This window comes from Myodes glareolus, chromosome 2 (assembly GCF_982192425.1).
Source record: "Myodes glareolus chromosome 2, mMyoGla1.1, whole genome shotgun sequence".
Lineage (NCBI taxonomy): Eukaryota > Metazoa > Chordata > Mammalia > Rodentia > Cricetidae > Myodes > Myodes glareolus.
Window position 1 is genome coordinate 106621117 of NC_142027.1, and position 118561 is coordinate 106739677.

Here is a 118561-nt window from a genome sequence, read left to right on the forward strand (position 1 = left end):
TCTACCCATTTATGTCCTTATCTGCTGGGAAGAGAGAAGTGACAAGTTGGCTGACCTATCACCCCATATCGCCCTTGGCTTCACTGAAGCAGCCTAGGTAACCCAGACGACACACGGGTCACTCCTTCACTTGCCCACCACTATTTCACTTGGAGCCAAAGCTTGACATCTCTCTGACATGCTCCGCCTCCCTTCTTGCCTCTCCCCACCCCCATGTGGTAGCATGCTGTGTGCTGAAGTTGGAGGTCTCAAGGACAAGTTGGCCCTTGCCTATGAATTCTGTCACAGAGGCAGTGAGTGACCCCACAAAAAAATTGTTTTTCTTTCATCAAGTGTTGCTTCAAATCACTGTACTGTGCAAGGTCATTTACAGAATGTCACAAACTGGCCAGGGTGCCTCCGTGCAGGGGGTGACAGGTGATCCTATCCAAGGTTCACAACATTGTGTACTGAGAACCTGAATCCCAGGTCTGCCCCAGAGCCCAGCTTAGTATCTGAGTACTGTCTTGCCACTTCACCTTTGTCTCTCCAAGCATAAAAACCAACCCTCATAGATGCCAACCAGAGTGGCCTCCAGGCCACTGCCCCCACAGTTCCCATTCTGGCCAGCATTCTCTCCATTCTTTGATCTAAGGCCCAGAGAACATTTCTGACAGAGGCCTGCTGTCATCAGTGAATGCGATAAAGCTGACTTACCTCAGAGAGACCAAGCCATGTAGGCCACAGGACCTTTGGAAGTTCTCATAACAAAGTTAGAAACGTTTTGAAAATTCCCAGCACCATGGAACTTCTGAAACTGTCAAGCGTTCAGAATGTTTTAATGCCGTCTTTAGTCATCTTATTAGCTGTTAGGTTTCAGACCTGAGGCAAATGGCTGAGATGTCTGTCCATTAACTATCAAAGTAGACCTGACCACTAGGTTCTCCCTATATCCCTCAGTCCCTATCTATCACAGGGCCTTCCTGGCTAGCTTACTCCACCCCTACCCTAAATTCTAGCCCAGGGGCTGGGCTGCCCTTCCCCAAGCTTCCCTTTCCTATATAATCCAACAATTTTGTCTGTCTAGTCCTTTTCTTCTACTCTCTTTTGGGCCTCCTGGAGGTTGCACCTGTTCCTCTCCCCACTCCCCCCCCCTGCTTTTCCTTCTTCTTTCCCTTCCCTCCTCTCCCCTCACCCCGCTTTCCCTTCTCCTTTCCCTTCCCCCCTCACCTCACGAGGCTCAGGGTCATGTCCACTCTGGACTCTCCCCCAGATGTCCCTGTCTCTGACTATGCTCTTCCATGTATCTACAACAAACTTTCTCCTCCACCTAGGAGCAGTCATGTTCCTCTCCTCTTTCCTTCTTTCATTCACACAAAGCATTCGGATCTTTCCCGGAAAGATGAGACGAGCATCAACCAACTTCTCAGTTCAGATGTGGAAGTCTTTGCAAAGGCACCACTTCCACCGGAAGCTCTGACTACCACAACCCAGCCTCCTTGTGGAAGTTACCAGTTCTTTCCTGGGTGTCCTTGTGCTTTCTGTCTAGTGGCTTGACCTCATGCAGAGAGAAAACCAGGCAGTGGTTTTAATAAGACTTAGTTCCTGAGGTCCAAACACAGGGTTATGCATGGCCCAATCCATTTAAATCCAGAATATTGGGGATCAGTGGGTCAAGGCACTTGATGACCTATGTTCAATCACTGGGTCTCACATGGTAGAAGGAGAGAAAAAAATTCCTGTAAGTTGTCCTCTGACTTCTATATTGCATGTGAGGATGTGCAGCAAAGTAACTGAAGAATGTCTTTATTATAGATAAGATATGAGAGCTAAAGTTAGGTCTTAAGTTTAAGTTACTGTTCTTAAGAGATCTATAAAGCAAAAATGCATCTACTCTGTAAGCCCCACTTGCCCGAGGACAGATAATTTTCTGGAATGCTGGGACTGTTATTCATGTAAGATAACAAGACAGGTTTTCACTTTTGTAACCAGGTTGGTTGCTCCAACTGTACAGGATATACCTGGTCTTGTGTAGGCAGGAAGCACATAAGCAGGATGTATAAAGGTCGGAAGCACAGAGCATTGTGGGGTTTGCCTTTATAATAAATACCTGACTACTGTAATTTGAGGCCATTTTGTGGGAATCCCCAGTATGGACCTGACCAGTGTCAGTTATTCTGAACAGTATTTAATAAAGTCAACTTCAAATTTGGCTCAAAAATTGAGGTTAGTGGTCTTAGCCTCCCCTGATGGAATTAACAAAGAGAGCAAAAATGTCTAGAGGCATCCAGAAGAATCCAAAACAGAAAGAAAAGGTAGTAGACTGGGCAAAGCCAAAGCTAAGGAGCAGGAGAGAACAGGGGAGATAGCAGGAGACGGAATAACAAGAGAGGGATAGTGAGATTAGCAAGAGTAGGAGTGTAAAGAGGGCAGGGATCTAAGATGAGGATGGCCCGCAGGCACAGGGACTTGGAAATGTGTAACAGGTACTTGTGAATAGGGACCAAGGGAACCTGGAGGCCAGCGTGGACTTTAATACGCAATCACAGGTGTGTGTCCATGGAGAGTCACATGTTTATTTTGCCAGAGGCAAAGAAAGTGACTCCTTTCAATGGACATGAACCATTTCACAAGTTCCTGGGGGAGGGGGATGCGCTCTATCTATCTATCTATCTATCTATCTATCTATCTATCTATCTATCTATCTCTTCCTCCCTCCCTCCCTCTCTCTATTTCTCTCTTTTACTGTCTTTCTCTCTTCCCCCCCATACACCCCCTAACCTCCCATACATCCCTCCAACACCCACTAAATAACTCTTTATACCCAAGTTCTCTCTATCTTTATGGCCCTTACCTGCCCTGGTCCCACACCACAGTGGGACCTTCCAGGGGCACTCCGCACCATAAATCATAACAATAATCAATTGTGATTTTCCTTCTGGTTTTTCTTCTTTTCCTTCCTGCTAGGCAGAGCCATCTCTGAGGAAGGCCCTGGCTTCAGGAGAGCCGTAACTGAAGCAAGAGTGAAGCTGATATTGTTAGCCCAGCGCTTGCTCTTGATTCAAACACTCAGCTTCCTTAAGGAAGCCTAGAGAATCTGTGGTTCAGATAAAATGCTTGAGAGAGGGCAGGGAGGAGAAGTGAGCTCATGCCACAACTCAGAATAGCATTTGAAGGAAGAAGGTGTGCCAGAAGTGGGGGGAAGCCAAGCAGATTCCTGAAGCCAGATCTGGCACATGTCCTGCTCATACTATGTAGACTGAAGCCCAGAGGCACCTCACTCCACATGCCTTGGCATAGTCTTAGGGAAAAATAAGAAAGCTAGAGACTCAGAAATTAAAATTTCCACCCGCTGGGCAGAAGAAAGGCCTGAGATCTTGGAGGGAAGTGAAGCTATATTTCTGCCCCTCTGAGCTTGTGGACTAAGGCTTGTAATTGATACATTTTACTTTTACATATATTTTCCTTTTCTATGTGTATTTGTGTACACACATGTGTGCAGGTCTGTGGATATGGAGGCCAGAGGTCAGCATTATATGTCTTCCTTGATCACTCTCCATCTTAGTATCTGAGGCAGGGTCTCTCACTGAACCTGGAGCTGACCAATTTGGCTCCCTAGGGCTGGGATTACAGGTGCATGTGCCACTCCTAGCTTTCTTTCTTTCTTTCTTTCTTTCTTTCTTTCTTTCTTTCTTTCTTTCTTTCTTTCTTTCTTTCTTTCTTTTAACATAGGTTCTGGAGCATTGAACGCAGGTCCTCATCCTTCTTTAACAAGCTGTTTACTAACTAAACTATCTTCCCAGTGCACATGTTACCATTTTATTAAATTAATATAAGTAGTGAGAGATAAGCAGCTGAGTGTGTACCACTACGCTAACTCTGTCCAGGGCCAAAACCCAATGAATCTTGGACTTCCTGGACCCTGACAAAAATGTTACCACCCTCTCAAAACCACAGCAGTAACTATCATGCTGAACTTCCTATTTCTCTTACACAGATAATTAAATATATGTATATATGGGCTTTCTTACCCTTTCTTCACAGCATCCTTCTGTCGTGGAGCTGACCAGCTGACTTCTATTGCAATAAGCATGGCTTTCTCTCTTCCTCTTTATCTCCTTCCTCCTGGCAACTGTTCAGGTTCTCAGCCTGTCTGCTGTGTTGTTTTTCTCCCAAACTAAGAAAATTATTCTTGAGCATATATATATATTTGCCTCACACTTGTGATCCCAACATTTGGGGATGGAGGCAGGAGGATTACCATGAGTTTGAGACCAGTCCAGGCTACATAGTGAGTTCCTCACTACATAGTGAATATCCTCAGCCACAGTATGAAACTCTTCAAAACAAAACAAAACAAAACACCAGACCAATGTGGGGCTGCAGGTATGGCTCAGCACTTAGGAGTATGTGTTGCTCCTGTAGACTAGAGTTTGGTTCCCAAGGCCGAAGTCCATCATAAAAAACCACTTGTAACTCCAACCCCAGGAAATCTGATGCCTCTTCTGGGCACTTTGGGCTCCAAAGTGCCCTCTTCTGGCATCTGCACCCACATGCATAGGCCCTGCCCCTCCACACACACTAAAAAGTAATATTGTTTTACAAATAAATAGAGTTAAATAAGAAAATGAACTACAAGATAATGTCAACAAATATAAACAGTCCTAGGCCTCATCAGTGGAGAGCTGAAGCCCAAAATGTACCTGTTAGCCACTGAACCAGGCAGCCTCACCATGTGAACTCTTAGATGCTGTTGCAATGACTTGGGACACTTGTTCAGATTCTACATAATTCTCCACTGGTTCTTATTATTTTTTTAAAAGAAAACAAACTATCTTTTTTTCATTATGCGAATCCCAGTTCCCACTCCCTCCTCTCATCCCATTCCTTCCACACACACACACCACCAAACTCCAACCCAATCCTCAGAGAGGGTAAGGCATGTTGCTTTGGGGAAGGTCCAAGGTCTAGGCTGAGCAAGATATCCATCCAAAGAGAATAAGTTCCCAAAAAGCCAGTATAAGCAGTAGGGGTAAATCCTGGTCCCACTGTCAGTGGTCCCACACTCTGTCCCAGCGATACAACTGTCACCCACATTCAGAAGATCTAGTTTGGTCCTATACTGTTTCCTTCCCTGTCTGGCTGGAGTTGGTGAGCTCCCATTAGCTCAGGTAAACTGTTTCAGTGGATGTCCCAATCATGATATGAATCTCTTTGCTCATATTCTCACTCTCCCACTCTTCAACTAGACTTTGGGAGCTCAGCCCAGTGCTCCTCTGAGGGTTTCTTCCTCTGCTTCCATCAGTTGCTGGATGTAGGTTCTATGGTGACATTTAAGATATACATCAATCTGACTACAGGGCAAGACCAGTTCAGTTCTCCTCTACTGCTTATGGTCTTAGCTGGGGTCATTCTTGTGGATTCCTGGGGATTTCGGGATTTCTCTAGTGCCAGGCTTCTTGCTAGCCCCATAATGGCTCCGTCAATCAAAATATCTATTTCCTTGCTCTCATCTCTGTCTTTACTCCATCTTGACTATCTTGTTCCCTCAAGTTCTTCTCCCCCCCTCCTCTTCTTTCCTCCCTTCTCTCCCTACCCCCATGCTTTCAATGTTAACAGGTGATCTTGTCTATTTCCCCTTTCCAGGTATATATATATGTTTTTCTTAGGGTTCACCTTATTACTTAGCTTGTCTAGGATCATGAAGTATAGACTCAATGTCCTTTGTTTATAGCTGTCATCCACTTATGAGTGAGGACACACTGTTTTCATCTTTCTGGGTCTGAGTTACTTCACTCGGGATGGGTTTTTCTAGTTCTATCCATTTTCATGCAAATTACAAGATGTCATTGTTTTTACTTCTGAGTAGTACTCCAGTGTGTAAATGTACCACATTTTCTTTATCCATTCTTTGGTTGAGGGGCATCTAGGTTGTTTCCAGGTTCTGGCTATTGCAAATAATGTTTCCATGAATATAGTTGAAAAATGTCCTTGTAGTATGACTAAAGCATCTTTTGGATATATGCCAAAAACTGATATTGCTGAGTCCTGAGGTAGATTGATTCCAAATTTTCTGAGAAACCACCATACTGATTTCCAGAGTGGTTGTACAAGTTTGCATTCCCACCATCAATGAAGGAGTATTCCCCTTACTCCACATCCTCTCCAGCATAAACTGTCACTGGTGTTTTTAATCTTAGCCATTCTAACTGGTATAAGATGGTATCTCAGAGTCCATTTTGATTTGCATTTCCCTGATGGCTAAGGATGTTGAACATTTCCTTAAGTGTCATTTGGCCGTTTGAGATTCTTCTGTTGAGAATTCACTGTTTAGTTCTACTCCATTTTTGAGTTGAATTATTTACAATTTTGATGTCTATTTTCTTGAATTGTTTATATATTTTGGAGATCAGTCCTCTGTCAGATGTGGGGTTGGTGAATATTTTCCTATTCTGTAGGCTGCTTTTTTGTCTTATTGACTGTGTCCTTTGCTTTACAGAAACTTCTCAGTTTCATAAGGCCCCATTTATTTATTGTTGCTTTCAGTGTCCGTGCTACTGGTGTTATATTTAGGAAGTGGTCTCCTATGCCCATGCATTGAAGGCTACTTTCCACTTTCTTTTCTATCAGGTTCAGTGTTGTCAGATTTATCTTTAATCTTTAATCCATTTGAACTTGAGTTTTGTGCAAGAGGATAGGTATGGATCTATTTTCATTCTTCTACATGTTGGCATCCAGTTATGCCAGCACTATTTGTTGAAGATGTTTTCTTTTTCCCATTGTATAATTTTAGGGTTTTTTTTGGTCAAAAATCAGGTGTTCATAGGTATGTGGATTAGTATCCAGGTCTTTGATTTGATTCCATTCATCAACATGTCTGTTTTTGTGCCAATACCAAGCTGTTTTCATTACTGTAGCTCTAAAATAGAGCTTGATGTCAGGGATAGTGATGCATCTGGAAGTTTTTTTTATTGTACAGGATTGTTTGAGCTACTCTGGGTTTTTTGTTTTTCCATATGAAGTTGAGTATTATTCTTTCAAGGTCTGTGAAGAATTGTATTGGGAATTTGATGGGGATTGCATTGAATCTATAGAGTGCTTTTGGTAGGATTGCCATTTTGATTATGTTGATCCTACCTATCCAAGAGCATAGGAGATCTTTCTATTTTCTGGTATCTTCTTCAATTTCTTTCTTCAAAGACTTAAAGTTCTTGTCAAATAGGTTTTTCATTTCTTTGGTTAGTGTTACTCCCAAGATATTTTATGTTATTTGTGTCTATTGTGAAGAGTAATGTTTATCTGATTTCTTTATCAGCTTCTTTATCATTAGTATATAGGAGGGCTACTGATATTTTTGAGTTGATCTTGTATCCTGCCACATTACTGAAGCTGCTATATCAGCTGTAGGAATTCCCTAGTAGAGTTTTGGGGGTCACTTATATATACTATCATATCATCTGCAAATAGTGAAACCTTGACTTATTCCTTTTCAATTTGAATCCCCTTGATCTCCTTTTGTTGTTTTGTTGCTCTAGCCATAACTTCAAGAACTATGTTAAATAGATATGGAAAAAGTGGACAGACTTGTCTTGTTCCTGACCTTAGTGGAATCACTTTGAGTTTCTCTCCATTTAATTTGATGTTGGCTGCCAGCTTGCTGTATATTGCTTTTATTATATTTAGATACATTCCTTGTATCCCTGATCTCTTCAAGACCTTTATCATGAAGGGGTGGTGGATTTTGTTGAATGATTTTTCAGCATCTCATGAGATGATCATATGATTTTTTTCTTTCAGTTTATTTATATGATGAATTACATTGATAGATTTTTAGTGTTGAACCATCCCTGCATCTCTGGAATGAAGCTGACTTGATCATGGTGGATGATTTTTTTAATGTGTTCTTGGATTAGGTTTACCAGTATTTTATTGAATATTTTTGCATCTATGTTCATGAGTGAGATTAGTCTGTAATTCTCTTTCTTGGTTGAGTCTTTGTGTGGTTTCTGTATCAGGGTAACTATATCCTCATAAAAAGAGTCTGGCAATGTTCCTTCTGTTTCTATTATGTTTCTATTATGTGGAACACTTTAAGGAGTATAGGTATTAGCTCTTCTTTGAAGTTCTGGTAGATTTCTGCACTAAAACCATCCAGTCCTGGGCTTTTTGTTTTGTTTTGTTTTGGTTGGTAGGTATCCTTTTGATGACTGTTTCTATTTCCTTGCAGGTTATAGGTCTATTTAAATTGTTCACCTGGTCTTGATTTAATTTTGGTATGTGGTACCTATCTAGGAAATTGTTCATTTCTTTTACATTTTCCAATTTTGTAAAGTACAAATTTTTGTAGTATGATTTAATTCTTCTCTGGATTTTCTCAGTGTCTGTTGTTATGTCCCCCTTTTCATTTCTTATTTTGTTAATTTGGATGTTCTCTCTCTGCCTTTTGGTTAGTTAGGATAAAGGTTTGTCTATTTTGTTGATTTTCTCAAAGAACCAGCTCTTTTTTTTCCCATTGATTCTTTGTATTGCCTTCTTTGTTTCTATTTTATTGATGTCAGCCCTCAATTTGGTTATTTCCTGTCATCTACTCCTGGATGAGTCTGCTTCTTTTTGTTCTAGAGCTTTCAGGTGTGCTGTTAAGTCACTAGTGTGAGCTTTCTCCTCTTTCTTTATGTAGGCACTTAGTGCTATGAACTTTCCTCTTAGCCCTGCTTTCATAGTGCTCTATAGATTTGGGTATGTTGTGCTTTCATTTTTGTTGAATTTTAGGAAGTCTTTAATTTCTTCCTTGACCCAGGGGTGGTTCGATAGAACACTGTTCAATTTCCATGAGTTTGTAGGCTTTCTGCAATTAGTGTTGTTATTAAATTCTATCTTTAAACCAGAGTAATCTGATAAAAATCCAGGGAGTTACTCCAATTTATTTGTATCTGTTGAGGTTTGCTTTGTTACTGAGTATGTGATCAATTTTATATAAGGTTCCATGAGGTGCTGAGAAGAAGGCATATTCTTTAGTGTTTGGGTGGAATGTCTTGTAGATGTCATTTGAGTCATGACATCTGTTAGTTCTCTTATTTCTTTGTTAAGTTTCTGTCTAGCAGACCTGTCCATTGAGGAGAGTGGGGTGTTGAATCTCCTACTATTAGTGTGTGGGGTTTGATGTGCAATTTAAGCTTGAGTAATTTTTTTTGTTTACATATGTGGGTGCTCTTGTATTTGGGGCATAGATGTTCAGGGTTAAGACATTCATCTTGATTGATTGTTCCTGTTATGAGTATAAAGTTTCCTTCTCTATCTCTTCTGATTGATTTTAGTTTGAAGTCTATCTTGTTAGATATTAGGATAGCTACACCCGCTTGTTTTTTAGGTCCATCTGATTGGAAAATCTTTTCCCAGCCCTTTACTCTGAGGTAATGTCTGTCTTTGAGGCTGAGGTGTGTTTCTTGTATACAGCAGAAGGATGGATCCTGCTTTCTTATCCACTCCCATGGCCTGTGTCTTTTTATAGATGAATTGAGTTCACTGATTTTAGGAGATATTAGTGACCAGTGATTGTTAATTTCTGTTAATTTTTGGTGGTAGTGTTTTTGTGTTTCCATTCTTTGGGGCTTGCTGGTGTGAGGTTATCTTTTGCCTGTGTTTTTGGTGGGTGTAGGTAGCTTCCTTGGGTTGGAGTTTTCCTTCTAGTACTTTCTTTTTTAAAAAAATGATTTATTTATTTATGTATACAGTGTTCTGCCTGCCTATATGCTTTCAGGTCAGAAGAGGGCACCAGATATCATTACTGATGGCTGTGAGCCACCATGTGGTTGTTGGGAATTGAACTCAGGACCTTTGGAAGAACAGTCAGTGCTCTTAACCACCGAGTCATCTCTCCAGTCCCCTTCTAATACTTTCTGTAGGACTGGATTTGTGGATAGGTATTGTTTAAGTCTGGTTTTGTTATGGAATATCTTGTTTTCTCCATCTATGGTGATTGAAAGCTTTGCTGGGTATAGTATTCTGGTCTGACATCCGTGGTCTCTTAGTGTCTGCAGTACATCTGTCCAGGACCTTCTGACTTTCATGGTTTCCATTGACAAGTTGGATATAATTCTGATAGGTCTGCCTTTATATGTTACTTGACCTTTTTCTTTGGTAGCTCTTAATATTCTTTCTTTATTCTGTATGGTTTATGTTTTATTATATGACCAGGAGATGGGTTTTTTGGGGAAGAGGTTCAGTCTATTTGGTATTCTGCAAGCTTCTTGTACCTTCACAAGGATATTCTTCTTTAGGTTTGGAAAGTTTTCTTCTATAATTTTCTTGAGTATATTTTCTGTGCCTTTGAGCTGAAGTTCTTCTCCTTCTTTCCCTATTATTCTTTGGTTTGGTCTTTTCATTGTGTCCTAGATTTCCTGGATGTTTTGTGTTAACTGTCCTTGCCTACAGTCAGACTGATGAATATCTTAAATATCACCACAGAACTTTCATCCAGCAACTGATGGAAACAGAGGCAGAGACCTATATTAGAGCACTGGACTACAGTTGAAGAGAGGATGGAGTGAGAATATGAGCAAGGTGGTCCAGATTATGATGGAGACACCCACTGACCAACTCCAGCCATACAGGAAAGGAAACAGCATAGGACCAAACTAGTCCCTCTGAATGTGGGTGACAGTTGTATGGCTGGGGCAGACTGCAGGGCAACATGGTGGTACCAGGATTTATCCCTACTGCTTGTACTTGCCTTTTGGGAACCTATTCTCTTTAAATGGATACCTTGGTTAGCCTAGCTATAGTGTGTGTGTGGGGGGGGGGGTGGCTTGGACCTTCCCCAAAGCAATGTGCCTTAACCTCTGAGGAGTATATAGGGGATGAGGTAGAGGGAGTAGGTAAAAGGAATGGGAGGAAGGGAGGAAATGGAAACTGGGATTGGTATGTATAATGAACATAGTTTGTTTTCTTTTTTTTTTAAAAAAAGAATTTGTTGACTGATAAATCTATTTCCTCTATAGTATCTTGCATATCCTCTCTCTCTCTCTCTCTCTCTCTCTCTCTCTCTCTCTGGTTTTTGTTTTGTTTTGTTGTTGTTCTTTTTTTGTTTTTTGAGACAGGGTTTCTCTGTAAAACAGTCCTAGCTGTCCTGGAATTATCTCTTGTAGACCAGGCTGGCCTTGAACTCACAGAGATCTGCCTGCCTCTGCCTCCCCTGTGCAGGGATTAAAGGCGTGTGCCACCACTGCCTGGCTCACCTCTTGTATTCTGTTGGTTATGCTTGCCTCTGTAGTTCCTGTTCATTTACTCAGATTTCTCTCAGTTTTTTGTTTTCTCTATTGCCTCTATTTCAGACTTCAAGTCTTGAACTGTTTGAACTGTTTGCTCCACCTGTTTGATTCTTTTCCTTGGCTTTCTTTGAGTGATTTATTAATTTCTTCCATTTTTTGTTTTCCCCTTTCTTTAAGGGAATTTTTTGTTTCCTCTTTAAAGGTCTCTATCATCCTCATATAGTTATGTTTAAAATCATTTTCTTTTGCTTCTTCTAGGTTAGGATGACCAAGTTTTCCTGTTGTATGACCACTGGGTTCTTGTGTTATCATGTTGCTTTTTAGGTTCAATGAATTCTTGAATTGGCACCTCCCATCTTTTCCTCCAATTTGTGCTAGGAGTGTCTTTGCCTCTTGGTCCAATCCTTCCAAAGGCTGTCTGTATCTTTGGAAACTGATCTTGGTTTGCTCTGTACTGTCGCTGTCTGAGGTCTCTCTTAACCCGCTCTCTTGGTCTACTCTGTGCAGTCACAGTCTGTGCTTCAGAGTTCCTCTCATGGTCCTCTCTGTGTAGTCACAGCCTGTGCTTCAGAGTTCCTCTTTTGGTCCTCTCTCTTGGTCCTCTCTGAATTTGCAGCCTGTGTTTCAGAGTTCCACTGAGGTTGCGGTGGATAGGTCCACTGGTTCTTTTTTGAGACAAGGTTTCTCTGTGTAGCTATGGCTGTTCTACTACTCACTCTGTAGACCATGTTGGCTTTGAACTATGTAGCTGAGACTGGCCTTGAATTGTGTGCGTGTGCGCGCGCACGCGCGCACACACACACACACACACACACACACTGCCTTCATCTCTTGATCACTGGGATTACAGGCTGGCCATGAACTATGTAGCTGAGCTGAGTCTGGCCTTGAATTACACACACACACACACACACACACACACACACACACACACACCACTTCACCTCCTAAGCACTGGGTTACAGGTATGTACCACCGCACCAAGCTGTTTGCTGGTTCTACTGAATATGAGACTGCCCCTTGCATACTAGAAGTCTCACTATTGAACACGAGTCTGCTTTTGCATACTGGAAGTCTCTAGCTTCAGTGGGTGAGTAGCAATGCTTTTTAATTTTGTTAATTAACCCCTTCCTAGTCACAGCCCTTTAGTGCTACATGTCCTGGCTATGCTGATTCTGCACACGCAAGATTCTAATTAGATTAGAAACCTGCTCTAGAGTGACTTATTCTAGGAATGCAGTGCTTCATTCCATCATAATTTTTAAAATGACAGGAAGGAGCCACACTGTGCAATAGGACTCACATGGGAGGTTTATTGGAAGAGGAGAGGAAAGGGGCAAAGAAGGGGGCAGAGACCAGTACCTGGGAACAAGAGTGGCAGAAGAGAGAGACAGAGAAAGAAAGCAAGAGAGAAACAGGGAGGTAGGTAAGGCCCACCTTTTATAAGAGAATGTAGTGAATGTACACAGGAGGTGGTTAGTGACTGTAGCTGAGGATGTATCCTTCAGGATGCCCAGGACAGGCCAGTACAGATGCCTGAATACTAACACTGTCTCCAGGGCAGGGTTCTGGAGAACCCAACAAAGACTTCAAAGATCTATGGACAGAAGGAAACTCCTTTCTGCCACTGCCTCCCCTAACTTCAAGACAGGTTATTTTCTATTTCTATAACCATTGAATCAGGGAACTAGGGTACAAAGATGTGGTAACTTTTACACAGAAGCCAAACTTTCTCGGTGACCCCGAAAAATCTCTTTACCTGTGATTTAAACACAGCACCACTGACTTTCCTTTTCAGAAGAACAGTACATTGTGTGTGTGTGTGTGTGTGTGTGTGTGTGTGTGTGTGTGTGTGTGAGAGAGAGAGAGAGAGAGAGAGAGAGAGAGAGAGAGAGAGAGAGAGAGAGAGATGTCCAAATGTTTACCAGGGCATATGTAGAAGTCTGAGAAAGACATTGGGTGTCCTATTCTACCACTAGGTCTCTTACAGAATCTAGAGGTAGGCTGGTGGTCAGCAAACCCCAACCATCCTCCTGTCCCTTCCTCCCACAGTGCTGGGGGCTACAGATGTGTGGCTACTGCTGAGGGCCCCTCAGCAGGTCAGAAAGACTGGAGAGGAGATATGGAGTAGGTGAACAATTAGACAGATGCACAGACACACAGAGGAACTTTATTAGAGGGCCAGAGTTCAATTCTTCTTTTATTTTTCTCTCTGCTGATTGTTCTGTTCTGTTCTTCTACCCTGATGTTTTCTTCTTTTCAGTTGTTCTCCTTCTGTCTCTCTTCTGATGTTCTCTTTTTATTTTTCTCTGATGGTTTCTTTTTCTTTCCTGATGTTTTTCCTTCTACAGCTTTCCTTTTTATATCTCCTATTTTTCTCTTATCCTTTTTATTCCCCCAACACAAAGATTTCTATGCAAGAAAAGATTTCAACCTCACAACCACAAATTACATATTTTCCATAAACAAATTAAAATCTTTACATAAGAAATCACATTAGGATCAGAAGTTACATGTTTTTCTTAGAAGTCCACAAGTAGTTAGGTATTTTTCTTTGTACTAATTTTCACACCATAACATCTTCACCCCAAAGCAATGATTCCTTCATAAATGATTAACAAAATTTTAAGCAAATCAAGTATATCTCAGCCAGTTCCTTTTGTCCTGGCAGGAAGCTGTTTGGGGTTTCAGTGTGGCAGATTTTTTTTCCTTAATTCTACTACAGAGAAACTTTAAAAGAGTGCTCAGCTAACCATCTATTTTTTCTTTTATTTTATTGTTGTTTTCATTGAGCTATATATTTTTCTCCACTCCCTTCCCTTTCTCTCACCTTCTCTTCTGCCCTCTCCCATGGTCCCCATGCTCCCAATTTACTCAGGAGATCTTGTCTTTTTCTACTTCCCATGTATATTAGATCCATGTATGTCTCTCTTAGGGTCCTCATTATTGTCTAGATTCTCTGGAATTGTGAATTGTAGGCTAGATTTTTTTTGCTTTATGTGTAAAAGACACTTATGAGAGAATGCATATGATGTTTGTCTTTCTGGATTACCTCACTCAATATATTTTCTAGATCCATTTGCCTGAAAATTTCAAGTTGTCATTGTTTTTTTTTCTGCTGTGTAGTACTCCATTGTGTAAATGTACCACATTTTCCTTATCCATTCTTCAATAGAGGGGTATTTAGGTTGTTTCCAGGTTCTGGCTATGACAAACAATGTTACTATGAACATAGTTGAGCACATGTCCTTGTGGTACAATTGAGCATCCTTGGGGTATATACCCAAAAGTGCTATTGCTGGGTCTTGAGGAAAGTTGTTTCCTAATTTTCTAAGAAATCACCATACTGATATTCAAAGGGGCTGTACTAGTTTGCTATCACACCAGCAATGCAGGAGTGTTCCCTTTACCCCACATCCTCTCCAGTATAAGTTGTCATTAGTGTTTTTGATCTTGGCCATTCTTACAGGTGTAAGATGGAAATCTCAGAGTTGATTTGATTTGCATTTCTCTGATTGCTAAGGATGTTGAGCATATCCTTAAGTGACGTTCAGTCATTTTAATTACTCTGTTGAGAGTTCTCTGTTTAGGTCTATATTCCATTTTTTTTATTGAATTATTTGTTCTTTTGACGAACAATTTCTTGAGTTCTTTGTATGTTTTGGAGATCAGTCCTCTGATGTGAGGTTGATGAAGATCTTTTCCCATACTGTAGACTGCTGTTTTGTCTTTTTGACCGTGTCCTTTGCTTTACAGAAGTGTCTTAGTTTCAGTAGGTCCCATTTAATTGTTTAGAAGTCTATTTAATTTGCTTATCTGATCTTGACTCAATTTTAGTAAGTGATATTTATCCAGAAAGTTGTCCATTTCCTTTAAGTTTTCCAATTTTGTGGAGTAAAGGTTTTCAAAATATATTCTAATGATTCTCTGGATTTCCTCCGTGTCTATTATGTCCCCCTTTTCATTTCTGATTTTGTTCATTTGAATGTTCCCTCTCTGTCTTTTGGGTAGTTTGGATAAAGGTTTGTCTACTTTGTTGATTTTCTCAAAGAACCAACTTTTTGTCTCATTCTTTGTATTGTTTTCTTTGTTTCTATTTTGTTGATTTCAGCTCTCAATTTGATTATTTCTTGCTGTCTAGTCCTCCTGGGTTTGTTTGCTTCTTTTTGTTCTAGAGCTTTCAAATGTTCTGTTAACTCACTAGTGTGGATTTTTTCCAGCTTCTTTATGTAGGCATTTAGTGCTATGAACTTTCCTCTTAACATGCTTTCATTGTGTCCCATAAATTTGTGTGATGTGTGGTCATTTTCATTGAATTTTAGGAAGTCTTTAATTTCTTCCTTTATTTCTTCCTTGACACATTGATGACTCAGGTAAACACTGTTTAATTTCCAAGTGTTTGTGGGCTTTAGTGGAATTAGTGTTGTTGAATTCTATCTTTTAAGCCATGGTGATCAAGTAAGATACATGGGGTTATTCCAATTTTTTGTATCTGTTGAGGTTGCATTGTTACCTAGTATGTGGTCAGTTTTTGAGAAGGTTCCATGAGGTGCTGAGAAGATATATTCTATAGATGTCTGTTAAGTCCATTTGAGTCATAACATCTGTTAGTTTCTTTATTTCTCCATTAATTTTCTGTCTGACAGACCTATCCAGTGGTGAAAGTGGGGTGTTTTAGTCTCTCACTATTAGTGTGTAGGGTTTAATGTGTGATTTAAGTTTAGAAGTGTTTCTGCTGGGCACTGGTGGCGCACACCTTTAATCCCAGCACTCGGGAGGCAGAGGCAGGTGGATCTCTGAGTTTGATGCCAGCCTGGTCTACGAGAGCTAGTTCCAGGACAGGCTCCAAAGCCACAGAGAAATCCTGTCTCAAAAAAAAAAAACAAAAGGAGGAGGAAGAGGAGAAGGAGGAGGAGGAAGAAGAAAAAGGAAGGAGGAGGAGGAGGAAAAGAAGAGGGAGAGGAGGGGGAGGAGGAGAAGGAAGGAGGAGAAAGGAGGAGGAGAAAGAGGAAAAGAAGAGGGGGAGGAGGGGGAGGAAGAGAAGGAAGGAGGAGAAAGGAGAAGGAGGAGGAAGAGGGGGAGGAGGAGGAGGAGGAGAAGAAAAGTGTTTCTTTTACATATGAGGGTGCCCTTGTATTTGGGACATGGATGCTCAGTATTGAGATTTCCTCTTGATGGATTTTTGCTGTGATATTTTGAAATGTCCTTCTTTGTCTCGTTTGATTGATTTTAGTTTGGAGTCTATTTTGTTAGATATTAAGATAGCTACAGTAGCTTGTTTCTTAGGTCCATTTGATTGGAAACATTTTTTTCCAACTCTTTACTCTGAGGCGATGTCTGTCTTTGAAGTATGTTTCTTGTATGCAGCAGAAGGATGGGTTGTTTTCATATCCATTCTCTTAGCCTGTGTCTTTTTATAGGTGAGTTGAGTCCATTTATATTAAGGGATAGTAATGACCAGTGATCGCTAGTTCCTATTATTTTAGTTTTCATTGTTGGTAATGTTATTGTGCGTGTTTTCCCCTTCTTTGGGATTTGCTGCTGTGAGATTATCTATTGTCTGTGTTTTTGTGGATGTAGCCAACTTCCTTGGGTTGGAGTTTTCCTTCTAGTACTTTGTGTAGTGCTGTGGTTGTGGCTAGGTATTGGTTAAATCTGGTTCTGTCATGGAATATCTTGTTTTGTCTGTCTATGGTTAAAATTTTGCTGGGTATAGTAGTCTGGGCTGGCATCTGTGGTCTCTTAATGTCTGCATAATGATTGAACAGGACCTTCTGGCTTTCTTTTTTCTGTTTGTTTGTTTGTTTGTTTCCAATGAGAAGTCAGGTGTAATTCTGATAGGTCTGCCTTTATATGTTACTTTGCCTATTTCCACTGCATGCAGCTCTTAATATTCTTTCTTTATTCTGTATGTTTAGTGTTTTGAATATTATGTGGTGAAGGGCCTTTTTTTTTATCCAGTCTATTTGGTGTTCTGTAAGCTTCTTATATCTTCATGTGCATATCTTTCTTTAGGTTAGGAAAGTTTGTTTCTATGATTTTGTTGAATATATTTTCTGTGCCTTTGAGCTGGAGTTCTTTTGTTCCTATTATTCTTATTCTTTTCAAGGTGTCCCATATTTCTTGGATATTTTGTGTTAAGCTTTTGCTAGATTTAATATTTTCTTTGACTGATAAGTCAATTTCCTTATGTCTTCAGCATTTGAGATTCTCTTCCAACTCTTGTATTCTGCTGTTTATGCTTGCATTTGTGGTTCCTGATGGTTTTCTCATAATTTATTTCTATAATTCCCTCAGTTTGTATTTTCTTCATTGTCTCTATTTTGTCTTTCAAGTCTTTAATCATTTTTTTCACCTGTTTGATTGCTTTTTCTTGGTTTTCTTTAAGGGATTTGTTGATTTCTTCCAATTTTTTTGTTAGTCTTTTCCTCCATTTCTTTGAGGGAATTTTTTATTTCCTCTTTAAGGGCCTCAAACATTCTCTTAAAGTTATTTTTAAGTCATTTTCTTCTGCTTCATCTATATTTGGTTGTTCAAGTCTTTCTGTTGTAGGGCCACTAGTTTCTATTGGTGTCGTGTTACTTTTAGTGGTGTTGAGTGTGTTCTTACCTAGTGTACCCATTTTTACCTCTGATTGGTGTAGTTGGGCTGTCTGTGTCTCTGGTCATCATTCTTCCAGATGTCAGTGGATCCAAGGCTCAGATGGTTGCACCTTGTGTTGCAGTCAGGGCCACGGTTCCAGTCACCTCAGAGGTCACTCGGTGTTCCTAGAAGCCGCTCAGTGCTCCTTGGGGTTGCTCTGCAGTACCAGGGGTCATTTGGGCCTGCTTCAATGGAGGTTTCTTGCTTGGGGTGTATCAGCTAAGGTTGCTGTCTTGGGCATGCTCCTGTGCAGTTTGCTGGTTTGAGCTTGCTCTGGTTGTGGTGGCTGGCTCAGGCCTGCTACCTCAGAGGTTGCTGATTCACTACCAGTCCTATAGAGTCTCTGGCTCAGGCTTGCTCCCTCAGCAGTGGCTCCTTTGTACCTGCTCCTGTAGTGGTCGCTGCCTCATCAATGGTTCAGGCCTGCTCTGGCAAAGGTCACTGTCTCAGGCCTGTTTCTGTAGATGTCCCTGGCTTGGACCCAGTCCCACAGAATTCTCTGGCTCAGGCCTGCTCCCTCAGCGGTGGCTCCCTTATACCTGCTCCTGCTCCATTTATTTTTCTTTACACACAATAGGGTCATTCAATTTCCTTTCACAACTTTGTTTTTTTGGAGTGCATACCAGGGCCTGTGATTAATTCTGTAAGCTACATGACCAAGGAAATCAGGCCTAACCCTGGGTGTTAATTGTTTTCTTTGATCATCAGCCTGTTTTCCCCAGGCAGAATTCATGAGACTTCCTTGTCCTTATTTATCCTCTGTAAATTTCACATCTAACAAAGGGGAAAGTGACTTCTAACCTATTTTTTGCCCCTTTTTTTATCTCTTACTAGAACAATTGGCAAAATCACCTAAACCATTTCCTTAATCATCTTTACTGTCTTAACCACCTATATCTTTTAGGCTGACTCAGAAAATCCAATTAAATCATAGATCTAACTAAACATCATTGCTCTTATAAGAATCATCTTCATTTTGATCTGCAAGTACGGTGTCCAGGGAAGAGTAAGATTTTCCCATGAAGCAATCACACTATACTAGATACTGGGGATCCTTTCACATAATAATCATACCATACCAAATGCAGCAACAAGCAGGAGGGAGGGCAACAGAAACAAGGGGCATTCTGGAGACAGTCCACTGCCCCATTCAGGCTTTAGCTTTGCTATTCAGTGAATTGAACTTCATGAGCTCCATTGCTGACTACAGTTCCTCTGATACGGCCACCAACGTGTGGCCCATACCTGGCATTTCATATGGGTACAGGTGTCAGAACTGAGGTTCTCATTCTTGCACTCTTATCCACCAAGATAAAAGATACAGCTTGAGATGAACACAGGCATTCAATATATCTGCTTCCTGAGTAGTGCTACAGACCAAATCTCTCCCACCACCTTGCCTTCCCCACCATGATGGACTGAATTTCTCTGAACTGTGAGCTAAAATTGTACCCTCCCCACTTTGTAAGAAAGTTGGCTAGTGATGAGAACTGTCAATTCAGAAAAGAGGTACCAGGTGTGAGGACATTCACTGTGATTCTTTCATAAGTCTGAAATGTTAGACATGCCATTTACTAGGCTTTGGTCTTATTCTGTTCCTATCTTTATTTTGCTATACCCACATTTGTCCGTTTTGGAATGAAAATATTTACTCTGTGCTATTTATGTTTTTAAAATCGTTCTGTCTGTAAGCATGAGTATGCAGGTACCACGGCATTCATATGGAATTCAGAAGACAGTTTTGAGTGTCTGTTCTCACCTCTCAGCTTGTTTGAGGCAGAGTCTCATGTTGCTTGTCCCTGTGTATTCCAGGCTTCTAGGGAACCCTTGTCTCTGCCTTTCAGGTTGCCTTCAGAATGCTGGGACTATGGATACACGCTACTATATTCTAGTTTACTGGGTTCTATGGATCCTAACCCATTTCCCTCTAATAAATTATTTCTTAGTTTTATACATGTTTACAGGTTTACAGGGAAAAAATGCCTTGGATTTCTAAAGAGAATCAACTATTCCGATATTGGAGGCTCTTACAGGAGAAACTAAATAAACTTTGTATTATGGGGTGGGTGGGGGAGTTTGCCAGAAATGATTATTAGAAACGTGTAATCAGAGCACCAAAGTAGAGGCAAAGGGTTGTAATTCAAGGACAGCCTGGGATACATAGTGCAAGACTCTGTCTCAACAAAAATGAAATTAAAGGGTCTGGGACATATCTGTAGCAGAAAATTTTACTGGAATGGGTCAGGTCCTGGTACCACTCACCTCACCCCCACCCCCGACACACACACACAACCATACACAGGCCTTTCTGAATATTAAATGATTTAAAAATAATTATTCAATATTGAGCTAACAGAATAGAGTTAGAGCCCTAAAAAGCATTGTTTACCATTACTTATAAACCCATGAAAAGCTTCCATATATGCCTCTCAAGCTGGCCTTAGCTCAGGGCCCAACCTGGCCTAGGCCTGGCCAGTCTGAAATATTGCTGAGATTCCTATCATGCCTTAGCCAACAGCTTCTTAACAGAGCTGAGCTAAGAAGGGCAGTGAAAACCCAGTGGTATCTAAGCCACCCACAGATGTTCAGGAGAAATGAAGATCATTTCTAACTTTTAAATTAAAATAGAGAATATGCTAAAGAGGTGGCTCAGTGGTTAAGAGCATTTGTTGTTCTTACAGAGGACCTGAGCTTGGCTCTCAGCATGTTTAGTTCTTAACATCCATTTCAAGTGCTCACAACCACCTATAACTCCAAGGCTTCCAATGCCCTCTTCTGGCCTCTGAGTACACCTGCACACATGCATAACACAGACACACATACAAACACTTAAAATTAAATCTTGGGATTGAAAAGATGGTTCAGTGGTTAAGAGCCCTGGCTGCTCTTCAGAGCTCCTGGGTTTGAGTCCAAGCACCTACATGGCAGTTTACAACTGTCTGTAACTTCAGGTCTAGGGGACCCAGTGCCCTTTTCTGGCCCCTTTGAGCACGTCTCAATCTGGCTGGTACATACATGCAGGAAAAACAACCATATGCATAAAATAAAAATGGAAAAGATATACAAGGAGTGGGGGAGGTAGGTTAGTTTGTAATGCCTACTATGTATGCAAGCAGACCTGAGTTCAATCTCTAGGAACCATGTATATGAAAAAAAAAAGCTGGACACATGCATACAAAACCAATGTTGGAGAAGAGATAGGAGAATCCCAGAGGGCTGGTCAGCCAGTCTAAAAGAATTGATGAGTTCCAGGTACAATGAGACCCTAACTCAAAAGATAATGTGGGCAGTGAAGAAGATGCCTGATATCAACATTTGGCTTCTACATGCATGTAGGTACACACAGAAACATGCGCACACACACACACACACAATTTATGTGTGTGAGAGAGAAAGGGAGAGGGAGGAATGGAGGGAGGAAGAGGAAGAGTGGGAGGAAGGGAGGGAGGGAGGAAGGGAGGGAGGGAGGGAGGGAGGGAGGGAGGGAGGGAGAATGTGCATGCATGTACAAACTACAAAACTGTTCTTCTGGTGCTTTCAGTGGCACTCAAATGCCACAGACCATCTCTAACAAGACTAGCATTTCTGAGGGAAGAAAAGCAAGCCAAACACACAAGGCATTACCACTGAGTGGCTGAAGTGCTACAGGGTTTCAGTTCCCAGAGTGTCTCCCAGACTGCCATTCACAATGGAAATCAGTTCTGACCTGTCCTGTAAAGGGGATGCTATCTGTCCTTGGAAATCATCTTCTGGTGCTACCTAAAATGGAGACTTTATCTGTGGTTGGGGGAGGTTAAACTTCTCTACTGAAGCAGAAGCACTAAATGTAGAAAGTCATCTATGCCATTTGGGTTAACGTTGAAATCCTTTTTGAAGTTACAGAGGTTGTTAGAACTGTATGTTTCTTTTTTCTAAACCTTTTTTTAAAAACATCAAAAGGTATTTTATACCTCTAACTACCAACTATTTAAATACACGGTGGTTTGAATGAGAATGCCCCACTATTTTGGATGTGAACACTTGGTCCTGGTTGGTGGCACTGTTTGGAAGGGGGAAGTGCTTTTCACTGGAAGCAGACTTTGAACATCCAAAGCCTTGTAACTTCTAGTCACTCTCTGCTTAACTCTAGTAGCCATTCCTCCCTGCCATGATGGACCCTTTATCCCTCTGAAACAGTAAGCAAAATAATCTCTTCCTTCTATAAGCTGCTCTTGCTTATGGTACTTTATCACAGAAAATTAACTGATACAGATACACTTGTCAATTATATTTAAATGTACATTATAATGTACAAAACGAAGAAATATGAACACAACTTACAAATATTTATAATTTTATCATGAAATTATAATTACATCATTTACAAGTAGTTATTTTTGAAACAATGTGTTTAAAAAACAACCATATAGCCCAGGCCAACCTCAAACTTGTGGTCTGCCGACTCAGCCTTCCCAGTCCTAGAATTACAAGTATGTGCCACCACACCTGGATTATAAGGAAAAAAAATTAAATGACAAAAAGATCTCCAAATTTTGGACTGATGTCTCTCTAAGGATGGCCTAGTTACCATGGTAACACAACAACCCTCTCTAGATTCCATAGTGTAAAAAAAAAATACCTCTTACACTCAAGGATTCTGATTAGGGCTTTGGAAAACATGAGTATAGGATGGATGGCTCATCTCAGCTTCCCAGTGTCTGGGCCTTCTCTGGGGAAACTTACAAGCTGGGGCTGGGATCATCTAATTCCTGTCTAGACCACATTTGGCAGCAAGTTCTGGCTGGACATAGCTGGATGCTGGCTGAAACCTCTGAAAGGGTTGTTGGCTGGAATAGCTGCACACAGCCTGTCCATGTGGCTGCTTAGGCTTTCTCACAGTGGGGTGCCTGACTCCAGAACTGCCCAGTTTAAGAAACTGTAAGCAAAATTGGGCAATTTCCTTAAAATCTAAGCCCATAAATTGGTCTGGCATCATTTCTACCATATTTTATTAGCTGAGCACCTGGAGTCCATCCTGTCTAGTTTTATGTCAACTTGATACAAGCTAGAAACATATGAAATGAGGAAACCTCAGTTGAGATAAAATGCCTCCATAAGATCCAGTTAAAGAGCATTTTCTTAATTAGTGATTGGTGAGGGGAGGGGCCCCATAGGTAGTACTATGCCTGGGTTGGTGGTCCTGGGTTCTAAAGCAGACCAAGCAAGCCATGATGAGCAAGCCAGTAAGCAACACCCCTCTGTAGCCTCTGTATCAACTCCTGTCTCTGGGTTCTGGCCCTATTTGAGTTCCTTTCCTGACTTCATTCAATAGACTACAATTAGTAGTAAGTGTAAGCAAAATAAAACCCTTTTCTCTCCATTATTGCTTCACAGCAATAAGAAACCCTAAGAGAGAGCCCATATTCAAAGGGAAGGTGACCCAATCTCCCAACACTGCATCAATAAGTTGGGACCTGAGTGGTGAGAGGTCTAACACATCTGCAGATTCTGAGGCCAGAATCAACTTATCACATTGCTATCTTGCTATCCACATTTAGAAATTCTCCAAGTTTCTCTTTTCATTTCTGAAGTATCTTTAACTTAGCTGGTATTTAAATACCTCAGGGATCTTTCCTCTCCTAGATTCTTCTACCTCATATTTTTTGTATATTTCACCTCAGTGTTCCAACTATTTACAGATTCCTTGGATCCCTGAATCTGCTGCATGAGGCTGCCTTCTAAAGAGACTCACATTCCAACTTCCTCTTTTACCTAGAAGGAGACAGAAAGTGGGGCAAGACCAGAAAAGTCTTGGAAGAAATGGTTTGAGATGGGTGGCCTGATTACTGGAAGACTTCTTTCCACACAACCACTATCTGGATGGTGGTGCACAGAAGGGATTCATAATAAGGGGCGAGAAAAGAACTTGAATCATATCTCCACAGAAAGGCTGAAGAGCTTCTTAAGTCACAGAAACAGTAGTGACATTCTACTGCATGGACTAACTTTGTGGGAGCCTGGTTTGTTTGGATGTTCACCTTTAAAGACCTGTATGGATGGGGGAGGACCTTGGACTTTCCACAGGGCAGGGAACCCTGACTGCTCTTAAGACTAGAGAGGGAGGGGGAGGGAAAAGGGAGGCAGGGAAGAGGTGGAAATTTTTAATAAAGAAAGAAAAAGAAAGAAAGAAAGTCACCAAGTTGGCTTCATGTTTGTGACTGTCTATCTGGTAACAGTACAGAGGTCCAATGCTGCTGCAAGAGGCAGAGAAAGAATTAAAATGGGCAGTTTCCAGAAGGCAGGTCTCCTGAGGCAATTTTGTGGCAATCAGGTGAGAGATACAGTAGAGAACTAACCAGAGATACATATTAGAGAACAGTGCAAGAGGACTTGTAGGACCTGGCTAGGGAAAACTAGTCACTTTTCTCCAGTTCTTAGATTTGGGGTTGAATATGTACAGTAATTTCTGTATCTTTGTTCTCTCAGCTATCATGAGAGTGAAAACTTATACATCTTTGGGATAAGGGTAAGAAACTACCCTGAGAAGAGCCACTGGGTGACAGTCACCAGTCCATGCACTCTGGGAGAGGTCTCTACCTCACTTGCCGATCAGTGCCATCTTCTCTCACTTTGGCCCATACTTTCATATTTAGTGTAACTGCTCAGAGACAGCTAAACTCTCTTTAGCCATCTGTCCCACTCATCTCACTGACTGATCCTTGAGGACCTATACACAAAATATCTGAGGGTATGGAGGCACTTAAATAGGGGCCACAGTGTCCGGAAGCAAAAAATAAAAACAAAAACAACAACAAAAAAACCAATATCCATCAGCATTACAATCTCAAGTCATACCTGGAAACAGCTAATTTGAACATGTTTATTGAGAGCTTGTAACTATGCTTGGCAGTGTTTCAGGGAAGAAGTACCACATAGAAAACCAAATGTTTAAAAAACTCTGGTGCTGAGGTGAAGTCCCCTATCCAATCCCTATCCAACTCTCTAACCCTGCAAATAGGCAGAAAGAAGCATAGCACTCTGGTGTATTAGGATGACAGGGCTCATGGCTTCTCTATATAGCCACCAATTCAGAAAGAAATGGAGGTTTGAAAAACAAGGCCAATCTCTTTCTTTTAAAGTACTCGGCTGGGGCCCAAAGTAATGCTTCATTTTACTCCTTCCTTCTGTTTACTCATGGTCTTAAAGTGGGAACTGGAGAAGGGGAGGGGCCCAAAGTTCCATCAGAAATCCTGAAATGAAAAGGAGAATGGAAAACATGGAGTCATGAGAAGAGACCAAATATTAAACAGAAGGCTTCTGTTCTAGTTCCCCACAAGAATTCCTAAAGACCACATAGAGGAGCCCACGGGTTCTGGTCTTTCCATCTATTAGATGAACAGACAACTGGTCACCATCACTTCCAAGGACACACACAGTAGCTCTAGAATGCTCACCTCCATGTTCAGCTCTGTAGTATCTAATAGGTCCAGCCCATGCTCACTGGGAGAAGTGCTACGAAGTTGCTAGAGCAAACAGAGCCCAAAGTTAGAAAGGTTGTTCTAAATTCAACCCACCAACAGAAACACAGTTCCTTCTGAAGTCTCAAGGAATAAATCATAGAAATGATCCTTCTCTTGGCCTGCTGGTTGAACCCTTTCCATGCATTCAGCTATGGAGCTAGAGAATAGAATGGTCCTAGCATTCTGGCCAGGTTATTTGAACAGAGGTATGAAGGTGTTGTTTAGATTTTCCTCTGAGAACAAAGTCTCCATTCTCTCCCCTCCACAGAGAAAACAATAAAATAACAGCACACAGTACTAACTAAAGTGGATTGACTATCTGCAAGGGGGCTCTCCTCCCCTCTGTCTCCTGTAAGACCTACTTGATATGTATGTTGATATCTTAAATTTTGGGGCCCATAGAAGTAAGAGGTGAGCTTTGGAATATGTTTAGGTGACAGCATGGAGTCCTTAAAACTATGTTAGCACCTTTACAAGAGGTCAGTTTTAGTTTGCTCTTGCCTGCATGAGACAACCTGCAACTAGCACTGAGCCCTTACCAGAACCCATGTGTGCTTAGAAGAACTCAAGACTTCTAGCTTTCAGAGCTGAAGGAATAAATATCCACTACTTATAAACCTAGAATCCATGCTTCTCTGAGTTAAGGCATAGTCCTTTGCAGTTTATGAGGCAAGGCTTTGTACTCTACACTATGTATAAACGCTCCATTGTAAGGATGGAGAAGTGAGACTGAGACAAGCAACAACTAACTTGATATGAAACTAAGGACTCACATTCAGTTGACCTCACTTCAAGCTGTCTGTTTTGCTTACTAGGTCAGATCATCCACTGAAGAAACCAGGTAGGCATGCTTTATGGTAGTGGCAGGGGACCTGGAAATGCCATAGAGTTGTGGCAATAAACATGGCTACAGCCAGTACCTCTGCCATGAGGCTGGAATCTCAGAAAGCTAAGGAATGGGCTGGATCCAGCCGTCAAAGCCATGGCTTTAATCCTACCCATAGTGCTTAGCAAATTAAAGACTCATGTGGTCAGAAAAAGAGAGATACAGTAAAGACAGATTCAAAGACAAAAAAAACACCTCTAAATGGTTTACTGTCTTTAAAAATAGATGTAGGCTTGGGAGAAAAAAATAAAAAAAGGGAGTAGTTGGGTGTGGTGGCACACACCTTTAATCCCAACACTTGGGAGGCAGAGGTAGACGAACCTCTATGAATTCAAGGTGTGGTGGCATATATCTTTAATCCCAGCACTTGGGAGGCAGAGGCAGGCAGATTTCTATGACTTCAAGGACGGCCTGATCTACAGAGGGAGTTCCAGGACAGCCAAAGATACACAGAGAACCTGTTTCAAAAAGCCAAAAATTAAAAGAAAAATAAAAGAAATAAAGGTTAAAATAAAGCCACAGAAAGATGAAAAATATACAAAGAGTCTGGATACTGTATGCTATTACATTCTCTTTTAATTGTTTGAATGCTGAGGAAGGAACAACAGCTGCTAAAAGATATTTGCTTATAAATGCTGCTGAATTTACCCAAGATAGGTATTTTGAAAATACCTTGACTTCAAAATTGAAGTCAAAAGACATATTACATTGGAGAAGAGGTGTTGCTTTTGTTTCCACAGGAAATGAGAGGCTGTAGATTCATTCTGAGCTAAGAAAATCAGGTTTGATCAAGGAAGATCACCTGAGAAATCTCCGGTAGGACAAGATGGCTCAGATGTCTGGAGTTCTACATCCAGAACAGATTCAAGACTGCTGCCTGAGATGATCAAGCTTCACAGGATACTCCAGGCAGGACTTAATCATAATTCTAAATTTTCTGTATGTCCCCATAAGATTATTAGTGCCCCCAACCAGCAGGAAATAGCCTGAAAAACTACGTCCACATCCCCAAAAAATGGACTATGGATAATGGTCAGGAGAAAAGTTAAACAAAGGATATTAGATTCAGAGTTCTTGGGGTTTTTTTTGTTTTTTTTTTTTTTAAAAGAGTGGGAGGCCAGGCAGTGGTGGTGCATGCATTTAATCCCAGCATTCGGGAGGCAGAGGCAGAAGGATCTTTTTGAGTTCGAGGGCACCATGGTCTACAAGAGTTAGTTCGAGGACAGGCTCCAAAGCTACAGAGAAACCCTGTCTCAAAAAACCAAAAAAGAGTGGGGAATAGTGTGGGACAATGGTCTGTATTCTGTCAATTATATTTTAAATAAACGCTGATTGGCCAGTAGCCAGGCAGGAAGTATAGGTGGGACAACCAGACAGGAAGTAGAAGCAGGACAATGAGAACAGGAAAATTCTGGGAACAAGGAAGTCCTAGTCTGCAGTCCTGGCCCAGCCACAGAAGATGTGACTTCCTCGCTGAAAAAGGTACTGAGTCATGTGGCTAGCATAGAATAGACAAGAATAATGGGTTAATATAAGTTATAAGAGTTAATAAGAAGCCTGAGCTAATGAGCTAATCCATTTATAACTAACAAAAAGAAGAAGGAGGAGGAGGAGGAGGAGGAGGAGGAGGAGGAAGAGAAGGAGAAGAAGAAGAAGAAGAAGAAGAAGAAGAAGAAGAAGAAGAAGAAGAAGAAGAAGAAGAAGAAGAGAAACAAACAAACAAACAAACCAGGTAGTCAGGAAAGAGAAAAGGGAAAGTGGAAGGACAGGGACAGGCAGCCTTGTCAGGGAAGTGGAGGGAAGGAAGGGTGTGGCTGGGGGGAACTGAGGGATTTGTCTCTGACTCTAGTCAATTCTTCCAATTACTGGGAAATTCAGTGACAACAATACTTATCTAGAAACTGTGAAGAAATGTGCTATTCCAAATCTTTTCCTTTTTAAAAACATTTATTTATTTGCATGTGTGCATGTACATGTGTATGTGTGTGCACTGTGCATAGGTCACAGGGCAAATTTTGGAAGTAATTTTTCTCCTTCTACCACATGGGTTCTGGGAACTGAACTTGAGCCTTCAGGCTTAGCAGGAGGGTCTTTATCTGCTAAACTATCTTGCTGGCCTTTGCATTTCTAATTTCTTTTCCTTTCAGTTTTCAAAGCAGGGTCTCACTAGGCTGGGCCTAGAAGTCACTTTGTAGCTCAGAGTAGCCTTAAACTCACAGTAATCCTCTTGCCTCAGTCTCCCAAGTGCTGATATTATAAGTGGGCTCCTTATTTAAGAAAAGTGAAGTATAAACTAAGTCTGCAACCTTTCCTCCTTCCCTTTATGATTCTTTCAAACAACCTTTAGCAGCTTTCAGAAACAAGGGTATCATTGACTGACAACAGGTGTCTCAGCCTCTAGTTCTGGGAAAGGGGACTGTTGGGTCCACACCTTGTCTCCACCTTGCCATTCTTCACATGATCCATCCATAAGTCCTAGCTCTTCTTCCTCATCCTCTTCCATAAGGCTGAGTCTATGGTAGTGACAAAGAGTACTGGTTTTCAGATGGTCCTTCCAGGCCCCCTGAGTTTTTCACAGGCACAGGGAAAGAGGGACTGGCAGCAGGTGGAGTAGGAATTAGGACTCTAGTTCCCTGGGAGGAGCCGCTTCTGGGAGGAGCCACCCTTTACACACTGGAGATACGTGCTATGATGTAAGGAATGTTCCGGGACCAAGACAACCCAGGGAGCACCGGTTCAGGTGAGAAGTCAGAGTGGATAACATTAACACGGGAAGGGGGAACCTAACTGGGTCAGTTGCTTGCCCAAACCAGAGCCTGAAGGATCACACTGAATCTGGAAATACTGTGCACTCGACATCTTCAACCTCTGGGTGCCTGGAAGTTGCTGACTGTTGAGAATAAAGCAGGGTCAGTAACAGGGTTTGAGAAAAAAACAAAGGATAAAAAGAGTAGAGAATAGCATGGAGTGTGGAGGAGACATTTTGCATCTATAAAAACAATGGAAAAGCACACACAGATGAGTGTGCTGTGGGGGAAAGAACAAAAATACCAAGGTTTCCCTGGCCTCACCTGCAGATCAGCTCTGGTCCTGGTCTACCTTTTTGCCTCTTGCCCACTAGCCTCAGGGACTGTCTTCTCTTTACTGCTGTGGAGGTGAGGGTAGGTTTTGGGTAGCTACTGTTCAGTTGAAGGCTTTCTTCTTGGGATGAGAGCTCTTCTCCCTGAGACCTACAAGAGCCTATAAAGCAGATACACAAATCAAATAGATCAGGAACCTGCCATGGATTACTTTTACAAAACCTGTCCAGAATTTCTTAAGAGAAAGTTAAGCAGAAAAGAAATGGAAAAATCTACATAGCCTTATTTTATTCCACCTCAATGAGCAGAACCATACATAATAATGTACCTGTGTGTGAGTTATGATGTATCATTATGTTTAGCTTCTATCTTAGCAAATACTATCTATCTAGAAAACAGGACAGAAAGAGAAAAATATCTACTTCACAGAGGGCATAAACATTTGATGATAAATGTGGGAGATGACTGACTCCCTAAAATTAAGCAGTTAGGCCATGAATTCTGAAGTCCTATCTATTCTAGATTAATGGTAATCATTTTGGAAACAGAGGCTTCAGCAGGGCCAGGGAGACCGGGTTTTCTTAAGTCAGAAGATAAAAAGATGGCAATGCTAATGCCATCTTACCAGGGAGGCCCAGTACTTTCTACAGAGGGTAAAGAAGAAAGATGCCACTAACTGAGGTGTCCACACCAGAGGCTCTCCTTCCCTGAGAAAACTCAGGTGGTGATGTGATTTTAAAACATCAGTCAAATGTCTATCACCATTTGCCAGGGGTGAGCACTCTATTGACTCTCTTCCTCCTCTGCAACCATGTATGTAACAAAGAAACCAAAAACCTAAAAGTTGCCACCATTAACCTATATGAAGTGAATTTGGATTAGTCAATGATTAGTCAGTTAGACACTACATACAAAAACACACTTTAAAAATAAAAATAAAAATATTTAAAGTATTAAGCAATAGTGGAGAGGGTCTCTGAAACTGACCTCCCCTTGTAATCACATTAATGACTACCTTAATTGTCATCATAAAAACTTTATCCAGCGACTGATGGAAGCAGATACAGAGATCCACAGCTAGCATTAGGCCAAGTTCCCAGAGTCCAATCAAAGAGAGGGAGGAGTGATAATATGAGCAAAAGTGGTCATGATCATGATGGGGATACCCACAGAAACAGCTGACCTGAGCTCGTGGGAGCTCACTGACTCTGGATTGACAGCCCAGAAACCTGCATAGGCCCAAACTAGGCCCTCTGAATGTGGGTGACAGTTGTGAGGCTTGGGCAGTCTGTGGGGCCAGTGGCAGTGAGACCAGAATTTATTCCTAGTGCTTGAACTGACTTTTTAAAACCCATTTTCTTTAGAGGGATACCTTACTTGGCCTAGATATATGGGGAGGGCCTTGGTCCTGCCTCAAAGTGATGTATCAGACTTTGTTGCCTCCCCTTGGGAACCCTTAACCTCTCTAAGGAGTGGATAGGGAGAGGGTGGATGGAAGGTGGGGAGGATGGGAGGAGGAGAAGGAGAAGGGACTGGAATTGGTATGTAAAGTGAGAAAAGATTGTTTTTTTAAAAAAATAAAAATTTAAAAATATAGGTAAGGTAGAATTCATTCTAATTAAGAATTTCTACAATGCTGGGTATGCCTTCAATCCCAGCACTCAAGAGGCAGAAGCCGGTAGATCTCTGTGAGTTAGAGGCCAGCCTGGTCTACAAAGAGTTCCAGGACAGCCAGGGCTACATGGAGAAACCCTTCTCAAAATAAAATAAAATAAAAAGGATACCAACAAAAAAATAAAAGAATATTAACAGCATAAAAAGGTAACCCACAGAATTTGAGAGCATTCTTGTATCTCTTTACCTAATAAAGATCTATCTAGAATATGTAAAGAACCCTCAACAACTCAACAATAAAAAGACAACATAATTTTAAATTCCACTGCTCATGAGGTAGAGATAGGTAATCTCTGTGAGTTTGAGACCAGCCTGGTCTACAAAGTGAATTCTAGGACAGCTAGGCCAACACAGAGAAACCCTGTCTCAGGAAAAAAAAAAAAAAAAGATCCAAGTTCAGTTTACCTGTGCTCATGCTCACATGCACATTCACACACACACACAGACACACACACTTAAAACTTGAGGTAACAGGGCTGGAGAGATGGCTCAGAGGTTAAGAGCATTGCCTGTTCTTCCAAAGGTCCTGAGTTCAATTCCCAGCAACTACATGGTGGCTCACAACCATCTGAAATGAGATCTGATGCCCTCTTCTGGCCTACAGGCAGACACACAGACAGAATATTGGATACATAATAAATAAATAAATAAATTAATTAATTAAAAAAAAACTTGAGGTAGCATAAAAGTCACCAAAGTGCACACTTTAAAAAGATGGCTTTCACTTTTATAGTATGTAAATTACATTTCATTAAAACCAATAACAGTTTTAAACTTACATTTTGAAGTGCATATCAGCAAATGCACATTAGCATATCAAATTGATTAGAATATTACTTAACACAATCTAAAAAAAGCAAATTAAAGACATTAGGTAAATGTTAAGACAAGTGGTGATCTGAAAGTTACTTGAGAAATCAGTATATTGTTTGCTGTCAAGAAAGTACATCCTAAAAAGACTGCTTGGTTCAATCTTTGGCTTATCAATAGTTTCTATGTCATTTTTCTAAGTTTGCTATTTTAAGTTGGCTATATAAATGATGAAGAAAATGAATGACAGTTGGTGCCTGATGAAATCTTCAACAAAGTCTAAGTTTGAAGGAGACTAAAACCTACCTCTTGTTATTCAGGCAAAGGCAAGTAGGATGTAGTGCAGAACACACTGATGTGTACCTACTCAACCCTGACTCTTACCTTCAACACGCTTCTTCTTTGAGTGGGAGGGTCCCTGAGGGCTGGCCTCTGCTGTGTTCTCTACAGGGTTGAGGGAGTGGTAGTAAGTGGTAACTGGACCCCAGGAATGGCTACGTGCCTTGGAGACATGCTGAAGACACTTTTCCAGGTAGGATAGTCTAAGAAGGGATGGTACAGAGAATAAATGAACTGAGCCCTGCACAGACTCTTCTGTAAATCCACATCTCTACTCAACCACTAACTTACAGTAACTGCTTGTCCTGGTGGAAGAGGCGGGGGGAGAACTCTGAAAGGAGCTCCAGGAATGCAAGATTTGGCGGCTCACGAGAAGAGTCAGCAGGAGGAAGCTCAGACAATGAGAACTTGATGCCTTCCCTTGATTGGGTAGAATTATTTCATCTGGAGTCTGAAACATCCTAACCAAGTATACCATCACCACACCCTTGCTGCCCAGACCACACTCACCACCAGCCTACCTGCTGCTTCTGCACATGGTTACTCTCCCCACCAAGACCTGATCACCTGCCCTGCCAGTGCCCAACCTCCAACCAGCACTTCCTCACTTGTGCAGCATGACCACAAGGTCTCGGTTGTAAAGCTGCTGGGGTCCAAAGCTCAAGGCAAATCTTCGGGCCAGGTCCCTCATCTCGATGAAGGCAGGCAGTTCCGTCAGGCCCTGGGGCCCCTGCTCCTGCATCAGTTCTGTGTACAGCTGTGTTCAGGAGACAAGGCACATTTGGAAAAGGTGACAAGGAGTTCTAGAAAAGCATAACTCTCTTCTCTACTCAAGACTCCACAAAGCTTGGGGTGTGGGGTACCACCTACTAACTTTCCTCCCTAGTTACATCCACACCCTAATCCCCTACAGCAGAGCAAATCAGCTCTGCTCTGTGGTGAGGGTTTTTAAAATGCAAACTCAGCCTTACACTTGACGAGTAAGTACTTTACCACTGAGCACCACCCTCAGCATTCTACCTCTGCGGTGATGAATAAAAATGTCATGGCTCAGCAGGTAAAGGTGCTTGCTACCAAGGCTGACAACCTGAATTCAATCCCCAGAATCTACATGGTAGAAGGAGAAAACCAATTTCCACATTTTCCTCTGATCTCCACACTTAAAACTGCTTCCCTCCCACCACAGCAACACACATAAAATAAAGTTTTAAAAATTAAATGTCTGTCATAAGTAAAAGAGGCTGTAAGAAAACAGACTAAAAAGTAATCAAGAATTCCCTAGAGGCTGGAGAGCTGGCTCAGTGGTTGAGAGCATTTGCTGCTCTTCAGAGCACCTGAATTCAATTCTTAGCACCCACATGGTGGCTTGCAACCATCTATAATTCCAGTTCCAGGGCATCTGACTCCCTCTTCTAGCTCCATAGGAACACGATGTTCAGACAATCACACAGGTAGAACACATACTTACATAAAAATAAACAATTTTTTTAAAAAAAAATTCTCTATCACTTTAGAATTGGTGTTAATAACTGATTTCTATGGAACTTTGGGAAGGAGGAAATTGCCTGGTGAGTTAGATTAGGGTTTGTGGTGATTTAAATAACAGCCCCCATGGGCTCATATATTTGAATGCTTAGTCACCAGGGTTAGAAAAAAATAGGTGGTGTGGCCTTGCTAGAGGATTAGACTGATTAAAAGGATTCATAGGTGTGGTCTTGCTGGAGAAAGTTTGTCACTGGGGTGGGTTCTAAGGTTTCAAAGGCCAAGTCAAGCCCAGTGTTACTCTCTTTCTGCCCTAAGAATCAGAATGTAGCTTTTAGCTACTGCTCCAGTGACTGCCTGCATGCCACCATGCTCCCTGCCAAGATGATAAAGGACTAAAACCTCTTAAACTGCAAGCAAGGCCCCCAATTAAAAATACTTTATAAGAGTTGCCTTGGTCATGGTTTCTCTTCACAGCAATAAAACAATGAGTAAAACAGGCTCTATGACATGTGAAGAAACTTGTCACAAGAAATGAGTAAAGAAAGTTTCTGTCCTTAAAGATCTTGCAGGATTATCCCTAAGATGCTGGGGCTGGACAATGAGGTGGGAATCTAGGAAGAGCATGCCACATTTGTGAAGTGTCCAGAAAAGATCACCTGCTTTAGGCTCAGAAGCAGGATCCGAGAGCACTGACATCGGTCAATTTGTCTTGCTCGAGTTAATGTTTCCTTGATAATGTCACCGTAGTCTTCATAAAACTAAGGGAGAGGAGGTAAAGAAGGTAACATTAACTACAGGAAAAATCTCTTTGGTTTCTTCATTCACATCCCTAATCACAATTGCTTCCCAAAGAGTCATAAGGAGGAAAACAGTAGTATGAGTATAAATAACTCAGAGACGAAACCTCATCTCTAATAGTGCGGTGTCCAAAAGGAACGAAACTTAATGGGGGAAAAAATTAAGGGCAGAAACTGATTGAACCCAACGATTGGAGAAAAGGAGTGGAGCACCAGTACCCACCCTGGGACAACACCAGTTCCCCACACATCCCTCCCACCAGTCTGGAGTTCTGAGGAACAAGAGCTTCTGTGCTGCTCATTGCTTTGCCCTTAGCACCTGGCATGTCTGATGCTCAGTAGACAGAGAGGAATACAATGGCAGGCTGAGGAAATGGAGCTAGTTATACATATAGGTTATCTTGTGAGATTTGACTTTCCCCAGTTTTCTTTCTCTAATACCCATCCTGTAGGTTAGGTTTAAAGCAGGGAAAACATATTTCTTAATTGGAAAAAAATAAGTTATTTCCCAGTCAATAGCCTTTTCTATGTAAGTATTCACCCCCATATCTCTTTTCTTTGTCCTTTATCCTGAACTCCTACTGCTGTTCTCTCCTACTTCTCTTTTAAGCCTGATACTCTTGGACTGTCCTCAACCGCTGACTGATTTCCTTCCTTAGATGCTGCAGTGTTCAACTTGTTCCCTCTCTTTCATGTCAGGGATCTGATTACCTTGCTATAGTGTTTGAAAACGTCTGAGGCTGCGTCTAGCTCTAGTACCCCATAGAGCAGCAGTTTGCAAAACCCGGCAAGCAAGCGGCGCCGCTGGTGCAGGAGCTCTATCTGGACATGATCCTCTTGGGACTGACCTGTGCAGCAAAAATAGAACCAGCCACAGGTTTAGGCCTTCCACCCAAGATACTGTCGCCAGGCTCAGCCCCAAACCCTTCCTGAGCTCTGGGCCTAGAGTTCTTGTACCACTGCCCAGTTCTCCAGGCTGGAGAAAGACGTGATCCATGAGGAAACTGGCTAGTTCCGACTGGAGAGTAGCTTCCGGAAAAAAGACAAGGGGCCGAAGGAAATCCCGTCCCCCTGTAATCATCTGAGGGCTGAAGATGAGAAGCAAATCACTCAGTAAGACAAAAGCCTGTTGGGAAGGGAAAAAAAGAAAGGATGATTACAAAAATCAGAATATTTACAAAGATTATAATTGCACAGCTCATTTCTGTGGAGAACAGTCTCCTCAAACTACAGGACACACATGCTCACCTGCTCCTGAATCTCTGGATCTACATCTGAGAGGCAGCTCTGGCAAAGTTCACAGAAGGCTACCATTCTTTTCTTCAAACTCATCAGCTGCTTCTGTAAAAAGAGCAGCTTGCTTCACAGAGGAATGAAGGTTCAGGCTCCTCCATTCCCACTCTCCTCCTCAAACCCACACTCACTTGGGAAGTAGATTCTGAAATGTGGGTTACCGTCCATAGAATGGAAAAATATACAAGACTCAAGGCCGGCAAAACCACCTGTAACATGAAATGTTAGATCAGGTGGCCAGAGAGCAAGAGTGAGGGAGTGCCAACAACACAAAGAAGAGAAGCTGGAGTGAGGTGGCACACACCTTTAATCCTAACACTCAGAAGGCAGAGACAGGAGGATCTCCGTGAGTCTGAGGCCACCCTGGTCAACAAAGCAAATTCTACAACAAACAAGGCTACCAGAGATACCCTGTCTCAAAGAAACAAAACAGTAACAAACCCCATCTCAAAAAGAAAAGACAGACCAAGGAAACAGAATTCCTTTCTGATGGTAGAGGGATTATTTTGGACAATGTCCAGAGGCTTCTAGCCTAGGCAGAAATGTCACATCCTTCTGGTTTATTCAGTCTCCTAGAATTCCTCAATATTTACCTTGGCCCCCAGGAATCCCAAGAGAAAAGCCATTTCCAGGCACTGAAGCCCCCAGTCCACCTCAAAGAAGAACAGAAATGATAACCTACCCTACCTTCCTCCCTAGAGCACTGCACACCCCAGGACTGTGACCACCTAGGCAAAGTGGCCTCCAGAACACAGGTTCTGGGAGTCATCTGCCCTGCCTCTGTGTGTTTAGCCCATCACCTGCCTGGTGAGGAACTTCTCCAGTGTCCACAGCTTTCTGGAGGAGTCGATAACATGGTTCAGAGATCTCCCAGCGAGTCAGGTCATGAGCACTATAAGGAGACAGAAGGGAATGTTATATTGGGACACATCCAAGGCAATCAACACTAGAAGAAAGGGAAGGGGGCAGGAGAGATGCTCACTTGTAAAAGGCAGAGAGACGCTTCAGAGTGGCTGTCAGACTGTACACCTCATCCTCATCTAGGAAGGATGACTGAGGAACAAAAAAGCTCACAGCAAAGTTTCTCAAAACCTCATCATTAATTCTGGCCCTCTCTTACCCTCCCTGGGATGCCCTGCTGTTTAGCACCACCTGCATTAGATCATCAAGCTCCTGCTGGAATCTATCCGTAAGAAGATCCACTAGCTGGCTTCGGGCAAAGTCCACTCTGCTAAAGAAGGTAAACTCTGGCTTACAGAGCAGATAGAGGCCACGTGCTGCAGCCTCAAGCACCTCAGGCTCCACATGCTTCACCACCACCTCCTGGAGTTGTTGCAGAAGCAGCTCCAAGTGCTAAAAGGGAGACAAGATACGGTGGAGTATAGGCTGAAGAGTGACACAGGAGGATGAAAGGAGTGATGTTTAGGGATAAGATGTGTGTGTGTGTGTGTGTGTGTGTGTGTGTGTATGTATGTATATATGTGGGCCGATAGATTCTTCCTGAACCCAGGGCCTTACATAAACAAACCAACCAACCACTGGAAGAACCCTTAACTTAAGCAGGGAAATAGAAAGGTCTAGAAAATGAACTGTCTCCTCACCTTCTCCAAGCGCTGAGTGCAATAAATGCTGAGGTCAAAGTAACTAAGCAGTCGGAGCAGGGGAGCAACATTCTCTGCATCTGCTGAGAACTGTAATAGAAAGTGTGTCCAGTTAATTAAGGAACAAGGGGCAAATCCTTCCCCCATACTATCTTGGAGTTGGTCCCTCACCCACTTATACCCCAAACTGTATGAGAGGCTCTCTTACCTTGGCCAGGAGCTGAGGTAAGAGGGGGATGAGGTGCTCAGCCAGCTTCACCTTGTCATAAGCTTGAAGTTTGCGTTCTTTGGCAGTCAAACCCTGATGTTAGTAATTTGAAGTGGAAAATTGTGAAGAAACACTGAGTACAGAGGGTAAGTGTATCTGTACACACTTCTGCTCCATAAACTTTCCATCTGAGGAGGAAAAACTCAGCATATCCCTTCAGATGTTTTTTTTTTTTTAAATCTGGAGATGGGATTCTTAGAGGGAAAGGAGGGCCTGCGCCCTAACCCAGAAAGTAGAGGTAAAGAGGATCAATTGCCATCTGGCTCCAATATTACTGACCAGTTACAACCCACCACTCATGCCTACCTTCTTCCCTGTGATGCGCCCCACTGGTGGGTGACCCTCCGCAGCTTGCCGGGCACTGGACACAAGGATTTCTATCAGCATTCTCTCTTGCATATCACCCAGATCTGTGATAGAAAGAGGATCAAAAACCACAGATTAGCCATTCTCCATCTCCATATTCCCTCCCCAGGACACTTCTGTTGCTTTTTCCAAGTCAGGCAAAAATAAAACAAAACAAAACCCCAAACCTCTCAGTTTCACACTAGAAGATTCAAGATACCCAACCCCCAGCTACCATGTGGCACGCACTCTGGTCCTTCCGCAGTAGCAGGCTGGTCAGACTCTCCCAGTCCTTCAGATAAGACTGTGCACAGTCCCATAAGCTATCTACCAAGTAAGCAGCATGGTTGTGATGCTGTGAAAGAAAGTTCCTAGTAAGTTATCCACCGACACCACATCAAATTACTCCATCAAGTGGCTATTAGTAAGCAGGACCCTCCTACCCACTGCCTATCTTGTCCTCTACTTTTAGGTCTTAGGCATAACATTCCCTTCCTACATTACCTCACTCTCCATAAAGAAGGCCAGTAGAAGGTGGATGAAAGTCCTCTGGGCTTGTGAACTCCGGCGTCGCTCCCTGCCACCCACTGCTTTTGCCTCACACTCAGGATAGAAGATCCTGGTAGAATAGATATGGAAAGAATGTACCATGGGAGGAAGTGAGGACAAATGGACAAGTGGAGAGACAGGAAATTCTATAGGTCTAAAAGAGGAAAGGGACAAGAGAGACTTCAATAATTTTGATTAAGTCCCTAGGTAAAGCAGAGAGGGGTGAGGGGGTAGGCAGGCAGGCAGAGGATAGTATGACAAACACACACCACTCACTTCCAGTACACAAACTCCCCTGCAGAAGAGGCCATAGCACGATTAGAAATGTACACAATGGAGTAGATTTTCTCACAGTCTGCATTGGTCAGTACTCCCTCCATGTTCCTTCAAGAGAAAAGGAGAAACAGTGTGTGTGAGAAAGTTCTCATACAGCCAAGGGTAGAACAAAACAAGGCAATATCTACAAGGACATGACTCATAGAAAATGTTTAAGTGAAGAGAAGAAGAATTAAAGATAGGGAAAAGTACCCTTCCATTCTACAACTCAGAAAGTCCTGTCTTCCACTCTGCAAACAAGGAAGGTTGATTGTGACAGGTCAGGGACAGATGTCTGGTGGGGTTTGTTTGAGGCTACAAAGGCAAGTATGTGAGGCTGCCTCCCCACTTCCCACAACTCACTTCAGGATAAGGGTCAGCAACCTGATGGCCTCCACTGCCACTTCACACTCTTTGTCCATGACCATGGAAACCATCCGGTCCTGTGCAAAGAACATTATCCAATCTCTCTCACCCATTCCAAAACATCACAATCTCTATTTGAAACTCCTAACACAAAGGGAGCAGGAGCTTTATCCAGAATAGCTATCAGCTTGCCAGAGAAACTGGTGAAAGACCTGGGGTGAGGAAATGGGAACCACACCACAGAGCCAAACCTGGGAATGTTGTCCCCGTCTTACCTTGAAACGGTTGGTAAAGAGCTCCATGCGTGTGCTCAGCTCCTGATTGCTGTACAGCCCTTCCAGGGCCTTCACACACTTTAGGCGGACTTCCTTGTGCTGTTGAGGAAGGAGACAGGAAAAGGGAAACATGACTGACCAAGGATCCCTACAGAGCCTCCATGTGCCCCTTCACTATTCTTCATTCTGGGCATGAGTGATCTCTACACTGAGGACTCTTGGATATAAAAAACACTAAAGAGTTGACATCTCACTGAAAACAGAAAAGGCTCATAGAAGCACTAGACCACCACAATGAAAAGAATCCCCTTGACTGGCACTCGGGCATTTGTGCTACCATAACCAATCTGCTATTTCATAGGGAATACTTTCTTCCTCCATGACACATAAGGTTTCAAAGGTATTCTGACTCATGAATGCTTTTCTCCTTTCTGCTTTATCCTACCCTCTTCAGCACTGCAGTAATCTCAAGGTTCAGTGCCTTGATTGAGAGATCACTGTGAAATGATCTCACTAGGTGAAATGTTTGAATGGCAGACTAAGAAAAAGTGAAATATCTCAGGACAGGTGAGAAGAAGCGAGTTAACAGGAAGGAGGCTGACTTAACCTGACCTTATCATGCAGGGTCCAGCCAATGTATTTTAGGTAGCTGTCATTAAGAAAGGAGGTGCTGTAGCTTTGCATCCAACACCCAATCTCCTCGATGCAGATAGCACGGATCTCAGGAAGGACATCCCTAGACAAAGAGACAAACTGACATATTCTCTCAAAAGTTACCTTTTGGCTTACCACAATAACACTCTCAAAGAAGTTATGCTTGTGACAAAACACAGGTACTAGGCCTTTCATTTCCAACGTAAACACATGAAATATGTGAAATTAAATGATTCTTTCTATAGAAAGCATATGAGATAGTTTAACCTTGTACAACTACATCTCTATACTCCTTTAAAAGCCAATTCTGAAAGTTCACTTAAGTGTTGACCAAAATGTGCTGTTTTTCAATTTCTTTTCAAGAAATGATTAAAGTTCTGGAGAATCAGAAGTTGAAATTTAAACAAACGTGAGACACTACTACAAATACTCTAATTCTAAAAAAGGTAAAATTTAATACTATAGTTCTTCAAACACTGTGAATCTCCCCTACCCTTAGCACAGTGAAATCACAGGCTAGGCTAGGAAAAGGCTTGCTGAGCCAGACATGCCTCAGTATAGGCACCTTTCAGGTCTCCGCCCTGTGTGCTCAAAGAAAGACAGAGGTAGGGCCAGGACTTGGGCAAGGTCAAGAGGAGGAAAATACTCAATGATTATCTTGATTTCTGACTTTCCTTACCAGAACTCACAAAATCCTTTGCAGATAGGGATAAACCAGATCTTAGCTAATTCATCATATCTGTCAGTTTTCACTCCAGCTGCAATATTCTGCAACTAACTAAATAACTCAGCACTGGAAAGGGCCTTGTCATTCCCCCATGCTACCACCAAGGACAGCAGTTTCAGTAAGAGCCTGTAACTGACTCACCTGTACCGATGGACAAAAATACCTCTGAAGATAGCATTCATCATCTCCTCTATCTCTTCTTGATTCTCTTGGAACTAGAGGAAGGAATAAGGTCAGTCTATCCCTCTTGTACCTCAACAATATAACATCACAGTTATAGAAAATCCAACATCTACCCAGTTCCTATTATTGAAGGACAGAGTATGAACCATCAGGTATTCTATATTCCCTCCTAGTTACAGAAGAAGCAGTGAAATTAATGCCTCAAAAGTTGCTCTGTGTTTGATAATAATAATAATAATAATAATAATAATAATAATAATGCCCTGGGGACTGGAGAGATGATTCAACGGTTAAGAATACATACTGCAAAAACAACAACAACAAAAATACATACATACTACTTTTCCAGAGTACCCAAGTTCAGGTTCCCAGCACCCATATCAGATTGCTCAAAATTACCTGTAATTCCAGATCCAAAGGATCCTACATCCTCTTTTGGACACCTTTGTACTCATATCATATAGATACAGACACACATAAACTGGACTTAATGAATGAAAAAAATTAGGACACAAAGTTGGATGTATAGAGGAGTTGGGTGGAGGAATTGGGGAGAGGTAAATATGATCAGAATGCACTGTACAAAAGTCTCAAAAAACAAGGGTATTTTTAAATTAATATATATTTTTAAAAGTTTTGGTTGTCATGACTGGGTTGGGTATCAAAGTACTACTGGATTCTGGTAGACAGAGGGAAGGAAACAGTGCTAAACAACATACAAGGCCAGGACAGTCTCCCAGTGTCAATAATGCCACCACTGCTGAGAAACCCTGGACTAGATGAACAAGATAAAAGGAGAAAACATCTCTGAAACAACTAATCCCATTTCTTCACTACACTGATATATTAGGGGAAATCTGAGGAAGCAGACATTCTGTGAAACAATTAAAAAAGGAAGCCAGGTATTAGTGCATACCTCTAATCCTAGTATTAAGAAACCTGAAGAGGAGTTTGAGGCCAGCCTAGATTACATGTTCACGTAGCCTATCACAAAGGAAGAGAATATTAAAATAGGCTCCAGAAACACCACCATCAAATATCCTTACTTAAATCCTGGATGGGGTATTTTAAGTCTGGATTAATTAGAACGTATGAGAAAAAAATGGTACTGGGTAACAAAAACATGTTTCATTTAAGAGGGTATACTTCAACCTTTAGGGCCAAAGAACTATTATGTCCATAACTTACTATAAGCTATCAAAACAGTTAAGCTAATATAATGAAATACTGTTTATAGAATACACTACGCATATGGTATTCATTACATTTGTGTTCTATAATGCCTTAAGTTTTTCACATTTAAAAGATCATCAGTACCAAATTTTACAGAAGTCTGTAAAACAGAAATTGAGAAAAGATCACTGTTGACAAGATACACTTGTTTGGGGAGAAGCTTTGACAAAATGGAGCTAAAATACTGTCCCAATCAGTGAAAAGTCAGGAAAGTAAGGAAATACTGTAAAGAAAAATGAAAGTATATTACAGAGAAGTGGACTATAGAGTTGATACACATTCACAAATGGACAGAAGAAAACAATATGGTAAGGAGACTAAAGTGGGAGAATGACAACTGATGAATAGTCCAGAAAATAAAAGATTCACACTTGTGCAGCTCTCCTTCTCATAGAGAATACATACCAAGACTCTCAAGCAATGCTTAAACTACAGAAAGTATCAAATACCATCCACATAGGTTGAAAACATCTTTCTATAAAATTCTTGGGACCAGCAGTGTTCTAGCTTTTACAGTTTTTAGATTTTGGAATACTTACTTTACTCACTGGACACACAATTTCCAAATCCAAATCTGAAATAAACTCCAAAATGAAAAAAATTCCTGAATGTCATATTGATGCTTAAAAAGCTTTGTGGAGCATTTCAGAATTCATGTTTAGATTATGTTTAGAAATGTTTAGACTAAGGATGTTCAAACTGTATTATGTATTTATGTGTGTGTATGTACACCTATGAGAAACCACTCGTAAATTACAAAGTAACAAAAATAATGTTGGAATAATGTTATGTGAGCTTTGGTGTCTCTCTTTCTCTCATTTCTTCCCCCCTTTTCTCTCAAAATAGTAATATTGTACACTTTGGGGTTCTTTTTGCTTTTGAGACAAGGCCTCAATTATTCAGCCTGGCTGACCTGAAGCTCAGTGAGCTCCTCCTTGCCTCTGCCTCCTGAGTGTTAGGATTAAAGTTATGTGCCACCATGGCCAACTACTTTGGAGATTTTTGAACCTTTGTTGATTGTGGGAAACTGAAACCACAGAAAAGCTCATATAATGTATGGGTCTGCAAATCTAACGTGGGTCTATCAACATAATTTTAAATCCTAGACAGATCTACTAGTATATGTAGTAGGCCTTTAACATCATCCTGACAATGAAAAACAGCAAATGAGAATAAAGTTACATAAAGTTTGCTTCTCAGGCTGATACGGCTCAGTGGCAGTGCCTACCTGGAAGATATAAGGCCTTGGATTCAATTCTCAGTGCCACAGAAAAAGAAAACAAGGAAGAGAGATAGACACAGTAATAATTATTTCCTTCTCTTTTAGCATAGCAGAGAAGCAATTGTTTTTTTATGAGGATTGGGAAAATCATCAATAGATACAGTCAGACATGATATGTCCTACCAACCTCAAGGTGGAGAAGAGTCAGATACTAGCAAGGAGTAGAAGACAGGTATAGCAGCAGTGCTTGATTAAAACACTGCTACTTGAAATTTAATCAGTCTAAAAGATTTTCCCAGGGCTTATGTCTGCCCAAAGTATTATAGTTTAAAAATGTCTCCTCAAAAGATTCATATATATAAAAGCTTGGCTGCCTGCTGATAGACTTTTAAGAGGTGACTGGATCCTAAGAATTCTAACTTCATCAATGGATTAACCCACAGATGAGTCCATAGCTAAATGGACTTATGAGGAGGCAGGACTTAGTTGGATGGTGTAGGTCACTGGGGTCATGTCTTTGAAGGAAAGAGCTTATCCCCAGACCCTTCCCTCCCCTCTCTGCTTCTAATATGAGGTGAGTGGTCCAGCCCCATCATAACCTCTAGGCTCTAATAGTCAGCCTCACCGCAGGCACAAAGTCATGGAACCACCTGAACAATGACTGAAACCTCTCAAACTCTGAGCCAGGATAAAACCTTTCCTCTTTGAACTGTTTCTCTCGGGTATCTGTCAGAGTGATGAAAAGTCTACCACAAGGAAAACAAAACAAAACTTACTGTATGGCTGGGTAGCCAGTTAGATGATTATCTGATTTAAATTGATTAGAAGGTAGAATTACCCTTGTAATTATTTTTAATTTTTTTAATACTTTTCATACAATACATTTTGGTCATATTCTTTCCTTTCTCCCAATTCCTCCCAGTAGGATAATTCTTTTTAAAGAAAAGGAAACTTTTAGTTTAGTTAGGAATAATAATAAACTTTTAGTTTAGTTAGGAATAATCCTCCCAGTAGGATTATTCTTTTTAAAGAAAAGAAAGTTTTAGAAGTTATATAAGCAACAACTATCAGAACAAAATTTATTTCCAGGGGTGGTTGGAAGGTATGTGCTCTTTTCATATCCCAATAATTTGGCCTCCCATGTCATTTGTTGTTTCTCAGCACCCCTATGATAACCTGCACTGCACATTTAACATGAAATTTAAGCTTTTACTTGGCATGCCAATGTAAATGTTTCTTCAAATTAAACACCTGTGAGCCTGCGTCCCAGAAACAGGAGGAACCCACAATGACTTTTGATGGGATGTATTAGAGGAAAACTGTTGCCAGTTCCTATTCTTTATCTGAAAGGCTGCTAGAGGCCTATGTTTACTGAGATAAGTGATGGAGCCTGATAAGGTCTCAGCTGTAGAAAATAAAAGCTGGAAGAGGGGGTGGGGTGGGGCCAGGAACCTTCCTCACCTCTTTTTGTTTCTCCAGCAGACTCTCCAGTCGCTCCAGTGCTCTCTGCTCTGGATCCTTGTTTCGTTCAGCCTCATACTGACGCTGATTGTTCTCTTTGTGCAGACTCAATCGGAGTGCAACTCTTACTAGAGAAGTCATTAGCTTCATGGCTTTGAGTAAGAGGAAACAAGGAAGCCATTGTTCAAGCCAGAGGACAGAGCATGAGCGCAAAAGCAAAAGGGGAAAGAATAAAGAAAATAAAGAGCAGAGTGACCGTCAAGTCCTAAGGTTTCCTATCCTGGAGTGGCCCTCCCCTCCAACTTTTCTGACCTTCTTTTATGCACCAATCTATTGCCAGGGGTATGCTCTGAGAAGATATGAAAACTGGGAGTCATTATGGTGGTCTGCCCCTTTCCTATGTCTACTAGTGGAAAGCAAGAAGGAGCTGTAGGATAAAAGCAACAAGTTCTGGATAGCATTGATGCAGGTGAAAAAGAAAACTCAGAATAAAAAAAAAAGCATTCTCCACCTCATTAATCGCAGGAAAGCCCACTGAGTTGTGCAAGTGCTCACCAGCCAGGGTACTAGTATGACGGAAGGCGCGGACCTGGGAATCTGAGAGGCCAATGAGCAGGGAAATAAGATCATCCATAGGAAAGCCATCATAGAGGAGGCCGTACTGGCACTGATAGACCAATGTCTTCACAAACTCACAGAAGCTTCCCTGGAACTTCTTCCAGGATGGGCCTGGAGCTGTCAGGGGATAGTCCCCTGAGTCCTACAAAAAGAGTTTATGGAAAGAATAGGAAAATTACTAGGTCCAAGAAAGTTCAGGGATTTGAACATCAAAACCCAACAGTACATTAAAATGTAACTCTATATACTTCACTTTACGTTATCACTCAATCCCAGAGACATGCCAGCTAATTTCTGTAAGTTCCTTTTATTTTTTTTTAAAATAGATTTAACTCTTCCTTATAAAAGTTATTTCCTAGAATCAGAAATAAAGGGGCAATAAGTCTTGTGTTTTGAAATCAGAATAAGAGGAACAAGATGATTTCAATCAGCTTCTTTCACCTCATTAAACTGTTCTGTTAGGTGCTGGATGATCTCTGAGTTGGACATCATCCTGAACATCTCAGGAGTTACAGTACCTGGAAATTGAGACAAGAGACATAAAAAGAAAATAGTAAGACACAGATACATTTGAGGATGAACTAGAGTAAATATTGAGAAGAGCTTAGGGAGCAATCAGACAACTTGAATCCTTCCTAGTCATGAGCCTGTCACCATTCATTTGTACACGTGCTTTGAAATAACCTCTGAAAAATGCAAATAAACTATGCAAGTGAAGAACTATGCAAGTGAAAAACTATGGTTCAAAAAATATCCCCCAATCAAACAGAAAAAAAAAAACAAGACTAGGCCAGATGATAAAATCTTTTAAAACAAGTTGATACTCCTTGGCCCAATAAACTAAACCTTGGCATATGGAGTTTGGGGGGCTCTACAGCATCAGATAGAAAACATGGTGGCTGAGAAATAAGAATAATAAACTATCTCATCTACAAAGACTAAAAGGCACTAGGTGTTTTATGCACACCTGCAAACTCAGCACTCTGGAGGCTGAGGAAAATAGGTGAGATGGTTGATAAATAGAAACAAGTAATAGGTTGACTCATACACAAAGACTAAATGCACTGGATGCCACGTACATGCCCATAATTACAATACTCAGAAGATTGAGTGAGGCAGGAAAATTGCTTCAGGATCAAGACCAGTCTGGGATACACAATGAAACCCTAGCTCAAAAACACAAAACAAAAAAGCCTCCATTGGCATGACAGTCCAGTTTCAAATCTGTGCCTATCACTATCATGGCTGAAGCAAGATTCTTTTCCACCAAAGGGTTGTGTCTCAAAAATCAACATAGTTTCCTATTAAATTACTTCTAATACTTACACACTAAAACTATAGTTAAATAATGCAGCTCTCATCTTACCTTCTTTACTTAAATAATTTCAACTGTACTCATAAACAGAAGAAAAGTTTTAAACATAAAGGATAAGGATCAGGAAGAGACAGGGAAGTTTCCTCACTTTTACATCCACAGGATCGGATGAAAAAATTAACGAGCTCCAAGAATCCTGCATTTTCATCTTGCTTGTAGTTTTCTAGCCATTCATCCACCAAAGACTAGGAGAAAAGTGTAGATGATTTCAATTCCAACAGATTGTCCTATTTCATCCAACTGAAATATGCAAATATCTTATTAAAATTACAAACATATTTTCAAATGTATGGCTAAACTAGAATGAAAGGTAGAACCCCACATAGGTCAAAAATGAGAAAGCAGCAATTCTGGAAGTAGGAAGCTGACTTTTGATGGAAGGGTTTCACTAAACAAGATAAATATTTAGAATGCATAGCATAGGAAATAGAGCCAAAGAATCGTTCCAAAAGTGGTCCAAGAAAAGGCTCCCATAAAAGGTTGAGTCCTACAGAGCTATATTTTTATGAAAATAAAGAATGGGAAATGAATTTACAGGGCAGTTGGAAACAGCAAGAGAATGTACTCTATAGGGTAGTTGGAGAGAAAAACTGGATCTCTACAAAACATTATAACCATACATAGTCCTTAGGACTGAATTTACAGCCCAGATTCTTACTACCTATATGACCAGAATAATCTCAGGTAGAGAACTAAATTAAAAGTGATTCTTGGCTGGGTATGGTGGTGAACATCTCTAACTGCAGTATTTGGGAGGTGGAGGCAGGCAGATCAGAAGTTCAAAGTCATCCCCAGCTTCATGGTGAGTTTGAAGTCAAGTCTGAGCTACATGATACTCTGTCTCAACACAACAACAGCAAAGTATTCAGAAGTGTTCCCATGTTAGAAACAAATTCAGGTTCCTCTCTTAAAAACACATCTTTGATCCTGACCCAAAGGGTTCCAACACAGGGATTTGAAGAAAATGAGTGAATCATAGTTAAAACCTAGTAAAACATAGGAGAAAAGAAAGCATTGAAAGAAATAGTTACAAAAAAAACAGACAGCAGGGGCTGGAGAGATGGCTCAGTGATGAAGAGCACTGCCTGCCCTTCCGAAGGTTCTGAGTTCAGTTCCTAGCAACTACATGGTGGCTCACAATCATCTGGAATGAGATCTGGTGCCCTCTTCTGGCCTGCAGGCATACTTGCAGACAGAATACCGAGAATATTGTATACATAATAAAAAAATAGATTTTAAAAAAAACAGACAGCAGAATTACAAGCATTCACTTATGGGACTGAAGGTTTCACCAATTATAAAATGGTTGTTTCATATGATTCAAGAAATATACATATAAATGTAGAAAAATACAATCAAATTTTAAAATAAGTTAACTTTGTAGAGGTGAGATATATAATAAAATGTATAAGTTTACTGCATATGGCTAGAAAAGTGGTTCAGCAGTAAGAACACTTGTTGTTCTTGCAGAGGTCCCAGGTTTGGTTCCCAGCACCACACAACGGCTCACAACCACCTGTAACTCCAGTTCCAGTGGATCTGGTGCCTCCTTTTGGATTTTCAGGGCATTACACATTCATGGTGCAAACACAGTATGTAGGCACTCATAAACATAAAATAACAAAAACACAAACTTCTTCCAGAAATTACTTTATTGTACAGGATTGTTTTGGCTATCCTGGGTTTTTTTGTTTTTCCATATGAAGTTGTGTATTGTTCTTTCAAGGTCTGTGAAGAATTGTGTTGGGATTTTGACGGAGACTGCATTGAATCTATAGATTGCTTTTGGTAGGATTGCCATTTTTATTATGTTGATCCTACCTATCCAAGAACATGGGAGATCTTTCCATTTTCTGGTATCTTCTTCAGTTTCTTCAAAGACTTCAAGTTCTTGTTGAACAGGTCTTTCACTTCTTTGGTTAGTGTTACCCCAAGGTATTTTATGTTAATTTTGGCTATTGTAAATAGTGATGTTTCTCTGATTTCTTTCTCAGCTTCTTTATCACTAGTATATAGGAGGGCTACTATACTGAAGGTATTTATCAGCTGTAGGAGTTCTCTGGTAGAGTTTTGGGGTCACTTATGTACACTATCATCTGCAAATAACAAAAGTCTAGACCATGATGGGTACACCCACTGAAACAGCTTACCTGAGCTAATGGGAGCTCACCAACTCCAGCCATACAGGGTAGGAAACAGCATAGGTACAAACTAGTCCCTCTGAATGTGGGTGACAGTTGTATAGCAGTGGCACCAGAATGTATGTCTACTGCTTGTATTGGCTTTTTTGGAACCTATTCTCTTTGGATGGATATTTACTCAGCCTAGCTAAAGTAGGGAGGGCCTTAGACCTTCCCCAAAGCAATGGGCCTTACCCACTCTGAGGAGTGGATGGGGGTGGGGGGGAGACTGGTAGAGGGAATGGGAGGAGGGGAGTGAATGGGAACTGGGATATGTAAAATGAAAAAAAAAGATTGTTTTCTTTAAAAAAAATAACACTGGATGGGCTACATAGAAGAACAGATGGTGAGCTGAATCCATGAAAGTATCCAAAATGCAACTCAGAGAGGCTGACAGATTATCAAAGAAGTATTAAAGGGATCAGAAAAAAGACTGAAAAGTTCTAAGATCTAACTGAATTCTAGAATATAATAAAATGAATAACGGGAAGTATGTAAAAAGAATTTTCTATACTTGTTGAATGACATCAATTCTAAAATTCAAGAAGCTAGTGGATCTCTAGCATAACAAATAAAAAGAGACTTAACCTTTAAACAGCCCATAAGACATTAGAACACAAAACCAAGAAAATCTTCAAAAATAGTAAAAAAGCATCATTTGCAAAGACTATACATTCAACATTTTACAAACAAAAACATTTACAAGTAAGAACTATGCAAATACAATGCCATGAAACATAAAGAACTATTAAATTAAAAAAAACTTAAAAATCAAATTCCTTAGTTGTATAAGCTATACTTCAAAAGCTCAATAATCACAGATGGCTAGTGGATACTGTACTAGAAAACTGATGTGTAGCACTTTTACAAAACACTGTATTTTAAATTTTTATTTACCATTTTGTACATATGATTTGTGTATGGGTTTGAGCACATCACAAACGTGAAAGTCAGATGACAGACTTTGGGGAACTGGTTCTTTTCTTCCACATCCACATGGCTCTGGGAACTAAACTCAGTTATCAAGCTTAAGTGACAAGTGCTTTACCCACTAAGTCATCCCACCGACCTAAAATACTGTACTGATTAGTGTTAGATGAATGATAGCTGATTTTCAGTAGCAACAATAAAGACAGAATTAAAGTGCTAAGAAAAACTATATCATCTCAGTATGTTATACGTAGTCTAGACAGGGTAGTAGCACATGCCTGTAACTTCAGCACTCAGGAGGCTAAGGCAGGAGAATTTCTCTGTTATCTGAGACCAGTATGGGCAATAGAGTCAATTACAAGCCAGCCTGGGCTAGAGTGAGACACATGTAAAAGGTGTGTCTGGAGCAAAGTAGCATACACCTTTAACTCCAGCACTTGTGAGGCAGAGTCAGGTATAGTTCTGCAAGTTCCAAGCCAGTCTAGTACATATAATTCCAGTCTAGCTAGGGCTACATAGTGAGACTCTGTCTCAAAAAATTAATTTATAAGATTCTGTATCTAGTAAAAGGTCTTTAATAAGTACATTTTTATACAAGCAAAATATGAAAAGCTTTATTAATAAAATCCTCCTAAAGAGTAATCTGGAGATAAAAGAGAATGATTCTATATGGAATATTTGAGATTCAAGAACAAACAACAAATAAAAACTTGAAAAAATATAAGCATATATAAAATACTACATAAAATAAAATCTGATTTGTTGAGAAAGGGAAACAGACTGAAACAATATAACAGTGTGTATATATATATATATATATATATATATATATATTGGAGGAGATAGTTGTACTTAAATATACTAAATTCCTTTAGAAGACATCGAAAATGAAGCATGTAAAAGGAGGGAAAACAGAAAAGATAATATAAAGCTGGAGCAAACAAAATGGTAGACGTATATCAATAATGATAATAAACACAAATTAGTCAAATTTCTCTGGAGTACAGATTGGCAAAATAAGAAACATAGTCCAGACATGAAAAGAAAAGATCTTAAAGATATACAATAAAACTGAAAGTTTGGGGGGAAAAAAAGATACCAAGTCAATATTAACCAAAACCAAAAGCAATGTTAACACTATTAATATCAAACAAAACAATTTAGAAGTGCCAAAATTTAATTATAAAATGTTTGATCTTTGTGAGTTCGAGGCCAGCCTGGTCTACAAGTGCTAGTTCCAGGACAGACTCCAAAGCTACAGAGAAATTGTCTCGAAAAACCAAAAAAAAAGTTTAATTTACAAAGTAGATAAAATTTTAAATTCTAAATCTCTATACAATATTATATTTCATAATCTCTAGGCAAATATGAGTACAAATAAATATAAACATAAAAGAAATAAATATAAATAAAAATAAGTATGAAAGAATAGCTGAAAAAGTCACCTTCATAGATTTATTTTTTCAGTTTTTGGGGTTTTTTTTTCATGACAGGGTCTCTTTGTATAGCTCAGGCTGTCCTGGAACTAAATATGTAGACCAGGCTGGCCTCTAACTCACAGATTCACCTGTCTCTGCCTCCCGAGTGCAGGGATAATGCATGCACCACCACACCCAGACCTTCAGATTTTTAATATGCCTTTCTCTGTATTATGCATTATGACACAGAACAAAGCATAAAAAGTAAGGGCAGCAGAAACATCAAAATATCATATTTAACACTCTCAGTCTCATTCAAGAGCACACAAACTGGGGAATATGAACTCTCTGCAGGTTGCCTGGACAGCAGTTTTTTAAAAAAAAATCTTACTACATATTAGGTCAGAAAGCTAAGTCTGCTGAAGTTTGAAAGACCACATTCTTTGGATATACTTCTATAAACTGAGATCAAATAACAGAAATAGAACCAGTAAAAGTCCATGCCAGAAAACTTAGAATGCCCCAAAAAATGATTTTTTAAAAAAATCTATATTATGCATTAATATGAATAAATACCAGTGTTAACCAAACTAATTAAATCACAGACTACCCAGGAATGATTCACTTAAATTGATGAAAAGATAATACTATAACAACAAGAGAAAAACGAAGCTCAATTTAGCATTATCTCTGGGGAACTAAAGGACTGAGTAGGGTGGAGAGGAGAAAGATAGAACCTCTTCAGCTCTACTAACATCCTGTTTCTTGAATTGAAGGTTAGCAATTTGGGTGATTTTTCTTTCTAATATTAGGGGTGGAATGTAGGAGTGTCTTATATATGCTAGACAAGTACTGTATATCTGAGCTATATACCCATCCTAGTGTTTTAACTTTTAATCTATATATAGGCTTTATACGCTTTTTTAAAGGGATTTATTTATTTATTTATTTAGTGCACAATGTTCTGCCTGAAGGCCAGACAAGGCCACCAAATCTCATAGATGTTACCATATGGTTGCTGGGAAATGAACTCAGGACCTCTGTAAGAGCAGTCAAAGCTCTTAACCTCTGAGCTATCTCTCCAACTCCTGTACATGCTTTTCTTTTTTTAAGATAGGGTCTCACTATATATTCCTAACTGGTCTGGAACTGTGTAGCCCAGGTTGACCTCAAACTCAGAGATATATCGGCCTCTGCCTCCCAAGTACTAAGATTAAAAGCATGTGACACCAGACTTGCCAAGCTTTATTCACTTTTAAACGATATGTAATAAAAACATAAAGAATAAATGTGGGGTTGGAAACCCATTCTCTTTGGATGGATACCTTGCTCTGCCAAGATATAGTAGAGAGGGTCTTGGACCTTACCCAAAGCAATGTGCCTTACCCTCTCTCAGGAGTGGATGAGGGCGGAGTAGGGGCTAGGTGGAGGGAATGGGAGAAGGGGAGGGAGTGGGAATTGGGATTGGTATGAAAAATGAAAGTTTTCTTTTAAAAATAAATTAATTAATTAATCAATTAAAAAATTAAACATGGGGCAGTGGTGACGCCTGTCTTTAATCCCAGTACTCTAGGGGCAGAGGCAGGCCGATCTCTGTGAGTTCAAGGCCAGCCTGGTCTACAGAGCAAATTCCAGAATAGCCAAGGCTACACAGAGAAACCCTGTCTCGAAAAACAAAAACAAATAAAATAAAAAGAATAAATGGGAGGACAGAAAAATATTTAATACAATTGTCTAAGAAGACATATCTAGGCTTCTTTCTAGATCACCCAGTGACTCTCTTTGTCTTCTAGAAAGGCAGAATTGCTCCTGTCCTGTGATACTTAGAAAAGGAACATGCAGCTGGGTAGTGGTGGCGCACACCTTTAACCCCAGCACTTGGGAGGCAGAGGCAGATGGATCTCTGTGAGTTCAAGGTCAGCCTGGTCTACAAGAGCAAGTGCCAGGACAGGCTCCAAAACTGCAGAGAAATCCTGTCTCAAAAAACAAAATACAAACAAACAAAATTCTCCTCTGGGGGCTCTCTTATCACTGTAGGGACTCATACTCCACTGTCTTTTATCTTTTTTGGTTTAGGTATGATCAATAAAATGCCAACAACAAATTAAAATTGTAGATTCTGTTCCTTATTGTCTCATTCTACAAAGAATCAGATAGTACTAGGGAACAGGTGAGTCTGGTACTGTGGCACACTCCTTTAAACCCAGCAGTTATGAATCAGAGGCAGGCGGAACTCTGAATTGAGACCAGCCTGACATGCATACTGAGTTCCAGGCCAGCCAGGAATACATGAAAAAATTCTGTCTCAAACAAACAGCACAGAGATGAAGTTTGCAGTTGTCACTCTCTAAAGCCAGCATAGCCTCTTGCTCACTGAACTAAATAAATCTGAAGGAGGGTAAACAAGGTCTCATTAGCATGGCCTGTAGAAAGCAGACCAGCTGAAACTCCACAAGTGGTAAAACACCCCTTAACCAGTTTTAGACACTGTTAGCCAGAGTCTGACCTCTACTGACAGGGTGAAGAAAGCTCATTATTACAGGCTCCCTATGAAAGTTGACCCAATCACAAGTCCACTGAATTTCGGATTCGCAAAAACTCCCCTTCAAGTGTCTGATGTGAAAAGTTGCTCAGGATTTCAAAACAGAGTACAGCCACTGGTGCTTTGAAAAAGGCAATCAAGACCTATATGGTTGTCATTTTTGAAGATACCAACTTGTGTGCTATCTATGCTAAATGTGTAACAATTATACCTAAAAATATCCAGCAGCATGACTTACACATGAAAAACACCTACAAAACCACTATGAAGGGAAACATTTCATTCCCAAAAAGCAATTCCCTGTCTTCTTCCTCTTATCAATAGTTCTATGCTACATATTTTTTACTATGTGATCAAAAAGTATATGATTGCTAGCAGAAAAATAAGGGACAGAAATCAGGTATTGGTATTTGGTTTCCATTTTCATTTTATGTGAATTCTCAATATAAATGCAAACTGTAAATCATTAATGCAAGCCAACACATTTCAGTAATCAAGTTTCAACAGTTGAACTTTTATAATTATAAAAATATTTGCATTTTTCTAGACAACACCATTTTTTAAATTATAATTAAATTTCTTATTGATATTAAGAGGAAAAGGAGCAGAGGTGAGTCACTTCTTTACCTGCATGTCACTTTTGGCAGCTTTCACAGCATCAAAGAGATCATTGGTTGGAGGCACTGATTCATTCTTGTTATTCCCACTAGGTATTATTTGGGACCGCTTCTTCCGATGTTTTGCCACCTAGTAAGTATAGAAATATTAGGCATACAAAAGCTGTAAGAATGATGCTAACATTTAATTTCATCATTATGACCTTAAGTAGCCTTAAGCTGCCAATTCCACAGCTATGCTTCCCTTATTGTTTCAGATCTTTAGTAACTGATTATTTTATTGTTGTGAAATTTGTTATTACTAACCTTTTCTCTATTTAAAGAATTCTGGCACCTCTCTATCCTAATATTTTCTTTTCTTCCATCACATCACCTGAGTCCCTTCCAGAATTTTCTTTGCTGATTCTCCGACTAGATTCTAAGTTAAATAAAGTGGACTCATACTTCCTAAATATAACCCCAGTAGCACAGACACTGAGAGAAACAATTAATAAATGGGACCTCCTAAAACTGAAAGCTTCTGTAAAGCAAAGGATATGGTCAAAAAGACAAAACGACAGCATACAGAATAAGAAAAGATCTTCACTAACCCCCACATCAAACAGAAGTCTGATATCCAAAATATACAAAGAACTCAAGAAATTGGTCATCAAAAGAACACATATCCAATTAAAAAAAAAAGGACAGACCTAAACAGAGAACTCTCAAAGGAGTAATCTAAAATGTCTAAAAGACACTTAAGGAAGTGTTCAACATCCTTAGTCATCAGAGAAATGCAAATCAAAACAACTCTGAGATTCCATCGTACACCTTAAGAATAGCCAAGATCAAAAACACTGATGACAACTTATAGGGGAGAGGTTGTGGGGTAAAGGGAACACTCCTGCATTGCTGGTGGGAATGCAAGCTGGTACAGCCCCTTTGGATGTCAGTGTGGCAATTTCTCAGAAAATTAGGAAACAATCTTCCTCAAGACCCAGTAATACCACTTGTGGGTATATATCCAAAGGATGCTCAATTGTGCCACAAGGACATGTGCTCAACTATGTTCATAGCAGCATTGTTTGTCATAGCCAGAACCTGGAAACAACCTAAATACCCCTCGATTGAAGAATGGATAAGGAAAATGTGGTACATTTACACAATGGAGTACTACACAGCAGAAAAAAAATAGCATCTTGAATTTTACAGGCAAATGGATGGAGCTAGAAAACATCATTTTGAATGAGGTAACCCAGACACAGAAAGACAAATATCACATATACTCACTCATAAGTGGTTTTTAAACATAAAGCAAAGAAAATCAGCCAACAAATCACAATCCCAGAGAACCTAGACAACAATGAGAACCCTAAGAGAGACATACAAAGATCTAATGTACATGAGAAGTAGAAAGACAAGATCTCCTGAGTAAATTGAGAGCAGGGTGATCTCAGGAGAGGGTTGAAGGGAAGGGGAGAGGCAGGAAGGGGAGCAGAGAAAAATTGTAGAGTTCAAAAAAAATCAATAAAAGAACAAAATAAAGTGAACTCACTGGGGCAGCTTTGAGTGGTCGTTTCGCTGCTCTCTTCCTCACATTGCGTCTTGAGTGGTCTTCAAAGTCACTGTCTTCACTAGTTGACACAGAGGGACTGCTCCTATTAAGAGAGTATGATTTTCTTTGCTTCATCCCATTCCTTCCACATAAAGAATTAACTGTAATTCCTATTAATCTTTAACTGTGCCACATCTACATTAGAAAAACATTCAAATTTTAAGAGATATGGAGCAAGAAAAAACACTTCAAAGCAGCAAAGATGAAAAATGAGCAACTGAAAGCCGGTGAGAGGGCTCAGCAAGTAAGAGCACTTACCACCAAAGTCTGTTGACCTTGGAGTTCAACTCCCGGGACCCCTCGGTGGAAAGAGAAAACTGACTCCTGAAAGTTGCCCTCTGACTTCCATGTATATGTTTGTGACATGCACATATGCACATATACACCTAAATAAATGTACTTTTTCTTAGAATGAGGAACTGAAACAGGTGAATGAAACAGCTGGTATTCAGAGCATGTTCAGACTACTACTCTGTGTGCAGAAAAATCTACATGGCTGAGGAATAACTTACCACTCATACACAAATAGATAAGTGTGTACTTGGGGTTGTAGTTTATCCTTGAAACATAACCTTAGTGATTCAAGTTCATAGCGCTAATATAATCTAGTCCTCAATAATAACACTGGCAGAAACAGAAATGAATCAGAAAAGGCCAATTAATACAAATGGGACAAAGATAATGGTGCATGAGATGGATTTTTTCTCTTAAAAGATTACAAAATACAATATGCTGTTATAATCTTCACAGAATAAACTCATAAAGCTGTAAGAATCATAGACCATAGAACTACAGGACACGAATTAAAAAAAACACATATTTTCAAGCAACAAATAAAGCACTCTTTATTTATACAGTTCTCAGTCCCTGATTCCACTAGAAACTGCTATGTGCTAAGCACTGCTACATGTCCAAGACAGGTTTGGCTACAAGATGAATTCAAAACTAGACATGTACTATGTTCTTTTTCAGGGTCTAGCTATGTAGCCCCCGGGCTGGCCCTTTCAACTTACATTTAAGATGTGATATTCTTGATGTTTGTAAGATTTAAGACAGTCAAGAAACAGTCAGCAGTGTTAGGAGGAGTCTCCAGTGTGACCCAGTATGGCATTTCTCCCCTTCCTCTCTTCTCCCTTCCCCGCTGCCCATTTTTTGTTTGGTCGGTTTATTTTTATTTATTGTTTGAACGCAGAGCCTCGTGCAGTCCAGGCTAGCTAAACTCACTACACAGCTGTCCTTAACCTCTTGATCCTCCTGCCTCCACAGCCCAAGTTCTGGGATCACAGGTGTGTTTCACCACATCCACCTTCATACAGCATTTCTGATATTTTTACAGTCCCACACATACTATCACAAAGAGAGGAGAACAAAGAGAGGAAAGCTGCTGAGGATAGAGAAGGGGCCCCAAAATGCAGAAACCTCTCTCTCCCAGCTGCTCACCGCTGCGCAGTATCCTGTGAGCTCCCATCATCACAGGATAAACTGGTGGGGGAACAAGGAGACAGGGCCTTCTGTGCACTTCCCACAGACTTCTGACTTGGGGAAGACACACTGTCTGAAGAGGGTGACCACAGACTGGGCATGTTAATCCAGCTGCAGGGAAAAAGAAAGAGTGTTTCTACCACCCCTACTCCAGCCCTGCCCTGCCCACTTTCTCACCTAGGACAGGGTGCCGGGCCGGGGCCCCAAAAACAATAGAGGTACTCGGGTCACGACTGCATCAAGGGTTGGCACACAGAAACCTGAATGGGTGACGGTGATGCTGCTGGCTAATTGGGAGGCTGAGGCAGAAAGGTCGCCAAATTCAAAGCCAGCCTGGGTTATGGAATCAATTCCAGACCAGCCTGAGCAATTTAGTAAGTCCTTATCTCAAAATAAACAACTAAAAAAGAGAGAGAGAGTCCTGGGGATTATAATTGAGTTGTAGAAGGCTAGGCTAACACGTTTAAGACTTGGGGTCCAATCTTCAGTACAAGCAAATAAATAAATAAATAGGCTAATAAATAAGAAGGTTTACACACCGGAGCAGCTATAGGCATGAATCCTTTTCACTGGAGGGAGAGGGGGGCGGCCATAAACTGGCTGGAGTAAGAGAATAAGGCTTAAAAAAAAGAGAGAGAGAGAGAATGAGGCTTAGCTGACAAAAACCAACCTCAGCAGTGCACCTCAGATTTCCATTTCTGGAAATCGTCTCCTGGAGCTCTGGATGGTTTGGAGATAGATAGAGGTGTCCCTTGAATTAGGCCGGAAACATTTTGAAGGGTAAAGGAGAGTGCACGTTCTGTTTCCAGAAAGCACCGGCTAAGGCCGACCCCAGGAAGCTTATTCGAACTGAGGGGGGCTTCCCTTTGGGAGACGACTCGTCTCTCCGGGGCTTTCACAGTGGACCCCACAGAGGTGCCGAGGACCGAGGGGCAGAGGGGCAGGAGGGTTGGAATGCGGCCTAATTGTGGGTTCAAAAGGGCAACCTCACTGTTGGTGATGGATGAGTGACCTCTAGATGCACACGCGTGAAGAAAGGCCACCACCTCCGGGGTCCTTTCAGGCCTCAGTGGACATCCCGCCTCTAATAGAGACGCCCGCCGCCGCAGCTTTTCCTCCTCAGGTGGCGGACTGATAAGTCTCGAAAAACGCGGGAAGGCACAAGATCCGCTGTGCGCAGGCGCGAGATTAACTGTTCTTCGCGCGGCTGAGAAGTGTCGCGAGATTTGGGGGAGCGCAAACTCGTGCTGAACACGTTCCAGTCACACGGCGCGCTGTGCTTCGAGCAGCCACCAAGTGTGAGGCATGCATTCCTGTCACGTGGGTTCGAGCGCCTGCGGGTCGCTCCACCCTAGCCACGCCTCCTTTGCCCCTCTGCCCCCCTCCATTGGCTGAGCGGTCTGCTACTGCCTTCAGTCCGGCTTCTCAATTGCAATAGGCTCAGTTTCACGCAAGCCCCGCCTTTCGAGCGAGAAAGCCACGCCCCTCCTCAAGGCCACATCACACATTCTCCCGCCCCCTCCACCTCTACAACCTCCGCTGTGCGACCGCGTTCCGCCCCCTGCCGAGCTCCCCTTCCACATTGGCTTCAATTCTCCCCTGACCCCGCCCCCGAGGCCGGTTTCTTCTCATCATTGGCGGGCCCCCGCTTCGGGCCCCGCCCCCTGTCCCGCTCCCTGGCTCCCATTGTCTCCGCAGATGCCTCCTGGTCCTGCTACCGTGCTGGGGTTGCTCAGTTTTGGGGGGCACGCTCTTTCTCTGTTCTTCGAGACGTCCCGCGGCCGAGAAAGGAATTCTAAAGAGTTCTGTGGACTCTTCTTTCCTCCTTAGGACCTACTTTGCCCCGTCCCAGGGAGGAGAGCAGCTATGTCCGCGCTGCGTCCTCTCCTGCTTTTGCTGCTCCCTCTGTGTCCCGGCCCTGGTCCAGGACCTGGGAGTGAGGCAAAGGTCGTCCGGAGTTGTGCAGAGACTCGGCAGGTGCTGGGAGCCCGGGGATATAGCTTAAATCTCATCCCTCCCTCCCTCATCTCAGGTGAGAAGAAAGAGGAAGACTAAAAAGTCAGGGGTGGGAGGGGGCGGAGACGGGTCCTCCCCGTCTCACAATGATTCCTTCCTTTCAGTGACCATTGTGATAATTGTCTCATCTCGTAGGCATCTTTCTTCTCCTCCTGTAACTTCCTTACCAGGATCACAAGAACCCCGCTGCTCACATAATAGCGCTCGCTCAATCCCCACCCAAGGAATTCCCTCTCTGTAATTAGCATACCCGTTAGTGGCTTTCTTTGCAGCCAGGAATTCCCTTTCGATTTCTGTGAGCTTCTTTTATAATAATACTTTTGCTCACCAAGTAGCCCCACCCCTACAAACTCCCTTCTTCATTCCATGGATGTCCCATTAATCCTTGGAGGCGTGGCGTCTGCCGTGTTGGAAAGAGTCACCTGAAGACACCCTGGTCACTAATTTGACCCTCGAGGCAGCTGTCAAATAGATGATCCCATGACAAATAGGGGTGAACTGGGGTGGGCGAGGGACAGTAAAGGAGGGTTCAGGTAGGGCTGAAGGGGCAGACAAAGAAATAGGCGGCCAGGCAGGTGGAAGAGAATGACCAGCCCCTTGAGACAGGTGGGAGATGGAGGGAAATCCTAATATCCCGTCTCGCTGTCCACTGTTCCTCCCCGTTTCCTCTGCCCAGGTGAGCACCTTCAGATCTGTCCTCAGGAATACACCTGCTGTTCCAGTGAGACGGAGCAGAAGTTGATCAGGGATGCTGAGGTCACCTTCCGTGGCCTGGTGGAGGACAGTGGCTCCTTCCTGACTCACACACTCGCTGCCCGGCATAGAAAGTTTAATGGTGAGGACCTTTGGGGGGGTCTCCAAATGGGTTCCACGCCCCTTTATGTTGATGATTCCCGCCCAGCCCCTGTCCCCACCTCCTGCAGTCACCCTAGAGCTCTCCCCAACTGCCCAATCCTGCCCACCTACAATTCCCACTCTGCATTCTCTCCAGGCCCCTGCCCTGCTCATTCCTAGTCTGCCAGATCTCTGACTTGCTCAGTTTTCTAACTCTTTTGCCTCTTCTTTTCCTCACTCCCTCTGGTCTCTGCCCTGTCTCTGCTCTCCCCCTCCCTATTCCCTCTTCTCATCCCTCCACCTTTGTCAGAGTTTTTTCGGGAGATGCTGTCCATATCCCAGCATTCTTTGGCCCAGCTCTTCTCGCATTCCTATGGTCGCCTGTATTCCCAACACGCCACCATCTTCAATAGTCTGTTCTCTGGCCTGCGGGACTACTATGAGAAGTCTGGCGAGGGGTTAGATGACACCTTGGCGGATTTCTGGGCACAGCTTCTGGAGAGAGCCTTCCCTTTGCTGCACCCCCAGTACAGCTTTCCTCCTGACTTCCTGCTCTGCCTTACTCGGCTCACCTCTACTGCTGATGGCTCTCTGCAGCCCTTCGGGGACTCACCCCGCCGCCTTCGCCTACAGGTGAGGGGGTCCCACGACCTGAGCTTCAGCAGCTTCTGACCTAGTGTCCTAATTTATGAACCATCATCTCCAAGACAGACTCCCGTTTTGTGCCCCTGTCACCTCTGGCCTTATGCCCTACATCTCAGCCTTTCTCTGACTTGGTGATCCCCTTCTCAAGTCTTGGTCACCTATGCCTGACCAGTGCCCCTTGGTCTCCTTTAACTACATGCCCACCCTCATTCTTTGCCCTACTTTTATATACTCACTTGGCCCTCCATCCCCAGCTAGTTCGTCTTTGTGTCTTACACACTGATTTCCTATGGTTCAATTAAACATAAGCTGGGCAGTCCATGGTATCACATTGGATTGTCACCATAATTGTTTGAGGTAAATAAGAGCATCCTTACTTTATAAAGGAGAAAAATGGGGCTCCCAAGGAAGTCTCATAGTCCGTGAGTAGTAATGCTAGACTCCACACCTCCTTCTAAGTTCAGTGTTCTGATACACAGTCTAGCTCTAAACATTGTTCCATACAACCCTACCAGCTCTTCACAAACACCCAATACTCCTAGACGATAATTTCTTTGGAGCTATTGAACCTCCCTCTTACGTGACCCAACAGTGTACCCACCCCAACTTAACCCTACAAACCCAACCCTTGCCTAACTCATAATAATTTTTGTGGCTCTTTTCCCCCCTCACCTTCTTTTTCCCAGGTAACCCGGGCACTGGTAGCAGCCCGGGCCTTGGTCCAGGGTCTGGAGACCGGAAGAAATGTGGTCAGTGAAGCCCTTAAGGTTAGTGGGGACCTGAAATGGACAAAGCTCAGAGAGTGAAGAAGACAGACACCAGCTGGCGGGAGAGGCCTGGAGCTGTCCCTTGTCTGCTCCTGGGCTCTGATGTTCCAGGGTATATTAGGGAGGCAGGCCAGGGTCAGGCCTCCACTGGGTCTCTGACCCTCCCCTCTGGTGACATCTTCTACCTGTGGTGGAGGGCTTGTTCATTTCCATAGCGGTTCAAGATTGTGATAATCCCCTCGGTGCCCCCCCTCCTCCCTGCGGCTGAAGACCTTGCTGCATCCCTGGTCCTGTCCTAACCTTATCTCCTGTCTCCCTTGTCTCTCCTCAGTCATCTTGGCCCTGAATCTCTCCTTACCACCTCCTCCCCAGTAACACCCTAGTCAAACACTTCTCGTGAAATAGAATCAGCAACCTTGCCACTGGGTACTCCCCTTCGCAGCCCAGCCCTGTAGCATCTGGTGGTGTCACCGGATGCCATATGGGGTCACCAGCCACAGTTGCTCACATCCAGCTTCCAACAAATACCCTGGGGAGGTGGGTCAGGATCTCTGGTCTCTCTATGCCTAGCACCAGGCATGCTAAGGCAGCCTAGGTGTTCATGGATGCCCAGACCCATTCTCTACCCACCAGGTGCCGGTGTTGGAAGGCTGCAGGCAGGCCCTGATGCGTCTGATCGGCTGCCCACTTTGTCGGGGAGTCCCCTCACTTATGCCCTGTCGGGGCTTCTGCCTCAATGTGGCCCATGGCTGCCTCAGCAGCAGGGGACTGGAGCCTGAATGGGGCGCATATCTGGGTGAGGGGGCTCAAGAAAGTGGAGGGCCCGAGTAGTGGAGGAGGGCCCTGAGTAAGGTTGGGGACCATTTGTGTAAGGAGAGGGTGGCCTAAAACCAAAGTGGGGCGGGAGAGTAAAAGGGAGGGGGCTTCTCATTTAATCACAAACACCATCTCCACGCAAGCAAATTGCTCTTTCCTAAGGCGGTAGTGAGATTTGTAGGAATGCCCTGGTTCAGTGCATACCCTCTACTTTCTCTTTCCCCTTCCCTTCCCTCAAGATGGTCTCCTGCTGTTGGCTGAGAAACTCCAGGGACCCTTTTCCTTTGAGCTGGCTGCTGAGTCCATTGGGGTGAAGATCTCAGAAGGTTTGATGCACCTGCAGGAAAACAGTGTAAAGGTGTCTGCCAAGGTATAGAGAGGGTAGGGTAGAAGGGTAGAGGTGAGGTGTGGCTTACGGTGTGGGTGTCTGAGACAATAGGTCATGTCGGGAGACTGTAGACTCGGGGTGGGGCATAGTGTGGTTTGCTTCAGAGTGGCTGTGTTGGGGTCTTTTCCTGTGCACAGGTATTTCAGGAATGCGGGACCCCGCATCCAATGCAGTCTCGTAACCGCCGAGCACCAGCGCCCCGAGAAGAGGCTAGCCGCTCGTGGAGGGCAGCAGCCGAGGAAGAACGGCCGACAACGGCGGCGGGCACTAATCTGCACCGCCTGGTGTGTAGAGGAGCTGCGGGTGCAGGTGGGTGTGGCACGACCGCGCTGGACGCGCTGCAGCTTTGTTTTCCATCGCGCAGGTAGGGGAGCTCCGCGAGAGAGTTGGCCGCGTGCGGGGCTTCTGGGCCGGATTGCCTGTGACGGTGTGTGGGGACTCCCGCATGGCGGCAGACCTCTCGCAGGAGGCGGCACCCTGCTGGACTGGCGTTGGGAGAGGCCGGTGAGTTTCTGGCGGTGGTGACGGAAGTCGGGCAGCAGATAGAGGGAAGGAAGGCAGCGGGAGCCTTCACGGTATTGTGTTCTCAGGTATCTGTCGCCTGTGGTCGTGGGTTCCTTGAACGAGCAGCTCCGCAACCCGGAGCTGGATCCTTCTGACCCCGATGTCCCGACGCGGCGGCGGAGGCTACATCTCAGAGCAGCTACGGCTCGGATGAAGGCAGCTGCCCTGGGTCAGGACCTTGACATGCACGATGCCGGTGAGGCCCAGAAACCCACCCGGCACTGCCCCTTGCCCCCGCCTAGGGGCGGTGTCCAGCGAGTCTCCTCTAGGGGCCTGCCCATTGCTTCTCAAGTCCCGCCCACTGCCCTCTAACTTCTGCCTCTGCTGAAAGCCAGCTCACTGCTCTGGAGCCCAGCCCACTACCTCCCTGTCCGCTTATGGCCCTTTCAAGTACCTGCTTTTGGGACTCCCGGTGGCCGCTGACACCTCCCCCCACTGCGCCTCCGCTCCCGCCCACCTCCCTTTGACTCCCACTCATTGCCCTGTTAGCCCCGCCCCGCCCCGCCCCGCCTTTACCTCCTTCAGTCATTCCTATTCACTTAAACCCCTCCCAAAGGTCTCCATCCTTGATTGCAGTGGAAGACACATTCCCACAGAGAACACTGAGGAAACTTACTGTAAAGAGCAGTAGTGGGGGACAGGGAAGCTAGCTGTGGTACCACTGGGCTGCCGTCCACCCCCAGATTAGCCAAAAAGAGAAACAGACATTCATGGTTTAGTCTTTGTCTTGGTCACTCTCCTTGCTCCTTCCTCCCCAACCCGTTTCTCTGCTTTTGTTCTCTGTGACTTCTGGTCTGCTCTCCCGATGTACCCTTCTGACACTGGCTTTCCCATCTCATTACCTTGTCCCAACTCCATGTTTGGCTTCTGATTTCTGATTGTGCATTCCCTCCCCCGGCATTCCTGTCCATCACTCTTACGTGTGTCCTTCTCTTGCCTCTCTTTATCTCTTTTTTTTGTATATTAATTATGCAAAATAATGGGGTTCATTTTGACATTTTCATGCATGCCTATATATACAAACATGTCCTTTGTGTCTTGCCTCAATTTCCCTTCCATATGCATCATTCCTACCTCTCTGTCTTCCTTTCTGCATCAACCTCTGTTCCTCTCCACCTGCACAGATGAAGATGCCAGCGGCTCCGGAGGAGGACAACAGTACGCAGATGACTGGAAAGCTGGGGCAGCGCCTGTGGTTCCCCCAGCCAGGCCTGCAAGGCCACCTCGCCCTCCTCGAAGGGATGGCCTTGGGGTCAAAGGAGGAAGTGGCAGTGCCAGATATAACCAGGGCAGGAGCAGGAATCTGGGGTCGTCTGTTGGTCCCCATGTTCCACTCATCATCATCCTCTTTCCCTCAGCCCTGACCCTGCTTGGACTTCGATAACCAGGGAGGGGTGCCCTAGCATCAGAAGGGTTAATGGCCCTTTCCTCTCCACCTTCCTCAGCTGAGCATGAGGACGAGTGGAAGGAGGCTACAGAGAAGTAGAAAGGGACTTTGTGGGCGAATGGCTGGGGCCCCAGATCCAGGAGTTTCCCGTTGATGGGCTGGAGGTAGATGGGTGTTCATAATATTTATTTTTTCATATTTATTTAAGAAGGGAGTGTGGTTCAGCTCTTTTAAGGTGTGGGGCTCACTGAAGCAAAAGGCAGGGGGTGGGCTGTTGGGGAACAGGTTGAAGGAACTTGGAAGTGGGAGGGGGGACTATTGGCATGGGGGATACCTGGTATTGAAAATGGACAAATAAACCTAGCTGGGAGTGATGTCACGTGCCTGTAAACCCATTATTTGGGAGTTTTGAGGCAGGGGGACTGAGAGTTGGGGACACAACTCACACACACACAAAAGCTAGGTGTTGACAGTGGGACAGAGGATGGGGATGAGGGAGATGGACCTGGGTTCTGTTGACTCTTTAAAAGCATCTGTTTCTTAAGTGGGGGAGGGGGGCTCATCCTATGACCTTTGCCATCCACATCCTTCACAAGCTTCCATTTCATATTTCAGCGTTAAAGTCAGTGTTTATAGGTAAATAAATAATAATTTATTGGACCATATGTGTGGCTTTTTATACATGTGTGTGTATGTGTGGTGTGTGCATGTGTACACCCAGAGGCCAGAGGAGGAAATCTGTCCTGCTGTTTCACTCTATACGGGCATTAATCCCTTAAGAAGGCATTTTCTCTGAATCTGGAGCTAGGCTGTTAGCGAGCAAGCTCTAGTGCGCCTCTTATGCCCCACCCATCCCATATCACTGGAGTTACAGGCAGATGCACTTGTGGCCATGCCCGGCTTCTTCACATGGGTGCAGGGGATTTGAACTTGGGTTCTTACGCATGTGGAGCAAGTGCTTTTCTTGCAGTCAGTTTCCATACTCTTTAATTTCCCTCCTGGGCATCTGTAACTGGCTCAGTTTCTACCTGCTTCTTGTCCCTTGAAGTCTGTTCCCTGGGAGCAAGCAGCCCTAAGGAACAACCCCAGACTTTCCAAGCCTGAGGTCTAAATATCTTAGCCTATTAAAAAAAAAGAATTGTGAAGATCAAACAGGAATCACATGAGAAAGTAGCTGTAAAATGTGCAGTACACCAGGTCTATTTATGTTAACACACCACTGCCTTTGCCTTCGGGGTAAGAGTGGCAATTCTTGACAGACTTTGACTATCCTCTCTGTCTGTCTCTGTCTCTGTCTCTGTCTCTCTCTCTCTCTCACCTGAATAAATCTTTTGTCTTGTGGAAAGTCAAAAAAAAAAAAAAAGTAACTGATTCCTTCTTGAAAGGAGGGTAGAAGTGGCATTTCAAAGGCAGGCTAGGGTATCTTTTCCCCAGTAGATTGGTAAAGCGGCATAAAGGAGCAGGGAGGGGAGAGACCCAGAGAAAACGGATCAATGCCCAAGCAAGCAAGTTAGCAGCTACTTGGGCTGGCGGACAAAGGGAGGGGAGGGGGAGGAGTCTGGGTGCTGAGAAAAGTTTGTAGGGAAAGTTGATCCGAGGAGCCGGGCGGTGGCTGGGACAGCCCGACCTGATTTTTCCACTGCTCTCCTTGTGGCCTGGTGAGTGGCTAGAGAAGCTGAGGCTGGGACGAGTGGAGGGACCTTTGAATTTATGGAAGGAGACCTGAAGGGTTCTCAGAAGACCCTTTACAAAGGGCTGACGACAGATGAAGCAGTCACCAAAGCTGCAGAGGGGACTGTGAGCCGGGATGAGGGCAATGAGAAGAGCTTGAGGTGGATGGGAGGAAATAAAGTTTAGCTCGGGATACTGGAGTTTGCTGGCTGAATTCTGGGGGCTGTGGTGGGGGAGGGAGTTGGGGATAATGCCAGAAGGAGGCGAGTCCCTGGATAGCAAGCTTGGATTCTTTTCGCTTGGGGTCACCCTGGTAATTCAGGGAAGGAGGCTGTCAACACTTGCTGGAAGGACCTTGATCTTTGATTGTAGAGTGTGATCTGAAAAGGTGGAGATAAATCCAAATTCATCAGGAAGCTTAGGGTCTGGGAAAGAAGAAAATCAATCAAAATCTCTCTCTGTGTGTCTCTGTTTCTCTCTTTCTCTGTCTCTGTCTCTCTCTCTCTGCCTTCTCTGTGCACTAATAGATAGGATTAAGAAGCGGAATGGGGTGCATCCAGGGGCTCTGTCGTCCCACGTTTCCACCAGTCCCTTTTAGAACTTGGGGTCTGCCTTGGTGGAGTGAGAAACAGCCTTGACAGCAGGAGCAGTGACTCACACCACTCCTCTATGTCCATCCGCCCCTTTCCTCCTCCAGGTTACCCAACCTTTTCCTTTCTGGTTCCCTCGACCCCATTCCCTTCTAAGGCTTCCCCCTGAACTAGCTCAAGAAGGAGAGAGGTTCTTCATTCCTATTTGTGATCGACGGAGGGACTCAGAAGGCAGCCAGGACCTGGCTTGACAATGCCCTGGTGGAAAGGAAGGTCATGAACAAAGAGATTCTATCTCATTTGGTGTCTGTTTCATTTGAGATCTGGGTCCCGACTTTTCTCTCCTTTCCTTTCAAATATCCCAAGTTTGGGAGAGGGGTACAGTTGAAGAGTTGGGGGTGGGTGGGTGAAGACACACAGGTTTGGCAGAACAAGGGATAGATGTCAGGTCATCTATAAGAGTCTGGTGTAAAGGGTGCACACACACACACACCCTGGGCCACTCACCATCCCCGCTTCAGATCTCAGTGGCAGAAGAAGAAAAAAGGTTCTGCCCTTCTCTTTAGACTCCTCTCCTTCCCCCCTCATTTCCCTTCTAGACGCTGACAGAGGCAAAAATCTGCTAACTCAGGGGGCAGACCAAACCAGGGCTGCGAGCAGGCCTGGGGAATGAGCCCCTGATCTCCAAAAGGTGTCTTCCACGGTTGTGCAGCCAACTCCAGCTGTCTCTGCCACCCATGGCTCTTGGCCCGGGCTCTGTCCCTGCCTAGTGTCACCTGCCTTGTGGCACATGGGTCCTCTGTCTCCTGTCAGGACCATGAGGCTCTGGAGGCCTCGGAGCCTGGGGGTGGCTCTGGGAGTCTTCATGACCATTGGATTTGGCCTCCAGCTCTTAGGGGGACCATTCCAGAGGAGGTGAGTAACCGTCCTGCCTTACCTCTCCGGCTATACCCCACCCCCAACCTACTCTTAATCCCACCTGAGGATGTGTGACTCTAGGGGGTAAACTCTGGGCGGGGCGGGGAGGGGGAGGTCATTCCTACTGCCCATTCATCACAAGGACCCACCTGTTCCACATAATGGCAAGGGGCAGGACACTCCGTTTCCTCTCTCTTTTCAGGTTACCGGGGCTGCAGCTCCGACAGTCCTGGATCCCTTCACTGGGACCAACTGTTAAGTCTTGCCTACCCCGACAGCGGCTTGTGTTTTTGAAGACACACAAATCTGGGAGCAGTTCTGTGCTCAATCTGCTTCATCGCTATGGGGACCAGCAGGGGCTACGCTTTGCCCTGCCTGCCCACTACCAGTTTGGCTACCCAAAGCTTTTCCAGGCCTCTAAGGTCAAAGGTTACCATCCCCAGAGTTCAGACACCAAGAAGCCTTTCCATATCCTCTGTCACCACATGAGATTCAACCTGAAAGAGGTGAGGAGGTACAGGGAGGGTGGAGACGAATGGACAAGAAATCTCAGGCTTGTGGTCAAGACCTGTAAGAGGGGTTCATCCTTGGTATGCGGGTTCACCCACAAAGTGGACCCTAGGATATAAAGGTGAGGTTTCCTGTTGCTCTTTCTCCAAGTGTCCTCCGCCTGGGGCAGAGCTACAGTGGGATCTGTGTGTGGAGGATGTGTGTGCTTGTGGGGGCCAGATGTCAGGCCAGATGTCAACTCCAGATATGTGTCTTCCTTTCCACCTTAGCTTTGGAGACAGGCAGGGTCTTTTACTGAACCTGGAACTTACTGATTCAGCTAGATTGACTGGCCAGCGAGCCCCAGGATCATCCTGTTTCCATCTCCCTAGTGCTGGGATTATGGGTAAAAACCGCGTTTTGAAACTTCATGTCAGTTCTATGTTAAGCCTTCAACAGAAAGAAGAGTTGGACATTTTGAAAGTGTGATGGTATATACCTGTAATCCTGGAACTGGGGAAGGTGAGACAGGAGGCTCCTGGAGGTCAGACTAGGGATGTAGCCCATCTGACAGACTGCTTGTCTAGCATGTATAAGGCCCTGGATTCAATTCCTAGTAGCACATAAACCAGGTGTGGAATCCTAGCACTTGGGAGATGGAACCAGAAGGATCCAATCTCAAAAAGTTAAAAAATAGTTGAAGGTCAACCTGAGCTGCATAACTATACCTCTATCTCAAAAATAAACAAACAACAAAAGAGAGACCCGAGCTCTGACCCCAAAGGAGACATCTTATCGGAGAGATGAACACGTTCTCTCACATGCTTAAACCAGTGAATGCTTTTCAGGAGAAACAGAAAGCACACGGGCACTGGGTGTGGTGGCTCACACTGTAATTCTAGCACCATGAGGGATAAGGAGCACCTGGCAGGAGAACAGAGAGGTTCATGTGGTGGGCGAGGAACTTAAAAGAAAGATCAGAAGGGGTTTTCGAGGAAAGGCTTATTATGCTTCCTGCTGTCTCGTGTGTGACTGTCTGTCTGTCTATATTTGATACTGGATCTGTCTGTCTATCTGTATTTGATACTGGATCTCATGTAGCTCAGACTAGCTTCAAACTCAGTAGCTGAGGATGATACTGAACTGATTCCCCTGCCTCCATCTCCCGAGTGTTGGGTACAGGTGGCACAAACCACTATCAGTTTATACAGTTGTGGGGATAGAACCCAGCACTTTGTGAACAGTAGGCAAGCACTCTACAAAGTGAGATAGTCTTCCAGGGGAACTCTGTCTGTGTGTGTGTGTGTGTGTGTGTGTGTGTGTGTGTGTGTGTGTGTGAGAGATAGTTAGCGTTATGACACTCACCATCAGCCCAGAATGACCTAGAACTCATGGCAGTCCTTCTATCTCAGTCTTTCAGAGTGCCAGAATTATAGGTGTGAGCCACAGTGTTCAGTAAACATCAAATATTCTTGGTGTTTTTGTTTTTGTTTGCTTTTTAATGAAGTACTAGGGATTGAACCCAGGGATTCCTCACGTGCGCTAAGCAAGCATTTTCCCACTGAGCTATATCCCCAGCCCAGATTGGGCATTCTTAGAGGAAGCAAACTATCACAAAGACATGATGATTTATGTATATATATGTGTGTATCAGGAGAGTGTGTGCAGTTAATAGAATAGCAGAGACGGCCCAAACACTTTATTTTGGAACAGGCTCTTGCTATGTACCCTGGGCTTTCTTTGAATTCTTGGCTATCCTCTTTCCTCAGCCTTCCAAAGGCTAGAATTACATATATGAGTACTATACCTGGTACACCCTTGTTGAAGGCAGAAGAGACAGCTGAGGACCGTGAAGGTGATGTCAGGGGCAGCAAGGGGCCACTGCTGGATAACAAGGGGCTACCGTTAAGAGTGGGCCAGTGACCACTGCACTGGGATCCTCTAATGGCTGAGAGATGACCGTCATGGTCTACCTACCATGTTCCAGGCACTTCCACATTCTTCCAGGCATACTAATCCAGACTTATACCTGAAGACACAAAGGCTCTGATGGCATCAGTGAAAAGCCAAAGTCACACAAGTAGTAAATGGCAGAACTGGGAATGGTTATTTTTGATGCCAGGGACAGTTAACTATCATCTGCTTTCCAAAAAGCCAGAGTTCAAAGGCTCTGTCCCCTGGGCATTGCCATATTAAGAAAATGAAAAACATTCGGTTAAAGAAAGGCATAACTCTTAAACACACACACACACACACACACACACACACACACACACACACACAACTTCGGCTGTAGTATGTGTGTGTCCATAACTGATCCAAGCATGTGCGTACCATAGTTCATGTGTGGCAGTCAGAGTCAGAGGGCAGCCTTGTGTTAGCTCTCACATGCCACCTCATTTGAGACACGGTCTTTTCTGCAGTTTGTGGCTATGTACTCCAGGCTAGCTGGTCTGTGGGTTTCTGAGGACTCACCTGTCTCCACCTCCCTCCTCACCATTGGAGATAACAGAGGCATGCTCCCACATCTAGCTTTACCTGCATGGGTGCTGGGGATCCAAACTCAGGTCCTCACACCTGTGCGGCAGCTATTTAGCCGCTGAACCATTGCCCCAGCCTATTGTAGCTCCTTTAAAAAAAAAATCAATTTTTTTTCTCAGTAAATTTTTAGTCTGTTCTGTTATGTAGCCCCTCTCTCAAATCTATGAATGGTCATTCACAAATGATCGTTTGTTCTCTGGCTGTCTCCTGCAGAGTTGAGGAGGGTGGTATAGGAGTTTGGGGAGTGAAATTTCTTGATATGAGAAATGTAACCATTTGTTCTCTTTTAGGAGGGATGGTTAAAGACTGAGGAATGCCTTGTTGTTGATATATATGCTCATATAGTTTCCAGATGCATAGCATAACAGCATAAATTCCAAATAAGTTCCTATTATCATTTTGGAGATTGATTCAATTGTATTTATTTTATTCATCTGAAGATTGGTTTATTTGTGTGTGAGAGAGTGAATGTGTGCCTATGCATGTTCAAGGACACTTAGAAGGGTAGCAGGGAGTTCTCGGGTATCATTCTTTGCCTGTTCCTTTGAGGGAGGGTCCCTCCCTGAACATGGGGCTAGGTTCTCAGCTAGGTTGGAAGCCAGCAAGCCCCAGTGATCCTCCTGTCTCTGCCCCCATTGGAGGCAGGCTTATGGGCTTTTGTAGAGATACATGGCTCACTACATGGGTGCTGGGATCTGAACACCGATTCTCACAATTGCAGCATACAAGGTCTTAACCACTGAGCCATCTGTCCAGCCCCTGATCCTCATTTTTAAAAACTTCCTTAAGCACAGACTTATTACCAATTGCCACTGTGATACAGAAAGGTTAGATTCCATGATAAAAATCATTTTCAGGGTAGATACCTTTGGGGAGTATGGGAACTATTAACATAACACGTCAATCAGTCTGCAGGGCTATGCTACAGCACAATTAAGCCTGATTCTCAAGGTACCTGTTGAGTAATAGACACATGCCATACTTTAGTCTTACCCATTTTCCAGCACTGTCCCCCCCCACCCCCCCACCTCCCGCCAGTGCCCTACTTCAGGAGTGGCTTGTTCTCCAAGATCTTTGGAGTTACAGAAGTGCCTTGTGTGGCAGTCATCTTGGACTGGCCTGAGAACACAGTTCCTGCCACTGATGTCTCCCTCCTTCTCCCTCCTTCGATTTTGAGGAGCTTCAGGCCAACCGGTTTTTTTTTTTTTTTTTTTTTTTTTGAAGCTGTGATTAAGAGTCCCAGAAAAGGCATTTAACAGGATTTTGTGTGTGTGTGTGTACTGGCCATGTTGGCACCTGTCTGTAATTACAATATTACAATGCTCAGGTGGCTGAGCCTTAAGTTTAAGGTCACCGTGGACTATGTATGTGTGACCCTATCTCAAAAAGGGACAGGGCTGGGGAGGTACAGTAAAATGCTTACCATGCAAGCAATTTTAGGACCTGAATTTGACTTCTAGAACTCATGGAAGAAAACTGGGCTTGGTAGCAGACTCTGTGTTCCCAGCTCGGAGGAGGCAGAGATAGGAGAGTCCCTGGGGCTCCCTGACTCGTCAGCCTTGCCTGGTTGATCTCTCACTCAGGCCAGTGAGAGATCCTGTCTTGAAAACAAAGGTGGATGATGCCTGAGGAAATGAGATTCTCCCCCAGAGTCCACACGAACAAGTGCACAGACATGAACATTTACACACATGCACATGAAAAACTGAATACAAATGGATTTTTATTGTAGAAGTAAACACCAAGTCTGGTTCTTAGGTGTGTGCTAGCCAACTCCCAGGGCTTATGGCCCTGTCTCTGTCTCCTTGGCACAGGGCTTATGGGTGAGCACCGCTGTGCCAGGCTTTTATGTGGGTACTGGGAGTATGGACTTGTGTCCTCATGCTTGTGTAGCAAACACTTTATTGACTGAGCCATTTCCCCAGCCCCAGGTTTGAGAGTTTTTATCAACTAAAGAAGATACAAAGGCCCAAGGAAATGAATGATTTAGAGCTTTGTGGGTTCCGGATTTCTGACTAGCTGTTATCTTGTGCATTCGTCTCATCACCTGGGAACCCCTGACTACATCCTTTTTTCAGAGAAGCAAATTGAGTCTTAGAGGTGTTACATAACTTCCCCCAAGCACACCCAGCTAGTTAGGGAAGCTGGGGGTGGGGGGGGAGCAGAGTTCCCAGGGCTCACTAGAGCCTTAGCTTGTACTTATTTTCTACTCAGTCAAGCTTTCTCTGTGTCTGCTCTTTCTTTCCTCTGCAGGTACTTCAGGTCATGCCTTCTGACAGCTTCTTCTTTTCCATTGTCCGAGATCCAGCGGCTTTAGCACGCTCTGCCTTCTCCTACTATAAGTCAACCTCATCAGCTTTCCGAAAGGCACCTTCTTTGGCTGCCTTCCTGTCCAATCCTCGAGCCTTCTACAGACCCGGGGGCCGTGGCAACCACTATGCCCGCAACTTACTATGGTTCGACTTTGGGTTGCCCTTCCCCCCAGAGACGAGAGTGAGTCCTCATCTACCCAGGGACCCCAGCCCCCTCCAGCTGCGTATTATACCTTCTGCCGCTGGCCCTGGAACTCTCTTCCAGCCTGTGACCACAGCTGCTAATAGTCACCAACATCCAGCTGGCTTTGCCTCTTCAGATTTCCGGCCCTCATCTTTTATCCAGTGGGGTCTGGCCTGGCTGGATTCTGTCTTTGACTTGGTCATGGTGGCTGAGTACTTTGACGAGTCATTGGTTCTGTTGGCAGATGCCCTGTGCTGGGGTTTGGATGACGTGGTGGGCTTCATGCACAATGCCCAGGCTGCAGGTGAGCAGAGGCTCGGGGCTGCCAACAAGAGTGTGTTGAATGGTGAAGATCAGCAGCTGACTGCACGGGCCCGAGCTTGGAATAACCTAGACTGGGCTCTTTATACTCACTTCAACCGTAGTCTGTGGGCGCGGATAGAGCAATATGGCCGCAGCCGGCTGCAACGTGCTGTGGCTGAGCTCCGGGCTCGAAGAGAAGCTCTGGCTAAACGTTGCCTGATGGGAGGTGAGGCTTTAGACCCCAAATACATCACCGATGTAAAGCTCCGTCCTTTCCAGTTCGGTTCAGCTAAAGTTTTGGGCTACGTACTTCAGAGCGGACTGAGCCCGAAAGACCAAGAGGAATGTGAACGCTTGGCTACCCCTGAGCTGCAGTACAAGGACAAACTCGATGCCAAGCAGTTTCCCCCTACAGTCTCCCTGCCTCTCAAGACCTCAGGGCTACTGCCCCCATAGGTATGGGATGACAGATGAGGACACACGACGCATCTTCCCTTCCTTTGGAAGGAACAGAAAGTTTGCTCTAAGGTGAGACTTGAGCTGCCTGGCTTTTCTGTAGGAATTCCAGCAACAGCTGCCTCCCACCCCCAGCTGCCCACTTTGTCTCTTCAAGCCCCAAGACAGGTTTATGTAGCACTTCCCCCAAAGCCCCCCGGAGGGGCAAAAGAAGAGTGAGCCAGAGAAAGTTGGGGCATGATACATCCAGTTCTCTATGAAATATTTGTTATGGAGCTGTGTTGATTTCACTGTGAAGATATTTGTTGGATGAATAAATGCTATGAAAAGTTTACTTATTTTTTTTAAAAAAATATTTTTTTTTGGTGAATGAGTATTTTGCCTGCATGTATAAATGTGTGTCACACACATCCTGGTGCCCACAGGTGTCCTGGAACTGGAGTTACCAATGACTGAGTCACCATGTGGGTGATGGGACCCAAACCCTGGTCTTCTGCAAGAACAGCAAGTGCTCTCAACCTTAGAGTCATCTCTCCAGGCCCCAGTTATTTGTTTTATGTAGGGCTCTCAAAGCGGGAGGGATGGAGATTCTTTTGTTGGATAGAAATTGGATTGGAAAGCGTTCTCTTTTCTTTCAATATTTCCTCAAGGCTGGGAATAAAACCCCTTTGGTAAAACGACTGACTAGCATCAGGCTGAGGCTCATGATGTCAATAATACAGACACACACGCACCACCAAAAACAACCGCCGCCACCACCAAAAAAATCCAAGAAAAAGACAGGGGTAGCTCAGTTGGTAGAGTGTTTCCCCAGCATGCATGAAGCCGTGTGGTCAATCCTCAGCTCTGCATAAGTCAGACCTGATGACACATACCTGTAATGCCAGCACTCCGGAGAATGGCAGAGGCAAGAGAATCAAAAGTTTGAGTTCATCCTCAGCCAGACAGAGAGAGTTTAGGGCCACTTTGGGCTACAAGAAGCCCTGTCATAAAAGGAAAAAAAGCATGAGAGAGGGGGAACAGAGAAAATTAGGGAAGACAGCAAGGGAGAGAGGGAAGAAAAAGAAAGAAGGAAGGGAGAAGGAGGAGGGGCAAATAAAAATAAATTCTACCCAAAGAAGCTTGTCTAGCCTCCCACAAATTCCTCAGCAGCGTACATTCTCGACCGCAAAACCAACCCGCTCCAAGCAACCTCAGAGACTACGCCCCTTTCCTTCCGCTTCCGGTCTTTCTCCAGTCATTCAGCCCTGCACCCCAGTTCCGGCGCCGCCGGGTCTGGGTTCCGGGTTCGTTTCCCTGGTTTCCGGGCCGGGCTGGTGTCTCCCGCTGCCGGGAGGAGCGGCGGCCTTCGGGTGTCGGGACTCGCCGGCCGAGCTCCCGCCGGTCCCGTGGCTCCCCGCCGGCCCGGTCTCGGGTCGCGTCGCCTTCCCCGCCCAATGGAGTCCCAGTGCGACTACTCGATGTATTTCCCGGCCGTGCCGCTGCCGCCACGCGCCGAGCTGGCTGGGGACCCGGGCCGGTACCGGGCGCTGCCCCGGCGCAATCATCTGTACCTGGGGGAGACCGTCCGCTTCCTGCTGGTGCTGCGCTGCCGGGGCGGCGCGGGGCCCGGCGTCGGGGGAGGCGCGGGCTTGGCATCCAGAGGGGCCTGGACTGAGCTGGCGACAGCCCTGGCCGCCCTGGCCTCGGTCAGCGCCGGAGGGGGGATCTCGGGGGGCGGCGGCGCCGGCGACCAGGATGCCGAGCCCCCGGGGGGAGGGGACCCAGGGGGCGGAGGCTTGTTTCGTGGCTGCAGCCCCCTTCTCACCCACGGCCCGGGCCCTGCTACCTCAGGGGGAGCGACCACGGTGAGGATCTCTGGGTGACAAGGGGAGTGGGGAAGTTCGTTGGGGACAACAGAGGCAGTTTGGGGCATGGACTCTTTGGGGACTTGACGCAGGAGGCAGATGACAGCATTGTTCTGCCTTGCAGAGGGACCTAAGACAGGAGGCAGATGACAGCGAGGGGAGGGCATAAAGACTGCCCTGTCTTGCAGAGAGGTTGAAGGATCCTGCGTCTTTGATACCCTCCTGACTTCTTCACCCCTTTACAATCCCCAGCTGCCTGTGGAAGAGCCGATCGTGTCCACAGATGAGGTCATTTTCCCACTCACTGTTTCACTGGATAGACTGCCCCCAGGGACACCCAAGGCCAAGGTAGGATGACAAAGCTGGAGCTGTTGCCCTATAATTCAGATGACGTTTCAAGACCCACTCGTCAGTCCTGATTATGGTCCGGTGCCTCCTGTATCTAGATTGTAGTGACCGTGTGGAAGCGCGAGGTCGAGGCACCGGAAGTCAGAGATCAAGGCTATCTGCGCTTGCTACAAACTCGATCTCCTGGGGAGACTTTCCGTGGAGAACAGAGCGCCTTCAAGGCCCAAGGTGGGGGAGAAGGGAAAAGCTGGAACCCGGAAGAGGGGTAGATTGGAGGGTGGCAGGGAAGAACTGAGAAGCAGAGGTCTGATTTCTTGCCTCATCCCCTCTCTGCAGTGAGCACCCTGCTGACGCTGCTTCCCCCTCCAGTTCTGAAATGCCGGCAGTTCACTGTGGCTGGAAAACACTTGACTGTGCTCAAGGGTGAGCAAATCTTTTGGCTCAAAGCTTAAATAGTCCATGGGAGTGGACTGGAGGGCAGTGATGGGTCCATAATGCTGGTAAAGGTAGGGCTGGGAGTAAGGGAGGGGGGTGTCTCACTTCTCTGAACTTGGCTGGCTTCCCCACACAGTGCTGAACAGCTCTTCCCAGGAGGAGATCTCCATCTGGGATATCCGAATCCTCCCCAACTTCAATGCCAGTTATCTACCTGTCATGCCTGATGGCTCTGTACTGCTGGTGGACAATGTCTGGTGAGGTCCTGGGGAGGGGCGGGGCTGTTGAGTGGTGGGGCAGAGATGGGACATGGCAAGCTATTCACTGCCTTCCTTTCTTCTGTACTAGTCACCAGTCTGGGGAAGTCTCCATGGGCTCCTTCTGTCGGCTTCCTGGTACCTCTGGCTACTTCCCTTGTCCTCTTAGTGCCCTGGAGGAACACAACTTCCTGTTTCAGCTGAGAGGGGGTGAGCAGCCCCCTCCTGGGGCCAAGGAGGTGAGCTGGTGTGTTCACATAAGTGATGAGAACAGCGGGAACCGGAAATACAGTTCAGTTGGTAGAGGGCTTGCCTACCAAGCACAGGACCCTGGGTTCTGCCCTCAGCATTGCATAAATCAGTAGTGGCATGCGCCTGGGGCCTGGGATTCTAGCATTCTGGAGACAGCAGGAGAATCAGAAGTTCAAGGTCATCCCCAGCTAAGTAAGGAGATATAGGCTGAGAGTCTAGGCTGAGACCTGTCTCAAAGGAAAGACAACTGAAGGGAAAGATGTGGGCTTAAGAGATGAAAACTCTGAACATGGGAAGTCTCCCTTTGTCCTCTCTGCAGGGTCTTGAAGTCCCCTTGATTGCCGTGGTTCAGTGGTCCACCCCAAAACTGCCCTTCACCCAGAGCATCTACACCCACTACCGGTAAGTATGTGGGAGACCCACCAGGCACTTCTCCTGCTCATCTCTGCCTAACACATACACCCAGCTTCCTCTTCCACTGCTCCTAGCCTGCCCAGTGTCCGCCTAGACCGCCCCTGCTTTGTGATGACCGCTTCTTGTGAATCCCCTGTTCGGACCTACGAGCGTTTCACTGTCACCTACACGCTGCTCAACAACCTCCAAGACTTCCTTGCTGTGAGGCTTGTGTGGACCCCGGAACACGCACAGGCTGGTGGGTCCCCTACCAGGCTGAGACCTCGTCCCCTGGGAGGGACAGGGAAAGGAAGAGGTAGGATAGTGAGAAGAGCTCAGAGTGGTGTCAGCCCTACCTCAGTGGGTGCCTGCAGCAGCCGGATGGCTCTGCTGAGCACTTGGCTAGTCATCCAGGGTCACAGATGGGGAGTTAAGATAGGTAGTGGGCAGAGACATTGGGTCTGTGCGTTCTGGTACAGATTCTACCCCACTCATTTACTAGCTGTGTGACCTTGGTAAGTTACTGCATCTCTGGGCTTCTATCCTCTCTAAAACTGTAAATAACATCTCATGGCTTGTTACGCGTATTAATGAGTTAGTGCACGATACTGATAAGAACAGACCTCGGCACATGGCATTAACCATCGCTGTCTATAACCCTCAGCAAAAGATAACATTTACTCAGTGTACCCCACAGAGCACCTTGCGAATTAAACACCCCCATGCTGGTAAAGACCTGTGGGGGCTGAGGAAAGGTGTCTGGTGTTGACGGGTACCTGTTTCTGTCCCCAGGAAAGCAGCTGTGTGAAGAGGAGCGCCGGGCCATGCAAGCAGCCCTGGACTCCATTGTCTGCCACACACCCCTCAATAACCTTGGCTTCTCCCGGAAGGGCAGCGCGCTTACCTTCAGTGTGGCCTTCCAGGCTCTGAGGACGGGGCTCTTTGAGGTGGGCCCAGTGTTGGGTGGAACAGTCAGGGCTTCCTAGCTTCTAGAGGGGAAATGCCTTAGGGAGCCTAGAAGGCTGGGCACAGGGAAGCTGGAGGCCCAGTCCAACCTGGGTCTGTGTGAAGGTCTGCATCTTCCTACCCAGCTGAGCCAGCACATGAAACTGAAGCTGCAGTTCACTGCCAGTGTGTCCCACCCTCCGCCTGAGGCCCGGCCCCTGTCCCGCAAGAGCAGCCCCAGCAGCCCTGCCGTCCGCGACCTGGTGGAAAGACACCAGGCCAGCCTAGGCCGCTCTCAGTCCTTCTCCCACCAGCAGCCTTCCCGTAGTCACCTCATGAGGTAAGGGACCTGGGTGGCTGTCAATGTGACCAGGAGGGGAGTTGAGAGTCTAGGAACAGGATGCCAGAGGGATGGGGTGGGGATGCTGCACCCTCACAGAGCCCACAGCCCCTGTCTTCTCCCAGGTCTGGCAGCGTGATGGAGCGCAGGGCCATCACACCCCCTGTGGCCTCCCCCGTCGGTCGTCCCCTCTACCTGCCCCCGGACAAGGCTGTGCTTTCTCTAGACAAGATTGCCAAGCGCGAGTGTAAAGTCCTGGTGGTGGAGCCCGTCAAGTAGCACCAATCTGCTCACTCAGCTCTGGACACTCCAGAAACCCTAAGCCCCCGGAGGGCTCCTTGTTCCTAGGCTGCGCCTCCCCCTGTAGGCAGAGAGGCCCTGCAGGGCTGTCTGTCTGTGTCTGCTGGTGAGGGATAAGGGCAGAAGCTGTGAAATGGGCAGCATGGCTGCAGCTCAGCCAACAGTATTCCCCAAGTTCTCATGGGGGGGGCTGGCCCCACCCCAGCAGGGCAAGGGCTGCAGGCGCTCCCTTGCCCCAGCCCTTCACTTTGTCCCGAGTTTACAGAGTATTCTCCTTCCTGTTCAATCCTCTCTGCCTCTGAAATTCCCTTCCACCCACCCGCAGGGCTGAGATTAGAGGGTGGTAGTGGTAAAGGGACCCCAACAATGACAATGACTCTCCTGTCTCAGGGGTTGGGGACATAGCTAGGTGGCCTCTTTCTGCCCCTCATGTTTACGTTGGCAGCCTGAAGCACTTTAAGTTCTGTTTTCTTGTTTTGTGTTTTTTTTTTTTTCGTCTGTTCCTGTAACTTATTCTCTGACTCCGTCTCCAACTGAAGTAAACTATTAAAAGCTATTCAGGAGGGAGTCTTGAGTCTTGTCTGTGTGTCAGCCACAGGGGAGATCGCCTTTAGTGTACAGACAGCTGCCTTCCTGTCCATGAGTCTCCGATTCCTAGTTTTACTTTGGTTTTTTGGAACACCCTAGACTGGCCTGAAACCAGTATGCAGCAGCCCAGGCTGTCTGAACTTGATCTCCTGACTTGCCTTTCAAGTGCTGGGATTATAGATGTGCACCATCATACCTGTCTCAATTTACCAGTTCTGTGATGCCTGGAGGTGATCTTGTCCCACTGATGGACTGAGGTATGGCTATCTCCCTAGAAGGTCGAAGACAGGCGCCAGGTGCCATGGCCTCAGCCCCACCCCCACCCAGACAAACCATTCTATGCACATTATTGTGAGCACTAAGAAGGGTTGCCTTGCTGTTTATTATGCAGAAGGCAGAAAAGGGGATCTTTTTGCCAGTTTCCCTTAGCGCAGAAATCACTAAGCCGTTGTGACTTGGATGGGGGTGTGGTGAGCACAGGCCCAGTTCCAGCAGTGAGAAAGACAGAGGACAGTGTCCCCCGTCACAGGCCTCAGCAGCAGTCCACAGTCCAGCCAGAGCCTTCTGCAGCTCAGACGTCAATAGGTTCCCGACCGCGGTTCTGCCTCTTTACCACAAACACCCTCTGTCCGGACACGGTCACCAGCAGCGTGTGTTCACCAAAGACCACTGGAAAGGGAAGGGAGCACAGTTAGTGAGTGTAGAGGCCTCCATGAGGTCACAGCAAAACTGGCTGGGATGAGACAAAGGAGAGGCGGCTATGAAAACCTCTCGTCCTTATTACTCAGTTCTCATGCTAGAGAGATCTCAAACTGAAGGCAGGAGTTGAACCAGGAACCCCAGGAGGAATGGGGAGTCAATGGAATGGAGCCAGATACCCCTTCCCTAAGCAGAGAAGCCTCCAGAAGAAAACACCACCACCAAAGGCAGGAGCTCACCAGACAGGCGCTTGAAAGGGACGTTCGTGCCATGGTGCAGCCGGAAGCCACAGGCTGTGCTGACCAGTTCTGAGATGGTGCTGGCTGCCTGCTCATCATTCTCAAGGTCCCCAGACGACTGCATGTGGATGGAGGAGAGTAGGAGCAAAAAGTGAGAGCCCAGAGTTAGGAACAAATTCAAGACACAGATCTCTAGGTCCCATACTTGTGGTCTTCCATAGTCTCAAGTTGCCTAGCATTGGAAAAATTCTACCTAAAGCTTCTTTATGATGGTGTTGCCGTCCCTTGTACCATCCTGTTTCTCATCCTGAAATACCAGGCTTTATTTGCAACTCTACTGATATCCAAGCTGACGATCAAAACCTCGAGTGTGTTTATCAAATGATCTGCCACATCCCCAGCCCCTCATTGGGGGATTCTAGGCAGGGGCTCTACCACCAAGCCACACCCCAGCCCCTCACTGGGGGATTCTAGGCAGGGGCTCTACCACTGAGCCACACCCCAGCTCTTCACCTAGGATTCCTGGCAGATGTTCTACCACTGAGCTAACTGCTTAGTCTTTAAAGGTTCCACCTGTTCCCAGTCTTCCCACTTGTCCTGTCTGTAGGCTATGAAGCAGAAACACCCACATCTTTGAAGCTTTCCCTCTGGCTAGGACAGTAGTCCAGACTTCCTCTGAACAGTAGTACAGACTGTCTTAACTTCCTCTCTCCACTGCTTCTAAGTGGGCCTATATTACTAGGCTTAGTTCCTTTTGCTCTATTTCTCTATTTGTACGTTGGGGTCAGCAGGACCTATTTTATGGGCTTGTGAAGGTTTCGTGAGGAAATGAGAGCACTATGTACCTGCATAATAAATGTTCTATATATCTGTTATCAGTACACCTCAAACTCAGTATCTACAGTCAGGCCATCAAAATTCTTAGCCACTTCCTTGGTCCGCTTCCTTTCTTGAGTTATTTGTTCAGGCACCATAGTATTTTTCTGGTTTTCCCAGTTTAAAGCCCTACTGGATGAGTACTTCAGAAAGGTAATATAGATGCAGAAGTACTTTTATCTAGTTAGTGCCAACATATAGAACACCTCTAACACCACTGAGTTCTGGAGATGGCTTAGTGAATAAGAGTGCTTGCTATACGAGCAAAAGGACCTGAGTTCAAATCCCCAGCCAGGCATGGCCACACTTGCAACCCCAGCACTGTAGCGGGCACAGACAGGTGGACTGCTGGGGCTTACTCAGGGCTTGCAAGTCTAGCTCCAGGTTCAGTGAGACCCTGGCCCAAGAAATAAGGCAGAGAGAGCTAAGAGCAGGACTCTATTGTCCTGCACTGGCCTCAGCATGTGCATGGGCACACGTACCTGTACACACACGTGCAGGCACACTAAAATATAGATACAATTGAAGAGATGGCTCAGTAGTTAAGAGCATTGGCTGCTCTGCCAGAGGTCCTGAGTTCAATTCCCAGCAACCGCATGGTGGCTCACAGCCATCTACAGTGCAACCTGATACCCTCTTCTGGAAGAAAGGCATCATGCAGATAAAGCACTTATATACATAAAATAAATAAAATGTTAAAAAAAAAGGTGTTCCACCACCATACCTGGTTCTCCTGGGGGGGGGGGGGCCTAGAAAATAGATACGTAGTTTCCTAGCTAGATGACACTCCTGTAACAGTCATGTTAAACCATTTCAGTGAGCCATGTTTGTGTTTTAAAGAACCCTAAAGATTCCTCCAAAGAGGTCGAGGCTAGCCATAGGAAGTCCTGCGCTATCAGATTCTTACCACATCATCCTTCCTGCTCAAACCGTTTCAACACAAACCCACAACTAACTCAGACAGGCACTGACACACTCAGGCAGTTAAGTCCTGCTCCCAGCCCTGAGTGTTTTTTCCTCATTCCCAGCCTCCTGCCCTTGCAGCTCAGCTCATTCCTGCCTCTAAAGAAGTCTTGCGATCTAGGTGCAGGTGAGATAGTTCAAACATAAAAGTGCTTGGCACCTATATGCACCCCCATGTGAGTTTTAAAGCTATACCAAATAAAAACACACTAAAAGTGATTAGCTGTCATCAAACTGATTGTATGACTTTAGAAAGTTGGTAAACTTTTTTCCTTTTTTTTTTTTTCTTTTTGAGGCAAGGTTACATGTAGTCCAGGCTGGGATAAATTCACTACGTAGCCAAGGATGACCCTGAACTTCTCCTTCCAAATGCTGAGGTGACAGGATATGTCCCACCTGGTTTATGCAGTACTGAGGATTGAACCCAAGGGTTTGTGTGTGCTAAGCAAATTAACTCTCTGAACTGAGCTACAGCCCCAGGCCTTTGGATACAAACCTCTTTTATACCATAAAACAAAAGACTTGGATTCCAGACGTTAATTACTAAAAGCTCACTATATGGCAAGCCGGGAGCCAAACAGAGAACAAAAAATAGACAACTGGGAGAAACTGGGCAATATTTGATGGTACTTCTGGGTCGTGTATTCCAAAAGGACCCCCCCCCCTCCGCAACACAAACATACACACTCAGTCCCGCCCACGCCCTGCTCGCACGCCTCACTTTCCCACAACGCACCGCCAGCACTGCACCTTCGCTCAGTACCAGGTAGCCAAGCTGGTCTGGGATTCGCTCCAGCCCCTGGGTCAGTGCGGAAGTCTAGTGGGTAAAGAGGCAAGGAGTGAGAAGCATGACAGCCTTGCAGACCCATCTTTCTCCTGAATTGGCCCTTCCAGACCCTCTAACTGGCTTGTAAGACGGAGTCTCTATCTGCGGTCACTACTGGACCTCCGAGCTCATCCATTTGTGTAGACGACCCTGGAGATCTTCTTATCCCCTCCTCGCAGCCCTTCTCACTCCAGTCCCCTTGTGCCCCGCCCCTTGTGCCATCTAGACTATTCCCCAGCCGCAGAACACCTGGTAGCAGAGTCTTCTCCAGCCCTCCCTGTCGCCTCCCTCCCATCTCCGTTCCCTCTCGTTTCCAGGGTGGAATGAAGGTAGGAGCCGAGTACAGGCCATAGGGGGGGTAACTGAAGCTTGGGGAACGGGGACGCGGAAAAATAGGCGTGCACGCCCGCGCATGCGTCCTCACTCACCATCGCAGCCGTAGGTGCCGGGGGAGCTGTCTACCGGATAGGTAGCTTCCGGAACCAGGCTCGGGTCATGTGGTTCCACCAGCTGACGCTAGCCCAGCCCTCCGCGTGGCGATTGGAGGGCGTTGTACGTCATCAGACTTCATCAACCACTGCGGAGCGCCGCTCCCCGGACACACTCGTGGATTGGTTGCATTTCCCCGACCGGGCGAGAGTGTCGGAAGAGTCCGCGGGTTAGTGGGCGGGGAGGGACACACCCCCCTCCTCCCGCTCTACGAATGTGCGCATGTGCACCCGGGACTTTTCTAGCAGAAACTAGCGCAGACTAGCGGTGTAAGGAGAGTATGGGACACTTCTGGCATTCAGAGGTGTCCCGCTTCAACCTGAACCTGAAATGAGAAAGACGGTGTGAAAAGACGATGGTTTGCATATGAAAAGTTGTTCACATTGTTACTTTCCTGTCTTTAGGACGTTTAAGGGTGAAGCAACCCAAATATAACTCTGAATGGGTAAATCAAATTTGGTGCACACACACAATAGCATATGATCTATACAAGGGAATAAAGTCCTGACACAATGAAACATGAGAATCTCGAAAACAAGATGGAGAAAGTAGGCTGAAGAGATGGCTTCAGGGACCACTCCACTAAATAGCGAATTCAAAGCCAGAGCTACCTACCGAGACCCTGACCAATACACGTACACTTCTGGCAAACCCAGAAAAACTGGAAGCATGTTAGTGGTTGGTATTGGGGCAAGAGAACACAGGGAGTGACTGTTATTGGGGGTTTTGCTGGGGGGAGGGGTAGGGTAATTTAAGCATTTTGGAATTGTGTTGAAGACTGCACCTCATTGTGATTGTGCCGAGGTCACTGAAACATACACTTTGAAATAGAGAATTTAAAGATGTGTGAATTATCCCCCACCCCTCTTTTCAGTGGACATATCTTGAGTTCGAGGCTACTCTCCGCTTAATAGTGAGACTGTCTCTAAAGAGTTTTAAATTAGTAGAGATTAGCAAGAGAAAAGATGCTAAATAAAAAGCCATTCCCTGACCTTAGGTACTCGTGATGCTTAGGCATAATATTTTGGGTTTTGTTTGTTTTGTTTTGATATAGGACTTCATGTAGCTGGTCTTGGGTTCCTGAAGCTCCTGTTTCCACCTCCCAAGTGCAGAGGCCACAGTTGTGTGCTGCCACAGCTGGCTAGGGGCAGCTTTTATATATTTATTTTTCCGTTTATTACTCAGATCATTTCCATCTATACACATTTATCCAAAACTCTCATTCACAACCCTATAATAGCGCCCCCTTGTGGTAGCTCCATGTTGCAGATGGGGGAAGTGCAGAGGGTGATTCTTGCTTCCAGGCCTACAACTGAGGGTGATCCTTGCTTCCAGGCCTACAACTGGCCAGTGGTAGGGTCAGTTTCTAGTCTCAATTTTCTGATGCCAAGTCCAAAGCTTTTTCCTTTGCCCTATGGACAAATTATGCAGTTCTTTAAAACTACATTTTACCTTTTTTTTTTTTAAATAGCAATTGAGTAAACCATCCAAGAACGTTTGGTATTCAGTAATCAAGAAGGAAATGAGGGTCTAGAGAGATTGCTTGGAGGTTAAGATCATGTGTTGTTCTTCCAGAGGACCTGCATTTGGTTCCCAGCATCCATGTCAGGCAATCCACAAGCTCCAGCTCTAGAGGATCTGATGTTTTCTCTCTTCAGGCCTCTGTGGACACATCCATGCACATGCACGTGCACACGCGTGCACACACACAATTTTAGAAATAAGAAATTTTTTTGAAGGGCATGAAGTCAGAAGGCAATTTTTCATTTCCTTTCAAGCATAGTGTCAGACATCGTTATTAACACAGAAACTATTAACAACACAGAAAATAGTGATTTTTAACAACAGACAGCCCATGCAATGACATAAACTACATTTAAAAACTTCCTCCTGACGTTTTTATTATATGGATGAACTCTTTGCAGGGCCAGATTCTTCACCCAGCGCTGTTTCCTTTCGCCATAACGTGACTCACACAACTCATGTCGACACTGATGTTTCTCGTTCCATCACTGAGTGTGTATTGGGTATCTCCTGCATTCCAAACACTCGTTAAAATTGGCTGGTACCGCTGTGACTTTTCTCTGAGACAGGATCTCTTGTAGGCTCCAAACTAATACTCCTAAAAGCAAGCATAGAACTCTACGTTGAAACCGGCCTTGGCAATGAGTTTTTAATATAGCAACAAAACCATAAGCAACAAATTGCCCCCAAACAAGTGGGATGTCATTGTTAATGGAACTGAAATGAAGGAGTCATACCAGAGGTCTCTCTGTGACAATCTCAGAAAAGTTTCACTGAAGAGTAGGCAGCACCTGAATGTGAGCAGCGCCACCTAGTGGACTGGCATCGCAGACTGAATAATGAGAAAGCTAGCTGAGTCCCAGCGGCCAGCTCTCTGCTTGCTGACTGTGGACACCATGTGACCAGCTGCCTGGTGCTCCCACCGCCTCGCCTTCCCACCACCAAGATGAACTGTATCTCCCCGAAACCATGAGCCTTCAAGTCCAGGACTTTGTCACAACCACCAGAAAATTAACTAACACACAAGACCGCATCAGATTGAAAAAGTTCTGCTGAGCAAAGGAAATGACCAATGAAATGAAAGCGGGACAATATAAGGATGGGAGAAAATACCTGAAACCATATAACTGGCGTGAAGTTAATACCTAAAATATTTGTCATTCAGCAGCTTGAAGAACCATGTAATTCAGTTAATGGATGGGGAAACGTCGAGACTTTTTTCTGAGGTGGATATACAAATATCAGTCACTGTTTTGTACAGTTCAGAGGCTGATCTACAGTGGCCACAATTTTGGTTTTGAATGGGTGACTTTATTAAGAGAGAGAGAGAGAGAGAACAAAGCAATCAAATCAAAGTACTCAAGTATCTAGCAGAAACTAACTTGGGAAACCCCTCTTTAAGGCAGCCACCAACAGATAGAAAGTCCTGGGCAGAGTAGAATGTCTCCTTGTGTAAGGCTTCTAAGTAAAAAATAAAAATCATCAAACTGGGAGCTTACAGACAGACAGCAGAAACTGACCTGGGGTTTTCAGCCCATGGCTGAACTTTCTGCTTCTTTCCCACTGCAGGCCCCTTCATGCCAACACTAGGGATCCTCGGCTGGCCTGGTACTCACAGAGATCCTCCTGCCTTTGTCTCCAGAGTTCTGTGATTAAAGATGTGTATCACTGTGTACTGACAGGCCAGTATCGTCACTCTTGGGCTCTTTTTTTATTTTTATTTATTTATTTAAAATTTCCACCTCCTCCCATTTCCCCCTCCCCCTCCCTCTCCAGTCCAAAGAGCAGTCAGGGTTCCCTTGGTCCGTGGGAAGACCAAGGTCCTCCCCCCACCATCCAGGTCTATGAAGGTGAGCATCCAAACAAACCAGGCTCCCACAAAACCAGTCCATGCAGTAGAATCAAAACCCAGTGCCATTGTCCTTGGCTTCTCAGTCAGCCCTCATTGATAGCCACATTCAGAGAGTTCGGTTTGATCACATGATCCATCAGTCCCAGTCCATCTGGCCTTGATGAGCTCCCATTAGATCAATCTCACCATCTCAGTGGGTGGACGCACTCCTCGCGGTCCTGACTTCCTTGCTCATGTTCTCTCTTGGGCTCTTTTGATGTTTGTTCCCTTTCTATCAGAGTTAGGAGGCCAGCCCATCCCTAGACCTTGGAAGACCTCTTGAGACAAGCACGTTTATGCCTGAAATGGAGGTGGAGTTGAGAATGAGGGTGCAGCTCTGCTTCCAGAGCCGGCTACCCAGTGCATTCAAATAGCATATGACAACTGGCAATAGAATTTCCATGACACCAACTATCAAGGGTGTTTCACATCACTAATGACTAGGGAAATACATACCAAAATTACCCCACACTTGCTAGGATGGGTATTTCTTTAGGTTTATTAATTCATATGTAGGGGTGTTTTGCCTGAATGTCTATGTTCCACACATAGTTCAGTGCTACCTAAGACCAGAAAAGGGTGTCAGATCCACATGGGTGCTAGGAACTGAACCCAGTTCTTCTAGAAAAGCAGCCAGTGCTCTTAGCCATCGCTCCAGCTCCTGGGACAGTTATTACAGTTATTATAAAAGAAAAGTGATGAGTGTTGGTAAGACGCGAAGAAAAGGAATCCTTGTGCCTGCTGGAGACATGAAAATTAGCACAGCCATTATGGAAAGCAGTATGATGTTTCCTCAAAGAATTATAAACAGAACTACCACATGGGTCCGGAGAGATGGCCCCATAGTTAAGAGTGCTTGCTGCCCTTACTGAAGACTGGAATTCAGTTCCTGGCACCCACATCAGATGATTTCCCAACTGTGGGTAACTGCAGCTGAAGGCGGGATCTAACCAGTGCAACCATAGAAGACAGCCAAGGGAAAAAGACAATAGTTCATAGAGCTAAGAATCCATAAGCATCTGACAGCTTCCAGAAATGCTGATCCTCGAAGAAAGCCAAAATTCTATTTCCCACTGCCTTAAACTAAAGTGTGGAAGGGGGAAAGCAGAAAACCAAGAAAACTGTGGCACCTAATGAACTGAATATTTGCACTTGGCATTATTGTTAGGAAAAAGCCTAAGACGAGCCGCTCTGCCAGCACAAAGAAATCCAATCAGGCGTTTTCTATGTCCATCCATTTGCATGCAAAATTCAAGATGTCATTATTTTTTACCGCTGAGTAAAACTCTAATGTGTATATGTTCCACACCTTTTTTAACCATTCTTCTATTGAGGGGCACCTAGGCTGTTTCCAGGTTCTGGCTATTACAAATAGTGCTGCTATGAACAAAGTTGAACAAACGCTTTTGTAGTATGTTTGGGCATCTCTAGGGTATATTCCCAAGAGAGGAATTGCTGGGTCCTGAGGGAGGTTGACTCCCAGTTTCCTGAGAAACCGCCACACTGATTTCCAAAGTGGCTGCACAAGTTTGCATTCCCACCAACAATGGATGAGTGTTCCCCTCATTCCACATCCCCTCCAGCATAGGCTATCATTGGTGTTTTTAACTTTAGCTATTCTGACAGGTGTAAGATGGTATCTCAAAGTGGTTTTGATTTGCATTTCCCTGATCGCTAAGGAGGTTGAGCATGACCTTAAGTGTCTTCTGGCCATTCGAAGTTCATCTGTTGTGAATTCTCTGTTCAGATCAGTACCCCATTTTTTAATTGACGAAGGACTGCGAGGGATACTATCACCCACTGATACAAGGGGTCGGATCTAATGAGAGTTTACCAAGGCCAGATGGACCGAGACTGAAAGAGCATGTGATCCAACCAGATTCTCTGAATGTGGTTGGATTTTCTGAATGTGGCTGTCCTGCAGTCTTTCCGAGAAGCCATTGACAATGACACTGGGACTGGTTTCCTCTGCATATACTGGATTTTTGGGATCCAGTCTGTTTGGATGCTCACCTTCCTGGACCTGGAGTGAGGGGGGAGGAACTTGGACTTCCCACAGGGCAGGAGACCCTGACTTCCCTTGGGGACAAAGAGGGAGGAGGAGAGGGAGGGGGGGAGTGGGAGGGCGTTGGGAGGAGGGGCGTAAATGGAAACTTTTTATAATTTAATAAAATTACTAAAAGAAAAAAAAAAAAGAAATCCAATCAGGCAAATCAAACAGAATAAAATATCCATGTTTTATTAAATGCAGCACTCTCGGGTGGCTGAGAGCATGGTAGGGGAAACAGAAAACCAGGGAGCACATGCAAAACCCAGGACCACGTGTTCCTCCTCTGGGCCCCCACTTAAATACCCTGGCGGGGGTCAGGACCTGGCCTCCTGGGATCTGAAGTCCAGACCAATGCAGCTCCCAGGCCAGGGGGCTGGGATAGATACCAGGGACTGGGGTGACACTCCCAACTTAACATTACATTCCAGACTCTTTGGCTATGGGGTGACAGAAAGTTGAGGTGATAATTATGACCAACATTTTAGACTCTCTTTGGAAACAGGGGCGTAGACTCAAGTCTGGTTACTTCCTATGGACATGGGACGACGTGGGAGAGGGGAGAGCTGGAAGTCGGCCTGCTCACGCTCAGCAAAAGGTCTGGTTGGGACGGCATTCAGTTTGCTGTACTCCTCAGGCAGCTGCTTTTTGAGGGAGATGCGCAGGCAGATGGCTAGGAGAAAAAACAATAATATTATTATTGGTCCTATGAAATGGGGCTATCCATGGGATGGGACACAATAGCAGATGAAACCAGATTTTAGTTGGCAGGTATCCTTGATCCAGAAGAGTTGGCAGGTGTTCTTGGTCCAGGAGAGCTGATACCAATGGTGAAGTCCCAGGAGCTGGTGACTCCTTCGGCGGCGTTGTCCTGGGAGCGCTTTGTAGGTTGGTCTTAGCGAGCAGAGAGACCTGTAAATGTGCTTGAAACTGGCTGGGGTTAGTGTAGCAGGAAAACAGTTAAAGGAATTGGGAACCCTGGATTTACCAGACCTGATTTTGATGTAGCAATAGAACTCTTTCATGAACCTGTAAGAGAACTGGAACAGATTTTATAGCAAAAGGCTATTGCTTTAGGTTAAAGGAAATTGGGAACTCTGAAACTCTGAAGATTGAAACCTGTTAATCCTGGATTATGAAGCCTGTTAAAGAACAGTACCTAGAGTTGTCAAATGCCTTTAGACAGATCTGGGAGGAATAAATGAGCGAAAAACGAGACAGCTTTTTAGTTAGCATGCAATCCCAAATCCTCTCCTTGTCCTTGAAGACCATCAGTCTTAGAAGCAGTGCTTGTCATTAACTGTTGAGTACGAAAAGCCCTAAGATTTTTTTCTATGTGAGCAAGACTTTGTCTACCTATCTTAGCAGGATGAGCAGATCTATTCCCCAGGTGAAACATCCAGAAAGCTGGAGAGGTAAAAGGCCACTCTTTTACTTCTGTGTTGGTGGCTATGTCAAACCCAGAGGCAAGGTGGAAGGTCTTCTGTCTTCTTGGAGGAGCTGAGGGTCCTGCAAAAACTGGCATGTCTCTGTGTTTTGCAGTATCTAATGAAATGATCATATGTTTTTTTCTTTCAGTTTATTTATATGAAAGATTACATTGATAGATTTTTGTATATTGAACCAGCCCTGCATCTCTGGGATGAAGCTGATTTGATCATGGTGGATGATTTTTTTTGTGTGTGTGTGTGTGTGTTTTCTTGGATTCGGTTTGCCAGTATTTTATTGAGTATTTTTGCATCCATGTTCATGAGTGAGATTGGTCTGTGATTCTCTTTCTTGGTTGAGTCTTTGTGTGGTTTTGGTATCAGGGTAACTATAGCCTCATAAAAAGAGTTTGGTAATGTTCCTTCTGCTTCTATATTGTGAAACACTTTGAGGAGTATAGATATTAGCTCCTTGGAAGTTCTGGTAGAATTCTCCTCTAAAACCTTCTGGCCCTGGGCTTTTTTTTTTGATTGGGAGGTTTTTGAAGACAGCTTCTATTTCCTTGTAGTTTATAGGTTTATTTAAATTACTCACCTGGTCTTGATTTAATTTTGGTATATGGTATCTATTTAGAAAATTGCTCATTTCTTTCACATTTTCCAATTTTGTGGAATACAGGTTTTTGTAGTATGACCTAATGATTCTTTGAATTTCCTCAGTGTCTGTTGTTATGTCCCTCTTTTCATTTCTGATTTCGTTAATTTGAATGTTCTCTCTCTGCCTTTTGATTAGTTTGTTTAAGGGTTTGTCTATCTTGTTGATTTTCTCAAAGAACCAACTCTTTGTTTCATTGATTCTTTGTATTGTTTTCTTTGTTTCTATTTTGTTGATTTCAGCCCTCAATTTGGTTATTTTCCTGTCTTCTATTCCTCCAGGATGAGTCTGCTTCTTTTTGTTCTAGAGCTTTCAGGTGTGCTGTTAAGTCACTGATGTGAGCTTTCTCCATTTTCTTTATGAGAGCACTTTCTTTCTTTCTTTTTTTTTTTTTAAAAAGAATCTATAATAAAAATTTAATTTTTGGGGGCTGGAGAGATGGCTCAGTGGTTAAGAGCATTGCCTGTTCTTCCAAAGGTCCAGAGTTCAATTCCCAGCAACCACATGGTGGCTCACAATCATCTGTAATGATGTCTGGTGCACTCTTCTGGCCTGTAGGCATACAAGCAGACAGAATATTGTATACATAATAAATAAATATTTTTAAAAAATTTAATTTTTGACTATTTCTTAGATTTGTTTCCTTTGTCAACATATTTCTATCTTATTTTCTTACATTAGCTGTACTCGGAAAATTATTATTATTGTTTGGTATTACTCTAAGGAAAATATTAGCCGAAAGGCATTATTTATGATGACAGAGATGAAAATCACAAAAACAGAATTTTTAATTGTTTCCTATTTTAGGTCAGTTAATCCAGTATTCCTGTCTTTCGCATGGTTAATAGACTCCTCTTCATTACATACTTTGAAACAGTCTCTGGACTGGTCTGGGCACCAGAATTCTGAAAGCTGTCATCATTAGGTTTCTCCCAGGAACCTTTTTTTTGGTCCAGTAACAACCATATCACCACCTCCTTTGCAGAGAGGAACCTCCAGGGGTGCAGCTGGCCCCATGCTAGAATTGGTATTCTTCCATAAAGCTGCTCCGCCAGCTCCTGGCTCTGTCACTTTCTCTCTTCACACTCTGATGGACTGCTTTCCTGGGACTCTGGTTTCTGCAGAATGGGCAATTCTTTTCCGAAGCTCTTCATCTTTTGAAACTTTCTCCAAATATCAGATGCTTAGCTGCTGCCACTTCCTTCTGTGTTCCTGAGATTTTCATAAGTCTTGACAGTAGTAGAGTTCCATCTGATTCTTTGTCACAAGTGATTTTGGCTCCAGAGGCCTTACAGACAGAGCGAATCCTCTCGCCAGCTCTCCCTATGATTCTGCCCACAGATCTCTGGGGCACTGAGAGTTGCTCAGACACTGGGGTGTTCTCTGTCTGGATCTGATGGATGCTGCCTTGGCCCTGCACTCTTGAACAGGAAACCCGCTGATCGGCAGCACTCGCTCATCGCCTACATCCTCTGTGTCCACATCAATTCGAGCACCTGGCTGCTTCCGCAGCTGTTTAATGTTGGTTCCTTGTCGACCAATAGTGAGCTTCTCAGCCTCCTGGGGAGCTCGCATCTCTATCTTGATGTCATCTTCTCCAACAAATGTCCATCGCTCTTCTCTGCTTTCCCTATATCGGCGGTATAAGATGTAAGCAGCTGTTGCACTTGCTGGGCTCCCAAGGCTATTTTTTGAATAGTGGACAGGCTTGTCCATGAAGTTCGTTCAGTGGACATTTTCTGCTGTACTCTGTCCGTGTGCGCGCCACACGCTTCGCCTCGCACCTCACCCGCGTCGCCGCCTGGTGGCTCCCTGTGTGAGTACTTTCAAGGAAACCTGCGCTGCGACATCCACGACATTTTGGTGCCCAACGTGTGGCTTGAAGAAGGATTAAGGATCCGCTGAAGAATGACAAAGAAGCAAGCCACTTTAAGAACTGGAAGGACAAGTTCCCTTAGGACAAAGGGACTCCAGGATTGGCAGTTTAAAATGTTTTAACATTAAAATAGTCCAGGGAAAATATTAAGTTAGGACCGATATGTTTCCACAGTAGATAAAGGATTGTGGGTGCCATCAGAATTGATTTTAAAAAATCCAACATGAGCTTGAGACATCTCCCAGATGCTGCAGCTGCTGAGAGGCCCCCGGGAAACAAAAGACCTTTGAAGCAGATAGCAACGTCTCTCACCTGGGGACAGTTTAAGAATTTGTGACAAAGGGGAGGGGAATGACTCAGAAGCCTGAATGCTACAGATCTGTTCCTTACATACTTATTTGTGGTAGTTATACAGGTAACAGGGGCGAACTATACATATCAGGCTTTTAACCCCAACTCTCCAATTAACATAGCCATAAGTTGGGAAGATATGATATTCCTGTAGTGGCTACTGAATCTTCATGGCTACCTGGTCCATATGACAACAGAGGTCCTTCTCAGCGGATGGAGGAGGATAGAGTGAATGAAAACTACACTGAGGGAATTTCTATTTACATGGGAAATGAAACCCAATGCCTAAATATAACCTATCAAGTATGGCTTTCCATAGTCAGTGCTACCCAAGATTATCATAACAAGTTTTATATGCTTCAAGCATCTGGTTTTAAAGGGCAGGAGATTAATGATACTAGTTCCATAAATCCACTGTTCGGTGAGATGCGGATCAGCAACAAAGAATCTGACTGGGTGCGTTGGCAACAATGTCAGAGTAAGAGGCCTTAAATGCTAATTAATATCTCACAAGGAGATGTCATAGACTGGAGCCATTTTGGCTCACCTCAAGGAAGATATTTTCACTCAGAGTTAATATGGAAACAGTATAATTTGAATGGTACTGTGGAAATTTGTACTTCTGTTAATGGACTTATCTGATGGCATGGAGTTGGGATGGCAAGTCCTGTCCTACAATTTGGCGCTTCAATTCAGACTAACTTGTGGAAATTGCCAAGTGCCTTCTACCCTCTTTAGGCATGGGAAGGAAAATTAATCATTAAGGATGATAACTATACTTTGTCTTTTAGACCAAATTAAAGCCATCCTTTTATGGCATTGTACCGTTTCTTTCCTTGCTACTAAAAGAGACTGCACAATGGCACCCTAATAGTTACAGCATCACTTTCAAACTCTGTGCCCTTCATACCTGGGTTAATTCTAATATGTTTTAAAATGTGTCCTTTGAAAGTTTATATATTCTTAGAGCAAGGCCAGCAATCTGGATACCAGTGAGGTTGTGAAAGCCAGCCAAGGCTCTCCCTGTGATGGTCCAGGTGCAGAAGTTCACTGAGAGAATATTGAAAAGAACAGGTCAAATGGTTGGACTGGTTATTGCAGTTATTATGGGACTCATTGCATCGACGGCTACAGCAGCAACAGCTGGAGTGACGCTTCATAAGGAAACCCAAACTGCTGAATTCATGAGAGAGTGGCAAGAACATTCAACGGCACTTTGGACTGAACAAAACAAGGTTGATAATGAGACAGTGAATGAATTAATCGAGTTAAGGCAAGTTGTCATATTGTTAGGGGATCAGTAAGAAATTTTGAAAACCAGATAAAATTAAAATGTGATTGGAATGTCTCTTTCTACTGTACTGCACCCTTAAGATTTAATGATAGCAAGTATGATTGGGATAAGGTTAAGTTGCATTTGATGAGGTTGTCTGCTCTCTCCGTATCTATTCAATATAGTTCTTGAGGTCCTAGCTAGAGCAATAAGACACTAAAGGGAGATCAAGGGGATACAAATTGGAAAAGAAGAAGTCAAACTCTCACTGTTTGCTGATGATATGATAGTTTACATAAGTGATCCCAAAAATTCTACCAAGGAACTTCTACAACTCATAAACACTTTCAGCAATGTAGCAGGATACAAGATTAACTCAAAAAAAAATCAGTAGCCCTCCTATACACAGAAGATAAAAGGGCTGGGGAAGAAATCACAGAATCAACACCCTCCACAATAGCCACAACTAGCATAAAATATCTTAGAGTAACTCTAACCAAACAAGTGGAAGACGTGTATGACAAGAACTTTAAATCTTTGAAGAAAGAAGTTGAAGAAGACACCAGAAAGGGGAAAGACCTCCCATGCTCTTGGGTTGGCAGAATTGATATAGTAAAAATGGCAATCTTACCGAAAGCAATCTACAGATTCAATGCAATGCCCATCAAAATGCCAGCAAAATTCTTCAAAGACCTCGAAAGAACGATACTCAACTTCATTTGGAAAAGCAAAAAGCCCAGGATAGCCAAAACAATCCTTTGCAATAAAAGAACTTCTGGAGGCATCACAATCCCTGACTTCAAACTCTACTACAGAGCTACAGTACTGAAAACAGCCTGGGACTGGCATAAGAACAGACAGGAGGACCAATGGACCTGAATAGAAGACCCGGATATCAATCCACACATCTACAAACACCTGATATTTGATAAAGAAGCAAAAACTATCAAATGGAAAAAAGAAAGCATATTTAACAAGTGGTGCTGGCATAACTAAATATCAACATGTAGAAAAATGAAAATAGACCCATATCTATCACCATGCACAAAACTCAAGTCCAATTGGATCAAAGACCTCAACATAAAGTCAGCCACACTGAACCTCACAGAAGAGAAAGTGGGAAATACACTTGAACGCATTGGCACAGGGAACCACTTCCTAAATAGAACCCCAGCAGCACAGACACTGAGAGAAACAATTAATAAATAGGACCTCCTGAAACTGAAAAGCTTCTGTAAAACAAAGGACATGGTCAACAAGACAAAACGGCAACCTACAGAATGGGAAAAGATCTTCACTAATCCCACATCAGACAGAGGACTGATCTCCAAAATATACAAAGAACTCAAGAAATTGAACACCAAAAGATCACATAATCAAAAAAAAAAAAATGGAGTGCATACCTAAACAGAGAACTGTCAACAGAGGAATCTAAAATGGCTGAAAGACACTTCAGGAAATGTTCAACATCCTTAGTCATCAGAAAAATGCAAATCAAAACAACTCTGAAATTCCATCTTACACCTGTAAGAATGACCAAGATCAAAAACACTGATGACAACTTATGCTGGAGAGATTGCGGGGAAAAGGAAACACTTCTGCGTTACTGGTGGGAATGCAAGCTGGTACAGCCCCTTTGGATGTCAGTGTGGCAATTTCTCTGAAAATTAGGAAACAACCTTCCTCAAGACACAGTGATACCACTTTTGGGTATATATCCATAGGATGCTTAACCGTGCCACAAGGACATGTGCTCAACTATGTTCATAGCAACTTTGTTTGTCATAGCCAGAACCTGAAAACAACCTAAATGCCCCTCGATCAAAGAATGGATTGAAAAAAAAAGGTGGTACATTTACACAATGGAGTACTATATAGCAGAAAAAAATAACAACAGCTTGAATTTTGCAGGAAAATGGATGGAGCTAGAAAACATTATTTTGAGTGAGGTAATCCAGACACAGAAAGACAATTATCACATGTACTCACTCATAGGTGGTTTTTAAACATAAAGCAAAGAAAGCCAGCCTACAAATCACAATCCCAGAGAACTTAGACAACAGTGCAGACACTAAGAGAGACTTACATAGATCTAATCTACATGGGAAGTAGAAAGTATAAAAAGACAACATCTCCTGAGTAAATTGGGAGCATGGGGACGTTGAGGGAGAATTGAGGGGGGAGGAGAGAAGCAGGGAGGGGAGCAGAGAAAAATGTAGAGCTCAATAAATATCAATAAAAAATATTTTTTAAAAAGATGCATTTGATGGGTCTCCCTAATTCTTCTCAAATGGTTTATGCTTTACAGAAAGAAATTAAAGAAACTTTTGCAAAAAGTTACCTGATACGACAGGAACGGATATTACAGAAGGCCTTGCAAACACAATAGCATCATTCAACCCTATAAATCACTGTAATAGATTTCTTATCCTAGCAGGCGTTGCTCTTGTCCTAGCAATAGCAGCTTTATTAGCTTTAACATGTGTCTTGGCCAATGTTATGCCCAAATCCACAAAGTCCCCCAAAAGCCAACAAGGAGACTGAGTCCTGTATGTAAAAGCAAAGAGCCTTTATTTTATGCAAGTTTGCAAACTCAGTCCCTCCACATGTCCAACATATTGAAATAAGCTAAGAGCCCCAGGCTCAGTTAGAGTTGGGTTTTAATAGTAGGTGGGGGTGAGGGGTTTCTGAGGTTCAGAACTCCTGGTTGGCTGACATTTGTCTGGGGGTGTTCTAGTGAGTGTGCTAGCAGATGATCCTATCGACAGTGGTTGGAACGTTTGGCATTTCCTTTGGATGGTCTGGTCTTGGGTGGTGCTCAGGTAATCTTAGGTTATGGTCTTTCCTGTAACCAGGTTTTGCTTCAGGGTAAACTACTGACACTCAGGCCTCCATTAAACTTATCGATAGCTGAGTTCTACTCTGGCAGGTGATAATGATTATACCCTGATCTTCCTCAGACATTAAGAGGACGTTCCCCAAATTGGCAACAAATCCTTCAAAAAGACCTCATTAAAAAGGCCTTTGAGACTGGAGAGACAGCTCAGCAGTTAAGAATGACTCTGCTGGCCAGGGAGTGGCGGGGCATGCCTTAAATCCCAGCACTCAGGAGGCAGATGCAAGCGTGAATTTGAGGCCAGCCTGATCTACAAAGCGAGTTCCAGGACAGCCAGGACTGTTACACAGAGAAATCCTGTCTCGAAAAGAACAACAACAAGAAGAAGAGTAGCTTTGCTGTGGTCGAGGGACTGAGTTCAGTGCCCAGGACCCCTGTCAGAGGGCTCACAACGGCCTTTTACAGGCACCTTCACACATGTGTCATACAGTTACACAGAGACTTTCATGCACACAAACAAACAAAGGAAACCTGTAAAGGTTATCTGCTCTTTTCAATACCGCCTCATCCTATTATCTGGACCCATACAGAAATTTCCTATTCTTTCAAAACACATCAAATCCCTATCCAAATGTGGCATTCTAAGCCCTAACCAGAACAGCTCTCTCTCTCTCTCTCTCTCTCTCTCTCTCTCTCTCTCTCTCTCTCTCTCTCTCTCTCTGACATGGTTTCCCTTCCCCCATCACCTTTTCTCCCTCCACCTCAGCACTGTTTGTTCAAGTAGAAAGAATGTCTCTTGCTCTGTGCTTCTTCAGCCTCCCCGGCCTCCCCACTAACTGCTCTGCAGCGTGCATGCTGGTATAAGAAGCTCCAAACGTGGGTGCTGCTCCCAACAACTAGCCCCTTCCTAGCCTATTGACTGGATGTGCACATGGAAACAGACTTCCCGTTCCTTCCCTGCTTCTTATGGCTAAACCAGGTATTCTACTAGAGCCCCCAGGGAGAAAGGTAAAAATTAGGTCTTCCCTTTGCTCCCCGTGGGTGTCTATGGGGAGAGGACACTCTCTTGGGCACACCTTCCTGGTGGCTCACTGTGAGCCTGCAGTCTGCCCACACAAAATCACGTATGTGAATTAAGTTCCTGTTTTTCCACCTGAATTTTGCCTCAGTCTCTCTGCAACTATTGCCGAAGCTCCTGCTGTAGCCTTTTCCCTCTAAACCTGACAGTGAGTACATATGTCAGGTGACAGTTTTCAAGGATATTAGAAGTCCATGCAGTGAATCATCTCCTTTGCGATGGGAGGGCCTCTTAAACTTCTGATGCTGTGTGAGATACCTGGATTCGTACTTATAATGCAACAAGAGTCTAGGCTGTGTGGATCTATTCATGGGGCAATTGAAGGACTACAAGATCCTGACTGTGGGGTTAATCGTTCTGATTTTGGTAAGTACTTTCCTTGCCTCTTATATCATCATTGCTTCTCTGTGTTTGGATTGGTTAATGCTTTAACATTGGAGAGTGGACTGAGGGAAGCATTCATTCTTCCTCCTCCCACCCCTGAGAGACATCTGGGAGCATCAGCTGCAGGGGAGAGCATCATCTAAGAAGTGTGTGAGCAGCTGTGTCATCAGGGAATCTAAAGTCAGAAGTTTTTAGGAAGTCCCCAAGGAGAAAAAATAGGAGCGAGTATATGGACTTTGGTTGGGAAGAAATGACCAGATGTTTGCTTCCCTAGGTAGGGCAGTGCCAACAGACAAAAGAGCAATTCTACCTAAGTCTAGATAGCTTAATAAGGGGGTTTATTGGGCTTACTTAAGGAGCACAAATAATCTCCGAACAAACACATCAACAAATGGGCTCCACAAACAACTTCCCTAAAGCTGCATAAATGGAGTTCTCCCTGCTCCAGCTGCCACCTTCTGCATGTTCCAGCCCCTTCAGACACCGCGAGAAGTTGGAGCAGACCTGCAGAGAACTGGAAAAGGTTCAGGGTGGAGGCAGCTGAATTCCAGGAGAGGATCTAATGACCCTCCCCCAGTCATTCTTCCACAGGCAAAAGTCTAGAGACTGCCTGGCCCTTGTTGAGGCTGGCTTGCCTGTCATCACAGCAGCTCTGATAAAGACGGTCATGGCCCTGTTCCACATCAGCAATTTGAGTTCTCAGTTCTCTTGACTTTAGAAGATGTTGTTCTCTCTGTCCTAGTTTAAGAGAACAAAGTCTCTTGGTGTCTGCTTCTGCTTTTAGCCTGGAGGGAAATAAAGTCAAGGAACAGAAAAGGTCTTGCACACACACACACACACACACACACACACACACACACACACGCAGGACTGGGTGGGTAAAGGGGGCAGTGAGAGTGAGAGAATGGTAGACAACAGTGGGGTGAATATGATCCGTATGCATTGCATATGTGTATGACTGACACCGCAAATAAGAAAGAAACTAAACCCTTCCTGGAGCAAAAGCAAGAAAAAGAGTTTAGCGTGACCTAGTGTTTCCTCTTTGAAGCTGTGTACAAGAAAAAGTCAAGACAGCGAGAAGGCTCTTCCTGTGTGTCTGTCAAAACTGAAATTTTAACTCATGGGGTGTTGTTGGTATTGAAACAGCAAGACAGTTTTGCATGAAAATGTAGATTTCTGTTCTTTCCTAGAAAATGAATGGTTTAAATATAAGAAGACAAATCAGATATGATTCTGAGAACAATGAAAGAGTGAACGAGATTAAGAAAAGATGAATTCATTCTTTCAAAAGATGTTGATTTCGGGTTTCATTTCCATAGCAACTTTGTGTTGTGTGAAAGTGCAGGCTTTTTTTTTTCTTTTTCTCTTTTTAAAACTGATTTTTTTTTAAAAAAAAAGAATCTTGTCTCATTTTACATACCTATCCCAGTTTCCACTCCCTCCCCTCCTTCTATTCCCCTGCGCCCCCACCCCCCCCCCACCACACAGCCCCATGTCCACTCCCCAAAGAGTATAAGGCTTCCCAAGGGGAGTCACTTTGAGGCAGAACCGAGACCCTCCCCCCATATCTAGGCTGAGCAAAGCCTCCCTCCAAAAAGAATGGGCTCCAAGATGCCAGATCAAGCACTAGGGATAAATCCTGATCCCACTACCAGTGGCCCCACAAACTGCCCAAGACACACAACTGTCCCCCACACTCAGCAGGTTCTACCGCTATCAATCCAGAGTCAGTGAGCTCTCATTAGCTCAGGTCAGCAGTTTCTGTGGGTATCCCCAACATGGTCTTGATGCCTTTACTCATATTATCACTCCTCCCTCTCTTGGACTGGTCTCTGGAAGATCAACCCAATGCTTAGCTGTGGATCTCTTCCATCAGTTGCTGGATGAAAGTTCTATGACAACAATTAAGGTAGTCATCAGTCTGATTACTGGGGAAGGTCAGTTAAGGTACCTTGTCCACTATTGCTTAGGGTCTTAGCTGGGGTCATTCTTGTGGATTCCTGAGAATTTCCTAGTGCCAGGTGTCTCGCTAGCCCCATAATGGCTCCCTCAATCAAGATATCTCTTTCCTTACTCATCCTTTCTGTCCTTCCCCCTTCTTGTCCATCCATTCCCTCATGTTCTCCCCTCTCTTCACTTCTCCCCTCCTCTCCTCCCCTTCCTCTTCTGTCCTGCCTTCTCCCTCCCCCCTCCCAATTATCTCAGGAGATCTTGTTTAACTCCTATTCCCAGGGGGATCCATGAATGTCTCTCATAGAGTTCTTTGTAACCTAGCTTCTCTGGGGTCATGAACTATAGGCTGGTTATCCTTTGTTTTACATCTACTATCCACTCATGAGTGAGTACATACCATGTTTGTCTTTCTGGGTTTGGGTTACCTCACTCAGGGTGGTTTTTCTCTAGTTCCATTCATTTGCATATATATATTTCAAGATGTCATTGTTTTTTTTAACCACTGAGTAGTACTCCATTGTGTAAATGTACCACATTTTCTCTATCCATTCTTCAAATGAGGGGCACCTAGATTGCTTTCATGTTCTGACTTTTACAAATAATGCTGTTATGGACATAGTTGAAAAAATGTCCTTGTGGTATGAGTGTGCGTCTTTTGAGTATATGCCCAAGAGTGGTATTGCTGAGTCTTGAGGAAGATTGATTCCCAATTTCCTGAGAAACCATCATACTGACTTCCAGAGTGGTTGTACAAGTTTGCACTTCCACCAGCAATGGAGGAGTGTTCCTCTTAACTCTGCATCCTCTCCAGCATAAACTATCGTTGGTGGTTTTGGTCTTAGCCATTCTGACTAGTGTAAGATGGTATCTCAGAGTCATTTTTTGCATTTCCCTTATGGCTAAGGATGTTGAGCAATTCCTTAAGTATCTTTCGGCCATTTGAGATTCCTATTGAGTATTTTCTGTTTAGATCTACACCCCACTTTTTGATTGTATTATTTGGTAATTTGATGTGTCGTTTCTTTAGTTCTTTATATATTTTGGAGATCAGTCCTCTATCTGATGTGAGGTTAGTGAAGATCTTTTTCCATTCTGTAGGTTTATGTCAACTTCTTTGCCATCCCCTCAACCTTTACACATACTGAAAGGAGTTAAGCTGTAACATACATCTAGTGTCCAAAGAGAAAACAAAGACAAGCACCTACGTGACTATAACCCAGGCAAGCCAGAGCTGGCCCTCCACGTGGAGTCCCAGCACCTGGGAGGCAGGGAAAGAGAATTATGAGTTGCAGGTTGACCTATGGAAAAAGCCCTAGGCCAATTCCTAAGATCTGCATCAAAAACGCCCAAAGTAGGAGGGGAAGCAATCATGAGTGTAATCACTGGAGCGCAGCTCAGAAGAGCGCTCCTCTCCCTGAATCTACAGGTTATTAAGGGATGCTGTGAGGAGAGGAGATTTCCTTCAGTGGTGGAGCCTCTGGGAAATTTGCCTATGCACTTGTTATTAAACTTAATTAAACTAATTCGGGCAAACAGAGGCACGTGAGCACACACACGCGCACACACACACGCACACACAGAAAAGTAGAAGGAGGATCAACTGGAAGTGAAGGGGGACACGTAACAGAGTAATGGGGGAAGGTGGAGACTAGAGAGAGCTCAGAGGTGTAAATACTTGCTGCTCCTCCAGAGGACTTGAGTTGTTACCAGCAGTCATGTTTTCTGACTCACAATGACTGTAACTCCAGTCCCTTGTGTTCCAAGGGATCTGACACCCAACTTTGACCTTCATAGGAACCTTCACACATGTGTCAGAACACACATGAACACATAATAAAAATAAGTCTTAACAAAAACATTAGAGGATTGGGCATAGCGACATACGCCTTTAATCCTAACACTTGGGAGACAGAGGCAAATGAATCTCTGAGTTTGAGACCAGCTTGGTCTAGAAAGTAAGTCCCATGTCAGGCAATGCTACATAGCGAGCCTTTTCTAAAAATAAAATAAAAAAAATAAAAAAAGTCTTAGGGCTGGTGGGGTGGTTCAGGGGTAAAGGTGTTTGCTGCCAAGCCTGATGACCTGAGTCCAGTCTCTTGAGATCCACATAGTGGAAGGAGGGAAATGGCTCTCTAACATTGTCCTCAGAGCTCCACATATGTGCCATGAAATGTGTGCCGCCACCAACACACACATAAATAAATAGATGAAATAAATTTTTAATAAAAAAGAGAGATGGGAGAGAAAAGAAAAATAAAAATTAAGAAAATTACTATCATCAACAGATTTGAATTTCTCTCTTTTACCAAGGTATCCAGCATTGCAACTTATAATAGTACCATTAATTTTGAAGAGTCATAAGAAACCATGTTTTTATGAGCACCATGTTTTATGAGGTTCATACATTTTGCATCTATGTTACTACATGAAGCTGTTATTTGTTAATTTTGTCTCATGACCTCAATCCAGTTTATGGATATACCATGATTCACTTAACCACTGTGTTGTTGGTAGAAATTTGATATAGAAGAACACATCTCTAATCTAGCATTCAGAAGGTAGAGGCAGGTGGAGCTCTGATTTTTGTGGTTATCTTGAACTACATAGTGAGTTCCAGGACAGCCAGGGCTGTGCAGAGAGACTGTCTCACAAGACAAACAAAGAAAGAAAACAAAAGCAAAACCAAGAAAATTCAAAAAAAGAAAGGAATGAAGAAAAAAGAAAACTAGAAAAGGAAAGCAGGAAAATTAAATGAAAGAAATATGTGTTACTTTCAGTTTGGGGATTTTCCCCCCTTTTTTGAGATAAGAGCTTCATGTTTCTCAGGCTTGTCTCAAACTTGTTATATAGCAAGTTATATAAGAACAACTTCAACAACTGCCCCCCCCACATCATTAACATTTGGCAGCATTAAGTTTGGAATCCAGAGCCTCACATATACTAGACCTCTACACTGACCTTGAACTTCTCATCCTTCTGAATTCTTCTCCCTAGGGATGCCATTGCAGTGGGCATCACCACACCAGGTTCTCTTGTGAAGGAAGTAGAATTCAGGACTTTGTGCATGTTAAACGGTCCCTCTATTAACTGAGATACAGTCAGGAGGGGTCTTCAATGCTGCTACTGTGAACTTTTTTTCTTTTCTTTTTTCATTTTTATTGAAACAGGGTTTCTCTGTATAGCCCTGACTGTGCTGGAACTCACTCCATAGATCAGGCTAGCCACAAATTCATAGAGATCTGCCTGCCTCTGCCTCTCACTGCCCAACTGAACTGTAAACTTTCTATCCCATATATCTTAGTGAATACCACACCTTAGCATTGAGTATTTACCTATGAGATGAGTTGCTTTGTCCTAACATACACATACATTAAAAGATGACAATAATAGCTATTCAACTTTGTTTGTTTGTTTGTTTGTTTATTCAAGTATCCGAAAACACTCTTTCCACTTCCTCCCAAAAATGAACGTAGTACAACATTCTGTCTGTTTGTATGCCTGGAGGCCAGAAGAGGGCACCAGACCTCATAACAGATGGTTGTGAGCCACCATGTGGTTGCTGGGAATTGATCTCAGGACCTTTAGAAGAGCAGGCAATGAATGCTCTTAACCACTGAGCCATCTCTCCAGCTCAACTTTCATTAATATAACTTGAGAGATACGGTTGCTTTCTATTATTACCAATATGATTACTTATCAATTGTCACTTAAATCATTTTTATGAATACATAGAACAATTCCAAAGTGGTTTTATTCGTTTTCTTAGTAATTCAGTAGAGGATCTAGTCATAGATTTCTTGGTTATGTAAATTCTCTTTTATTGAAAAATTACTGTACTGTGTATGCTGGCACACACTTTTAATTACAGCACTAAGGAGATATAAGTTGGCTGATCTCTGAGTTCGAGGTCAACCTTGTCTACAAAGTGAGTCTTAGGACAGTCAGAGCAACACAGATAAACCTTGTTTCTTTCTCTATTTTTTCCAAGACAGAGTTTCTCTGTGTAACAGCTCTAGCTGTCCTGGAGCTTGCTTTGCAAACCAGGCTGAGATCCTCCTAACTCTGCCTCCCAAGTGCAATGTACACAATGAGATTCTGAGTTCTTGGGTCTACAGAATCTGTAAGCATCAGTGCTACTGTTCTCCAGCACATCAGATAATGGCAACACTGGGAATTGCAAGATGGCTCAGCAGGTAAGGAAGCTAATTGTCAAACCTGATGGCCTGAATTTGATATCCTGGAAATGGTAGAAGGAGAGCTATGGCCCTATAAATTGCCCTCTGACCTTCACATACAGGCTATAGTGTGCAAGTACAATGGTTTGTCTGTACAGAGAGAGAGAGAGAGAGAGAGAGAGAGAGAGAGAGAGAGAGAGAGAAACAGACAGATAGACACACACACACACACACACACACACACACTGTTTAAAAAGAAAAAACCTAAGAGGCATTTGTAGCTAGAGAGGTGGCTCAGAAGTTAAGAACACTGTCTGTTATAGAGAGGGTATCTGCGTTCGACTCCCAGCACCCATATGACAGCTTACAGCCTTTTGTAACTCTAGTTCCAGGTGATTCAATGCCCTCTTCTTGTTCTTGGGCACCAAGGATGCATGTGGTATACATGTATTTATATAAACAAAACACTCATGCATATAAGTCTAAAGAAGTAAGAGGAAGAGGGGGGGGAAAGGAAGGAAGAAGAAGAGGAGGGGGAGGAAGAAGAAAATAAAGAAGAAGAAGGAGGAGGAAGAAGAGGCAGAGGAGGAGAAAGAGAAAGAAGAAGAAGAAGAAGAAGAAGAAGAAGAAGAAGAAGAAGAAGAAGAAGAAGAAGAAGAAGAAGAAGAAGAAGAAGAAGAAGAAGAAGAAGAAGAAGAATTCCATCAGGGCCCAATTTCAATTTTCCTGGTAACATATGGTGAGCCCAGTGTGACTCCCCAGAAATTCGAGCAACAGTATCAACCCAGTTCTGAACTGTTTCTTTCAAATAAAGGTCATGGTGACTCAAATACCAGGCTTATGAATGACAAATAGAACGGCATAGGTAGGTAAGACTGCTGGGTGCTACTTGGCCAACTGTAATACCTCCTTCCAGGAAGAAAATATGGCACACACAACACACTGTCATATCCCTCTTTCTTTTCCCACAGGTGTTCTATCTCATGATGTCTTGGCCTGAGCCCATGAACCATTGGATCCCACCACCCTATCGTGCCTCTAAGCATGCCTCTGAGCCCATCTACTGGGACTCTCTCCCTGAAGAACTCACCAACCTGACCAGCCTTCTGTACTGGCCTCCAACTGGTGGCTACAAGGATGACTTTTTGGCTTCTACCAGCCCCAGAACCTCCACCTACCGCTTGAAGGGTCCTGCTCAGACCACCTATACTCTGGGAAGTAACCTAGAGGCCATTCTTGTGGCTAGGGACCACCAGGGTAGGCCCAAGACTCATGGTGGAGATCTGTTTCGGGCAAAGCTGTTGGGGCAGGAATTGAAAGCAGGAGTCCCAGGGGAGGTGAAGGATCTGGAGAATGGCACGTACCTCTTGTCCTTCCCCCTGCTCTGGGCTGGACCGGCCCAGGTGCAAGTGAGGCTGATCCACTCCAGTGAGGCAGTCGGGGTCCTACAGAGGGTCTGGAAAGGAAAACGGGCCACCGTTGACTTTAGGGGGTATTTTCGAGGCAGGAATGGCACTCAAGAGACTGTGATCTGCAACGTGGACCCCCAGTCGACTGGAGCCCAAGGGCCTACCTGCCAGTACAGGGATGTGGTCTCTGGGGAGCTCTGGTTCTGTGCTCAACCATCTACCCTGCCCTGCGATGCTTTAGTCGGTCACTCCAGTGGAAGTTACCTGAAGGTGACCACACGGCATGATGAGAAACTGATGGCTGGGTAAGACATCTAGAATATCGAATGTGTCCCAGTTCTAACTATAGTTATGTGGAGGTCAGAAGACAACTTGAGGAAGTCAGTTCTGTTTTTCCATCACGTGGGACCAGGTATCAAACCCAGTTTGTCAGGTTTGGTAGCCAAGCCCCTTTACTCATGGAGGCATCTCACTGTCGTCATTATTTAGAGATTCCTGCAGCTCAGAGTGGTCTTATATTCTTAGTGTGGTCGAGGGTGACACTACAATGGAGGCAGAAAAGTGACAAGTTCAAGGACACCGGACAGTGGTGGCACACACCTTTAACCCCAGCATTCGGGAGACAGAGACAGGTAGATTTTTGTGAGTGTGAGGCCAGCCTGGTCTACAGAGTGAGTTCAAGGACAGCCAGGGCTACACAGAAAAACCTTGTCTTGAAAAACTAAAACTCAAACAAAACAAAACAAAACGTTCAAGGCCATCCTTGGCTGCATAGTGAATATAAACAAGTCCAGCCTGTGACTCATGGGCATTACAGCCAGTGTCAAAAAGGCAAGTGGGGTGGGTTGGGGTAAGGGGTGTTGTTATAGTCCCTACTGCCTGTTTGTGTAATGACAATAACAAAATGAATTGTTCTTCCTAGAGTCTAGTGCCCAAGGAAACTGTAGTTTCTCATTTGCTGTGAAATTCTGTTTATCTTATCTTGAGTGTTAGTGAACTGATAAGATTGTTCTCTTGCATGTGTGTTCCTCCTATTACAGTCGCCCCATCAGTGCTCCCTTTAGTGTCGTGCCCTGGGATTAGGCAGAGGAGAGATAATCAGTCATTCATGGTACATTCTTTACTAATCAAATTTTCACCTGGCCAACCTCCATCTAAGTTCGTACTCATTGTTTCTTCAGGAGTGTGACAGACCAGCCACTCCCTTCAGGCATATCTCCAATCCTGGTGACACCAGCAGCCATTGGGAACCTGAGGAATATGGGTGAGTGACTTTGGAATATGGGGGTAGGGAGGGGGTGGTCATCAACTGAGATGGGTTGTGGGCTTTTTGATTTGGTATATATGTGTCTCTGTGTGTGTGGTGTATGTGTGTGTCTGTGTGTGTGAGTGTGTGTGTGTGTCTGTGTGTGTCTGTGTGTGTGTGTGTGTGTGTGATATGGGTGTGTGTGAAATATATCAGTATGTGAGTATGTGTATGGTATATGTGTGTATTCCTGAAATCATGTGTGTTACACGTGCACGCAGTGCACGTGTGTGTGTGTGTGTGTGTGTGTGTGTGTGTCTGAGAGTGCAGTATGGGTGTGGGTTCACTCTCCTGTGAAGAAGTACATGAGACCAGGCAGAGGTCAGAATGTTCTCTCTAATTGTTCTCTATCATATTTTATTTTACTTTAAGTTGTATTATGGTTCTTGTGCAGGGAAAGTGGTTTCAATTGGCAGTGAATTGTTAACTGATAATGATTAGAGAAGGAAAAACTGGGGTTCTGCCAGCCCAAGGGTGGCTGGGTAGGTTTTGAACAGAACTCATGCAGGAGAGACCTAGTTTTGATTTTTCGGGCCACAGCCAGCAAGCAAGGGAGGGTCAGTGCACATATTATTGTCCATAGAGGTTCTCAGGACAATGGTTCATAGTGAAAAACCAAGTGGCCTTTACTCACCAAGCACTCACAGTCTTCAGAGGGAGCAGCATCTCTCTTGCTACCTCCTCAGAAAGGAAGAAATTGAAGGCATTGATGCCTCCCTCAAAGAAGTAATGGACTCCTATATTCATCATATGCCCAACCCAAAGGTGAGCCTGAAAGGGAAGTAAGGAAGATCTGTAGGATCCTCCCAGCAGCTGGGTTCGGGGTGGTACTTGAGAATCCACATAAAAACATGCACTTTCTCCCTCTCTCTCTCCCTCTCTCACTCTCTCTCTCTGAATGAAGTTTTGCTAGAAACTCTGCTCAGTCACTAAAGGACAATGGGTACAGTTGCTTTATGCTCTTGGCTGGAGTATCCCAGATACAGTGTCCCTAGAGGAGGCAGGGGTGTGTCTAGAGCCTCAGGCACAAAGACACAGTGACCAGCTACGCAGCCTTGGGATGCCTGTGTTCAGTCCCTTGGAGGACTGAGGCAGAGATCCATCCTGCTCCCAGCACCCTCTAAGCCCAAAATGGATGGTCACTGAGAGAGATACTTAAGTTGTTCCCAGATGTGGGCCACCACTCCTGCCAGGGAAGGTGCTGGTTGTCAGCCATCAGTACCAGGCTGGAGGAAATGTTCCGGGTGTATGTAGAAAGAAGAACCCAGGTAACAGGTCAGTCTTCTAGGAAAGTAAGCAAACGGCCACATAAATAAAGATCCTCTTTATTTTTCGAGATAAAGAATCTCACTGAGCTTGCTGTTTCAGCTAGACTGGCTGGGCAGTAGGCCCCTGGGATCTGCTGTCTCCACCTCCCCAGGTGCTTGGGTTCCAGGCACACCACACACAGTGTTTACACATGTTCTAGGAGTCAAACTTCGGCCTTCACCCATGCGCATGCCTCTACATCACCCACTGAGCCAGCTCTGCAGCCCTTAGATGGGTTTTATTGGACTTTTTATTTTTTTCCTGCCAGGGAAGTGTAGTACAGTGGTTAGAACTATGGCTGTAATAGCATACTTCTAGCCTAGCAGTACTTGCCTAACTTGGGCAAGGCATAGGATGCTATCCCTAGCACGGATAATAAAGAAAAAATATTTTATTGACGTTATAAAAGACATACAAATGGCTGTACATATATAATATATACAATGTCCCGAATTTACAAGTACAAACTCTTGAAGCCATCTCCACAATTGGCGATAGAAAAATATCTATCCTTCACCTCCTTGAAGCCAGAAAAATATCCTTCACCTCCTTGAAGCCAAACTTTAAAGCTTAAGGATGTCAGAACTGATGAATGTGACAGCAAGAGGCTGAAGAGAGGGCTCCAAGGTTAAGAACTCTTGTGACTCTTCCAAAAGACCTGAGTGTTTGCCTGGCTTCATTTTGGGCGACCCACGGCTGCCTGTGACTTCAGCCTGCGGAAATTCAATCCCCTTTTCTGGCTCCAGCTGGCACTGTAACACAGATGGCATACACACAGTCACATAAATTAAAAAAAAAAAGAACACTGTTGGGTCCACGGGGGTCACACAAAGATGAGAACAGACAGACTACCAGCATCCAATAAACTAGAAACAAACTTTATTCCAGAAAAGAAAATTTAAAAAATTAAAAATAAATCTCCATGAGGCACATAAAGCTTATCAGCTAGCTGAGACCCACAGTCAGAGATGGATTTGTAAGGCCGTGGCAAAGGCCGGTTTTTAAACTCCTCCTTTTATAGCAAGCCTTGGGTAATAATAAAAGAACTTTTACAATCTCAAGGTAAAACTCGGATACAAATTTCCCTTCTTTACAATTTCCATTAACAGAGTTTTTCATTTAAATTAGTGCTTGTATTTAGTCCATCGTTTTTCCTGTCATTCCTTGATAGTGTTGACCCAGGCTCTGGACCTCCCCTGACTGCCAGTTTCGCATAGCAGGGAAGGGTATGAGACAATATAAAACCAAGAAGTCAAAAGTTACGTACATCCCATCATTTAAAAGTTAACTCAGCTCACATCAATTTCTGGTCATGAGTAATGGGGGAGGGTATCTAAAAGCTGATTCTCAGTTTGCAGAGTGACCGTAAGTTTGCAGAGGGCCGCTTCAGCCTCGCAAATAGAACTATGGGTTGTAAAGCGGAGTAACCCACGGTTAATAGTTAATCCTTAAACTACTGGGAAAGCAACTGACAGTCTGCTCTCATTCTCCTAGGCTTGCAACTTTATATTTCTTTATTTCGACATTCTTATTTCTGGAATCTACATTTCTATATTCTTATTCTTGGACTCTTCAAGCACTAACAGTAAATCCAGCTTCTATGGGACAGTGTGGTGCATACCTGCTATTTTGGCACTCTGGAAAAAAGCAGGTTCAGAAGTTCAAGTCTGACCTCACCTTGTAGGCAGAGTTTTCCATCTAGACCACCGATCAGCTCTGTCCTGCCAGCTGCTCCCCAATTAACCACGCAGAGACTTATTAGTAATTATAAATTCTCAGTCGATAGCTCAGTTTGTCATTAGCTAGCTTAACCCATTTCTATTCATATATGTGCTGCCCCAAGGATGTGTTTACCTCACGTACATACTTCCGGTCCTGCTCGCCTTGCATCCCATGGCATCTCCTTGGACCCTGCCCTTCTCCCCAGCATTCTCTCTGCCCTGAAAATTCTGCCTCACCATAGGCCAATCAACATTTTATTAACAATGAGAGCAACATATCTTCACAGTGTGCAGAAGGATTATTCCAGAACATCACCTAATGTTGAATTTAAACTTAGAATCAAACCCAGTGCTTTGTGAACACTAGGCAATCAAGCACCTACCAGCTGAGCTGCATTCCCAAGCCCTGGCACCTCCATGTTCTACTCATCCTTGCCAGCATCAGCTTTTCCCCTCTCTCTTTGGGTACCTTCTCTCTACTTTGAAGGGACCTCTTGGGATTCAGGTTTTATCTTTGAAAGAGCAGGTTGAACAGACAGTCATGTAGATCTTTTCAGTGTTCACCCTGTGCCTTGATTCTGTATACTTTTGGCTCCCGGTCAACCTTTCTTGGTGTGTAGTGAAGACAGCAGGAGCTAAGCACTGAATGCAGGCATGAACTGGTACACATCCTTGGTCTGCATGGGGGTCATTATCATCTCTTTTTCACACTGTTTCCAATTGTTAGTTTTGAATGTGTTTTTGTATTATTCAACTGAGCTTTTTGTTATTTTTTCATTTTAGATAGGGTCTCACAATGAAGCCCTAGCTGGCCTGGAATGTGGTGTGTGTAGAAGGCTGGCCTTGAACTCACAGGCATCCACCCTCTTCTACCTTTTGAGTGCTGGTATTAAAGTCGCATGCCAGCATACTTGCTGTTTTCTTTTGAAACAGGCTTGAGTAACACAGGTTGGCCTTGAACCTATTATGTAGCCAAGGATGAAACTACAACATTTTTAATTGAAAAACAAAATGTTGCATTGTGTGTGTGTGTGTGTGTGTGTGTGTGTAGCCATACATGGCACACCAAAGGTGTGGAGGTCAGAGGGCAACTTGTAGAACTGGATTTTCTCCTTCCACCATGTGAGTTCCAGGATCAAACTCAATCAACTTTGGAGATGGAGATATCTTGATGGCTTTTAAAAATTACTTATCTGTTTATGATTGTTATGTGTGTGTATATGTGATGTGGATATGAGTGCATATGTGTCATAATGAGTGTGTGTGAGGTCAGAGGAAAGCTCTGTGGAGGCAGTTCGCACTTTCCACATTCGCATGGGCCTTGGGGAAATGAACTGAAGTCGCCAGGCTTGCTCAGTAAATGCCTTCACCCACTGAGCCATATTGCAGACACCACCTCAAATTTTTGATCCTTTTCCCTCCACCTCCTGAGTTACAGGCCAGAAGCTGACAGAAATGGTTTATTCAGTGATGAGATTTGGACCAAGAGCATCAAATATACTAGGTAAGCGTTCTACAAACTTGGATGCATCTCCAGCCATCTGTGTTCTTTTATTTGTTTGTTTTGAGACAGGGTCTCACTACATAGATTTGGCTTGTAGCGACTTGCTATGTAGACCAGACTGGCCTTGACTTCAAAGACATCTGACTTTGCTTCCCAAAGGCATGGTCCATCACCCTTGTTCTTTTTTTTAAACTGATTTTATTGAACTATATATTTTTCTCTGCTCCCCACCTTCCTCTCCCCTTCTCTTCAACCCCCTTCCACGATCCCCCTGCTTCCAATTTACTCAGGAGATATTCTCTTTTTCTACTTCCCATGTAGATTAGATATGTGTATGTCTCTCTTAGGGTCCTCTTTGTTGTCTAGGTTCTCTGGGATTGTGATTGGTAGGCTGGTTTCCTTTGCTTTATGTCTAAAAAACACTTATGAGTGATTACATATGATATTTGTCTTTCTGGGTCTGGTTTACCTCACTCAAAATGATATTTCCTAACTCCATCCATTTGCCTGCAAAATTCAAGGTGTTGTTATTTTTTCTGCTGTGTAGTACTCCCTTGTGTGAATGTATCACATCTTTGTTATCCATTCTTCTGTCGTGCAGCATTTAGGTTGTTTCCAGGTTCTTGCTATAACAAACAATGCTGCTACGAACATAGTTGAGCACATGTCCTTGTGACACGATTGAGCATCCTTTGGATATATACCCAAAAGTGGTATTGCTGGGTCTTAAGGAAAGTTGTTTCCTAATTTTCTGAGAAATCGCCACACTGACATCCAAAGGGGTTGTATCAGCTTGTATTCCCACCAGCAATGCAGGAGTGTTCCCTTTTCCCCACAACCTCTCCAGCATAAGTTGTCCTCAGTGTTTTTGATCTTGGCCATTCTTACATGTATAAGATGGAATCTCAGAGTTGTTTTGATTTGCATTTCTCTGATGACTAATGATGTTGAACATTTCCTTAAGTGTCTTTTAGAAATTTGAGATTTCTCTGTTGAGAGTTTTCTGTTTAGGTCTGTACTCCATTTTTTATTGGATTATTTGTTCTTTTTATGACCAATGTCTTGAGTTCTTTGTATATTTTAGACATCAGTCCTCTGTCTGATACAGGGTTGGTGAAGATCTTTTTCCATTCTGTAGGCTCCCATTTTGTCTGGTTGACTGGGTCCTTTGCTTTTTAGAAGCTTTTCAGTTTCAGGAGGGCCCATTTATTAATTGTTTTTCTCAGTGTCTGTGCTACTGAGGTTATATTTAGAAAGAGGTCTCCTGTGCCAATGCATTCAAGTGTACTTCCCACTTTCTCTTCTGTGAGGTTCAGTGTGGCTGGCTTTATGTTGTGGCCTTTGATCCATTTGGACTTGAGTTTTGTGCATGGTGTTAGATATGGATCTATTTTCATTCTTTTGCATGTTAATATCCAGTTATACCAGCACCATTTGTTAAATATGCTTTTTTTTCCTTTTGATATTTTTTGCTTCTTTGTCAAAAATCAGGTATTTGTAGATGTGTGGATTAATATCTGGGTCTTCGATTCAGTTCCATTGGTCCTCCTATCTGTTTTTATGCTAATACCAGGCTGTTTTCAGGACTGTAGCTCTGTAGTAGAGTTAGAAGTCAGAGATTGTGATGCCTCCAGAAGTTCCTTTATTGTACAGTTTTGTTTTGGCTATCCTGGTTTTTTTGCTTTTTCATATGAAGTTGAGTGCCATTCTTCCAAAGTCTGTTAAGGATTTTGCTGGGATTATGATGGGCATTACATTGAATCTGTAGATTACTTTTGGTAAGATTGCCATTTTTACTATGTTAATTCTACCTACCAAAGAACATGGGAGATCTTTTCATTTTCTGGTGTCTTCTTCAATTTCTTTCTTCAAAGATTTAAAGTTCCTGTCATACAAGTCTTCCACTTCTTTGGTTAGAGTTACTCTGAGATATTTTATGCTATTTGTGGCTATTGTGAAGTGTGATGTTTCTCTGATTTCTTTCTCAATCCATTTATCATCTGTATAAAGGAGGGCTACTGATTTTTTTTGAGTTAATCTTGCAACCTGCTACACTACTGAAACTGTTTATGAGTTGTAGAAGTTCCTTGGTAGAATTTTTGGGGTTACTTATGTAAACTATCGTATCACCAGCAAATAGTGAGAGTTTGACTTCTTCTCTTCCGATTTGTATCCCCTTGACCTCCTTCTGGTATATTGTTTCTCTAGCTAGGACCTCAAGAACTATATTGAATAGATAAGGAGAGAGTGGACAACTTTGTCTTGTTCCTGATTTCAGTGGGATTGGTGTGAGTTTCTCTCCATTTAGTTTGATGTTACATGTTTGTTTGCTGTATATTGCTTTTATTATATTTGAGTGTATTCCTTGTATCCCTGCTCTCTCCAAGACCTTTAGCATGAAGGGATATTATATTTTGTCAAAAGCCTTTTCAGCATCTAATGAGATGATCATGTGGTTTTTATTTTTCAGTTTGTTATATGGTAGATTATGTTGACAGATTTTCATCTGCATCTCTGGGATGAAGCTGACTTGATCACGGTGGATGATGTGTCTTGGATTCAATTTGCCAGTATTTTATTTAATATTTCTGGATCAACGTTCATGAGTGAGATTGGTCTGTAATTCTCTTTCTTAGTAATGTCTTTATGTAGTTTGGGTATCAGGGTAATTGTAGCCTCATGAAAAGAATTTGGCAATGTTCCTTCTGTTTCTATTATGTGGAACAATTTGAGGAGTATTGGTATTAGTTCTACTTTGAAAATCTTGTAGAATTCTGTGCGGAAACCATTTGGTTCTGGGCTTTTTTTTGCGAGACTATTTCTATTCTTTACCAGTTAGAGGTCTATTTAATTTATCTGATCTTGATTTAATTTTTTAATTTTAGTAAGTGATGTTTATTCAGAAAGTTGTCCATTTCCTTTAAGTTTTCCAATTTTGTGGAGTACAGGTTTTTGAAATATGATCTAATGATTCTCTGGATTTCCTCAATGTCTGTTGTTACGTCCCCCTTTTCATTTCTGATTTTGTTAATTTGGATATTGTCTCTCTGTCTTGTGTTTAGTTTGGATAAACGTTTGTCTATTTTGTTGATTTTCTCAAGGAACAAACTCCTTGTCTCATTGAGTCTTTGTATTATTTTCTTTGTTTCTATTTTGTTTATTTCAGCTCTCAATTTGATTATTTCCTACTGTCTAGTTCTCCTGGTTGAGTTTGCTTCTTTTTGTTCTAAAGTTTTGAAATGTTCTGTTAATTCACTAGTGTGAGATTTTTTCAGTTTCTTTATATAGGCATTTAGTGCTATGAACTTTCCTCTTAACACTGCTTTCATTGTCTCCCATAATTTTGGATATGTTGTATGGTCATTTTCATTAAATTTTAGGAAGTCTTTAATTTCTCCCTTTATTTCTTCCTTGACCCATTGATGATTCAGGTGAGCATTGTTTAATTTCCATGTGTTTGTGGGATTTCGGGAATTAGTATTGCTGTTGAATCCTAATTTTAAGCCATGGTGATCTAGTAAGATATATGGGGTTATTCCAATTTTTTTGCATCTATTGAGGTTTGTTTTGTTACCTAGTATGTAGTTAATTTTTGAGAATGTTCCATGAGGTGCTGAGAAGAAGACATATTCTTTTATGTTTAGATGGAATGTTCTATAGATATCTGTTAAGTTCATTTGAGTCATAACATCTGTTAGTTCTCTTATTTTTCTGTTTATGCTTGTATTTGTGGTTCCTGATTGTTTTCCAATGATTTGTTTCTATAATTCCCTCAGCTTGTGTTTTCTTTATTGTCTCTTTTTCAGTTTTCAAGTCTTGAATAGTTTTTTTTTCATATGCTTGATTTCTTTTTCATGGTTTTCTTTAAGGGATTTGTTGATGTGTTCCAATGTTTTGTTTGTCTTTTCCTTCATTTCTTTGAGGAAATATTTCTTTTTTCCCATTTCTTTTATTTATTTATTTATTTGTTTATAAAAATTTCCACTTCCTCCCCTCCTCCCCATACCCTCTCATTCCCTGCACTCCCTCTCCCCCTCCTTGAGGAAATATTTCATTTCCTCTTTAAGGGCCTCAAACATTCTTCTAAAGTTACCTTTTAGTTCATTTTCTTCTATTTTATCTATATTTGGTTGTTCAAGTCCTGCTATTGTAGGGTCACTAGTTTTTACTGGTGTAGTGTTTCTCTTTGTGGTGTTGTATGTGTTCTTAACTTGTCTACCCATCTTGCCCTCTGATTGGTATAGTTGAGGCTGTTTGTGACTCCGATGATCAATCTTCCAGGTGCCAGTGGATCTAAGGTTCAGATGGTTGCTCCTTGTAGCACAGTCAGGGCCACAGTTCCAGTCACCCATTAGTCAAGCCGTGTTCCTAGAGTTTGCTTGGCACTCCCTGGGTTTGTTCTGCAGTAGCAGGGGTCATCCAGGCATGCTCCCACAGATATAGCTTGCTTGGGACTTTTTCTGCTGAGGTTGCTGCCTTAGGCCTGCTCTGAAAGAGGTCCTGGCTCAGAACCTCTTCCTTCCTCAATGGTTCCGGATTCTCAAAGGGACCAGCAGAGGTCCTGGCTCAGGTCTACTCCCTCAGTGGTTGCTCCCTTGTATCTGCTCCTGTAGAGTTCGCTATCTGAGGCCTGGGCCAGCCTAGGTCTCTGGTTCAGTCCTGTTTCCTTAAATGTCCCTGGTCTGGGTCTGCTCCTGCCGAGGTCCCTGACTTGGGCTTGGGCCTGCAAAGGACTCTGACTCTAATCTACACCCTTGGAGGTCACAGACTCATTCCCGGACCTGCAGAGGACTCTGGTTCCTGCCCCTATCATCCTTGTTCTTAATCACAGCAAATTGCTTAACATTCTAGGATCTCAGCATCCCCATCTGTAAGTGAAGACATAAATAGTGCTACATACTGAGTGTGGAGGCACACGCCTGTCGTCCCAGCACTCTAGAGGTCAAGGCAAGAGGTTTAGGAGGTCAAGGCCGTTCTCTGGTACTTAGGAAGTTTAAGGCAATCATTTGAAACACTCATGTGTGTTCTTGAGTACACACACACATACATACCATAATAGTACTTTACAGGCTCTGTAAGAGTGCATTGATAAGCTGCACATAAAGTATGGAGAAGAATGCCTGACTAGATCATTGAAATGGCTCAATGAGCAAAGTATTTTTGCTTTCTCTGGTCTTGTAGCCAAGGCTGATGACCTGAGTTCAAACCCTGGGACATATACAGTGAAAGAAAAGAACTGATTTCCAAAAGCTGCCCTCTGACTGCTACATGTGTGCTGTGGCATGCATATACCTACACACAAACAAGTGTAAATGAAAATTAATTTACAAAAAAAATTGTAAAGAATGCCTGACATTTTGTAAAATGTTCATGTTTTGTTGTTTTTTTTTTAATCTGCTTTTCTCTCTCCTATAGCCTTGCCCTCTCGGCCCCCATGCCGCCCTGGCCACCTGTCTCCA

The 118561-nt window shown here is 43.8% G+C and overlaps 6 protein-coding genes, 1 long non-coding RNA gene and 1 pseudogene across 15 annotated transcripts in view; 4 read left to right on the forward strand and 4 right to left on the reverse strand.

Moving 5' to 3' along the window:
• Nucleotides 1-24733: 24733 nt before the first annotated feature.
• Stag3 (STAG3 cohesin complex component) lies at nucleotides 24734-58985 on the reverse strand. Of its 3 annotated transcripts, none has more exons than XM_048436970.3 (34): nucleotides 58719-58985; nucleotides 57665-57817; nucleotides 56165-56267; nucleotides 54641-54760; nucleotides 47032-47128; nucleotides 46010-46086; nucleotides 45506-45710; nucleotides 44951-45102; nucleotides 40993-41066; nucleotides 40083-40206; nucleotides 39471-39569; nucleotides 39193-39272; nucleotides 38791-38898; nucleotides 38470-38584; nucleotides 38215-38320; nucleotides 37927-38030; nucleotides 37561-37653; nucleotides 37353-37442; nucleotides 36904-37104; nucleotides 36734-36804; nucleotides 36556-36643; nucleotides 35883-35960; nucleotides 35707-35799; nucleotides 35416-35584; nucleotides 35170-35306; nucleotides 34318-34419; nucleotides 32785-32933; nucleotides 32468-32596; nucleotides 32222-32379; nucleotides 29345-29513; nucleotides 29062-29163; nucleotides 28705-28786; nucleotides 25322-25390; nucleotides 24734-25117 (listed from the first exon to the last, which is right to left on the reverse strand). In XM_048436970.3, exons 2-34 carry the CDS (start codon nucleotides 57805-57807, stop codon nucleotides 25109-25111), a joined length of 3696 nt encoding a protein of 1231 aa, XP_048292927.3. In that variant the 5' UTR covers nucleotides 57808-57817; nucleotides 58719-58985; the 3' UTR covers nucleotides 24734-25108. The 3 variants fall into 3 exon arrangements, with proteins under 3 accessions (XP_048292927.3, XP_048292926.3, XP_085538965.2); XM_048436969.3 differs by having other exon boundaries at nucleotides 58698-58985; XM_085682839.2 differs by having other exon boundaries at nucleotides 58693-58985.
• Nucleotides 58986-59383: 398 nt separating this feature from the next.
• On the forward strand, nucleotides 59384-65783 carry Gpc2 (glypican 2). The gene is made up of 10 exons (XM_048436971.3): nucleotides 59384-59738; nucleotides 60399-60557; nucleotides 60867-61189; nucleotides 61888-61968; nucleotides 62602-62764; nucleotides 63024-63154; nucleotides 63310-63456; nucleotides 63537-63676; nucleotides 63763-63932; nucleotides 64861-65783. The coding sequence occupies exons 1-10, from the start codon at nucleotides 59573-59575 to the stop codon at nucleotides 65118-65120; spliced, it is 1740 nt and encodes a 579-aa protein (XP_048292928.1). The 5' UTR covers nucleotides 59384-59572; the 3' UTR covers nucleotides 65121-65783.
• Nucleotides 65784-66678: 895 nt separating this feature from the next.
• On the forward strand, nucleotides 66679-74921 carry Gal3st4 (galactose-3-O-sulfotransferase 4). Of its 4 annotated transcripts, XM_048436972.3 has the most exons (5): nucleotides 66679-66781; nucleotides 67492-67657; nucleotides 67984-68299; nucleotides 68505-68808; nucleotides 73586-74921. In XM_048436972.3, the coding sequence occupies exons 3-5, from the start codon at nucleotides 68175-68177 to the stop codon at nucleotides 74585-74587; spliced, it is 1431 nt and encodes a 476-aa protein (XP_048292929.3). In that variant the 5' UTR covers nucleotides 66679-66781; nucleotides 67492-67657; nucleotides 67984-68174; the 3' UTR covers nucleotides 74588-74921. The 4 variants fall into 4 exon arrangements, with proteins under 4 accessions (XP_048292929.3, XP_048292930.3, XP_048292931.3 ...); XM_048436973.3 differs by lacking the exon at nucleotides 67492-67657 and having other exon boundaries at nucleotides 66680-66781; XM_048436974.3 differs by lacking the exon at nucleotides 67492-67657 and having other exon boundaries at nucleotides 66689-66781; nucleotides 68198-68299.
• LOC125402286 (uncharacterized) lies at nucleotides 73039-74367 on the reverse strand. Its single transcript, XR_007232584.3, has 2 exons — nucleotides 74243-74367; nucleotides 73039-74150 (listed from the first exon to the last, which is right to left on the reverse strand). It is a non-coding gene; the product is annotated as an uncharacterized LOC125402286 (long non-coding RNA).
• A 947-nt stretch (nucleotides 74922-75868) lies between the features above and the next one.
• Nucleotides 75869-80271, forward strand: Trappc14 (trafficking protein particle complex subunit 14). Its single transcript, XM_085682895.2, has 11 exons — nucleotides 75869-76434; nucleotides 76687-76782; nucleotides 76881-77010; nucleotides 77119-77205; nucleotides 77354-77474; nucleotides 77566-77713; nucleotides 78046-78128; nucleotides 78215-78378; nucleotides 78912-79066; nucleotides 79211-79404; nucleotides 79530-80271. Exons 1-11 carry the CDS (start codon nucleotides 76024-76026, stop codon nucleotides 79681-79683), a joined length of 1743 nt encoding a protein of 580 aa, XP_085539021.1. The 5' UTR covers nucleotides 75869-76023; the 3' UTR covers nucleotides 79684-80271.
• Nucleotides 80272-80655: 384 nt separating this feature from the next.
• Nucleotides 80656-84467, reverse strand: Lamtor4 (late endosomal/lysosomal adaptor, MAPK and MTOR activator 4). 2 transcript variants are annotated; one of them, XM_048436976.2, is made up of 4 exons: nucleotides 84324-84467; nucleotides 83806-83886; nucleotides 81231-81348; nucleotides 80656-80961 (listed from the first exon to the last, which is right to left on the reverse strand). In XM_048436976.2, the coding sequence occupies exons 1-4, from the start codon at nucleotides 84324-84326 to the stop codon at nucleotides 80864-80866; spliced, it is 300 nt and encodes a 99-aa protein (XP_048292933.1). In that variant the 5' UTR covers nucleotides 84327-84467; the 3' UTR covers nucleotides 80656-80863. The 2 variants fall into 2 exon arrangements, with proteins under 2 accessions (XP_048292933.1, XP_048292932.2); XM_048436975.2 differs by lacking the exon at nucleotides 84324-84467 and adding an exon at nucleotides 84145-84316.
• An 8682-nt stretch (nucleotides 84468-93149) lies between these two features.
• On the reverse strand, nucleotides 93150-93664 carry LOC125402167 (tudor and KH domain-containing protein-like; annotated as a pseudogene).
• A 5730-nt stretch (nucleotides 93665-99394) lies between these two features.
• The window catches only part of LOC125402146 (NXPE family member 3-like), a 24136-nt gene continuing 4969 nt past the window's right edge, over nucleotides 99395-118561 (forward strand). The window contains exons 1-5 of one of the 3 annotated variants that reach the window (XM_087903385.1): nucleotides 99395-99708; nucleotides 106826-107568; nucleotides 108445-108527; nucleotides 113031-113102; nucleotides 118518-118561. The exon at nucleotides 118518-118561 is cut by the window's right edge and continues 169 nt beyond it. In XM_087903385.1, the coding sequence (XP_087759511.1) occupies nucleotides 99652-99708; nucleotides 106826-107568; nucleotides 108445-108527; nucleotides 113031-113102; nucleotides 118518-118561 (999 nt within the window). In that variant the 5' untranslated portion in view covers nucleotides 99395-99651. The remainder of the gene's footprint in view (nucleotides 99709-106825; nucleotides 107569-108444; nucleotides 108528-113030; nucleotides 113103-118517) is intronic. The other 2 variants (XM_087903386.1, XM_087903387.1) reach the window with 2 other exon arrangements.

What these genes read in the sequence shown, in the direction of transcription:
- Stag3 (XM_048436970.3), bottom strand. Translation starts at nt 57,807, where the DNA reads ATGCCCAGTCTGTGGTCACCCTCTTCAGACAGTGTGTCTTCCCCAAGT. An exon ending in TGCTGGAGAAACAAAAAGAG is followed by an intron (nt 41,067 to 44,950) that starts GTGAGGAAGGTT and finishes TCCTTCCTCTAG; the next exon opens with TTCCAAGAGAATCAAGAAGA. An exon ending in CCTTCTTTATGGAGAGTGAG is followed by an intron (nt 38,321 to 38,469) that starts GTAATGTAGGAA and finishes TTTCTTTCACAG; the next exon opens with CATCACAACCATGCTGCTTA.
- Gpc2 (XM_048436971.3), top strand. Translation starts at nt 59,573, where the DNA reads ATGTCCGCGCTGCGTCCTCTCCTGCTTTTGCTGCTCCCTCTGTGTCCC. An exon ending in CCCGCCGCCTTCGCCTACAG is followed by an intron (nt 61,190 to 61,887) that starts GTGAGGGGGTCC and finishes TCTTTTTCCCAG; the next exon opens with GTAACCCGGGCACTGGTAGC. An exon ending in GCACTAATCTGCACCGCCTG is followed by an intron (nt 63,457 to 63,536) that starts GTGTGTAGAGGA and finishes TCCATCGCGCAG; the next exon opens with GTAGGGGAGCTCCGCGAGAG.
- Gal3st4 (XM_048436972.3), top strand. Translation starts at nt 68,175, where the DNA reads ATGGGTCCTCTGTCTCCTGTCAGGACCATGAGGCTCTGGAGGCCTCGG. An exon ending in GGGGGACCATTCCAGAGGAG is followed by an intron (nt 68,300 to 68,504) that starts GTGAGTAACCGT and finishes CTCTCTTTTCAG; the next exon opens with GTTACCGGGGCTGCAGCTCC. An exon ending in TGAGATTCAACCTGAAAGAG is followed by an intron (nt 68,809 to 73,585) that starts GTGAGGAGGTAC and finishes TTTCCTCTGCAG; the next exon opens with GTACTTCAGGTCATGCCTTC.
- Trappc14 (XM_085682895.2), top strand. Translation starts at nt 76,024, where the DNA reads ATGGAGTCCCAGTGCGACTACTCGATGTATTTCCCGGCCGTGCCGCTG. An exon ending in CCTCAGGGGGAGCGACCACG is followed by an intron (nt 76,435 to 76,686) that starts GTGAGGATCTCT and finishes TACAATCCCCAG; the next exon opens with CTGCCTGTGGAAGAGCCGAT. An exon ending in CCCGGAACACGCACAGGCTG is followed by an intron (nt 78,379 to 78,911) that starts GTGGGTCCCCTA and finishes TTCTGTCCCCAG; the next exon opens with GAAAGCAGCTGTGTGAAGAG.
- Lamtor4 (XM_048436975.2), bottom strand. Translation starts at nt 84,309, where the DNA reads ATGCGCGGGCGTGCACGCCTATTTTTCCGCGTCCCCGTTCCCCAAGCT. An exon ending in GGAGAAGACTCTGCTACCAG is followed by an intron (nt 83,887 to 84,144) that starts GTGTTCTGCGGC and finishes TTTACCCACTAG; the next exon opens with ACTTCCGCACTGACCCAGGG. An exon ending in GCGAAGGTGCAGTGCTGGCG is followed by an intron (nt 81,349 to 83,805) that starts GTGCGTTGTGGG and finishes ATCCACATGCAG; the next exon opens with TCGTCTGGGGACCTTGAGAA.